Raw genomic sequence first — 144179 nt, forward strand, 5'->3', positions numbered from 1 at the left:
ACTATCTGGTGTGATGGATTCTGACTGCAGACCTTCCCAGCAATTCTTCTCATCACCATCTTTATCTCCCTCTGTGAGAAACGCTTGGTCTCCCCAACAGTCAGCACACGTGCATCTTCAGAGAATTTTTGAAGGCACAGCCTGGAAATAAAATGTCACATGAACAGAGAGATGAAAACTTGAATTGAATGAAAATCTTTTGTGTGTTAAATGATATATAGCAATGTGACTCATTGACTGAATGATACTTTGAAATTATCTACTTATTTATAAATGTAACAAAATTACTCATATTTTCTCTACACTCTGGTCGTAGGCAAAATAAATCTGCTGTGAAAGTCACCCTTTTTGTCTGATGTCAAAGATCATCAATGCGGTCTTGTCAGATACAGATGCTTCTCTAAACCACCTGACTTTACCTGGACACAATTAGCAGGGCAATAGATGTTTGCACGTACGTCTCCAAGAATAACTGCCTTACCATCACAGTTTAGTAAACCTATCAGGGACTTTATGTAGAAATCCACACCAGTCCTACATAATTAATGGCTACTATTGTTCATTTCAAAGGCATCCCTAAACTGGGGAATTCAGGGAAGCCCCAATTGATTTGTTTAGCTCAGATGTTTTACCAACCATGCTCTCTAAGATGGAATTATCTCAAATTTCCCTGCCTTTACAGCACCCCTGGATACCATTAAGGTGATTCTGTTGTCTGCTTTATATAGGTTACATTTATGCAAGAAATACATTATGAAAAGCATTATGTATTCTTAGGCAAGAAATACATTATGATTTCAATATTATGACATTATAACACAACAGTAACAACACTAATAATAATAATAATAATAACAATGACATTCTTCTGCCATGGTGCTAGATAGAATAGTTCTTAAATCATTCTGCAAATGTATGTATTTTCATTGGAACAGTTTGTTTGTAGAAACAGAAAAAGACGATGCATTTAAGAAAACACTATTTAAAGGCGTTAAACCAGTTTAAGGGCGCTTCATCAAAATTATACAATATATTACAAAGGTATGGTTGTTTTAACTTCGTAGAACTCCTTCATCAACAATTACATAGTAATTAATGCAGCATTATACCATCCCTTAGCATAAACACGGTGTACAGTGTATTACAGTTTATAACTCTTTAAAAGCATTTAACAAAACATTGCTTCCTGAACGAGTAATATAGATATAATCAACTCGTCAAAATCCTTGTTGTCTTTTATTCATCAATGAGCCAGTCTCACTCTTTTATTGGCCAATATGTGCCTCAAGGCATATCAGGCCAATGATAAGCGAATGCGATGGTTCGGAGATCAGCGATTCCCCCTTGAAGAGGACCTGTAATTGGACAGAAATCTGTCCCGTGATAGAATTCTTACGTTTCATTAGTTATTGTCTGTGTCTCTCGACTGACAGAAAACCCACCTGGTCACGTGATGCCTACATGACGTAGGTAAGAGTATCATGGCGCTGTGATGGCAAGTAATGTTAGATCACGTTTAACTTGATAACAAGCTTAAATTCACACTACGTTTTGTGTCAGGTTTTATGTCAGTAATATTATGTCCGCTAAGGTTAGAAAGTTGAGATAGGTAGACCTTGAAATGGCCACCAGTGAACCATTTGTAAAAAATTCTATTACCGGGTAATGAATAAGACCGGGACCTTAGCTAGCTGCAGTAGCATACTGCGTTGTGGAGGTTGAGTTATTATTTAATAAGCACTGATTTTATGATTTATAAGCTGCACGGGATAGCAATATACTATAGCTATTTATAATCGCTGGCCACCTCTGTATAACCTAAGCTCTGATTTAAACAGAGGGGAATAGACAGCAAACAATGCTGCTCATACCGGTCTTGTAAGCGGCGATGACACTGATAGTTGCCTATTTACCCCGATGACAATCTGCTGCTGTGCCCTGCTGGTTTATCCATACCCAGCTGTGTGTTTGCAGACAATGAGTTGATTAGCTATTGTTAGCTTGCTAGCTGAATAAGATGAAGAACCATTATGGATTTCCGTTGTGTGCGAGTTGGATTGCACTGTCGCTGGTAGAAGGTGCGCCGCTGCCCCGTTCATATGCAGGTATGTTTGATTCACATCAAACCAACTCGTTCGTTAAGTCGTTTTATGGGAAAATCTTTGGTACAATATCATGTCAACCGTTGCCAGAAAGAAAAGATATTTAACAGTTTCTGGGTACCGGAATTGTTCAGACACACAGAGCTGTTTCTGGAGGATAGCATTGTTCTGTGACGTTGTGTGGCGTCCAGTCCACATTGTTCCCGTCTGTTTGTGCCATCGCAATAATATTGATATGTCACAGCTGCTGAAATTACAATAGCTGCCTTTTTAATGAAGCACCAGTTACGTTAAAAAAAAGAGGTTAACTATTGCACAAATATTTTGTAATCTTTTTTTGTTAATTTTTTTTATTAATTCAACAAAAATGAATATGTTCTATGGATACCAAAAGGTGCGATATAAACGTGTATAAAATGGATTTGGACAGCTAGTGTACGTGTGACATCAAGTCCAAAAGCTTGTCCATATTTTGGCAATATAGCTTATCTTTCTCCCCCTGTGTTAGTAGCACTTAATTTGTATTGGCGCTTACTAACTGAGGATATCCCACATGATTAAAGGTACACCTCCACATTCTTAATCACCAACATGTTTAGATAATGTGTTTACGTCATTGAAGCAGGGTAACGAAATATGCATTCAGTCAGGTGGTTAATGCCAAGCAGTGGTTGATGATGGAGTCTGTTTTTATTAGCTCCTGCAGGTTTATAACGATGTGAATATCAAAACTAAACTTATAAATGAATACAGCAGAGTTCCCATTGTAACAGCTAGCGGATATGCTGTTTTCTGTTCATGTCCTTGGTTGACTTCCTGTGCAGTGAAGCTGCCGTGCACTGTAATCCCATAACAATGGTGAGAAGTGGGTGCTGTACTGAATCCACTTCACCTTTCCCTCCTGCTTAGTATGCTGTATTTGTCCAGCATGTTTAGAGACTACAGAAGTGTAACTCTGTTGTTCAAGACATCAACCCCAAGGGTGGGTCAATGAAACTAAAGCTTTGCATCAACTTGCGGTCGCATTTGGGACCGGGACCACTGACCGCAAGTCAGTTTGGGGGTATCTCGATATATTGTAGTTGTGTAGAGCTGTCACGATTACTACATTAATGAACGAAAATGCAGTCGTCTGTAAGTATTGCAAAGCAGAATTTTAAAATCACCACAGGATGACTGCATTGCAAATGCATTGCAAAATTGAAGACATTAAGGTTTGAAGAACTCACCCAATAATGCAAGGTTAGCCATAGATATGTGACGTGTAGCCTCTCAGAGTAGCTAGCCTAGCATGTCTGTCATCACTTTGAAATTATTTTGCATAATTTACTTTCTGCGATTCATGTATGCCAAAATTGCCACTGTATGTATTGTACTGAATGTATTGTGTGTTAGGGCCGAACTTTACTGGAAAAAGTTCACGTTGTAATTTTGAAGTTTTTGCGATAATTAGGAGTCGAAAATTAGCTATATAGCGAAGTACGACTTATTATATTATATACCAACAGACGAGAATGATTATGATGGTCTTGGAGAGCGCATTCAGAGCTCATGCAAAAGAAGCGGTGGTAAACTTTGATTTTTTTACAGTCAAACCTCCCTTATCCGGACCTTCAATATACTGGCACCTCCCTCTACCGGGCAGCTCTAAGCACGCGCTTGCGCAGATTACTTTTACACAACCAGCAGCTGTTGTAACGAGCCCCAGTCTAGGGTGAAAGGGAACGTGGAGTAAGGGAAGGACAGGGTGCGATGGACAAGGGAACACACGTGGACAAACGGGTATTGTCACGTTCGGGGACCGGCGAGCCGGGAAGCAAACGAGAACAAGCCAGGACTGACGGGCAAACGGGGTTTATTCTGAGGCTGACGGACAGACGAAGCACAGTACATGACAATACAATGCCGGATCTGGCAGACATGGGGAGACGCGGACTGATATACACAAAACTTGATAAATGGAACAGGCAACAGGTGAGAACCATCAGGGCTGAACACGAGGTAATGAGGGGGGCGTGGCACACATCGGGATCGTACGGAGCGGGATATGACAGAACCCCCCCCCAAAGGCGCGCACACCGGGCGCGCCAGAGGAGAGGCGACGGACGAGACGAACCGGGAAAACAGGACCTGGAAAACAAAACAGAACATCAACCAAAACCAGGGAACAGAACGGAGACACAGAACAAGAACAGGGACGAGACGAAAGACAAGAGGCGACACAGAACAGGGAAGGCGGACAGACAAACCAGGAAGGGAGACACAGAAGGAGAGACAGGCGGAACAAAAGGGCCAGGAGTGAACGGAGGAGACAGAGAGGGACGAGGAGCAGAGACAGGCGGGACCAACGGAAAGGGAGGAGGAACAAGGGGAGCACGAGGGAGCCCAGGCGGGCGACAGGCAGCAGCCGGAGGGGCCGCAGGGGAGAGGGAGGAGGGAGCAGGAGGGGACCACCCAGGGGCCAAGGGAACGGGACGAGGGAGTGACAGAGGGGACACGGAGGGAGCAGGAGGGAACCCCAGTGAAGGCGGGCAGGAGGGGGAAGCCGCGGCAGGCGGAGGCGCAGCCGGAGCCGGCGAAGGCGCCGTCCGACGCACAGCCGGAGCAGGGGGGCCCGGAGGCGACCGACATGGAGCCGGAGGAGGGACCGAGGACCGGCACCGAGGATCCAGGGGAGGACCCGACGGCGACCGCCGACCCCGAGCCGGAGGACCCGCAGGCGGCCCCGGAGCCCCAGCCAAGGCGAGCGAGGGCGAGCCAGGGGGCGGGGCAGGGCGGGCGGGAACCGGGCCCCACGCCTATGGCCCCGTCCCTTTCGGGACACTGACAGGCGGGGTCCTAAGGGGCGTCGGCTTTGCCGGGGTAAGGGTGAGGGAGTCAAGGCCTTCACAGAGGCAACAGGCAGGGCAGTCAGAGCCGCGGGCGTGGCCGCAGGCGGGACAGTCAGAGCCGTTGGCGTGGCCGCAGGCGGGGCAGCCGGAGCGGCGGCCTCAGGCGGGGCCGCGGGCAGAGCGGCGGCCTCAGGCGGGGCAGCCGGAGCGGCGGCCTCAGGCGGGGCAGCCGGAGCGGCGGCCTCAGGCGGGGCAGCCGGAGCGGCGGCCTCCGGCGGGGCAGCCGGAGCGGCGGGCGGAGCCGGCTGGACAGGCGAGCAGGGCTGGGCCGGCTGGACAGGCGAGCAGGGCTGGCCGGACAGGACAGGCGAGACGGGCAAGTCAGGTACGTGACCCGCAGGGGGTGCTGCAGGCAGAGCAGGGACCGCTGTAGGCTCCTCGGGCATACGGTCAGCAGGGGGCGCCTCAGCGGGCGCCACCAGCACGCGACCAGCAGGAAGTGCCGCAGCGGGCGTACGGTCAGCAGGGGGCGCCTCGGCGGGCGCCGCCAGCACGCGACCAGCAGGGGGCGCTGCAGGCAGAGCAGGGGCCACTGCAGGCGCCTCGGCGGGCGCCACCAGCACGCGGCCAACAGGGGGCGCCTCGGCGGGCGCCGCCAGCACGTGGCCAACAGGGGGCGCAACCGCGGCCGCCTCAGGCAGTGTAGGCGCCGGCAGGACAGGCAAGACGGGCAGTTCAGGTGCCGGCTGGACAGGCAGTTCAGGTGCCGGCAGGACAGGCAGTTCAGGTGCCGGCAGGACAGGCAGTTCAGGTGCCGGCAGGACAGGCAGTTCAGGTGCCGGCAGGACAGGCGAGACAGGCAGTTCCAATGCCGGCAGGACGGGCGCCGCCATCCCGTGGTCAGCAGGGGGCGTCTTGGCGGGCGTCGCCACCCCGCGGCCAGCAGGGGGCGCCTCGGTGGGCGCCGCCAGCACGCGGCCAGCAGGGGGCGCCTCGGCGGGCGCCACCAGCACGCGGCCAGCAGGGGGCGCCTCGGCGGGCGCCACCAGCACGCGGCCAGCAGGGGGCGCCTCGGCGGGCGCAGCCTCCACGCGACCAGCCACCGGGACTGCAGGCAACGCAGGCAGGACAGGCGGGTCAGATGGGACAGGCGGGTCCGGCAGGACAGGCGAGACAGGCGGGTCAGGCAGGACAGGCAGGACAGGCAGGACAGGCGGTGCCGCGGGCAGAGCGGCGGCAGCTGCAGCCGGCAGCGCAGCCGCGGGCAGACCGGCTCTAGAGACCCGGGGAATGGCGTCTCTCACCGGGCTGATCCCTTTGCCGTGCAGGCGTTCCGGCCGGTACGGATACGCCTCCCGCGGTGGCGGCAGCTCACCCGGGACGCCGAGCAGGCGGGTAGCGGCGAAGTCATCCCAGGGCAGCTGTGAGCCCTCATGCTCCCTGGCTAACTCCCAGGCGGGGAGCAGAGTGCAAGCCCCCAGGAAGAGAGACGGAGCCTCCTCCTGCTGCACTCTGTCTCTGTATTTCCGCCGCTTCTTGCCGCTTGTAGCAGAAAGCGGAGCCACCGCGAACACGTCGTCCAGGCTCCGGGCGACGCGTTCGTCTCTCCGCCGCGTGAGCCGCTCACTCAGACGGCGCATGAGTTTGCGTGCCCGCTCGAGCGGGTACTGCTGTCCAGGCGGGCGCTCTTCTGTGAGGAGGTCCGCGCCCCGGGTGGCCAGCTCCAGGGCTACAGGATCCTCCAGTACTTGCGGTTGGGAGCGCCAATACACGAAGTCTTGCAGGAGACCGAGCCGGTGGTGCTCGGTCTCCCGCGTCGTGTTGCTACAGAGATCCGGCATTCTGTCACGTTCGGGGACCGGCGAGCCGGGAAGCAAACGAGAACAAGCCAGGACTGACGGGCAAACGGGGTTTATTCTGAGGCTGACGGACAGACGAAGCACAGTACATGACAATACAATGCCGGATCTGGCAGACATGGGGAGACGCGGACTGATATACACAAAACTTGATAAATGGAACAGGCAACAGGTGAGAACCATCAGGGCTGAACACGAGGTAATGAGGGGGGCGTGGCACACATCGGGATCGTACGGAGCGGGATATGACAGGTATTTTTTTTTATATATATTTTTCTGTTTTTATTGACACGCTACGGGCACAGAACAAATAAGCCCGGTGCAAAAGGACTCAGGAGTGACTATAGCGAAAACGATAAACAAAACTCAGCTTCCGTCAAAGTCCGAGGGGCGCGCGAAGACGTTAACCAAAAACCGGGCGAGAGTTCGAAACCAAACAGCAAATAAACCCAAGCGAAAGTACAGTCATGGGAAAAGCGAAAATCAGAAATCTAATAAACTAAACAAATCATACACAGTAATATCCATCAAAGAAAAGCAAGCCAACAACAATAATCAATAAGTGAGCAGCGCTCCCGAGACGTCTTTCGGTCGGCTTTTTACTTCGGAAGACGAAAGTGATGAAAGCCGCATACAGAGCGTTATGGGCGAAGCCTGCACGTGGAGGCGAGCCGAACGTCGAATGGAGAGTGAGCTAGAGGACGAGGCTGAGGGCGGAGTCTGCACGTGGAGGCGGAGCGAACGTCAAATGGAGAACGAGCTACAGGACGAGGCTGTGGGCGGAGTCTGCACGTGCAGGCGGAGCGAACATCTAATGGAGAGCGAGCTGGAGGACGAGGCTGTGGGCGGAGTCTGCACGTGGAGGCGGAGCGAACATCTAATGGAGAGCAAGCTGGAGGACGAAGCTGTGGGCGGAGTCTGCATGTGGAGGCGAGCCGAACATCGAATGGAGAGCGAGCTAGAGGACGAGGCTGTGGGCGGAGTCTGCACGTGGAGGTGGAACGAACGTCGAATGGAGAACGAGCTACAGGACGAGGCTGTGGGCGGAGTCTGCACGTGCAGGAGGAGTGAACATCTAATGGAGAGCGAGCTGGAGGATGAGGCTGTGGGCGGAGTCTGCACGTGGAGGCGGAGCGAACATCTAATGGAGAGCAAGCTAGAGGACGAAGCTGTTGGCGGAGTCTGCACGTGGAGGTGGAACGAACGTCGAATGGAGAGCGAGCTGGTGGACGAGGCTGTGGGCGTAGTCTGCACGTGGAGGCGGAGCGAACGTCGAATGGAGGGCAAGCTAGAGGACGAAGCTGTTGGCGGAGTCTGCACATGCAGGCGGAGCGAACGTCGAGTGGGGGCGAGCTGGAGGACGAGGCTGTGGGCGGAGTCTGCACATGGAGGCGGAGCGAACGTCGAATGGGGGCGAGCTGGAGGACGAGGCTGTGGGCGGAGCTGAACTTACAGCGGCGCATAACACTGTGCAGAATCCATGGCTTCAAAAAGGAAGCGTAGTGTCATGCTCCAAAAGAAGTTTGATATTACAGAGATACGAAAAGGAAAATCACAGAGTTGTTGTAGACCATTTTGAAGTAGCTAAATCTACGGACTTAGATATGCACAGTAGGGTTAGGCAATATATAGCAAATGTTTTATCATGATACATTTTTCAAATAAGTCGTTATCAACAATTATCAGTCGGCCATTATAGGCCTGCAGCACTGCCCATTCTCCTGCACTTGTTACACTAAGCAATACACCCGCTAATGACCCACAACGTCTGCTTTCAGGTGTCTCTCAATCAGTGTATATTATTTACTATTGAGCTTGGGCATAAATGTTACTTGAGGAGGATTGATCACGCAAAACTTGACATAAGACCGTATACTGTTTTTTTTTAGCAGTATTTTAAGAGTGAGATGGTTGAATGGGGGGTGGCATAGTTGTGCAGTGGTTTGCACTGTTGTCTCACTCCTCTGGAACCTGAGTTCAAGTCTCTGCCAGGGTTCCATGTTTGTGGAGTGTGCATGTTCTCCCCATGTCGTTGTGGGGTTTCCTCCAGCTACTCCGGTTTCCCCCCCACAGTCCAAAAATATGTTGAGGCCAAATTCAGTGTGCATTGCCTGTCAGTGTGCATGTATCAGTGAATTGTGTGTGTGTGTGTGTGTGTGAGTGCACCCTGTAATGGATTGGTGCCCCATCCTGGGTTGTTCCCTGTTTTGCACCCCTAGGCTCCAAACCCACCCATGACATTGAATAGGATAAGTGGTTTCAGGAAATGTATGGATGGATGTTCAAATGTGTCTTTTCTCTGGGGGTCTAGGGGTAAGAGATGGATAGAGATTAAAATTACTTTTGATTAGAAACTTACACATACCTCTGTGCGTGGTTGAACTGGTAACAACTCTGCATTATTAATCTAGTATTTCCATCCCTTATAATTACCATGCTTCTTAATGACTGGTTTTAGATATTGATAGTTGTTAGTTTGTTAAATTGCTTTGTTACCAACTCCGAAATCCATTATTGGCTTTCTGACATGCTCTTTGTTTTTTATGCAATTTTTGGCTCCTCCCTTCATCTGAGGACAGGAAGGCCTGAATGACTGGGAAGGGGTGACGTACATGGGGGATGTTGTGGTTATGGCCCCAACATGCATTATGAAATATAAATATAAGAAGTAAATAGAAATAATTATATACAAACATACAATGTGTATGCATGCATTTGGCTTGGTTCAAGGATTTCTTTCTCTTATGTAAGTATGCATTTTACTGATCAATCTTAAAGTACTGGGTTGTTACTGCTTCACATATGACCACAGTTGTATCAGCTGTCAAATTACACCATAAGGTACCCAAAATTTCCACTCTACACTATCAGAAAAGAGAGTACCAATTTGTATCTTTGCTAGTAATTGGGGCTATAACTTCAAGGGTCTGCTAATTGTACCAGACCTGTAGATAGTACGTTTTAGTCTAATTTAAGGTACAGAAATGGACTCTGAGGAACATCCCCAAGGTATGTACAACATTAATGTACCCCCAATGGTACAAAAATGTTCCTCGTAGTCCATTTCTGTATCTTAAAAGGTACGTTTACCCTTGAAGGTACAGCCCCAGTGACAAGCAAAGGTACAAACCGGTAATCTTTTTTTTCTGACAGTGCATAAAGATACTTATGAACATCTCTCTTGGGAGAGATGTCTGTTGATGTTGATAAACACGTTTTTCATTTCCACAGCTTTAACTGGATCCATTCTAACTTGCAGCAGGGTTTAAATCAAGCTTGTGCTTTGCGTCCTTACAGAGGCGACAGCAGGTGAGCTCTGCCTGGTGGTGTCTCTGTCCTTCTGTGTGCTGGCCGCTCTCGTGGTTCTGTTAGTGAACTGCGTTACCTGCTGTGAACGTCGGGGAATTGACTTTAAGGTAAGCATCCCCTGTCAGTCTGCACATGCTTGCTCGTCATTGTAAAATCAGCACGTTAAAAGTGCTTCGACTGTTTTCGAATGGGCCCCTTTCTTGCCTTTTGATTTCATCCCCTTGTGGATATGCAGATAGTGACATCCTACTTGCTTTGTCTTAGAACCTTGTCTTTCATTTCAAAGGAATTTGAAGATAACTTTGACGACGAACTAGATTTCACCCCTCCTCCTGCTGCTGCTGGTAACCCGTCCACGCACCCTAGCTCTGAGGTTTACACCTTGGCTGTGCCCCCAATATCCCTGCCAGCGCCCCCACACCTCCAGCCTCCCCTAATTACTGGTGAGAATAGAAAAACCACACAAAGTCGTCACAGCTCTTCCATTGACTTTGCACAACATTATTGGCACCCTTGAATTTTAGATTTTTGCATGCTATGTATAATATCTTCATAAATAGAAATTAAACAACTTTTGGTCATTAGAGTATTTTAATTGGATGTCCAAAATTATACAGCAAAACGATCTCTCAACTTAAAGAAAAAGAAAATATTACCTGAACACTATTAAAAGCACTCTGGTATTCTGGTAGCACAACCATGACAATGATGACAAATATTATTTAACTCCATCTAAAATCTTCACGCACCTTTTTGCTGGTAGCTCCTCCCACTCCTCAGTTTAGCAGTAGCAAAGGAATTCAATCAGATTGAAATCAGGGCTTATGGCTGGCCAGTTTAACTAGGTACTAGCAGGTAAGCACAATGACTGGAGGAAAGTGTAAAAATTGGGCCAAAATCCTTTAGGTTCAACTTATTAATTTTCTGTCCAGAAATGTCACATTTAAGTAATTTTCACAAAAATAAAGGATATTCCTTACTCTTTTTACCAGCCTATGCCTTGTCGTTATTTCTTTCGAAAACGGTCCTGGTATTATTCATTGAAATGCAACAATTTTTCAACATTCTTCAGCTAAAATATCAGTCAATTTTGCTCTGTTTTATTGCAGAAGCCTACGAAAATTTCCTTCACTAAACTAATTTTAGATACCAAACTAAAACTTGAAAAATGAAATCCCACAATCAACGGCGGAACTTTACTGTGAAAATGAGTGAGGTCCCCAAAATGCATATCTCAAAAACTGCTAATGATAATGACTTGAAATCTTTTGTCTTTATTTGTTATAGAAACATTCTTACTTATGTAATTTAACCTGGACCAATTTTCTATTTCTAACAGTGTCCAGTGTTTCCAGTTTAACTGTTATTTTCTGCTGTTGGATGTGTTCTGGGTCATTGTCCTGCCAGACGCTCTAAACCAGGGGTATCCAACTCCAGTTCTGGAGGCCCGGAGCCCTGTGTAGCTTGGTTCTGTAGCTTGTGGTAATTAGCACAAGGAGTTGAATCAGGTGTGTTAAATGAGGGGAAACCCAAAAATGTGCAGGGCTCTGGCTGCAGTTGGACACCCCTGCTCTAAACTCTTATGGTAATTCTCTAATTCCAAGACTTTAAGGCATTCAAAGCCTCCAGCGCCAACAAAGTGACCCCATGACATTATACAACTTCGACCATTTTAATTTAGTAGACACTTTCATCCAGCACAACATATGTCTTTAGGGAGAAAGCAGGGCTAGACGGTCTCTGGAGTAACTGGTGGTTAAGGGCTTTACTCAGGCACCCAATGGTGAGATCACTCTGCAGACCACAAGCTTTGACCTTCCAATCACAGGCACCCTAACTGCTGAGCCACACACTGCTCCTTGTCCTCCCCATCAGTAGGGTGTCCCTTTCCTTACCAGCTTCATTTTACCTTTCGCCCATAAAGTCCTTCTGTATGGCATATGGAACAGGTTGAACCCATCATTCCAGATTGTTCCAGGTCTGCTTTGAATGGTACATTCATTGCATAAATTATCCAGTGTAATATAGTTATCTGGATGATCGTTCTCAATTTGCATCCAATTCAGAGTCATTTGTATGATTTTCTGAACAGTATGAATGTGCTCGGGGCTATATTCGTTTTCGATCACTGACCTCACGCACAGGTGTGAAGTCTTTATGGTAAATTGGGAGGTTGAAGAATATTTATAGTGGTTAATGGAAAATTACAGGTTTGCACAGGGACCATTTCTGTACCTTAAAGGGTACAATTGGCAGACCCTTGAAGGTACAGCCCCAGTGACAAGCAAAGGTACAAATCTTTAGAACCAGGCATGCAAAGGTGTCTGGAGCTGGAGAATTTTCATGTCTGATTGTTATGGCTTTTATGATGGCCTCAGACAGCTATTTTGTCTTCCTAACTGTCAAGTAAGAATGGCAATCAGAATTAACTGTTTTTCGTAATTAAAAACTTTAAAGTCGTAAATACTTATTCGAGGTGTTGTGCAAACCAAATTTAGGCACCATTTCAAAACCACACACAAGATAAAAATACACATGCAGACATTAATGTTCTTGAAACTGATTGTAACTATTATACATTCAAATACATGTCCAGTTAACCTTGTTTACTGTCGTTGAGATGTCAGTCGTGAATGTCACGTAGGCACGCTATTGGTTGACTGAATCTTTCATTTATACGTGACATTTTTACAGAATATAGAGTAGGCACGTGCCTACCTGGTGTGGTTGACACAATGCCACTGATACCAAGAATCTATCACCCACGAGCAGAGGTGGAGATTTAGTTTCAACCAGCCAGTTGAGTACTCTGTAACTGTGACTTTCCATACTGAACTGGTTGGTTGAAACAAAATCTTGGTCTGGATTTGTACTCTCTGGACCTGAAATCTCCACCTCTGCCCAAGAACAAAAACGTAGTTTTTCTAATCAAATGATTCGGGTGCCAATAAATGTGTTACATCAACTTTTAAGAACCTTTTTATTTTTTGTTGTTGTGCTTTTGTGCTTCAAACAGCAGTAAATATTGACCAAAGCTGGTTTATTGTCTACATCATAGGCGAAAATCAAAGGTGCCAATAATGTTGACCATGTATATATATGTGTGTGTATAATGTGTGTTTAATGTTTAATGGTTTCCACAAAAAATAATGCTCATTATTAAATTTTAGAATGGGTGCCGCTTAATTCACTTGGATAAGCAACTTTACGAACAGCAGCTGAGCAACTTGTTTCTGCATTTTGTTGAAGAAGCACATGAAGAAGTCAAAATGTAGCAGCCTGGCCTGTGTTTACTAGCGTGGGCGGCTAAGGCACAGCATTCTTTACATTAATTATATTTATAAATTTGGCAGATGTACAAGTCAGGGACAAGTGGTAATGCATTACAAGCATACAGCTGTCACAGAGCCAAGTTCTTTGCAAATAATACTGAGGTGTGAAGTGATCTACAAGTTACAGCTGCTAAAAGACCGTTAATTACCTCAGCAGTAACCCCTGCAAATGACCTGTGACGTGTCATATTTATCTATGGGGACCTGTTTAAATTTGTTATATAAACACACAATATTTGTGTTTCGTATAGAATGTAACTGCAGATCACAAACGCCTGAAAAGTGGGATTACAGAAGAATTAGTGGTTTAGCTAAACATTTTTGATAATTATATTGTGAGCTGCAGTCCGGTTACCTGTCGTGACCTGCATGAGTCACTAGTTCATGACCTGCCTGTTTCCTCTGGAATGTCACAACAGGCTCTCAGCAGATTCCAGAAAATACCACGGCAGCGTCTAGGTAACCGAAATAAGACACAATAAAGTAAGGCTGCTCCTGTAAAATGAGAACTTTATTTAACCCATGTGGTGGGAAATTTATTTATCCAGTCGCACAGAAAAAGATTAAATACATCAAAGGAATCTAAGTAAAATAAACTAAACATATGTAAATTTTGTGAATTTCTTATGTTCTTATGTTCTTAAAGGAGATTTAGTATTAAAATAATCAGAAATAATGCATTTGAAGAATGATTAACCCATGAGACCCCCTGAAAGCATCTAGTTGCAGTATCACTTATAAAGCATTTCAGTTTGGTTCCCTCTTCCTAGCTGTAACTGGGATTTTAAGAATAGGAAGCATTAACTAATCTGTTTTTTTAGTGTGAGAGAGATCCCTGAAATAGGATAGTCAATGAAAGCCTCCATAGTAACCATTGCCTAGCGATTATGGGTTACGACAATCAGCGGCGCAAACGGGAAACCCCTGTAGCGTCGGCCACAGAAAAACAGGATGTTTACAGGGAGAGCGTGCCAAATGTGCTCGCTGACGGCTTTCACATCCCTGTAAGGACGTGCGTGGACGGCTGCAGGTACTGCCAGCCGGGTAACTGTATCTTAGGCTGGACTAAATATAGCGCTTTTTTTTTTTTTTTTTTTTTTGAGCCACAACAGGGAAATGTTGTCGGCCCCTGGTGAACGAGAGGAGAAGTGGTGCGCTCTGGCAGGTGGAAGCGTGTCACCCTGTGCGATCTTGCTGGGAAATGCACGTGCAAAACCCTCGGACATGGACCGAGATTTTCTGTTTAAACCTGGCTATATGCCGCGTGGCCTGTCAGCAATGAGAGACCTCGTTTCAGATTTTTTTTCCAGGATTTACTCTAGAAAATAATTTGCATAGAGCAACAGGAGTGGTAGTGGAGGCAAAGCGAAAAGGCCGGACTGCTCTATTGAGCATTAACTAGTCTCAGAATTCCTTACCTGAATCACCTAGTTCACTGCAGTTTGGTGTTTGGACATTAGAGGCTGTCGGTTCATGTAAATGTCCTCTTGGAAATGCAGTTGGCAGCATGTAGGCTAGTTAATTAAGGAACCAGTCAGTATCTCAGGGTGGGTTCAGTTGTGGGTTTTTGTGCCAAAACATGGGAACCTGAAGACAAGGTGATTTTTTTTTTTTGTTTTGGGGGGGGGGGGGGGATCCTACAGATGGTATCAAGATGATCTAGTTGTTTGATCCTCAGTTTTACTGTAACTCATTTAATAAAATTTGAATAATGGGCAATATTACTGAGCCAAATCATGCCAGCGATTAGCGTGGCAGGTGTGCTGGTTTGCAGGTCCTTAAAGCAGGTGTCATAACAGGGTCTCTCCCAAAATGCTGCCACGACCATCCTTGCTTCTTACAGCAATGTGGAATTTTGGCACATATTGACTTTATGACCCAGTATAATATTAATAGTAATATTCAGAAGTTGTAAAATGTTCATCATAAAAATATATATAAACATTTTTAGAACACTTAAAAAAAATTATAGTTTATTTATAGATTAAGAAATTCTCATCACAACTGTACACCAAACGGTCTAATATTTGATGTGTTTGTCTGCCAAAGAGATTTCCATGTACAAAAATCACTGCGAATCCCTTTAGACCTGCCACCAAATAGTCTATTCAAAGACTTCTATTGTGAACTGCAAGCAGGTCCGTATGAAATAAAATCCTGTTTTGGGTCATTTTATCGTGCAGTTCTGTGGGGTCTGGGGACGGCCCTGGGGAATTGTGGGTGTTTTGTGTTGACATGTGAGCCAGGCTCTCGCTCTTTCAGAGGACCTTGCGGTCGTGCAGGTGGCCCGGCACAGGCTGAGCTACATCCAGGAAATCGGCACTGGATGGTTTGGAAAGGTACGTACTTCCTGTCTGGCTCTGCCTGCCTGAACACAGCTTCCATGCTGCCTTATTTTAGATCAAAATACGTCAAAAGCCTTTTTTCTTCGTTAGAGGTGCATGATACAAATGTGCATTGTTAATGTTTAAAATGTCCTTTTTAAAATGATTTTCCCCCCCTAATGAAACAAATTGTATTAATATTAAGAATTAAACACTTTGTGTGAAGCACAAATGCATATTTCTCTGTGACAAGGTTTTTATTATATGGTTAACTGAATAAGGCTTTGTGTGTTTAATGATCACTGTTCACTCATTTTTTTTTTCACTGTGTATGTTTGTTTTTAGTGTTCATATACTATGCAAAAATGAATGATTTTACACAATTGTGTTATTGAAATATTTTCTGATTTTAGTGCACTATTTTGCATCTTGATTGGAATATAAAATTTATGCTTTTCTATTATTTTACCGAATTACCATATCCCAGAATCATATGTTTAATATTTAGGTGAAATAATGTATGACAGATCTGTGACAACTGTGAAAACATTCTGATGTGTGTAAAACTGGTAAATGGGAAATAGCCTGTTTCACTGAAGAATCGATGTAGTGTTTCATTAGTGTATCTTGTTTGCATTATGTGTTACATCACATGTCTGTTGTCCTTTAAACGTGACATTTAAAAATGAAAAGTGAAGCACTGAAATAGTTGAGGGTGTTTTAGCGGAGCGCTCACGGGGGCCGGTGGGCAGTTCCCTCTGCCCTGTGTCTGTGCCCCCCCCCCCCCATCTGCTGGAGGCACGTGCCGGCCCGCGGTGCCCCCCGAGGTGATTACGCACGGTTAGAGTGACGTGGGCCTCCTTCCTGAGGCTCCTTCCTCAGGATGGAGGCCTGCCCCCAGCCCGCTAGCACCGGCTTCTGAGCCGCGACCACAACATCCTCCCTCCCGACAGTGCGCGGCCTTGTCCCTTTCCACGCTCCGCTCCGCTTGTTTGCAGGAAGTCCAGGTTTCCTGTGTGGAGTGGCGTGGGGGGGGAGGGTGGATGCTTTGGGGTATAAAAGACCCATCCTCATTTCTGCTCCTGTTTTCTCCCCCCTTATTATTGCCCCCCCCCCCACCCGAATCAGGTTCTTCTCGGGGAGCTTTGTGCAGAGCCTGTGGCCATCAGGCTCGTGGTGAAGGAGCTGAAGGCAAGCGCCGGGGTAAAGGAGCAGGATGACTTCCTGCAGCACGCGGATCCGTACCGGTGAGTCTGGCGGCGCTGACACCTCGGGACACCGGGCCGTGTCCCCATCTGCAGGTTCAGGCTGAAGGTTAACGGTCACTCTGTGTGTTTCGGCCATTTCCCAATTAAAGTTGTACAAATCTGTATATTTAGTTAATGGTAAAAGTTGATGTGCTTCTGTTCTTAAGTAGTTTGGGGAATACTTTCAATGCTATGCAGTTTTATGTCTAGGGGGAAAGCTGCTAGTTGATGAATGAATTGATTAAACGATTAATGTCAGTACACTCTCAGAAAAAAGGGTAAAAATTTGTACCTTTGCTTGTCACTGGGGCTGTACCCTTTAATTGTACCTTTTTAGGTATAGAAATGGAACATCCCAAAGGTACAATCAGCATTAATGTACCATCAATGGTACTGAAATGTTCCTCAGAGTCTGTTTCTGTACTTTAAAAGGTACAATTACCTACTGCAAAGGGTACAACTGGCAGACCCTTGAAGGTACAGCCCCAGTGACACGATACAAATTTTCACCCTTTTTTCCGAGGGTGTATTTAGCAGTACTTTTCCTAAGGTTAGTGTTTGACGGTGGTTCTTGTGTGTGAATCTTCATGGTGGGTACCCTGCCTACGTTCCCCGTCTGTAACCCAAAGCCTTCTGACACTAACAGGGTCCTGCAGCATCCTAACATCTTATGGTGCCTGGGCCAGTGTGTGGAGACCATCCCTTTCCTGTTGGTCTATGAGTGCTGCGAGCTGGTAAGTGTTATACTGTAGTTGTGGGTAATTGGCACCATCCAGTCCTCAGATTGACAGAATACATGTGTCTAATGGCACTGTATATGAAATGCGACACTGCATCTGGTAGGTGTTGGAATGTTGTGTTTGCTGGACTGGATGAATATGTAGCTTTCTGGGGACCCCAGGAAAATGATGCTGGTTTAATAATATGACATAATCACTCTGCTGCCAATCAAGGACTGAAAGTTGGCTTTTTCCACACCTGAAGACATCTTGTTTGGAGAGACATCTGTGTTGGCTGCTTTTTAATCAATGTATGCCTGCATTTTTTTTTTGGTCTATTTTTTGCCCGCCGACTGTCCTGGCCAAAGATTCCAGCGGCATAGCAAGGGTCCTCTCAGATTCCACGGTGTCCTCAGGCTCCTGCCATCATGTCTTTAGTGTCAGGCTCGCGGTTTAGGGTTTTCATCATTTCCACATTTTTGAGTTCCTCTCTGTTACGGTGATAAACAAAAACAAGGAATGCTCCCCACCCCATATGTTTTTATAGATAAGGGGGTATCCTTTATTTTCACTCTCTGCCTAATCAAAGTTTGTCCTCCCGATTCCCCGTGGGGCCCCGTGGAGCCTATTTTTGGCTGACAGGCCGTGAAATAGGAATGCAGCTGGTACATTGATTCGGCCACAACAGACCCCCTTTTCGGGACACTAGCCTTGCGTTTGAATCAGTACTCATCCCTTATCCTCAAGTCTATGGGCTGTTATTGAATTTAACTACATCGTTTTTTATGTTTTTGCTGTCTTGTGGCTCCTGTGCGTTCTGTTGACCGTTTGTTGGGAAGAAAACCGAAATGAAAATGAAAAAATGCTTCAGTAATATTATTTTTGCGTTTTTCCAAATCTCTGGTCAAAAAAATCTGCCCACTTTCAGCCGAGTTGCAGCCTCTTTCGGCCCAGGGAGTACAAAAATGGCAGCGGTGTTCCTTTTTGGCTCGGCATACGAGCAGAGAGCTCAGACGAGCACAGGAGGGACTCCTCCCAAGCAGCAAGTGAACACCATGTACATTTAGAGGTGTGAGCCACTGATCCAGGTTGACCCGGGTAGCAGCACTGGTCTGGAGCCCCCCCCCCCAGGGTGATCTCACCCCAGCCGCACCTTGCGTAATGGCTGCTCGCAATTCCAGCTGGGTGGCCTCACCAGGCTGGGTCTCTACACTCCCGGATTGGGTTTTGCTCCCTGTCCCTCTGTCAAGAGCTGTTTTGATGGGTTTATGGCTTCACGCAGGCTGGAGTACAGCAGCTCCCCATCTCTGCTGGTCAGTTTCCTTTTTTGAGGTTGGCATATCCAACTGTATGTTGATACAGTCAGAAGTGCTGGCTTCTTGCCGGAGGCAGGGGGAGTATAAGATTTAACTCAGCAGGCCTTTTAAACCTGCCCCCCCCCAGGGGATTGGGTGTTGGAGGAGTTTGGGTTTCCATTGCCTTGACAAATTTGCCGTGTCTGTTCAAAAAGATAAGCCACTAAATTTGTACCATTTGTTACCTTTGGTACAATTGAAGACTGGAAATTGTTTTTGTTTACTTTGTAGCTGATGGGTGAGGTGTTTTTTTTTTTTTTTGGAATGTACCTGCTTTCTGTTCAAACCCATGGATTTGAGGACAGGGCAGATGACTGTTGATTTTGAAGTTTTTCCCAGTTTAGTAGTACTGGTTGTGATGTGTCTGTTACATTGCAGTGGTGATTTATGCTGCGGCATGAGCGCTAAAATGTCGCTGTCGTCTGGCCATGGAGACTTCGGTCGAATAGTTATATGCTGAATATGACGACGAGCAAACGGTATAGTAACGGTCAAACGGTACACCATCCTCGGGCGGGTTAGTTAGACGAGGGAAGCCCAAGCCATTGACGTTGCTGCACACTTGACAGATTTGTTTCCCGTTTGTTTGACTGGTAACTAGCGGTAACCCTGACTCTATGCATTTGGGACAGAAATATAGAGGGCCATTGCAATCGGAGCAGAGTGACACATGCTGCAGTGCTGACTGACACTCCCTTTTGGGGGGTTAATAAAAAGCCTGTGGGGGTCCTGGGCAGCGGCCCTCAGGATGCTGTGGCGGCTTGGGGTCCCGCGGCATCGCGTTAGTCCCTCAGGGCTCTCAGGAGGGTGGGCACCAGCTAGATGCTTTCCGGGGCAGCCCCGGGAGGCTGTAACTTAACAGCACGGTACCCTCAGCAGGGATCTCCATTTTGTCTGGTGATGTCATTCGGCCTGCTCAGTCTAAACAGGCGAGGTTTGGCCAGTTCAGGATTAGCTTGCCTCATCGCAGTGTAGCGATGGCCGCACAGCTGCATTCCCTGCAGGGCACATGTAAGCGGTTTCAATCGCTAAAATCAGTCTTTAGGGTGCCGTTTTCGGGTTTCATCTGGGAGCAGAAGTAAAAGGAAAAAAATGTTGGGAAACATCCTATTACACACTTGTGCTAATCTCTTTTAGCACAGATACTTGTCACTATTATACTAGTCAAATGCTTCTTTCAAATGGAATAGTATAACAAATCTGATCTTTTTGTCTTTTATTTTTATTTTACACTGATAATGCACACTTGAGTAGACAGCTGTCACATTCCCTCATCTATATAACTAGCAGCAAAAATAAAAAGTCACTTGTATGCTTTATGCGTCCCTTTACATCCTATACAGACTAGGAGTATTCTTAGCTATTAATTAATCAAAGTTTTATTTGGGTATGTTTGGGTAAGTTTTATTTGGTTGTATTTTTTATAACAGTTAAAATGGTAAAAGGGAATTTCATTAGCTGTAAAAATCAAATCGCAATGAAAGAATGAGCCCTTGATTCAGGGCTGTGCTGGCTGTGCTGGCTGTTCTGGCTGTGTTGGCTGTCTGGTTGTGCTGGCTGTTCTGGCTGTGCTGGCTGCCTGTCTGTTCTGGCTGTGCTGGCTGTCTGGCTGTATTGGCTGTCTGGCTGTATTGGCTGTGCTGGCTGTCTGGCTGTGCTGGCTGTCTGGATGTGCTGGCTGTGCTGGCTGTCTGGTTGTGCTGGTCGTTCTGGCTGTGTTGGCTGTCTGGCTGTCTGGTTGTGTTGGCTGTCTGGTGTACCAGGCATTTTGCTGGTGGGTTGATGGGTGTGGCTTTTACTCCCAGCCCAGCCCTGCATTGAGCTCAAAAAAACCACTTACATCAGATTGAGTCCCCAGTGGAAAGAAATGCTAACAAGCCTGGTTAGCTGCTAACTGCTAGTAACCTGCAGCTTTCCCTGGCTTTTCCAGTTGCTAAGTGCTGGACGAGCTGATATATTGCTAGCTAGTATGATAAGTGTGTGCTGGGATGACTGAGCGGATAACTGTCCCGTGTACTGAGGCACAAAGATTGGTGTGACGGATAACAATGGACAAGAATGTTTTCTTGAAACAGATTATATATTTTTTTAAACTATATATTGTTCATGTTTTGCGCCTTTATGTTTAAATACTGCTAAATATTCTTGTGTATGATATTGATATGATAATTAACATGTAAGCAGCCCAGATAGGTGGCTTGTACGAGCTGCTTTTATTTGCATCCTTGTACTCTTGCGATTATCCTCCTGTTAGACACCCCAACAGGGAGCAGGAAGTCAGCAGGGACAGAGGCAACACGTTTCCGTGTTTTTATCACAGCTCAAAATCCTGCGCGTTGAAATCAATAAGGAGATGGCATAGTCAGAGTCTGCCATGCACCTATAATTACAGACACTCCCCAGGTTACAACGGTCCGTGTTACGATATTTTGACTTTACGATGGATAAATGTGTTCTAAGCATGTTTAAGGTAGGCTAGGCTGGACTATGATGTTTGCTAGGTGTACCGTATGAAAATGCATTTTCACCTTACGACACGTTTATTGGAACGTAAGTCCATCGTAACCTGGGGAGAGGCTGTATTGTGCCCGTTTTTCTCCGGAAGATACGTAATTGTAGTGAAAAAAAGAATCAGTGGCACTTGCCAGATTATATGTGAGTATGAAGACATTTATTTTGCTACCTGACACTAGAAACTTTAGCGTTAACTGATTAGAACTTATAAACCTCATATCAGTGTGTGTTACATCAGATTTCTGGCAGACTTTATGATCCATCACCTGTTTTTTTTTGTCATCTTGTAGAACGATGTATGTTTTTTGTACATTAGGCTTTCTGCTAGTCATGCATAGCGGTTAGGCCGTCTGGTCCACAAGGACACTGCTCTTATCCAAACTGGGTTCTAGGCTGCTGGTATACGAAACCTGAGCTGCTGTAGCAGCACGGCGGCGCTCTGCCAGGCTGGCAGCCTCTTTTATTTTTAAATTGCAGTGACACAGCATATAGCATAATCTATTTAATATCCTTTACCTTTTAAGGCCTAATTTGGGTGCCTGGGTGGCACAGCTGCCCCCTTCATATTGCACATAATGTTTACTGCCCTCTTATGGTTGAACTCCACACTGCACTCATTTTTATGAATAAAAAAACGATGCATGCTCTCATTAGCCGCTGATTGGTTCGAATCTGCTCATTGTGATACCAGGCTGAATGAGCAATTAAAATCGTTGTCAAGTGACCACAGTACTTCTTACCGCTATAACTTTATACTTAATTTTAAAGTGACTATTTAGCTTTGTTTCAGTGTCTGCTCGACAAACTCTGACATGTAAGCTATGTTTAACTCGGTGGTTCCTAACCTTTTCTGATACACCATGTGATTTCTGAAATAATGTCCACATCTTATTTCAAATTTGCCTACATCTGTCCAAGTTAAACCAATCTACACTGAACTAATACTTCAAGACACACAAGGCACTGTGGTCTCTCATCTCTACCAGCCATAGTACTTAGTAATGAGTTTTATCCCTTTGTTTTACTTTCTCATAATTTTGTTATTGGAGCTTTAATGCTCGCAGTAGTGGGGATTTGCGTTGTTCATTTAGGTTGTTTTATCAATAGGCCCAGAGGTTGACCCAGGCTAACCCCCACTCCCCGGCCAGTTAGCGGCATGCTGCCGCTTGGCCAGTGAACTGATAGATGTCCCTCGTGCCCTGCAGGGAGACCTGAGGAGCTACCTGAGTCAGCAGGAGTGTGTGCTGGTGAGCAGCGATGTGCTGCAGAGGATGGCCTGTGAGGTCACCGCCGGGGTCGCCCACCTGCACAAGAACAACTTCCTGCACAGGTATGCTGTCGTCCCGACGTCACTCTGCTGTCCATCTGTGGACTCTGCCGTATTCCCCTCTTACTCCTCTTCATTTGTAGATATGAACAATTAAAATAAAATTCTTTGTAATTTATTACATAGGGATTTATATGATTTATCTCTTCTAATTCGGTGTCTTGGTTATTGGTTCGATTTTTATCATATCAAGTGCTGTTAGAGATTTTGGGCGCCATGACAACATACTGTTAGGACCCCCAATCCAGACCAATCCAGTTATGTTCCACATTTGTTAGGGCCTCATTACTTGTCCTAACTTTTCTCCCTTTACGGCGCCCATGATAACAAGTATTTTTCAAATACAGACGCTCTTCTACTTACGACCTTTCAACTTAAGAACTTTCAGACATACGAGCGAAGAAGACTGTAAGTTCAAATTGTGTTTATTGGGCTCCCATTTCTTATCCGCAACATCAATTTTTTTTTTCTGCGCACCAATTCCACCTAGTACGACTTCTGCCCGCTACTCCCGCCGCTCAGCAGCGTAGCGTGCGTACTCCCAGCATACTAGCTCTTAGTACTTGCGTATACCCTTAAAATTATGTTGAATAACGACTTACGAACATTTCAAGTTACGAACGGCCGTTCGGAACATATCTCAGTCCTAAGTAGAGGAGGGTCTGTATATTAAAGTACAAATATTAAAATGTTCAGTGTAGATTTTAAAGTTGTTTTATTGGTCTGTGCTTAAATGCTTACAGTTCCCTGCTTACTATATGGCATTAGGATCATTGCTTGAGAGGTGTCACATGACTATACAGTGGGGAAAACGTGTCCTGAAGTCACTATGGCTGGAACCTGTGGTTTACAAACTTCGTACGGTTTCCTTCAACAGCCCCCTGGATGTCTGATATTGGGATTCTATCTGATTTGGCTTGTGCTCCAGACCACATGGTGGAACCAGCCTTATTGTAAGCCAGGGACCTCAGCGGAGACGTGCGCGCGACAGAATGACTTATTAGTGTTTTCCTGGCAGTCCACTTCACCCGTCCTCTCTGATATCTCAGAGTTTTGTTGTGCGTTACCGGTACCCGCTGCCAACCGCTTCGATTTCCCCAAAAAGGGCCGCCAGGCAGCTGAAGTCACCGTTTCAGTCTCATTCCTACCCCTGAGGCAGCAGGCGTCCAAGCAAGTGAGGGCCACAGGTATAGAGTGACGCGGGCTCTTAGCGCGTCGTCTCTGTCTTGCGTGCTCGGATAAGCCCCGGGGGTGTCCAATTGCACAGCTCCCACGGATTGCTTGGTGTCACTTACTGTCTGTTGGAGAGAGATGATGATTCGGCGCTTTGTGTGTAAAGGATATTTTTGTAAACTTTTTTTTTTTTTTTTTTTTTAATTACATGCATTATAACCCAAAAGGTGGCACTGTCACAGCGGGCCAATGGAAACGCCGCTGCCACCGACCTCCGCTTTTGGTAGTGAGTTGATTTACGGCCCAGCCCCCCAGCCTGCCCCCATGACTCCGCCCCCATAGCTCCGCCCCCCCCGGGCCCTACCCCTCATTGCTCGACATGGTCCGGAGCACCCAGCAGGGTGTATCCTCACGGGAGGGCGACCGTCTAGGCTGCGGCGGCGGGGCTATTTTTATCCTACAGAATATAACAAGACGGGGAGAGCATCGCGGCGGAAAAATGGCCCATTTCTGGGGCGCATGCTGGAAAGTAGCATGTAGCTATTCTGTGCTTTCGGCCAAGTTTTGGCAAATGGCAAAAAAGGAAAGAAGCCCATGTGGGTTTCAGAAGCCCGGGCGTGAGAAACAGGGACAGCAGGCTGTAAATATAACCAATCACACGGTGACTGTGTCACAGGCCGCCTTGACAGAGATGGATTTCTGTTTTTTGTGTAGAATGGATTCTGTTTGCAGGGGAGTCGCTCATTTTAATACTGTTATCGCTAGTTTTAACATGAAACGTTTCAACATGGTTTTCTGCCTCCCAGACGCACACAGCCTTCAGATGTGCTCAGGTTTACAAACAAGTCAACAGTTATCAGCAATGTTGAGCGTTTCAAGTCCAGAAGCTGCAAATCCAGATCAGAATTTTGTTTCTGACTCTTTATGCTCAGCTGGCTGGTAAAAACAAAATCTTGGTCTGGATTTGTAGCTTCTGGACCGGAAATGCCCCATACTGGTTATCAGTGTTTTGCATAAAGATATGAGTTAAAAAGGAAATGAAATCTCTTGGAAAGCAATGAAGATATAACACACTCCCCTGGCTGGGATAAATCACTGAATGCTGATAAATTTTACAGTCTGTGGTTGTAGTTTGGCTGCGTTTTGCCTTGTAGGGGAAGATGACTGCCCTGGCCCTTTCTGGCCAGCTGTACTGTATGCACCAATAGCTGCCAAGTGAGCTGGAGGAGTTTAAAATACATCCCTCTTTATTTTAGGTGGTGTCAGGGGTCTGGCAGGGGGTACTGGGAGGGGCGGCGGGTAGATTGGCCTGGTCTGGCCCGAGCTGGGCTGAGCTGAGGAGGGTGGTACCCCTAGGAGCCAGATCAGAGGGGGGTGAAACCCAAGCCCCGTCCCAGGCTCGCCGTCCTCCCTCCATCCTCTCCAAGTCACCCCCCCCACCCCGTTCTTCCCGAGAGCAGTGTTCCTCCCTGGGAGCAAAATCCCGGTGCTGCATGAGCGAGATGGGATAAGCTCCAGCATCAGTGATTTTGTTGCCAGGGGGTGAACGGAAGCAGCTGGACCTCGTGGGGGGGGGGGGGGTGTTAGCAGGGAGGGGGCACAGTCCACAGTCCACAGCCTGCCAGCTGACAGCAGCACACAGAAGGCAATTACCTTCGGCCTGTGAGATTGTTTGTCTACTTACCCCCCCCGCCCTCCCGGCTAGGTGAGTGTTTGTCAGCCTGCAAGCAATGCATTTTAACGGCAGGGGGAAGAGGCACTTTGTTTCTGGAGCCTGAGAATAACCCAACTGGCTTTTATGATTAATGCTTGTAAGTGTCTCAAGCAGGAAGTGGCCATTCCGACTGCAGCGTTTCCACCTGTGTTAGTGACTCAAAGGTCTTATTTTGAAATGCAAGCTGGTTTCCAAGCCCACTATTGGCCCACTATGAAGACCATTTCCTTGTAAGGTCTGTCTGTGTTGTATGATGGCTTAAAAGGTTTTCCTGTCACAAACTGTCTATTGTCTAATGATAACTATTTCCTGTCGCCAAAAGCACCTAGGTTCACCTTTCTATTCCTGTTTGACTCTGACAGTTACCCTGTCTCTAAAACGCAGTAAGCTCTGTCTACACAGGCTGACACATCGCCCTCTGTTTGGTTGCTTGTTTGCTGTTGTGTAGGTTCCTGTACACACTGTTCAGCAGGTTTGCGCCCAGAATGGTGCCTGGTGCTGTACAGTAACTTTTCACCCGCTATTTCTCCTTCATCTGCCTCAACTCACCATGGCTGGAGAAGCAGGAGAAACTGGGTTTTGACAGCTGCATTGTTAAATGCTGCCTTTCGATTGGTTGGGATTGTCGTGTGCTTTTTCGGCCTGCTTCCCCATTGGATAGGTTACACTGGGTGTTCACAATTGGTGAAGATCAACTTCGCTCCCCATCCATGTATGATCCACAGTTTGAGAGAGTATTTCAGGATGTAAAGGAACTAAAACATGGGTGACAAGCCCGCTCTGTGGCATGACTCATTCCGAGCCTGTTCAGAGGGGATAATGTATGTATGAATATCTCCACCAGATGGCAGCATAGCCATCCTAAAAGGTTATGTGACTTCTTGCTATTTGCTTTTATTCCAAAATGACATCACATGCAGCAGACATTGTCTGCTCTTTGGGTGTTATGTCACAGGTGACATCCCCGAACCTCACATGTCCTTAGGACAGGCTGATCTCCTTAGGACAGGCTGCATTCCTTAGGGCAGTCTGACTCCTCTGTTTTATTTTTCATCAGCCTGCATTTTAGACACACAGTTCATTGTGAAAGCAAGTATTAGAGGCATGTAGTAATATTAGTGTTGACCTCAGGCTGCCCTGCCTTTATTATTTTTCTGTCCTACTCTTCCTCTTCATCATCTAGTGACCTGGCCCTGCGGAACTGCTTCATCACCACAGATCTGACGGTAAAAATCGGGGACTACGGAATAGGCCCCTCAAAGTACAAGGTAGGCTTTAACGGTGTTCCATTGTCTTTGTATGTGATTGTTAATGGTCAGTCTGTGGGGTGAATATTTTGATTCAGCATGTCATGTGATAGATAGATAGATAGATAGATAGATAGATAGGTTGATTAGTTGGTATGCTGTTTGGTCTGCATTCAGCAACACAGGAACATCAAGCGCACAGATGCAAAAGCAGAGTGCAAACCTCAGGACAAAGTGCAAACAGTATTGTACAAGGACGAATAAATAAACACAATATAGGGAAATATAAATAAGATAACAGGAGGTGTACAATAACAGCAGTTCCGTTTGTGAGGTTAAACAGGTGATTTGAAGCTGTGGGCCTGATTTGAGAGACTGTCTATTCAGCCTCACCGTCACACTTCCTGTAATCCGGTTAAAGTGTGATGTCATCAGGAATTGCCACATCTGCGATTTGTGCCTGCTGTTTACGGTAGCAGAGGGGTTTGCATGAAATGGGGTCACTTGGGGGGTCCCTTTGTTAGTGAATTATTGATGCCCCCTGTCTTGCACAGGAGGACTATATCACTACTGAAGAGGAGTCTGCAATCCCCCTGCGCTGGATGGCCCCGGAGCTGCTGTCGGAGCTCCATGGCACGGTGCTCATGGAGAAGCAGACCAAGGCGGGCAACGTGTGGTAGGACCTTCTCCGCACCTGCTGCTTCAGCCTGCCTGGGACTGTTGTCTCCTGTAACAACTGCAGTGTGGAAGTGGAGGCTCCATAGTATTATGTAAATTACTGAGCAGTTACGGCTGAATGAGACATGCACTTATTCTTATGACTTCTGAATATGTTCTAACAGAGTCTATTAATGTTTCCACAAACACTTAATGTTTTGGCACACAGCATAATGTGAGTGTTGCTCATAAACAGAAGCCTTATGTTAATAATGATAAACTTTTTGTTTCAGCACTTAGATTTATACCCTTTCAGTTGTGGAATCTGATCTCACTCTTGCTCATTTGAATCTACAAACCCCCTTTCCCTGAGCTAGGCCTGAGTATAGGCAACAGCAAAAATTTGGTAACTGGACTGTTTTCTGAAACTTTTATTTCCCTTATAAGTTGCCATTAAGAAAATGCCAAAATCTCTCCCTTAAATTCACTTGGCAAATTTGACTGGGATTTGTGGGGTTCTACAAACCAGTTAAAAAAGAACCATGAATATGGTTATTTAAAGGAGTTGGCAAACGCAGAGCGCACACCTCGGCAGAGCATCTGCAGTCTACACACTGCTCCAGATGAGGCTTCCTGTCTGCTCTGCCAGGTGAAGCTGACATTTCAGGGCTCTCTTTCGGAAACTTCTCCTGACAATGGAAGAGCTGTTTAAGGCATCTGCTTCCTAATGTTTTCTCAATCCCACACATTTGATTTTAACTTTGAGAGGCTTAAACTCACGCTCATAACCAAATTTTACTGCTATAAGCAAATGGCATGATGAACGGAGTTCCACAAGTGCATGAATGAAAGTATCCCAGACAAGTGTTTTCCAGGCAGGCTGTGTTCAGTAGCACATTAACGGTGATGTCAGCGGGAGACATTTCTTTGAGCGCTTGAGGGTTTAGCAGCGGGTCATTATAATTACTGATTAAACACTGATTAAACATGAATTCTCTTAATGTGCTAATGTGTGCTGGAGGATTTAGGTCAGAGCGGAGTGGCGTTTCCTCCCAGGCCTGTTTAGTGGGCTGGGCGGGAGGGCGGGTCACGTCCGAACGGGAAGAACAGCGAATGGTGTGTCCGCAGGGCCCTGGGGGTGACGCTGTGGGAGCTGCTGGAGCGTGCCGCCCAGCCCTACGCACACCTGCCCGACAGAGACGTGCTAATCCACGTGATACAGGAGCAGCAGATTAAACTCTGCAAGCCACAGCTGGAGCTGCCGTACTCTGACAGATGGTGAGCCTGTTTTCAATGAATAGATAAACGGCGCGTGCGTCCGTGTTTGTGCGTATACCAGCTCGCGCATTAGACAGCCCCGTCAATGATCAATGGTGATATTTTTGGGAGGAAGGTATAATTTTATACCCCCTGCACACAAATGATTTGTCTTCAGCATTTCAAGTAGTGCAAGTCCTCCTAAAACTCCAATAAATTTAAATTGCACGTAGACATATATTTTTCCGTGTTTGTTTTTTCATCTGGGCTGAATTTTCATAGAGTACATAGTACGTGGGTCATTAAAGCAGCAGCTGTTGTCATTAATCTGCGGCATTTGCATTTCACCTGATATAACGACATGATGATTTAGAGCCTGAATTACTTAGACACATTTTGTGAGACAAAGTCACTTAACTTCCTGTATTTCTGGCCTGATATTCTATACTTATTATATTTTAATTTCCATTTAATTTAATTTATATTTACAAGTTTTTCTAGAAGACACTTATGTATGTGTGTGTCTGTATGTATGTTGGTGTGTGTGTGTGTGTGTGTATGTTGGTGCGTGTGTGTGTGTGTGTGTGTGTGTGTGTGTGTGTGGTGGGGTGGGGGGGGAGGTTCATCTCCATCTCCGTCACAGTACCCAGTGAGTCAGCTCCTCTTTGCTTCTTCCTTTGGTCCCTCTTTTTAAGGTTGCCTGGTGACTAAAGAGGGGAATATTTCCTATTGCGTACATGGTGATGTACAGCACAGTTTCAATATTTACTGACTTGCGGACGAGGGAAAGATTCTGTAATAATGGTGTGAATTCTTAGCTGTTTCTGTAAGAGAAAATTCTTATTAATCAGATTTGTACAAACCTGTTTCCAAGAAAGTTAATTTAAGAACATTATTCTTAAGTCGATGCACTATTTGCCTACACAGCCTTTCACAGAGTGCTGAACCTCTCCCCATCTTCACTGCACAGAGACTCTGCCTCTCTGGGAGGCTCTTCGTATACCCGATCATCTTACTGACCTGTTGCCAATTAACCTAATTAGTTGTGAGGTGTTCAACCAGGTGTTTTATTTTAGCATTACACAGCTTTTCTACTCTTTTGTTGCCCCATCCTAACTTTTTTGAAATGTCTTGCTGGCATCAAATTCAAATTGAGCAGATATTTATCATAAAACAGTCCTTCTCGTTCTCAACATTTGATATGTTGTCTTTGTTCTATTTTCAATTACATATGGGTTTATATGATTTATAAATTATTAATTTCTGTTTTTATTTACATTTTACACAGCATCCCAACTGTTTTTGGAAACGGGGTTGTACATTCTGTTTTGTGATTATTTAAGTTAGGTTTAGAGTGAATAAAATGTACTGTAAAATAAAGCTAGTCTAAAATGTAATCACAATCAGTGTATGCATTTTAACAAAGGTAAACAGTATTGTATTTACTTCCTCATAACTGATTGTAAGGTAAGTTTTACTTTATGAAAAAGGTAGTTTTTAATTTCAGAATATTCTTAGGAAATCAATACATTCCATGCTTCCTGTCATAATAAGCATGGTAGATAAAAAGTGTGCATTATCCCAGAATACATAAGCTGACGTCTGTGTTTCAGGTGTGTAAAATGTGTTGGATGCTGTATTTAGCAATGAACTGCTTGCTGTAGACCTTTAGTAACACTGGGCTTAAATACAACCACAAGCCCAGAGATTTGTTCTGTAGTGGACCCAAAAAAGACTGCAGATCCTCATACGTACACATACACTATGACAGACACGCATTATAATATAAAGTTTAATGGCTGCATGGTAGTCTTTTGGCAGTAGAGTGCAAACTTTGTGCATCTGGTGATCTGAATGCTTTGCATTCCCTTTGGAGTGAGGGAGGCAGGAGAAAAGTGCTTTTGCAGAATGATTGGGGTCTTTAGTCACTGTTATTGTGACAGGATCGTGCCACGGTTTTCGGCTAATCGTGCCATCCTCTCTTCAGGTATGAGGTGCTGCAGTTTTGCTGGCTCCCACCAGCCAGAAGGGCCACAGCAGAGGAGCTGCACCGTCTGCTCACATATCTCCGTATGCAGGGTCAGCGAGAAACTGAGGAAGACTTTGAGCAGCGCTGGAGTGCCCTCAAGCCCAACTCCTACAACCGGCAAGCTCCCGCGAGCCAGTCGTCCTTCCCCATCCTCAGACAGTTTGCCGACGGGGGAGGGGACGAGGTGCTCACGGTGACAGAGACCAGCCGAGGCCTCAACTTTGAGTATGTGTGGGAGGCGGCCAAGCATGACCATTACAGTCATGATCGCGGGGTCGTGGACACCACCCTCAACTACCGCAATATGTTCTTCCCACTCTTACATTTAAGCCCACCACACTCATCAATGTCTGCTGCAGAAGTAGGGAGCCATGGAACCCTTTCTGAGCTAACCAGCATTGGTGCCAATGTGCATAAAACAGCAGAGACTCAGAAGCAGCACTACATACAGCTGGAGAAGCCGGGGATGCACAAGTTTCAGGTAGATGACAGCTCTGTTGCTCTAGACACTTGTGAAGACTTGGAACTGGCTAAAAACGAGAAGCAACATCTGGTCTTACAGAGTAGTCTCTTGGGTGACAGCAGCATTGACCATGATTTTTTTGATGCCAGTATCGACTCTAAGGATTCCAATCTGCAGGAGAGCCAGGAATGGTCATCCAGTGACCCAGAAAGCCCCCATCATGCAAACATGTTCCATGGAACTAGTTCTAAACACAGAGACACGGCTTCCTGGAATAGGGATACTCCCAAACTGCTAAATCTTAATGCCAAAACCTGGGCTTCTTTAGAGAGTACTGATCAGAGGAAAATTGATAGTAGTTCATTTTCAGGAGACGATCAGCAGACATTTTGCTCCAAGAACGTAAGTGAGGATTCAGATTTGATACATCTTACTGAAGACACACCTATAGATAATTATTTTATTCTCCATGAGAAGTGTCTGATGAAGCAGAAGCAGTGTTCATCAGTAGAACATAGGGATCTGGGTCAAGACATTTTAGGGGCTGGTATTAGCTGCATTCCTGAAAATATAATCCATGGTAGTGCTGAAATGGATTCAGGTGAAAGTAGTAAGATTGCATGCTTTTTAGAATCTCCTGAGAACGTTCTTTCTCCAAAGGATAAACTTTTGAACTTTCTAAATCAGGATTTAAAGGATTTAGCAAAAAGTGAGTCACTGGTGCCTTCAAGTACACTGGCTACAGGAGAAACCTTTCAAGACCAGCTCCAATTCAACATTTGCTCTTCCAATGATCCGTTGCATTCCTCAGAATCCGGCATTGGCTTTACCCTTGACTCTACATCTACCTCTGCTCTACCTGATCTGGCTGAAACTTCTGAGCTCCATCTACGTCCCTCTGACCTTGGGCAGTCAGCTGTATTCTGTCAGGATGTCATTAATGACATTATGGTCACAGCTGCCAAGAAGTTGAGCCTGGTAGGAAGTGTTGGAGCATCTCCGGGGGATGTGTGCTCAGCAGACACCAAACACTCTGCAAAGTGTAACTTCATTTCACCTCCTTCACAAGGTTCAGAAAGGGTGCTGTACAGTGATCATGAAGTAGGGGGTACTGCTAACTATTCAGCGGGCAGTGCCGTTAGGAAAATTTCAAACAATTTACATAACGTAGCATCTGAACTGTCGCACGCTAAAGATTGCAGCATGATCGAGCCTTTGCAGAAGTTTGATAGAAATAACTTGCCTCTTGACAAACCTTCACTACAAATTTCTCCACCATGTTTGGACCAGACAAACCAAGATAGTCTTCTCGACAACCATATTCCAGCCATTTTGAGGACTTTCTTTGGTGGAAATTCTTTGGTGACTCCAGACTCCATGGATTCTCTGAATATGCACATTCTGCTGGGTTCAACCGAGGTGCTCAACAGCACTGCCTCTGAGAAACCTCAGCCTGTTTACAAAACGGCTGACAGTGGTTATGAAACAGAGAATGTGGAATCTCCAGAATGGAGTTCCCAGCCCACCATCCAAGATACTGCAGCTGAAGGAAGCCCTGTGATAGGTTTGCAGCCTTCCCCAGACATTTTAGTGTCAGCGGCAGACAGGATGCTGGATGCTCTGCAAGATAAAGGAGAAGCCTTCGTTGAAAAGACTCCTGCTGAACCTGAGCATGAGCTCCAGTGCAGTGGCCAGCAGAGCTATCGTGATTCTGCTTACTTCTCAGATAATGACTCTGAACCAGACAGGTTGCTCAATGACTCCATTCTTCCATTCCGCACTTCTGCTGGAGCAACTGACACCTGTATTGGAAAAACTCCTCCTCTTGAGAAAGTTGTTGAGATGGAGGAACAGCAGTTCCACACTAATGTTCAGATGGATGCTTCAGAAGCTGCTATCAAGCAGCCTAACTCATTGCTTATCCAAAGCAAAAATGAGACAGACCTTGTCACAAAGGGTGATTCATTTGTATGTTTTTATGATGAAACAGGAACAGACGATGCCCATGGAGTGACAGCTTGCTTGTACGAATACACATCACAGTCTGAGCAGCCTAAAAATGCCACATCTTTCCTGTTGGCTGTGAACTCAAGGTTAGATAATGTGGGAGATGCACCCAGGCTGAAGGAACCTGATACTGAGGGAAGATACTTGGGTAAGCTGGACAGCCTGTCAGTGGCGAGTGGGCTGGAGGACAGTGCCGATGCTGATGAGGAGGATGAGAACAGTGATGACTCGGACGATGGAAACGCACACATCTACCAGCGGTCTGCGACCAGCTCTGACAGTGAGGATGATGCTGGTCACAGGGTACCTGTCATTGTCACTGATGGCAATGAGGCCTGCAGCCTCAGAGGCCTCCTGAAACCAACCTCAGCGATCACCCCCAGACCTTCGCAGATAGGAGGCTCAGATGATGACCTTAGGACAAAGACGGTGTCCTTCTTTGATGATGTCACAGTTTACCTCTTTGACCAGGTAATCGACAGGCTGTGGAAAAGACATTTTCTGCAAAATATATATAAGCAGACCACAAATTCAATCAAATGACTGTGTTATTAGATACAGACAATTTGAATGAAGTTAATCATACATTTTAATTGCTCCATTACAGTCTTGCAGACTCATTCAGTGTCGATGTACAAAGCAATTTTTGCCCAGTGTAGGGTGACGCATCTATTTTCTCTGACTTAGTTGTCAAACAAACTTGCCAATCAGTGGCAATCTCTCCTTAACACTTTATTGAACACCTCTGTTGCCCAATGAAACCTATAACTAACTAGTTTCATATCAGTTTCAGTGCATATCTTTAATATTATATGCAATAAACTTTTGCTGTTGATTAGCAGTCCATAAGCTTGTGTTGGTGAGTAGCAGAATGTCTCCCCCGCCCCCCCCCAAAACTCACCCCTTTGGCAGTCTGATTAACGGCACATTTGACCATGATGTAATGGTGGCTTTCAGGACACACCCACCAAGGAGCTTGGTGACCATACGTCGGTAGCAGGCTCCGGCCCACAGTTTAGCACCGCGGGGTCCCCCTCCAGCTCTCTGAGCAGGCTCACCAGCTCAGAGAGTTCCACTGATGAAGAAGGTGAGGCACGTGTGCGAGGCACTGTCATACCGATCACGGCGCACGTGTCCTGGCCGTGCCCTGTTTCACCATTGCTAGTTGTGCTTGTAACTAGAGTCTTTGTTGGCTTCTCAGGTGGTGGCTTCGAATGGGATGATGATTTCACCTTGCCAGAGCCCGCCTTCCTTGCCAGGACAGCCAATCACCTCTTTGCATCCAGAACAACTGCCTCACCACCCTCCCGCTGCCTTTCCCCTCCACCTCCCAGCCGTCCTGGGGAGCAGATCTGGACTCCGCCATCTTCCTACTCTCGCTTCTCCGTGTCTCCCTCCAACATGGCCAGATTCTCCCTCACCCACTTCACGGACTCTGACATGGAGCAAGAAGGTGGGGGACGCTTGATGGGAAAACACACACACACACACACACACACACACACACACACACACACACACACACACACACACACACACACACACACACACACACACACACACACACACACACACAGACACACGTGATTCTATGGGCAAACCCTAATCCCAACAATGACAACCTTAACCATTAGTAACCAAACAAAATACACAACTTTTTAGTTTTTTTCATTGCAGGCACAGATTTTCATAAAACTCAGTTTCTCGGACCAAGAAAATGTCCCCACAAGGTCAAAATAACAGGTTTTTATCTCATTGTGGGGACATTTGGTCCTCACAATATAATATATACATGCTTACACATATACATATTAATGTTCAAACAGATGTCCATCTGGCCGGTGCTGTGTGTGCAGCTGCCCCTGTACCCATTAATTTATGTAAGAAAAGCTGCTTTTCCGGATGTGTCTTTCGTTTTTTTACTCTGTAGTCCATTTCATTTGGTTCATATTACTTAACAAGAACACTTTTGCAGTTACCACATTGAATTCATTCATGATTCTGTGGATTGTAGTAACCTATAGAGGAAATCTAAGAAGGGGAAAATTGAAGCAAGTTGTGGCACTTTGATTTGTTCGGTTTGCAGTCTTCAAGTGTCAACCTTTACAGTCATCGCCCTGTGAACAAATCCTCAAGGAAGGAGTAAATAAGGTTGTTTAAAATGTCTGCAAACAGGTCTGCTCTGGGCCTGGCTTGCTGAATACCCATCAGTCTTTGGTCTTTACCATCAGAATGAAATATTCAGCCCACACATTCTAGAAGTACATCATTATGTCAAAGGACATTAAAAAAAAAACTAACAAGAAAAAACTTATCGACATTTCCATTTGTATGAGCCGTGCTGTGCTGTCCAAAACGGTGTGGTACCGAATCTTCCTAGGATTGACTGTCCCGTAAAAGGTTTTTCAGGAATAAAACGTAAAACCACAGTTATAACTGAGGAGGGAGTGCAATTAATTTTACCTAATAAATGTAATCAGTAGGTTTCCTTTTGTCTTGCACTCAGCATCTGTTAAAATCTGATAGCACTTATTTTTGAAAGGATGTAAAATTAGCACCAGATGGGGGAAGAACTATTTTTCATTGAATTTCCCTGTTTGTAATGTAATCATACCTTTCATCTTGGCTTTAAGCAGCAGATGCTCTGGGGTGGAAGAGAAGGTTAGGGTTTAGCTCCCATGGCAATCCTGTGTGGGGAGGACTCAGTGGGACCTTGGGCACCACACTTCTGGCCCCTATTGTCAGGATGACACAGGGGGGCTCACTTTAACCCCCCCTCCCCCCCCATGGGCTCATGGAAAGAGTGAGCTGCAACATGCCCTTTTTACGATTTCATATGAGTCAGCGTTTAATGGGCTGCATCGCAAAACGAATCCCCCCCCCCCCCACACTCCACCTCACTAACAGCTGTGACGCTCCCGAGGCATCTGCTGGCCACCCCCACTGCCCCAGACCCTCTAAAGGGGGGGGGGTGCTGACGTCAGTGTGCCCAGCGGGGTGGGTGTGTGCACGTATCTGGCAACCCTCTTTGTGATTTCCACGTCTCCATTAAACGGGAGCAGTCTCTGCGAGGGGGGGGGGGGGGGGCGACACCCTTCACGCACAGCTCTCACCCTGCGGTCTGACACCAGCCAGCTCTGATGGCTTCATGGTGAAACACACATGAGACGAGTAGAGTGGAGAAGCCTAGAGTGTGGCGGGGAGGGGGGGGGCGTGGCCTTGGTGTGGGTGCTGAGTGGGGTGCGAGTCTTTCGGACAGCTGTGGCAGGCAGTGAGGGTTACCCCATGGCAGCTGCAGCTCGCCGTCTCCTGGCTCTGACCTTGGGTCCGCAGCCAGAAGGACAGGCCGCCCTCAGTCCCAGTACCTGCCCTTCTGTGGCTGTACTGTGCAGAACCAGCCGTATAGCTACATTTAAGCTGTGTTTAAGACATTTTTTTAATTGCTAGTAAAATTGGTGCCAGGAAAGTGGTTATTTCTCTGACGGACAAGCCTTATTCTGAAAGCGATCATTCGCAAAATGATAATAATAGCTCCAGCAAGCTAGAGCGAAACTTGCCGGTTTAGATCAAAACTTGAAGTTTTGAAAGTGCCCTGTCATGCATGCAGTGTGTAAGATCAGCTTAATGCAGTGACACCGTCTGCCGTTCGCCAGCATGTGTTCAGACCTCGTTTCACAGCCAGGGTGAAGCATGCAGCTCCTCGCTTTGTATGTGAACAGCTGTGTCCACGGTTCAGGTGAGGTCTGTCATTGGGGCACCAGGGCAGGGCCTCTGCTTTTGGGAGTTATCATCACAGTCCTGGTGTCTTAACCACTTCTGTAAATTCACATTGGGTAAGTTCTTGTAGTTATAAACGATAAGTTCTATGTAGTAAGTAATGTGATAAAACAACTAGCAGTTCCTCAACTGTTACCTCTGTTATAAAGCTTCATGAATATATACATGCCGCTAAGAAATACATAAACACATTAGTTTTTGCCTTTTTCTAAGTACCTTGTGCGTAATATGTGTGTAAATGTGTGTTTGCACTGGTGTGAATGGCGGGAGGGAGGTACATGACCAGTTTGCTCAGAATTGTATTCCATTTGTTCTTTTTTGAATGGGAAAGTTTGCAGTGCCATTTGCAGAAGGTGTAAAACACCAAATGCTTGCAGCGGCACACAGTAGCCACGTTGTAAATGTATAACATTCCCTTTGGACGTTTTGACCAAAGAGTCAGGGGTGGCATTTAATAAATAAATGGACCTTGACATGATGGACCAAGGCTGAGGGCAATGTAATCATCAGTCACATACCATGGGTAACGTCTGAAGCATGTGTGCCTGCCAGGTGTACTTAGAGATGTCCCTGTAGTCCACTCCAGTCATGGCAAGGGGAAGGGAAGTAGCGTGGAGTTTTACTGGTTAAGCTGGCTGGTGATCGTGACCCTCCCTGGGAGCCGTGCAGGTGTGCCTTCCACCCTTCTCTGGAAAAGCCTCCAAAGATAATGTTACACATCCGAGACCATGCTGAAGGTCACATCAAACGGATGGTATCGTTAATGGTCAACCTGAAGCAGAACGTTTTGGATACAAATAAAAAAGAAGTTTAATACCATGACAAAGACGAACTCTTACAAAATACCTCTATTATGATATTGCCGTTACATAATGTGGTTTGTCTCATTTTATCTTTTTATTCTAGGGAGCAGTGAAGATGGGGACAAGGATTAAGTGTGGAGGAAGTGGACCTCAAAATTTACTGCAAGATGTACAACTTTGTACTTTAACAGCCATCATATAGATGCTGATCTCTAGCAGTGCTGCTCTTCTGCACAGAGTGCTGTAAGGATGACGTGTGAAGGGCCGCCCACAGCAAAGCTCCTCGCTCTCCGTGCCTGTCATGCCTGTCATGCCTGTCATGCCTGTCATGCCTGTAAGCGCCACTGTAAGCGCCATGCAATACCAGCTAGTACAACTCATATCCTTTTATTTTCTGTTACAAAGCAAACTCCCTGTTAGCTTCTAAATGTCGTCCTCACTAGTAGCTGTGCTGTCACTGTCGTCACATTAGTGGTTCTGCCGCAGTGACTGAAAATATTAAAGATAATCTTTTTTTTGGCCCTGAGTGCTATTTGGAGATGCGGTTCAATTCAATGCACATGGTACATTTGTTTAAAACAAATCTACTAACGAGTCTAATTTGTACTGGCTAATCAACTTATGAAGAGGGGTATAAGCGGACTATTTGGTTTCAAAGTTCTCCTTGCAAATTACAGATGTTTCTCAGAACATCTTTTGGGTTGCTAGTCCAGTGCTCGGCAGAAAGACCTTTTGTCTTGTTTTTTTGCAGTTGCATTGCATGGCAATGGTCACGCCATCTCTCATGTTGACAGCAGTGATTCAAGGTAGCAGTTACATATAACGGCATGGGTCACGTTCATTTACATAGACTCAAGATTAGCCTCAGCAAGACATGCCTCTCAAGGGGGTGATTTTCCTTGCCGGTGCCACACATGCTCTGAGCTAAAGACAGACATTAACAATGGGAGCAAACTAAGCAAACTAAGATTTCTGCAGAAATCTGTGTTTTATTTTTTGGAGTTAGCAACTTTTTGTACTCTTGCAGCATTTAGATGATGACACTTGGTCCTCTCTGCCAACGTTCATTGTGTTGTGTGTGTGATTGCATTGGTTTCAGATGAAGGTGAGAAAGAAACGAGGAGATACTGTCATTTGTGAAGCTGCCCGTCTCTCCTTGTGCCATTGTACTTCGCACGGCCCACTGAATGGCAGACAGCATTTCTCTGAAATGCCACAATACTGGATCTACTTGATCTGACCGTTTAGAGTGTAATGTGAAGTAGACATGAAAGAGAAACGTTCAGTTTGAGACGCTTTAGTTTTTTGTGAATGAATTTTTATATAAACTCTGAAAACCACATAAGCTAAGCAGCAACTGTGTGGACTTGCCAAGAAGCTGCAATAACGAGTAAAGTTCTCTGTCTGATATGAAGTGTTGATAATGTGCAACTGTTTTGCAAGCAAAGGTTCATGGTCTCCATGGTACTTCTGCAATTTGTTCCTCTAAAACCCTATTAGAGGTCGAAAGTATTTTTAACTGAATGTCTGAAACAGGTACAGTATTTATTTGATTCTTGAATGCATCTGGGGGGATATAATAGCCAGCAGATTATGAATATGGGCTAATGGCAATACAGCGTCAAAGTGGGACATTAAAGATGATTGGTCCTAAAATAATGTGAGCAGCTGTTTTTTTTTTCTTCAAACTTTAAATAATTTTACCATCCAATCATAAGGCAAGGTGAGCTGCCTAATGTGATTGGTTGTCACCATCATTAACTAGCTTGTCCAGATGAAGTAGAGGATTAGTAGCAGGGGGTCTGTCTGTCTTGGTTCTCATGATGGAATTTAGAAGGGATCCCAAAGATTCAAGTGAATGGTTCTGAATCTCCATTTTTTTGTGCATCACAAATAAATGTCCTTGTTTATTTATGGTTTTTATGTACAAAAGTTTGCAATAAGAACAACCTGTGCTCCAGCCTGACTTGAAAATTTAAGTTATTCTGTAAATATTGCTTCACCTTGCACATTTGAAGTGTAACTTATTGTTAAATTTTGCTAATGTAAATACTGTAAATGTTGACGATGTCTGTAAATTGGGAGTGATGTAATGAAGTCTTAGGCATTTTGTTTAATGAGTAATAATACACATTTCAGTATAATTATTAAATTGTGGTAGAAAAAAAATCAGCTGACTCTATCCCTGAAGCTGTACATTTAATGAAGTGGTATTTTTACGTCATGTTGATTCAAACACGTGTTGTTGAAATTTAAGTACAACATGGTTATTTAATATTAACAATAAATAAAAAATGCCTTTTATATTCCATTCACAAACTCTTAGTGTTTATTTCCCCTGTTATATGTGCATCCCCCCCCCCCCAAACGTTACGATTTAAGAAATGCCCACTGCATTTTGTTCTAGTTTTGACTCAATCCAAAGTCCATAAAGCGCAAATGTATAGTTTATTCAACCCGATGAAAGATTAGTTTTTGTAAATGATTTTGTGGAGCTTCTGGACAAGTGGTAGAGTTGTTTGACACTGTGGAGGTATTGACTGGAGTAATGAACTGGGAATTCACTGAAGTTCAACGACAGATATTATTGTAGCATCTCGAGTGGTCAAACAGCTGCACATCAAAGTACAACAATGACTATTGGACAAGGATTAACAGGGTGGGCTGGGGGTTAGGGTTAGCATCAGGATTTGGGTTTGCATTAGGGTGGGGCTGGAGTTAGGGTTAGCTTTTGGCTTGGGCTGTGGTTGTGGTTAGGGTTGGGAGTCTGCTAGGGTTAGGGATATTCAGGGGCGGAGGAGAGGTCTCACAGCAGGGGGCCCGACGGTTAAATTTGCCAACCTAGAGGGGTGAGGGGTGACGTTTAATTGTTGCAAATTTTGAGTGGTTGTCTTATCAAAAGGGGCAATTTGTAAAATTTGATGACCGGGGATGACACTAACTGGGTCTCCTCTGCTACCGGGGCCCATGTATAACTTTGAGAGGTGGTTGAGGGGCTCAGTGTGTAACGCCTCTGTCTGTGATCAGGACCTTTACACAGCTTTTAACATACCCAGCTTTTCTGTTGTGGTCATATGGATACCAAGGTGGGTCTTCCTGCCTGTTTATCTCTTTGACATGGGGTTGGGTGTTGGGGCTGTTCCAGTTTTTCTCAAGCTGTTCCGTAGACCTTAAGGTGCTTGTCCAAATATAAATATCTAAATCCTCTTAGATGCTGTAAAGCCACAGGTATTGTGAGTACAGGCAACACCCAGCTGTAATGCAAATGCCCATATGCAAATATTTGAATAAGTTTAAGAGGGTGAAACGCTCTTGCAACAAGGCTCTGTAGGCAAAGTGGATTCACAGTAGCCCCACTTTTATATTGATTATTAATCTACACCAGTTAATCGACAGTATATTTTAACATAATCATAAGTTACTATTTCATAAGGCACTTGAGTCCATGACTTAAACTCACCCCGAAACTGTCTGGCATTAAATAACCAATATTTATTTATTTATTATTTTCGTTTACAAGCCCTCCCTGCTTGAAACGTGTAAGGCCCTGTTGGTAAATATACGGGGAAATGTAATATTATCGAATGCATCGTACCAGATGTGTGGAACAATGCCGTTTTTAGAATCAGGACATTTATAATTGCGGCTTCAATGTGTTTTCTTCAGTTAATTATACGGACAGAATCTAGTAGCCTACATACTATTGTTTTTGGTTTAACAAAAAAAACGCATTTACATTAAACAAAATAAAACAATACATCTCCAATGTACTCAGTTAAAACCTTGCCTATGCGCACTAAATTCAGATATCTAATTAAAAACTGGTTCTGAAAAGATCCATCTAGGCTTTGACAGAACATGAGTCCGCGCCTTTAAATAGACACGTCGCTCTTATTGACTGCCACTTTCAGGAGGTAAAATACGACTGAATCGGTCTTGTGGCGACGGACGTCAGCCGCACCGGGCGCTGCTGTCAAAGCTGAGAGGCGCAGCCATTGGCCGGTCGAGCGCCACGTGTACTTCCCCAAGCAACAGGTACGCGCACCGAAACAGTTACTGCTCCTTTCTCGCTGGGCGGCTGTCTGTCTCCGGGTACTGAGGCTGAGATAAGCAGTTATTATTAACTATTTTTTTTTACTACAGTTCATATCTTTTTTTAAAAATTCCAACTCATTTTATTTTTACGGGTAAGTGGAACGCATTTTACATCGCAACATCACTCTCCTAGCCTGCAGTTGTTTCAAAGAAGACGAATTTCATTTTAAGGTAACATGCTGTCGTGGATGACTACGTAGTCTAGTCTTGCCAGTAATAAAAAAAAAATTAAGCCATTTCTAGAGAAGCGTAATGTTAGTTGAATTTGGAGCACTTGTGCTGTGCACTTTAAATTATTGCCTGATTATCAGTGATTAGTATCACTCCAGTATCATGAAATTATCACATTTTTTGCTTTTTTAAACTTTGGTTTAAGACGAATGAGTAGTCTAAAGATTTAGCAATAAAATAAACCCACACATCTTTGTTGTTTTACTAGTAATTTCTGCTTTTCTACGACTAAGAAAAGAGGGACAGATGTGACAGTTTATTTGCTGCAAACATGTTGTGTTTGAATTGCAGGATCCCAGTCTGTTCTAAATTAAGCCTTCATATAAATGTTCCGCTTGAGTGCATATTAATAATTAAAATCTGTAAACCCTATTTAAACCTATTTAAATTGAAAAGCCATTACATTGACAGATGTAACTTTACAGCACGGTACCTTGCAAATTTACTATTTCTTAGAATAACCTTGAATTTGGTCTTATCTCAAATACCTCAGATAAGGAGTGCAGATTGCAAAAAATACATTAAGGTCTTTTCTTACAGAGGACGATTAGATATTACGGTTCAAGTTTTTACCCTAGGGTAAAAGATTTTCGCATTATTTTATTAATTCGCAGGGGAGATTGACGCCTACAAAACGTTTTACTTCTGTCTTTTTTCCCTATTGCGAATTTTACTGCATGACATTTATTGTCATGCCATTTTGCAAAACTGGTTTATTAAATCTCAGAGCATTTTGGGATAGCCGAATGGTGCAGAGTGCTACACAAAACTATTGAAATGAACTGAATGTAATCTTAACTATAGTTACAAGCAATTTTAGAAGTTCTAGAACATATATTTATAGTTAATACTAAAAATAGACAAAATAATTTATTATTAATCTTTGTGTAATACTTGTGTAATACTTTTAAAAATATCATTTACACACATAGGCACCTGTGCCGTGTTTGGGCATAGTGGCCAGGTTTGCACAGTCTTGACTGGAGTGCTCCCCCTGCTGACAATAAGCAATGATTACAGGTCCAGCGAAGACGTGAAGGTGGCACGATGAAGTCCAAGGGGAAAGCCGCGAAGCGCAGTCAGCAGCCTTGGAGCGAACCGGAGCCGGACTTCCAGCTGGAGAATGAGCTTGGCTGCAGTGAACACGAAGGCTCAGAGGCATCTCTGCGGCTTGACAGGTCCTGGAGGGGCTCCAGGAGGGAGAACAGGGGCACCGCGGCAGGCTCCAGACGCCGGCGGCCACACGGGGGCACGAAGGAACGGAACGTGCGACGGCTAGAGAGCAATGAGAGGGAGCGACAGAGGATGCACAAGCTGAACAATGCCTTCCAGGCCTTACGCGAGGTCATCCCGCACGTCTGGACTGAAAAGAAGCTCTCCAAGATCGAGACCCTCACACTTGCCAAAAACTACATCAAGGCTCTCACCACCATCATTCTGGGCATGTCGGGTGGCTGCCTGCCACACGGGGAGAGTCAAGCCCAGGTCAACGCATCCAAGCTTCTGCAGAGCTATAGGCAGCACCTGGAGGAGGAGGGCGAGGAATGCTTGTCCAGGTACCTCAGCCAGATCCACAGCTTGAGCCAGGGCAGATAGCCCCATGGACTGTTTGTGCAGCCACATGTACCCTCCAAGGTCAGGAACAGGAAAACAGAAACTCAGCTGTTTGCTGAATGATATGAATCTTTTTTTTCCAGCTGGTCTAAAGGGATTCTGGGAGGAACAGGAACGTTAAGGACTCAAACTTATTCTTCTGCCCATATATATATATTTTGCATATTTGCTCTTTTGCTGCTTAATTATACAATTCTGCCAAAGAATTCTTCTGCTTTATGTAAGTAGTGCAAGGCTTGAGAAGAAAATGTGCTCTGATAAATATGGTGATGTTTGTATTTTAAAACTATAGAAATCTGTGATAGAAGGTACTTTAACTTAAATGAATAGTTTGTTGGTATTAATAGATGTCAGCAAAAACATCCTGTTGTTTTGTGTGCCTAGTTTTTGGTGCCATATTTCCTGAAGAATATGCTGTACTCTACAGTGTTTTTTTTTTTTTTAATTCTACCACCATATACTTTATGTTATGAATGTTGCAAGTTTTACAAAACATGTATAAAATACACTAACTTCAAATTTTTCAAAATACCTATTCATAATTCATAATCTGAAAAGCAATTATGTAATGCCTGGTCTTTAAAAGCGGTTGCAAATCCTGATTTTGGCCAAACATTTTCCAGACTGCAATTTCTGTTTTTCTTGGAGTGTTAGTTTAGCTTTCCCCCTTCAAAGAAATTATTTTTTTTTTACATTTTTCTGTGTGCTGACTCTGCGAGCGTACTCAGGACCAGCTATAGGAATGCTCTTAGGGCAGTATTTCTTACCAAATGTTTACCAGAAGTCCTACTTGGAACCATTTTATGCCATAATAGAAGAACATTCCAGTGATACATACAAAATACAAGGCATCTGATATTTTGCATCTGGAAAAAAGTGCATTTAGAAAATATTCCATTGTAATTGTTGTGGGAATCACAACTTCCAGGCAATATGCCTTGGAAATGCTAGGAATCGCTGCTGTTCTTTGGGTTCAGGAATGAGCTCAGTACTGTGACATTACTGACATAAAACTGAACACTTCTGATTGAGACAGTAGATGCAGCCCCCAGAAGACGAGGAATGGGGGCTCCTGGTCTCTGCTAATAGGACGATATACAGATGGTCATGCAGTGCTCACAGCCTGACATTAACCTTGAATTTTAAGAGGTTTCAACAAGGCAACTGAATCACCTTTAATAAAGTTAGAACTTGCTTCACTGATCAAAGTATTTGTTTTACTAAGTCTGATAAGTTTTTTTTTGCCAAGTAAAAAGTCAGAGTATCAGGAGAGTGAATAAATGTCACTAATATACTTTAGTTTTCAGTTCACAACTTCAATGTATGTTTAATAATTTTTTGTTTAGGATAACGTTTTAATAATTCTACAATATTGTGGAGACTGCTAAAGCTTGCCTTGATGGTAGTGACATTACTTGTAAAATGCCGATAGACATTCTTTAATAAAACTCTAATTTCATCATCAGAAGGCTGAGCATTAGATATCTAATCTGTAAAAGGAAAAAAAATTACCACTAGACAGTGCCTTTGAAGAATCATATATAAGTGTTATAAACAAATCTGGAGCACCTTGATACCACTGAAAGATTTATACAACATTCATACATGTGATTTTCTTCTAGTTTTACTTTATGCAAAACATTTTTTACATGCATATGCACCAATAATTATTTACTTCTGTTTTAATGTATAATTTTATCTAGTTAAATATTATATTTTTACAAATTAACATTAAACCTGAATGCAGCATGTAAGCATGCATGTATGTACACTGACAGTCAAGCATTTTTAACAACTTAAAGAAAATGCTGTCCTTTTATAATTTAAGCAATATCAGTGCTACATACAAAACAAAAAAAATAGAAATGGCTATTACACAAAAGTGGCACCTCCTGACAAAACTGCCATCATAGTCACCTTTTACAGCCATTCAGGCTGATCACACTCTCTAGGAATCCTATCAGTTAAAGACTCAAGGTTCACTTTAACACTGCTGGAAAGGGCCCTACGAATGAGCTACACTAACTGCCCACCTACCCTTCACCTTTTCAAGCACTTCATTCCAAATAAACTCAGTGACGTTAAGTTCTGCAGACCACTTTCACCTTTCCTTCATTTGTCTTCTTCAAAAAGTGAATGTGATCACAATGAGTGCACTGCTTAAAGTTTAACCAAAAATGCTAAAATATATGGTGTCCAAAAACTTGTGACTGTATACATTTACTGACTACTGGCTGACCAAAAAAGCTTTTACTTCGCTGTGTTAGATTGTCTGGATAGTCGTTTGAATTGTATAAAGTGATATAACAAAATTGTGCGCTAGTTTTCACTTGTACAGCTTACACAACCTCCAGTTTATAAGCAAAGCACACAGTTATTTGCATGCTTGTCGGCAGTAGAACTGTCTTTGAAACAAATTAGCAACAATGGCTAAAATACTTGACCTCCCTTAGTTTTCCAAATGCAACCGAAATGGCATTTCTTTGAAAGAATGATTCCCTTTTAGTCAACACTAGCATTTATTCATTTAGAGCAACACATTGAGTAAACTATGATAAAATACACAAAAATCATGTAAGTTAAGGAAAACATTTAATGAGGACACACTAACCATGCACACGCTGGGAGGAATGCACAACAAACTAAACTGTAGTGTATAGTAGTACCACTGCACCAAGTTGGGTAGCATACGATGACACAGGAAACACTTGACTGTGAAAGCTAGGCTGATCATTCCATGTTACAGATCACTCCTAAAAAACAAACACAGATATTTGAATGTAGAATGGAAATGTAATGATTTAAGGAGTTGAAAACCCAACGTAGTGTAGAATGCCTCAATGTGCATAATTCATTAAATACAGCCCAACTTGTGCAAATCAGAAGTGCGACAGCACAATAACATCAAACAGACCTCTGTACAAATAATGCCTAATGTCATTCTTACAATAATAAACTGTCGTACCATTACTCACTTCACCGTGACAGGTCATAAGATGATTGTTTTCTGCTTTCCATACATTTTTTTTAAACTCATTCTTATGATTTTTTAAAACAGTTACTTGTAATGACAAATGTAAACTTCTCTTTAATAATCAATATACTGAATAATAAATATTTCCCCTTTTAACCCCCCAAAAATAAATAAAAAAAAAAATTGTGAATGGTACCATTACAGTTCATGATTGTGCAAAGGGATGGAGTGGTGTGGTATAAGTACCTGAGAAGAAAATATTTATTTTTCAGCTTCACAGAAAAAGGAATAAATATTAGTATTTTACATATATTTTTTGACAGTGAAATTAATGCTAAAATACATTTTTAAAATACCTGTCCACCAAAAAGATGACCTAACCCCCTTCCCACAGCTTCAACCTCAAAATCAGTGCAAAACAGTGGAAGTTGGGAAAAATCTGTCAGTCAGCTGATGCGCAAAATCAGTTTTACTATCAGCTTTCATAACATTCCATTTATATTAAAGTCCTATCCCACATTCCCTCTAGTGCAAAAAGTAAAATACCTGTTGCCAGCAACTGGCATTATATGCTATCAGTTCCAAACTCTCTGTCACATTTTCTAATTAAGGAAAACTGGTCTAAAATAAGATCAAAAAGAAAATCTGCTTTACTAAATTCTGCTTTGCTCACATTACCATAACAATCAGCAAACTCCTGTACTTTATTGTCAGTACCATACAATATTGCCTGATATTGTCAGTTAAGTGTTCCTTTCGACATACTGGAAAAAAGGGATCTCAGGTAAGAACTAAAGACAAAAACAGTCAAACGAGGATATGCATGACAGCGTCACCTACTGATCCGCACAAAAAATGATATTGGAATGTCATGCATTGTGCAAACACAAAAACAAAAACTAAACAAATCAGTAAACAGGAACAGCAACAGCAACATTAAAAAAAAAAATCAAACAACAAAAAAACACCACAAAGGAATAACAGAGTGGACTGAAGGTGGGAGTGACTATCCTGAAATGTAACAGGAATGTCTGAGGAGTGAATGAGAGCCAAACAAGGTGACTGACTGAAGTGCATTGTGGGACAATGGGGAGAGAAGGCTCAGGGGTAGCAGAGAACTGGAGTGATGTGGAGGGCGAGGAGGCCACGCCTCCTTTACGACCTGACGGCATTCCCGTTCATCACGTCTGGGATGCTGACAGGGGGGGTGCCACGTGGGGCCCCGCTGGCCGGGGTGGGGCCCCCGACCATGCTGGGCATGCTGATGCGTGGGGCTTCCGTCGAGTTCCCCCTCACAGTGATGTGCTCCCACCCCCCCTAAAAACAGGAAACACGGCAGCCGTTCAGCACCAGTGGCTCGTGACATTCCGACATTCCCCGCCAGTGTGCAGGGAGCTGCGGCCCTGGGTGACCTACCCCGATTCCATAGTCCCAGGACAGTCCCTTGGGCTCCATGGGCAGAACGCCCAGGCGGCGACAGACGGTGCCACAGCTCAGACTGTGGCTGCCTTGAACTTTATCTGCAATGATCCACACCTGGAATACAAGGGACGACACTGTCATCCTAACATCCCTCCCCCGCCAGGAACCATAACACAGCTGTTCTCCCCGGTTCTCCGATCAGAACGATAACGGCACAGTGAACTGACAGCTCAGCATAAGGCGTCCGTAAGACAAAATCATGAGTAATTCACATTTGTTGCTCGCGTAGAATGTACACTAAGCAGAGGTTATGTTTAATTATTAATTTGAATTTATTTCATAGGCTATTTAAAGAGTCAGATCTGTTTTACACTGAAATATGAGAAATTTCCTCTATTTCTACGGCAGCATATTATTTCCCAGCTGAACTGGGTATGATCAGACTCACAGACCTGGTCCAGGGGCCCAACAGAGACTTTGCGGACGTTGGTGGAGATGTGCTCCCAAGACGAACCCTGCGGGTAACTGGGAGTGAGACCCTGACGGAACCACAGGTTACCTGCAGGGAGACACAGATTAGAAGAAAAGTATGGTATTAAAGTCGGGCAATCAGGAGAGGGATGACAAAATCACACAATCCATTTATCATTCTCAAACTTCTGTGAACTTGTAGCAATAAAGAGCTTTTTGGAGATGCTGGATGAGCCAGTTTCATTATAACGGCATCATCTAAAGCCGTGTTTCCAAATCTAGTCCTCGGGGACCCAGAGACGGTCCATGTTTTTGCTCCCTCCCAGCTCCTGAGCAAAAAGTGGACTGTCGGGCTGGGAGCTGGGGGGGGAGCAAAAACGTGGACCGACTGTGGGTCCTTGAGGACCGGGTTGGGAAACGCTGATCTAAACATTTGGCGGGTGGTCTGCAAACACACCATTCTCATCCACTGCGTACACAGAGGTTCTCCCCACGGATACTTGTTTTAGCTTCTGCCGCGGTGGAGATGGGATGTGGTACCAGCAGTCACCTGCAAGTCACGAGACATTGTGCTCAAACCAAGGTGCCAGTCTCACTATGGATATATGGTTATAACACTTTGTTCAAAGACAAGGTAGGACATTTTCAATTGCATAAAACGCAGCTGATTGAAAAACCATGAATAAGACTACATGATCTGTCTATGTCCTCATTGTGCTTGAGTCGAGAACACTTCCCACTCTAAAATCTGCAGCAGTTCCAGAATTTCTTTTGCATTCATCAGAAAGGTACCTCAGATACATCATGTAAAAGTAATTTTATTTAAAGGAGTCAAGCAATCGATGTCTAATCTATGCATCATCAAATGACGATAACTAAACTGTCTAGGCAGGGCACCATGAAGACTTCATAAAAACTTTATTCTCCTCACTGGTATGACTGAGACAAACTCGCCTGCAGGGTTCTGAGGAGACACGGACCCCCTGTAGAACACGGAGCCGTCCCTGGCAATAGCCCACACCTGGTGAGCGCTCCCTATGCAGATGGACTTGAACGGCTGGTCTGTCCCCACGTGAAGCCAAGAGGTACCCTGCGAGTCAAAATAACGTGCGTGCATTTGAACACGGCAGTGGCCCTCAGATCTGGACACGCGTGGGAGTTGGACAGAGGATGTGAATGGCGGAAGAGGAGGTTCCTCACAGCGGGAGCCTGCACAGTGACATCCAGGCGACACAGGACGTCCCCTTTGCTGCTGATGGCCCATAGAGGCACATGCTCCATTCTGCTTGCGGCCATGCAGGGCAGGGTGGTGATTTCAGATAGCGGGATGGGAGGGACTTCCTTCCATGGGCCAGTCGTTGTGAGTTTGCATTTTCTGGGAAAGGAACCAATCAATAATGTCAGCAAATGGGCTAGAATCTTGCATGAGTATTTCTGAAGATACTAGCATTGTGAGGACATATAACCCCTTGAGATACCTGGCCCAACGTCTGCGCCTGACAAAGTCCTTGAGTGTCTTAGAGCCATGAAATGACCTAGATGACAAAGAAGTGCTGTATGAATATCCCGAAAAGAGTGAACACACCTTGTCATTCAAGTGGAGTAAAAGGGAGGGTCACAATGTAGTCAGATCAGAGGAGACTTACGTTGGGAAATCAGCAGCATATTGCCAGCCCTCCTTGTCTGTTCCTCCGGAGACGTTGTAGTCGACGGTCCAGTCATTCACCTGACGAAAGACATAGGTGACGAAGAGGAAGAGGGGCTATGGCAGAGCACAGCGGAGCATGATCACTGAACAGAGAGCAAAACAATGCCAAGATACACATCCACTGAATATAATCATTCCAACTGATGTTCTGGCTAATGTCGGAATGGCTGAATGGGAGTACCGACCCAGGCCCACTGTGGGGAGGGGAGCTTGGTGTTCTCCTTAGTGCACTCCTGCAGTCCAGAGGCATCGCTCCACATGTAGCGGTCTGTGGGCAGACCCCTGCGGGGGCAGGGAGAGTGGTTACGCGGGCCGGAGGCCACCGGGGCAGCGCCCTGCATGCCTTTCGCCCCGAGGCTGGCACCTGTTGGTGTATCCTGTGACTGGGTTCCAGCGCTGATTCTCGTAGATGTAGACGCTCTTTGTGTCCGTTTGTGTGTAGATGTTGTCTGTGCTGCTGGCCAGTCCTGCACACAACACACCTTTACTTGAGATCTTGTACCAAAATCTTACATGGATTGTTTCTTTTAAGCACATCAGGAAGCAAGCTCTACACACTACTGGCTACTTCAGACCATCTGACGTTAAAGCAGGGGAGGGGAACCTGAAGCATGGAGGGCCGGTGGAGGTGCAGGTTTTTGGGGTGGCCTCTCAATCAGCCATTAATATAAAGCAGTGGTTTTTCTCAGCTCCAGTCCCGGACACCCACTGTTATTGGCTGATTGAGAGGCCATCCCAAAAACCCGCACCCACACCGGGCCTCAAGCTGCCCACCCCTGCAATAAAGATTTGGAAGGAGAATTTACCCTGGAAGAAGCCGCCTCCGTAGCCCCCAGTGTAGACCCAGGCGGTGTGGTCATACCCAATGCCCCACACCACACCCAAACTGTTGCACTCTATGACACGCAGGTGCCCCCCGATCTGATGCCAGTACCTGAGGCACAGGACAGAACAATTCCCATGAACAGAACCCTAGGAATACCAGGTCATATGTTCACAATTAAGGACAAAATTTAAAGTAAATGAACAAAAGAACAGAACTGCTACAGAATGAGGCAGAGTACTGGAAGACAATTATGCTCATATACTTCCAAATCTCTAGAGATTTCTCCTCTTGACCAGAGAAGCTTCATTTTTAGTGAAGCAACGATTACAGAATGTAGCTGTTTAAAGCACCTATAGCAGTGGCAATAAATGAAAAACTGTACGAGGAAACACAGTATGCTGGGCGACTCCTGAAGTGCCGTACATCTGATCGCAAGGCATGGGGTAGGGCGAGGCCTCCAAGCTGGGTGTGGGCTCACTGACAAAGATGTCCCCCTTGCAGGTGACAGACCATATGGCCTGTTTGCAGGGGGGTCCCTGGATGCCCCTCGAGTCACAGCAGGACACACTCAGGAGAGCGAGCTGTGGAATGGGGACACAACTGAAGGCCAACGGTGATCCAGAATGAGTACACTATGGTAGCTATATGTCAGCTCCGACAACAGGCTCCACAAATTTGTTAAGCTACTTTTAGTTACTGGTCACTGATATCTAACTCATGCAGCCTGTTGGGTTTCCAGTTTTACCCAGTCATGCATCTCCTGCTCTGTGGCCACAGCCAAGCGGATGGGCCATCGCTGCTTGGTTCTCTCCGGGGTGTAGATGGCAAAGGTGTGCTTGGAATCGCTGAGCACCGGCACCAATATGGTGACCTCGTTTATGAAAGTGTGCAGGTACTGCGAAGAAGCAGAGAGACACTCAAAGACGGCATCATCTAGCGGCTTAAGGAGCGGTCACACTAGCGTGAAGAAATCGTGCGGCATCGGGCGAAAGCGGCGGGGTAAAAGATGCAAGGTTTTGTTTCAAGAGTGTTGCTTTAGTGATGCTAATAAGGAATAATGTTAATAAGGAAGTCACACATAGTTCGCCTTTAAGATGTATACAGTGGTACCTCAGAACTCGAATCAGGGTTCCCCCAGTTCTGTCAGAATAAATTTCCATGACTTTTCCAGTACCACAAGAAAATTTTCCAAAACCCACAAGTTTGCTTTGATTTGATGATTATGCAGTTTCAGATAGTAATTGTCCTGCCCCGATCGTCTGCTCCTTCTGTGTGCCACGCCCCCTCGTTAACCTCGTGTGGAATCCCCGTGTGATCAGTTGTTTCTGGTTGTTGACATTAGTCCTCTGTATTTAGTCCGCGTTTCAGGTTGTTTCCCCAGTCCGGTCATTGTAATATCACTGCGTGTTTTCTTGCCTGCCCTTTTTATTAAACCCTGTGTTCCCCGATTTCCTGACTGCCGCTCCTCTGTCTCAGCTCCGCGTCCCGCATACGGCACGACAGTAATACTACAATTTTCGGTACGATAATAGCCAATCTGCTTACCAAAAAAACACAGACGGTGGACAGCTTTCGCCAATGTGCAAATAGCGTTCAATTAAGAAAATTAATCCCAATATTAAAATTCTATGTATCTTATGATTGGTAGAGGCAAACGGAGTCAAAAACGGGAAACTGATCAATAAAATAAAAAAATGTGCAAAAAAATAAAAAATAAAACCATAAACACTAGAATAACGAGCAAAATAGCAGCGATCTCAAATACGCGAAATCTGCACGGAAACGGATGTTTACCAAGGTAGTTAACTATTGACTTCCACTCGTACATTTCTGTTTGCGGGTTGCAGAACAAAGCGGGGGAAAAAAATGAACAAGGCTAGTTTCCAAAACTTTTCCATAACTTTTCCTCTGTATCCAAGAATTCCAAAACTTACCCAGGGCCTGGAAAAATGATTCTAAAACTTTTCCAGGTTTTCCATGACCGCGGGTACCCTGTCGAATTTAATCCGTTCAGAACTCCGGCTCAAATCCTAAAAAGTTTGAGTTCTGATCGAATTTTCCCCATGAGAAATAATGGAAAACCAATTAATTGGTTCCGAACCCCAAAAAATTACACCTAAATATGTTATTTTTAGCATTTAAACACAAAGTGAACCAGATAAAACAAGCACATTTATCAAAACGGTAATTTGTAAAGCAAGAAAATAAATGTATCCAAACAATGTGTAAAGTTAAAGAAAACGATGTGTCCTGCCCCAATTGTCCACTCCTTCCATGTGCCACGCCCCCTCGTTAATCCCATGTGATCAGCTGTTTCTGGTTGTTGTCATTAATCCTCTGTATTTAGTTCACGTTTCAATTTGTTTCCCCAGTCCGGTCATTGTATTGTCCGTCTGCGTTTTGCCTGCCTTACCTGTAATTAAACCCCGTATTCCCTGATACCCTGACGTCTGCACCTTTGTCTCCATTCCGTCCCCACTCGGCATGACAATATTATTATAGTAAAATGTATTAATGGTTTATTATTAATATTAAAATAATTTATAAGAAATCTATTTTTATATGCATTTTATTATATAATAATAATTACTGTTACTGTCTATTATTGTCTAAATGTATTTTTACTGTCTAAATATATGTATTCGGCTAGTGTAAACATGCACGATGCTATCACAGCGCATGCAAGGCTTAGACTGAAGCGTTACCCTATGTTTCAGCTGAGAGACAAACCGCTTGACTCATTTCCCCGCGTGTACAAGTTATCTTAGGTCGGCGTTCACGGTTTGACTTCTGAGATTCAGATTGAGTTCTAGGTCATTTTTTTTCGAACTGGTTGGTTCGACTTTTAAGAAATTTGAGTTCTAATGAGTTCGAGAACTGAGGTTCCACTGTATTTTAAAACAACATATTTTGTACCTCGCTAGTCAGGATTGGTGAAATTAGTAACATAATGAAATAAATTCATATTGTAATTATTAGCCTTCTAGGCTGGTTAGCTAACTGTGAAGCATATTGACCACCAATGTCGTAAAATGCACTGTAATATGCTTTCTACCTTTGAGACCCGTTTCAATGCTCACAGCCAGTCATGCAGCTTTTCTCCTGTTTACAAATTTATATTACGGCAATCAACATTGTGTGCCACAGTCAGTGAAGATGAGGGGTCAGTCCCACCCACACCGTACCTGATTGGTTGAGCTCTGCTACCGGAAGTGAGGAATCTGATTTTTGCATTACGCAGCTATAATGGAAGGGAATGACATGCAAACGTTTTTTTGCGCTATGTGACCGCACCTTTAGGGATCATGACTAAGGGACTAACCTCCTTTTAGGACAATTACATAAGAAGATGAAATTAAAACCATAACAAGCATGGTTTTATGACTAAGACAAATAGCCCATCTGGCAGTAGGACAAAGAGCCAACCTTCTTCTCGTCATTAAAAGTGTAGTAGATGAAGATGATTCCCTCTTTGTTGCCATCAGTGCCGCAGAACTGCTCCAGTGCGAAGTGGACATCTACCCACTTGTAGGGCTTCCAGTCTCTCCACCACTGCATGGTGCCCTTCTTCACCCACACCGCCTACGTCACACACGCCGGGGGCAAACGCACTTAGTGACATGGCCGGCATACGTGTGGGTAGTTGACCCAGCAGCCCGTGCTAGGGGGGGTGGGTCGCTACCTGTTCCACCGCCTGCTCGTAATGCCTGAAGTTCTCCATCTCCCGCTTGGACCTCTCGCTGAGCTGCTCGAAGATCTGCTTGCGCCAGGCCGCTGTCTGCGCAGGGGACACGGACAAGGACATGGACTGTGCAGAGGAAACGCCTGAGGGACAGACAGACAGAAAGTCCTTTTGAGCTCTTGAGGAGGCACTGGTGACATGTGGTAAACCTGGTTTTGTATTCTGGGTCTTCATATTCCTAGAAGCAAATGACCAGTGAGAGCTCACTTCTGATATACCAGAGTGTGCTGATATAATGTGCAGTACAACGCTGCTTATAGCTGGGTTTTGAGAGCCCAGCACGATGCTGACCCGAGTTGAACCAGTTGAGCTGCGAGTGCGAGTCCACGACACAGCTGCCCCCGTTGACCCATGCCCAGATGGGATGATCGTCGGCCCCGTACGGCTCGTCCAGGTTGTATGTTGCCACGGAGGACAGGCTGCAGCTATCACCAGTGTCGGAGGCCGGGCAGCCCACGGCTAGGCGGCCCTGCGCCTCCTCCAGGTCAACGTTGCTCCAGGCGTGATCCGGCCTGCCCGACGGGCTGCGGGAGAGTACCACCGCAGGGGCCACCTTCACTTCCTGCTCCGTTTCGGCCTCCTCCTCTGGGATGGGGGCCACCACCGTGCCCTCATGCTTCTCTGGCTGGCCTTCTCGGTCGGACACCAGCTCGGAGATGAAGCTGTCGCTGGTCACCTTCGGAATGCGCCGCTTGGAAGCGTCAGCTTGCTCCTGGGGATCTGGATTCCCCCCCGAAGCCCCCTCTGGCTCCATGTCCATGTCACCGGGCACAGACCCCTGGGACTGCACTGTCACCTCATTACTGAAGAAGCAGCCAGCACTGCAAGTGACCGAGAGAAGGTGCCCATTCAGAAATGGTACAGTACCACCAACTGGATACTCGTGCATAGTGCAATTAAAAGGGAAATTCCACAGTAAGATGACAGTTATAGAATAAACTATACAATAAACCTTGGACTTTAGCAATTATCATGCTTTTTCTGGCAGGTGGATCCATAGGCAAGGGAAGACGTTACGAACTCAGGGTATTGAAAGTTGGAACAACCAATAGACTTTACTGAAATTTATTTTGTATCATCGGTAGCTATCAACAGCTAACAACAGCAGTCTTTTTGGAGAAATAATCAGTAAGTCACTTCTGAGCCATTGTGAACGTTAATTAAATATAACTCCATATTTTACTTTGACAGTGCAGACAAGAGGGGGCGCCGGAGTCCCCTCAGAACCCCTACATGCAGCGCTCTTTACCATGTAATTTCCCATCAACTGAACTTTTTTTTTTTTTGTTCCATGCTGTTAAAAGACTGATAGTAAACTGAGGGAAGTGGTGGGCGGGGGCCTCTCTGTGATGACACACCGTGATTCGGCTGATGGATTCAAAGTCCAAAGCAAGTGGGAGCTACGTTAATGACAGAAGGGGAAATTATTCTGGGAAAAGGGCCTGATTTCCTGTCCAAGGCGAGAACTCCTGCCCCTTATACGCCGAGAATGTTCGCGTTTTCACTGGCCAATGATGACATGAGAAATGGCCCATTGCTCTAAGTGTACGGAGGGTTCTCAGTTGAGAACGTGAGACTGGGACTAAATAACCAGTGTGGCAAATCGACTTGTGTCATTCTGTTATCGCAGTCATTTAAAAAAATATATACCTGAGCATATATTTGTACATGTATTTATTAATAGTTCTGTTGAGAACTGGTAATTTAAAACTGGGTACTGTTTAACACAGACACGGCACTGTGGCACCTGGCCAGGCTGCCGGCGCTGGACCTGGAGCTGGACCGGTCGCCGTCCCGGAGAGATGTCAGCGCCCTCCATGCCTTTCCGCTGAGCTCGCTGGAGGTGACGCCCTGCCGGAAGTACACGGCCCGATCCTCCGAGCTGATACCCCACACCTGGAGCACAGAGGAGCATTCAGGAAACGGCAGGGCTAAGCTGAGCAGGGGCCTTTATTTCACACATACAGGTAGTGAGTCATTGGGGCTGCTTTTAGTGGGGGGGCCTGGAGCCTATCCCAGGCAGCACAGGACACACGGCTGGGGTACCAGGCCACCACAGGGCACCATCACGCGTGATCACACAAAATTACACACTGTGAGCAACTCAGAGATGCCACAAACATGCTCGGCTGCATGTTTTGAACGGTAAGAGAAAACTGGAGTACCTGGATGAACTTGTACACGAGAGAAAGAACATTCAAACTCCACATAAATAGGATGGATGGGATTCAAACTCACAGCCCTGCAGGTGTGAAGCAAGAGTGCAAACTCAAGGCGCATATGACGTTAAAGAAGGCATGAAGGCTGTGTAGCGTGACGAGAGGACCTCCTAAGAAGGACAACTTAGGTGCTGATGGTACACGAGCACCTGGGCTGGAGAGTCCAGCGAAAGCCGGGGGAAGCAGGTGTTTTTGACTGGGAATCATTCTGCTGGTGGATCATTTGGTTCAGACACTTTGGGCACCTTTCCACTGCACCAGGTACCGTACTTTTCGCGTTTCAAGAAAGTACCAAAGGTAAGGTACTTCAAGGTGTTGGTATTGCACTGGCATAATAACTGGTACCAACACCAGTCAGCTAGATTGAGATCAGGCTTCATACATCATACTGCATGAACACTATGGTGCAGGAGGTTAAGGTTTCGCTAAAACATTTTTACTCTGTCACAAGAAAAAAATCTTAGCAAGCGCTGCAAATTTAATTACTCCTTTTCAAGATTATCAAGTAGTATATGTTTCAAAAATCAGTTTAACATTTACCTCCGCTGCTTTCGCATGAGTTCATTTTCTGAGACAATCATAATCAATATCAAAATACAATAATATAACATCACCGTATTTGGAAATTTTCTAATACCGTGCTGTCTAGCATATTATAGAAAATACTTTTAAAATTTCTTGTCAGGCCAGGATCTTATTGTATATGTTCTTCTGACCAGATCGCAATTTTTTATTTTTTTTGCTTCATTTATTGTTTTCCGAGTTTGTAACTTTTTTCAAGACGACTGTTTGTATTGTGTTTCAGCGGCAGGCTATTTGCATAACCAATTGAAAAAGAAAGCATTTCACGTCCCACCCCAAAAGTAAGTAACAAAAAAGTACCACAGCTGGTTTGGCACTTCAGGTACTGGATCCTTTGGTACTGGTACTCAACCAGAAGTCAATGGATCAATGCATTAGCATTCCCAATAAATACCCAGCACTGCCCAGCAGGCTCTGTGAGATCAAAGCTTGGGTTTCAGTGGAGGGGTAGGTGTGTGTGTGTGTGTGTGTGTGTGTGTGTGTGAGTGAGTGTGTGGGTGTGGGTGTGTGTGTGTGTGGGTGTGAGTGTGTGTGTGGGTGTGGGTGGGGACACTAGACAGGGGGTTCCATATCACTTGCCAAGCCTGCTTTTCAGAAATACACACCTGGTCATGTGAATCTGACAGACATACTAAGTGTGTGAAAGGTGTTATTTAAAAAAATAAAAAAAAAACCCAAATTAGTAGCAGAAAATAAGTGAGACACTGGGAGGGACATACTGATACTTAGGGGGGGGGTTATGCAAGGCCCAAAAAAAGAAAAACATGCAGCCATGTGACTAGTGCCTGCCTTATTTAGAACGGGGGTCTCCATAGAGTGAAACCATATTCAATTATTTTCTGCAAAATGCCTTCAGACAAATCCCAGTAATTTGCTGTAAAGTCTCTTTAGTCAATGATTTTGTACAAAAATTAAAATCTAAAGAAAAAACAATTTAGTATGCTGAACTCTTTCAGAAGAGACCCATTCTCCCTTACCTGGTCGTTGACACCAACATCTATCATCACCATTTCTCCCACCATGGAAATCCAGCCTGAACCACAGGGATTGTGAGAGTTTATGCCCCGTCGGAACCACACCTGATGTATAAAGGAGGTAAAAGAAAAAAAAAATACATTTAAAACCTCAACCAGCGTGATTAACATTACAAGGTTTACAGTATGTTTAGCGGTAATGCAAATAAGAGCAGTGCTTGTTGTTTTGTAAAACAAATATATAACAATGCCAATCATTTAAGGAAAGTAATTCTCATATTTTTATTATGGGGTGAATTTTGGATAAAACAAAGAGCTAGAGAGAGTGTGCATGGCGATGTATTTGCAAACAGACGAGAGTGACTCTGAATGCACGCTTGCCTTGCGATCCTTCGTGACTGCCCACACCACACTGACGCCCACAGCTACGTGGATGGCACCGAACTCAGGGCTGGGGGACTGCACTTCTGCCCAGGAGGTTCCTGCAGTTTCCAAGCGATGTGGCAGATGTTAACTCAGACACCCGACCCAAAAAAAGAACACGCCGCTGAACTCGTAACACTGTCACCATACAGTCAGCATGTAAATCAGTGCTGAAGAGCTGAACTGGGCTTACAGGTTCAGGCTGCCGGCCTAATTCCCAGCTGGGGCCTGCGGTCAAACCACGAAGCAACATATTTAACGTTTATTATTTAAGCCAAAAATAATACTCGTCTGGACGTGCAACCACTACAAGCCAACGGGGAAGAGTACCTACCATAGGACTAACATGAGCTTTGCGGGCAAAACACTAGAGAAAGAGTTTTGAAATAACTTTACATTTACATATTTGGAAGTGTTTGTCCAGTGTTTGCAATAATTTTTATATGTTTGGCAGTGTTTGTACAAAGTCACATACAAGAGAGGGCCGAATGGCCCCCTCTCGTTTGTAAATTTCTTATGTTCTTATGTTCTTAATACATAGCAAGCGTGCAGCTGTCAAGGAGACAACTGAGGTACAAGCACATTCAGCCTAAACTTCCAGTGACTGACCTGAAGAAAAGATAACTGGGGTAAATAAGAAACACTGGCTCAACCTTGCATTTGTATATATTTCCAATAAAAACATGGATTAATCCCCATAGCTGCTCATGGACATGCTAAGCATGGCAAAGAACCTCGCCTTACTGCCTGAGGTAAGGGGATAAGGGAGCTTTTTTGGGCAGCTGCGGAGCACACGGGTGCTAGGTGTCTGGAGCGACTGACCTTTGGGACAGTCCCTCCCGATGCCCTCCCGGACCAGGAGGTGACCCTCCCACATGACAGCCCACACCAGGTCCCCCGGGCCACAGCTGATCTGCACCACTTCCCCTGGGCACTGCACCTCCACCCAGGCTGAGCCCTCAGGGTTTTGGTGGTGAATGTCCTCCCTGAACCAGACCTGTTGCAGCCCACACACAAACACACACACAGAGGCACAGACGAGTAAACACAATAAGCGATATGGATTTTTAGTGGCCTCTAGTGGCAAAATGATGAAGCTACAAGGTAGTTGGTGAAAATCTGCGTACCTTGCCCTGCAGAGTGACTGCCCACAGCGAGATCAGACCCATGGGCTCCTCGGTGATCTCCCAACCCCCACAGCTGATGTCACTGAACGGGTCTGGGAGTGATCCGGGCAGTTCTGAGGAGACCTGCTCAGATATCAGACGGGCCCAAAAAAGTACAGTCAAACATAGTGATCCCATATACAGAGATCATATAACCATGAACAAGTGGTGAATTTAAGCAGAGCTACCTCTCGGGGCCTCACCTTGGCCCAGGTGTCCCGCGCCTTGTACCTCCTGAAGCGGATCCATCGCCGGCGACGGACACAGGAGTTCCACTTCTTGTCTTTGGTGTAGCTGGCTGGAAAATCGATGGCGTACGTCCAGCCCTGGTCACAAAAACAGCCGCTTAAAAAACAGCAGCCAGTAAATGTCACTAACCTGGCCTCCTGCCAGCTAAACTTAACGTGCGATTTACACGATTCGAATTAAAAATAAAAATTTTCTCATGGAGAATGATATAATGCTGGGCAATCACAGAGGATAGTAAAAATGTCCATAATTACATCTACGACTTCGCATACTTCTGTCATTTTCTGTTGTTATAGTTTAAAAATTTTATAGTGTAGGAATTGCATACGACCAGACTGGCCAACTGGAAACAAAACAAATGGAAGGAAAGAAGTATTTGAACACTTCTAGGAGGACCACAAGGGAAGCCTGGTATTGGACAGAGCCACCGTCAGCCCCCCCAAAGAGCGGACCTTAAAGCAGTAGCATATTCGCTTCTATCAGACTGGTGAGGCCTAACTTATTTCTTCCATTCCAGTAGGCCTCCTGACAAAGCTGTGCCTTCCCATCCCCCAAATGACAGACAGCAAACCAGACTGCAGCCTTAGCGTAGGGTAGAGATGGCGCTGATCCAAACTTAAAGGACAGGCTGTCCAGTAATTGACCGTGACGACTGGCACCGTGCAACCGCGGGCCTGCTCCACTTACCGCCTTCTCAGTGGCTTCCCCGCCGAAGTTCTCGTCCACGTACCAGTCCGCCTCCCACTCCCAGTTGTCCGAGGGCAGCCGGAAGCTGTCCAGTGGCTGGTGCTTCAGGCCCGTCACATCGCTCCACTGCCAGCGGTCACTGGGCAGCAGCCGGTCCGAGAAGCCGTCCATGGGGTTCCATCGCTGGAGAATACCAACAGGAGAAGGCACAGTGGTCCCCGGTCTAACTTAAGTGTCTCTATTTGTCTGGCATGTGTTTTAAGGACCAATCAGGGCACATGGAACACAGGCCAACCAGCATGCACCTCCAACCAGGACACTCTGCGCTGATCAGCTGACACACTTCAACTGATATAAGCTCCGTGCTTCGGAAAGAAGCAGTCAGTCTCTGGAAAATGCAACTCATAAATGCTTCCAGAGTCTGAGGAGAGCAAAACATCTCCAGACAACCACTTCCAACACCTACAACTTTCTTCAGTAAAAGAAATTCCTGACCACAAGAGAAGCAGGATAAACAGCAATTTACATAAATATGTTAAAACACAAAGAAATTTACTCTGGACACAAAACAGACTTACACAAAAGCTAAGCAAGCAGACACAACATGTATGTACTTGCTATTTCATAAGTCATATAGGTTTATAACAATGAAACTGAAAGTTCCACCATTTTACATTTCATACAGCACAATGGGAATGACATGGGGGTTAGGCTTAGAGGTGTGATTTTAACCACAGAGGATCCTACGACATGCCCACTTCTCCATAAGCCTGACACAGTGCAGACACAAAGTAGCGCGTCCAGCCAGAAGCACCTGGTTCTCATACGTCTCCTCCTGGTAGCGGATGGGCACGTCGCTGGCGTAGACATTCAGGTAGATCTGGTGGTCACAGGCAATGGCCCAGCAACACTGCTGTGTGGCGGTGATGCGCTTGATCTCCAACTGGGCCTCCTTGCACAGGTCCCACTGCTGGCTTGTGGGGGACAGGCTATACACCCTGCCGAACACGTCCACTGCCCACAGGAGGGAGCTAGGCATGGTGCACCCTGTCAGAGAGAAAGCAGGGGGCCGTCAGCCGAAAGCTCCAACAGGCATTGCTAAAAGAACCTTTTCCTAAAGGATCCGATGGCTGCATTCATGCCTTCATTCATCACTTATTACAAAAGGTGTAAACTGTTGGCTGCAAGGCAATTCGATTCAATTACAACTATTGAGAGAATGACTTTGAATATTGAAAAAAATTAAATATCGGCCGGCGATATACGCCAAGACTGACACATCGAACTGATGCCGATATCTTGATTATTAAGGAGTATCAACTGTAAGGCTAACAATAATTTTTACTTAGCTACTTAGCTGGATACCTCAGGGTCTTCAACAATGCTAAGGTAGTTTGCAATGCCTGCACGACAAAACGGAAGTATTTCTCAAAAGCATTGTTGTGCAATTATCTTAACCATTAGAGAGCCTTCTGCACTACAAAACTAGGGCGAGTTGCCCAAAAGCATCATAGTACAAATACCATAAGGTACTGCTTCCACTATGAGTATTAACTAACCTTCCCTTGTCATCATAGATTTCTGCTCCACATTTCCACTGGAGGAACCAATCACATTGTATATTTAATGCAATTAAAACACATGATTTGGAAAACGTAAATTGTATCCGATATTGGAGCTCTGCTGAAAAGCCAATTATGCGTTTATGTCACATGAATTTATCTAAAGTGGTTTGAGTGTATTTTGGAGTTGGAGTTTTGCTTTGACTGGTCAAAGAATAATGACCAGTATTACAAAGCAGGAGGAAAGATTAAATGAGATCACATAAAAGATACAATGCACACGACATTACATAACATGACCCTATTACTGCTATCGTCATTGAGATCACCAAGTTCTCCAATGCCTCATAAGCCAGGGGTTTCAACAGAAGAACTGCCATGACAGTGCCATCCCAGAGGGACCTTAACAGAAGTTTTACCTTAATGTCTGGTCCTGAAGGCCAACTCACCAACTGACCAACTTTAACATAGCAGTCTTTCTACATTTTCCTGCCTCGTTAGCAGCACAACTTTCTGTCACATTACATAGAATATGGAGAGTATTCTTTATCTCTGGAGGTAGAAAATTAGGCTCAGAAGTAGGGCTAGGCAATATAACATATATTTACACATAAAACTTTTATCGTCATATAAAATTTAAATGATAAGAGAATGAGAAAATTTTTTTTAATTGTCGATGCGGAACATTGCTTGATAGCACACATCAGCCTGTCACATCACAGCCACGAACGCAATTCCAATCAATCATATGATAGTCTTTAAAGAACGGACAACCTATAACCAACAAATGCACAGCAAGGTTTGTTAAGTTAGCAGAGCACACAGCATGAAAGACATATTGTGGATCAACGAGATGAGAAGACGTCAGCGGAGTAGTGTTACTTTTTTTCAACTCCGACATGCAACAGACTGGGGCTGTGTACTGTGACCTCTGCCAAAAAAATTTGCCAACTAAAACTGGAAATACTGCCAACTTATTTCACCACTTGATACTTTCAATCAGACGAAATACGTTAAAAAATGGGACACAGCATTTAATTTTTCATTACGGGACAGGTGACAAGACTACCAGCAATTTTAGGTGGGGCTAAAGAGAGCAAGAGGGATCTTACTGAAGTCTCACTGTCTCACTGCAGGTAGGAACAGTTCTGCAAATCACTGGAAGACCAACAGCTTCTTTTCTTCACAACCAAGTACCACAGATCTTAGTGCAAAACCACACTTATAATCAGCATTTAATATATCAAAATTGCATTACATTTCAAGGACAATTTAAAAGGACAGATAATTCATTGCATGCAAAGTGAAAATCTTTTCCTCTGAGGAAGAACAGCAGAAATTTTCAAATAGATAACCATGCTCTGTTCTGTAGAATAAAAACAGTCAATGTTGTTTGAACATGAAAAGCGCAGAAATGTAATGTAAGCAGAGCTAATAACCTTCCATAGAAACCGGTGCAGAAACTGGACAAAGTAAAGACTTCAAGGGCTTTAACTATCTTCCAGATAGATGTGCATGTACCTACAAGGAAGCTTCTGTTGTGTCTGTCTGGAGTGAACATACGAAATAAAATGAAGACTACTGCTCACACAGTGCTGCTGGAAACAGGCCTCACATCAGAAATCCTGCTCCAGCCAAGAGCACGTCTAACACAGGACTCGTATGTGATATAGCCATGTTTAAAGGACACTTTAAACAACAATAAATTGATAGCAATCCAATGACAAATTATACTTGTAAAATTATATCTGTAAGGAAGAGTTCAATGTTAAAGCTGAGAAGTGTAGTTGATTATTATCACACATATTATATATAATATACACACCTCTTTTGTGTCAACAGCATTTGTACATGCATTATGATTTGTTCACTTCATTCAGAAGCAGTGCCCATTACAGTACATACAGAACATAAACCTCAGAGGAAACAGCAACAAAAGAATAGTTTAGCCAAACAAAGGCAAATGGTTCTTTAACCAATTAGCTCTAACCTACTGTGGGCGAGGAGTAAAAGCCTAAAGCGGAGTTGAGGTTTTAGTGTTAATTTCGTTGACAAAAACGATGATGAAAATTTTTAATTGACAAAAAGAGATGATACTAAAATAAAAATTAATTTATAATGCCAAAAACAATTGATGAAATGTTTTTTCTTATAATATTAATGAAGATGCATCATGTGCAAGTATTTAGAGACTACATTTTGGTTTTACTTGTATTTTATTCATATAAAGCTATTTTACAACTTGTGCAATATTTTTGGGCAGCATCACTACTACACTGGATTAGTTATTGGTAAATGGCACAAACTCGACATCTCCTCTCATTTACATCTATGTTAAGTATAAAATCAGGCAGAGGAGTAAATACTGTACCTTTAAGTCTTCTTTCTGCTTAAGAGAATAAACTGCCTGCACCCTGGTTAAAACTTTATCTAGTTTACATCTCATACATACTGTAGCTACATGTGGATGTTATATCATAGACAACACAAAAATGTCCATGTTGAGAAATAATTAGCAGCAGCATCACCAGTCATACCGTGTTATGGTAAACCAAGGTGTAACAGACACAGGAGAGGTGAAGCCTGGCGATAAAGAGACACATAACCAAACCCCTTCTAAGAAGACTATAAAAACTTATGTCACACAATACTTCAGTGCTCCAAAGTTCATGGTTGCACAAAGTTTTAACTGCATGTGACACATGGAGAGTGTGATGCCTTTTGTCAGTATTAAGCAGTTTTGCTATTAAGCAGTTTTACACACATGATTATGAAATCTATTCATCTTCTCCTGCTATAGCATTAATTCCCATGCATCAGCACAATCACTCATCTGCTGTTAGGAGGCTTAGAGAATCCTATAGACTTATGTTTTATTTGCAATGACCTGTTTCGTTAATTTAATCTGGGACACCAGTTCCACTATCCAATCACTGCCCTTGCTGGTCTTTTTTTTTTTTTTTTTTTTACTGGCCCCCCCATGAGTACCAATTAACACCAATGAGAAAAAACAACGGACACATTATCAGTGTCCAAATTAAGCTTTTTCTATTAGCAGTAACCCGCTACACAAACGTAGGTGGAGAAGCTAAAAGCATTAAGGGCATCAGTGAGAAAGCAGACATGACATACAAACAACCATAAACTACGGTATGATGGTATTATTAGCAATCCATGATATTAAACAATATTAGATAAGTAACCCAGTGTCGACACTGACAGTGACTAACTGGCGATTATCGCCTTTGTCAGGAAAATAGGCTTAAAAAATGCTTATTATAGCCAGTGTTTCACAAATATTGCCCATTGCAGTAATAGTGTTTTAACCATTCAAGCTGGGAAGTTTAATGTTGTATTTTTGACAATATTTATTAGTAGCTGCACGGTGTCCATTTGAAGTACAAAGGGTAGAATACATTGTTGTAGTACTTTAGTCTGGACTTGGATTCAAATACGGTCTTGAGTCTACATATGAATGGACTTGGTCTTGTCATGCACTCGGTATGTCTGCAGCCTGGATGCAGCTGTAGCACCCTCTCCAAATTCTTATATTAAGTTACATTTTTTTTTAACGTTGTGCATGCACCCATTCATCCCTTTCATCATGTCTACCAAGTCAATTATCCGGTTTCTGTACATTAACCATAAAATGTTTCTGTGCAAGACATCCAGTATAAAGAAGCACACCTAGGAATGCAAATAGTGCAAAGCATCGATAACTGTGAGGTGGCTGGCATTACTTCCAATTTCTACTGCCCCCTTGATAAATTTCATAGATAAAATTTCCAAAAATGTATTACCTTCATTAGCCTAGGTCAGTTATTGAATGGACTCTTAACACACTAAATCATCAAGAAAACTGTGACAGAGAATTATTGTGTATGTGCAACATTTACATCTTTGGGTGCTTTTCCACTGCACCAGGTACCGTACTTTTGGTGCTTCAAAAAATTACCAAAAGTACGGTACTTCAAAGTGTTGGTTTTCTATTGGTATAAGAACCGGTACCGGTGCTGAATGACATCACAACGCAAGGCGGGGTGTTTTGCACTAAATTCGAAAAATGGCTGTAGTAAGACTGGACAATGTGCGATATTAATGCCAACATCACATTATTATGACATGCAATTCTTCCATGGCTAATAAGCTAAATTAAGATCAGGCTTTTTCTTACTTTCAATACTGTATATGGACATTATAGCGCAGTGAGTTTAAGTTTTGCTAAAACATTTTTACTCTATCATAGAAAAAAAAGCTAGCTTTGCCATTTCAATTATTATTCCTTTTATAGATTATCTAATAAATATTTAAAAATCAGTGTAAAGTTTACCTCCGTGGCTTTTGCATGAGCGCTGCATGCGTTCTCCGAGACTATGATTTTCATCCTTGCTGTTTAAAAGCACTCCTAGAAGGGTTTGTGAGAAATGTATGAACTTTTATGCTTTATAAAAACCCCAATATTTATTATAACAAAATCACATTGCTAGGACAGCATGCTAAATGATATAAACGCTATATGTGTGCTGTGCGAGTATATTAAACAAAATACTTAAAAAATTTCTTGTCATGAAATTCTGATCTTTTTGTTGTACCTGTTCTTTCAACCATATCAAAATTAATTATTATTATTATTATTTTTTTTTTTTTACTTTGTTTATCGTTGTCTTCGGAGGTAACTGTTTTGAATTGTGTTTCAGTGGCAGGCTATTTGCACAACCAATTGACAAAAAAAGCATTTTAAGTCCCACCTCTAAGTATCGAAGTAACAAAGAAGTGCCCCAGCTGGTTTGGTTCCGGTACCCAACCGGAGGTCAGTGGAAAAGGGACAGTACATTTAAGTACCGTACTTGGTGGAAAAGCGCCCTTTGATCTGACTTTTCTCTTTTCAAACAACTGTACAAAAAGTCTGTTCAACAACTGACTATGTTCAACACTATGTCCCTGGTCTTCTGCTAATGAACCTAATGATGGTGTGATTGATAGTAGTGGAATCAAACCAGTAATTTTTCAGACACTTGAATCTGAAAAAAAAATCAATGATGTTATATTTGCTGATGGTAGCAGCTAGCTAGACAGTTGTAATAAGAATGATGTGACCCCATCATAAAGGGATCCTATTGTGCACATTTAAGGCATAAAATGCTAATAGTTCTTGTATTTCTGAAAAGCAACATGTCATTGTTGTAGTGTGAGGAGTGCCAATCATAACACATATCACATACAGTGTTACATAGGTGTGTGTGCACTTTATGTTTAGCTACATTATGTTATGAATAATAAAAGTCTTAAATAAAAATGTCTTTTAAAGAAACTGTATTGTTTTTTGCATATTCTTTGGTTCCAGAATCAATTCTGAACTTGAATTTGTGTTTTTCAGCTACCCAGCTCCAGTAATGGACTCTATTTCATCCCAGATTTGCTCTCCTGCTGGACTCAGTCTTGACTTGGACTAGATTTGTTGCTGGATTTGTTAAACATACAGCCGCGAGTCGGACTCGACTAAGGTGGACTTGAACACAACACTGGTAGAATAATATAGCAGAGTGAGGAAAAGTGCTTTTCCTTACTGTCAGGACCCCTTCCCATTCCCCCCCTCTGTGGGTGGCCCTGCCCAGTAGTAGCTCATGTCCTGTTTTCTATAATGTAAATATTTTAATTACTGGGCAAGCAATCCATATTTTAATGTTAAAATTGATTCTCAAAATAAAAACAAACATTAAGATCAAAATAATTGATATTTCAGTATCAATGCACACATCCCTAATGTATACTTCTTCAAGCACGACTACCAAGGGGGTATTCCAGAAAGTATGTTTGGGTTTAAACCTCAACTCAGACTTTATATTCGAAATTCAGTTTTCCAGCTGAAATTTATTTCTACAAAAGCAAATAACATCCCTTAGTTCCCCAAATATCTTTATGGGTGAATTTTAATTGACAGTTCAATGTTCACATGTGCACTTCTCATTCAATAGCTGTTATTCACTTACAGTCACTGGTGGTGAGTGCACACAGTGCAAATATGTACAACAATACATAGTCTTAAAGGTAAATTATATGCTTTGTCCCCTATGGTCTCAAGCTTAAGGGCACGCTTTACTGGAGATGTCCGGCATTTAATTTCACAGTTATTAGTCCATTAATTCTACCCTTTGTACTTTGAAGGGTAGTGCAATTATTAATCGTAACACAAAAGCATTGTGAGAACTTGCAAAAGGACTCAATTTTTTTCCTCATTAATTTTTTTCTGTTTTTGTGGGGAAAGGGGGTTGGATGACTCAATATCATTTACCTCCCTACTGCTATTCATCAGTCAATCTTGGTCTCAGATTTCAAAATCAAGCTAAAATCCTTTTTTGTTTGCTCGAGAGTATAGCCTTCCATATCTGTAATATGTTTTCCCATTTTCTTATATGTTTATTTTAGGTAAGTGTCTTTGAGATTTTGAAAAATGCTATACAAATAAAATGTACTCTTACTATTTATCCTAATATTTTTAAATTAAAATATCATATATTATTTCTTCAGATATTGCCCAGCCCTAGTGTCAAGTACTCAGTCTAACTGGGCTTTTCCACTGTCACCAAGAACCAAGCCGTACCCGAGCTGTATCCAAGCTGACATGGCCCGGCTTACTAGCAAGGCCCAAAGCTTGACCAAACCGAAATAGTTGCATCACCACCATCCGACTGGTCATAACACAGGGAGATTTGTGTGTTTTGCGTCAATATGCACAAATTATCTGAAAGAAAAAAGGGCATTCTATTAATCATTCATTATAAGTCATACCGCACTTTGTGATGTATTTATGCATTCCCAATAACTTAATAATAATTTCCTGCCAACTACTTTAAAAAGTGCTATAGAACAGCTGCATGGAATGGATTCGTAATACAAATTTACGTAAATGAATGCTAATTCTGCTAAAGTTTGATGCCAACGTAAGACAGTAATTCTCACTGACCTGCTAGCAGAGATTAGCACTCAGTAAATCATGACGTACACCATGTGAACAGTAAATAAGCGACTCTTCGGTTTTACGTCACTGTCGCTCTCCAAACCCGCGAACGCCTTTCACAAGCCGACCATTCTGCGGGTGAAACTGAAGCAAGCTGGGACCGTAACCATCTTCGCGGTACGCCTCGGGTACGGGTCGGTTCCTGACTGCCAGTGGAAAATTGCCATATAAGCCTACAGTTCAAATTTGGCAATGAAAAGTACCTTTTGTACCAGTGTGTGGCTCTGCGGGTAGGGACTCTGTATGCGTAATCAGAAGGTCGCCAGTTCAAATCCTGTGGTCACTGTTGAGCACTGGAGCAAGACCTTTAACCCAAATTGCTCGAGGGAGTGGCTGACCCTGCCTTCTCAATTGAATGTCACTTTGTTTAAAAGCAACTACTAAATAAATAAATGTAAATGTCAAGGAACAACTGGACCAGGAGACAAAAGTCAAAGCATGGGCAACTAGCACACAGAGAGCGAAATTTGTGCAAATGAAAGCCGAAATGTTGGGAATTAACTAGACAATCTGAAATTTGCCATGCATATGGTAAATGAAAAACTATGAGAGGACACAGTTTCTAAGCAAAAATTTCATATGTACATAAATGTGTTGCTATTCAAACATTGTAATGATGAGAAAAGATTCTTAGATGCATCTTTATATTCATAATATTCCGTTTAAATCAAAAGACAGAAAATATTTATTTGTGTTTCTCCATTGGAAACATTTTAAATGTCTGACCAGCACTACATTAGAGTCGAATAACACTCACTAAACACACAAAACTAGTAAAATGAGTATTTATGACTACCTCTAATTAATTGTGTTTTTTTTTTTTTCTAAAATGTTATTATTATAGCTCTCATGGTAGTTCTGCTGTCCCTGAAATTGCTCTCATATTTCCCTGCTCTAGTTACACAAGCTCATTTCTGCATCATCACACTGTGCATCCTGCTGGCCTCGATCCTACTGCTGGCACTATGTAATGAATCCCACAATCAAAGGAGGTGATAAAGTGCAACTTGACCGAGAAAAAGTGCAGCAAATCGGAGAAACTGTACATTCCCTTTTTCCTGTTAAAAGGACAAACACTATTTGTTGCCTTTTCATCTAAATGAATTTTGAAAACAAATATGCATAATACACATGCTTTTCACACTGGAAAGCAAAATCAAGATGGTACTGGAGCATGAACATCTGTCCAGAAACAGATTTGTGAACACATCTGTCCTCATACATATTACATGTGTGTGTAGATGGAAAAATGTAATATGACCATACTGCTGTCATTAACACATCAGCTGGAATGATAGGCAAGAAAAAAATCTTGCAGGAATGTATGAGACATACTAACTACAATACTCCTCTACTACTGAAATAATCATAAGCTGATCATTGCTGCATTGATGCGCTGTGTTCAAAGCACTTAGGCTGAATGTAGCTTTTACCTTACATTTACCTTCTTCCTGATGGAACCTGACCCCTCCCCCCCCAAAAAAAATGCATCTAATGAGGTTCAGAGTATGTGGCAGGAAAGCTAGTCAAAAGTGCTCTTCCATGACTCATGGGACATTGTTATGCTTCACATCTATGATTGATTGTGTACTGCTGGTACTTCTGGATCAAGAATGAGTCCATAGCAACCTTCTTAGCAGTTCAACTGTGCGGAGGCAAATTATTGCAACTATGTCAGCAACACATCATCTGCAACCAAACACAGCCAAAACCACCTTAGGCATGAGGCAAAGTCTTGTGAAAATCACCTTCACTGAATGTTAGTAAGAAGGCAGTTACAGAATAAATTTGTCACCTAGTATCCCAGTCAGTCAATCACCACATTGCAAGATCATCATCACAGCAAATTACTTGAAGATAACATTATCAACTGGGATCAAAACTGACAAGAACCTCACCTTCTCCCAATATGGATCTGCAGTCCCTTATACTTACACTACACAATATCTGTCAAAGTTGCTCATACTGCACAGAGCTGCAGCTGCTGGTCCAGGCTATGGACATCTCCTCTCCTGACAACCTGTGTCAAACCAAATCTCCCAATTTAATCTAAATATTGCTGCATGACAAGCATGGTCTCCACATACATGTATCCTCTCCTGACATCCCGTCATTGCCTGCCATCTGCAGTTTGAAGCTCAAGACTGTGGTACCAGCACACAGAACTGCTTGGGCAGCACCACCAATATCTACAATATTTCAATCCAATAACCCGTCAAGGCTGGTAATGTTTTCAAACTTGGCCTCAAGTAGCTTCCCTTGAGCTTCAAGATTCAAAATACATCCCTTCTGAATGTAATTAGCCTTCAACTGCCAACCATATGCTAACAGAATTTAAGAGGCTGCTCTGTTTTTCTTGATGAACCATGCATGCAACAGCATTATTGTGGAGTGATTTCCTTATGTACCGTTTAACTCCATTTAATGTTTATTTGCTATTTCTCTCAATATATTTGAACAGACCTGTAAACTGCTTCAGAAAAAAACTGCAAAATAAAACGTAGCAGCTCCTAGTCATCTCACATAGTCACAGTTACAATTTCTGGTCATTAACACACATTGGTATTGTTTCCATCAGATGGCTCAGCTGGTGGAAGATATCAGCTTGCCATTATGCAGCATTTTGTCCCCTTGATGGATCATATATTCCTTACTGGAATCGTTCCATTACCGTTGCGACTGCCATCATACAAAGCAGATCATAACTTCTCCCTGTCCTGATAACCCTTAATATCGGCGATGTGCTGCCCCTTTACCAAGGACACCAAATGCTGTATACACATAAAAGCTCTTGCAACGGGACTTTATGCACGACTAAGCTCAAAACCAAAGGCATGGTTTTCAAGGAACCTTCAGAAGAAGCACCTGCAATAACATAGATTACGGAATGCTGGTGGGAAATGACCCATATCCATAGGGCAGAATACTATTGAGTATCTTCATCAGACAATCTGCCTCATTCCCTATGTTGTCCAGACTGCCAGTTGGGGGGAAAAGCAATCAGAAATTGAGAAACTGACTGCCTTTCTCTTCAAGGGGAGGACTGATGAGTGAAGGGATGTAGTTAAGTAGAGGTACAAACAATACATCCCCGAATCACCATCTTCTCTGCTCAAAGTCTTGAAACCAATGAGGACATGATAGGATTACAGTCATTGAATGTTATAGGTCACTGGAATGTCTCATTATATGCAGACTACCTGGAGTTTTAGCTGCACAACCACATTGGGTTGTTCCATATGTATACAGACTGCTTGAAACACACACACACATACATATGTGTATACTGTATATGGCAGGTATCAAATGATGCCCAGTTAAGCATTAACAGGTTAGGACATACAAATAATGCATTTTCAGAGGATATACACGAACAGCTAAGAGGATTTAAAATGCTAGATAGGTTAAGGTAAAATATACACGCATTGACCGCAAAATAAATGAAGGCACAGAAAAACACACAACTGCAGTAACTTCTTTTACATCAGGTAAGTTCTGACACTTCCAAAACCCATCGGTGTCATCGCTTAAATTAGAAACAACATGGCTTCAGGTCAAAACAGTGTTTTCCCTACATTTTATCAGTAGCTAAAATTAAATCCCTGGCTAACAGGCTATTTACCTTACAGTCCTTCGACGTGTGGTCTGCATTAGCTAATAATTTAAATGCATTTTCTGGTGGCAAAATTTTAAAGGAACATAAATTAGAAACGCATAATTCTAGGGAAATATCTGCTTCATTCTACATAAAGCGGGCATATACAAACGTAAATTAAAATATAGCTAGCTAGCTGACCGGCTAAATTGTAATAGCTGGACTCGAAAATCGATTTTTGTCGTCGTTCCCCTTCCAAATTGTCTTATTAACGTCGGTTAAAATGGAAGGACGATACCAGCAGCGCGCAACATACCTTCCTTTGTCCTTCATACAAAAGTACGGGTGATTAAAATGAGAATTTCGCAGTAGTCCTTTCGCCCTGTCTTCAGCACTACTGTAGAACCACATTCAATATTTACGCCGAGTGCAGGGTTACCAGAAAGTGTCTAAGACTTAAAACAGACGCGTCACGAACAACCCAACAGTGGCACCTTAATGTCACAGAATATCAAAATAAAAGCCTATTTTTTTGCTCATCCCTTGTACTTTTTTTACAGTCCCCTACAATTACGGCACAGAGTGCTATAGGTCCAACTGACTTTTAACAGCATACAACTTTACATTTTAAAAAACGACTGTTTCACTTTCATATAACTGCAATTAATATGACAGGCGAAATGACAGCTCATATTCTTAAAGCCAGATCTGGCACCCACTTCTTTTGCATCCACAACAGGAAGTTGCGCAATTAACATATATTGGCTGGCGCACTCTTTTCAGCCGGCTTATCGTACTGCCGCCCGCGTCGGAATCTGCTTTCAAACCTGTACTTATAATTACTGCCTCTGGGCCCTTCCATATCCATTTTATATGGTGGTTCTTCAAAGCTGATACTTAGACTAAAGTACTTCGCAATTGTATGGTTCGAACGCGTAAAAATATCTGTAGCGCCGCATCACTTATCATGACATATAAAACATCCAGTCATGCCTTGTCTTGTTGTCAGTCACACGTGTCTGTGCCCGCGGATGCACTGGCATCGCGTCCAGGACGTTCCTCTACATTGTGCTCTGTAATCCACCATGACGCTGTACTGGATAAGCAATTATAAGACGGATGGAAGGCAGCTGAATTTTATTTTATTTTATTTTATTTTATTTCCAATGGAGGTTTTATTAGGATTAATCTACCATATGTAATATAGCACATATCCCAAATGTATCTATGCCAGTGTGATTCCCTGTGTTATGTTGTCTTTGATAGGATCCAGGCTTTCGGCGACCCTGAACTGGATGAGCTGGAAATGGTACGATGTACAGGCGTCGTTAGGTCCGATCAGTCCGTGTTATATTCCCGAGTATTTTAGCCCCGATGTCAATCTTCCTCCAAAATAAAAAGTCAAGTCCCAGGTAAACTTGACTTAGCCCCTGATCTTTTAAAATTCCCTGGTAGGATGAATGATGTATATGTTTCATACCATGGTCACATCTTTAGGTCATTCTTTCCAATAATAACAACGTTTAAATTATGGATTACTTATTAAAACAAGTAAAAAATCATAAGAATCATCCAATCATTAGAATTTTGTCTTATTTGTTAAGATAAGACCTCATTGTCATTGTAGTTATACAACGAGACTTTGGTTGTTCAAAGAGAGGAAAGCACTGGTGATTAATGCATTTTATGTACTTTATCGCTACCCCACTAAATGCTTCCAAATATTTATGTTCTTTTCCTTTGTTATTTATATTACATGCAATTAGAACTGCTTTTATTGTCTATTTATATAGCATCGGCTTTAGATGATTTTATATAGACAGAGAGAAAGACATGAATTTAGCTCATTTTACAATATATTTACTGGTAAATAATAAGATTATCAACTAAACCGGGACAAATAAAATATATCCAAAACAAAAAATAACGAGAGGATAAATATTACCTCATATTAAAAAAAAAAACTCGATGAAAGGACCTAAATATTTTACTGTAATTTATAAAGAGAAGTCACGCTACTTGCTTTAAAAATTATTTCACCTTTGAACAGCGGTCTCATAAATGTTATCGACAGATAGTTAAATATTTTCATATTCATTCAGTAATATGTCAAATGTGGAAATGTCGCACACATTCACCCCACGACAGTAGGTGGTGGTAACAAACTCCAGTGTCGGTAGGAGCGCAAAGAGAAAGTTAGTCTGAGTGAAGAAGAAGAAGCAGCAGAAGAAGAATTCGGAGGCGCCTCACGTGACCGGAGTCTTGTGACCGGCCCAAGAGCAGGAACACAATTTTCAAGAGTTCACCAACACTTTTAAGTAGATACTGCCGAGATCAAAAGGAAAGGGAAATAACGAGGCCTTAAGCGGAAAGGTTGTTATATTAAGAAAACTAAAATCAGGAGGTCTCTAAAATCTAACAACGTATAAATCGGCATTTATTGCTGATATATTAGGGCGACATGCATTGAACACAAAGGGTCTAATGTCCAATTTACCAGCGACCAGAAAGTAGCCGTAGGGTCGGGGAGTGATACTTTCGGTATCCGAAGTTCTTGTTTTTAATCGAGCCCGGAAAACGTATGTTAGATCGGTGCCGTCGTTCTGAAAGCGTGTAGGACGGAATCGAACTTGAAGGAGCAACACGTCGAATATGGACAGCAAACCGCTGCTGCAAGAGAGACCTCCTGCCTACAACGCGGTACCCGGTGCTTATGAATACGGACCACAGCATAACTACGGGGCCATTGCTCCGCCTGCCCAGCCGCAGCCGGGATTCCAGCAACCACCGCCGCCGTATCAGTATCCCGAGGGACCAGGTAAGCGACACCTCGCCGCCGTAACCCCATTTAACTTCGCCCCGTTTGCTTTGGACGACGGCTTTTCTATTTAGGTATTCAGTGTTTAGGGTTTGTCTTACGGCAGCTTATCGGTGCTAATTTGTGTGTCGAGCTGCACTCTATAAACTGCTGTAACTATAAAACGTTAATACAATGTCGGCGTTTCCAATCTGTCCACGCAACAAACTCTTCAAAAGTGTTCATGTGCATCTTTTAGAGAGAAGGCTCGCTCATTAGCCCTCGTTAATTATGTACTAAGCGCATTATTTAGCGCACTGATAAGCCATTAGTCCAATTTTTAAAATATGTCAAAATATTTGTACACGATATTGCGCTGAATCCATGTTAGTAGGCTGATTTGTAATCTGCTTGTCTGACAGGACTGTTCTATTTCAGACTGGTGTTCAGGCTGACTTATCCAGCTCTATAAACAGATAAAATATGGTTATGTTTTTCCATAAAAGTGCTTTCCTGCTTTTCATTTTTGACAAAACAAGTTTTTGTAACATTATTATACATTGATATTGTGTATTAGTCAACAAAACAAATGCTTGTTTTCATTTGCTTAGTCCCTTTTCAGTGGTGTTCATAGGAACATGTATCTAGTGCTGATATGCAACTAGTGGTGTCTAATAGTAGTTTTACTGAAGGACAGAGTAAAAATACTTTTCTTTTTCACACAGGATACACACACCCGTCCCTGCCAGTGCCCCCTGTTGCCCAACAGCCAAACTACACAGGGACGTACACCATCATCCAGCCCTCTGTCGTGGTGGTGGGAGGCTGCCCAGCTTGCCGGTGAGTTGTGCACTCCTGCTTTCACTGACCCTGTTTCACGGTGTACTGCACAGCACACAGTTACATGTAAACCAGCATGTTTGCAGATGAACATGCAAAATTTAATTTAAAGTAGTTACTCATTATCTGCGGCTGCGTCGTCAAGCAGTCTACCCAACAGGGTTTGTGAGAGTAACTTACTTCTCATTAGCGGTATCAACCAATGACATGTGATATGAGGTTGTGTAGTGTATTGATTCCATGTGGTAATTAAACTGAAATTAGTTCTGAGATCTTTTCTTTTACAGAGGTTCATGTTCCCTTATTTTAAATAAGCACAAGGTATCATTTCAAAGAAAATGGATTTTTTAAAGTTCCTCAGCAGCAACTAGTGTTTATCACATGCTTGAAATAGATCAATATTGGTAGTATTTAATGTTAATATTTCAATGTAGAATAGAGTTTTATGCTTCAGTAGCATGTAATAGTCCCACATTCATCTTTAATTTAACTCAGCTGGTTAATTGGGGGAGAAGTAGTGGCAGGTAACACGGACACATTGGACAAATGATGTCACGGCTAATCTGTGTGTATATATGTATATTATATGTATATCCGTCTTCTACCTGCACTAGAGTCGGCGTGCTGGAGGATGACTTCACCTGCCTAGGAATTCTTTGCGCCATTGTCTTCTTTCCCATTGGGATCCTCTTCTGCCTTGCACTGCGCCAAAGAAGGTGTCCCAACTGCGGAGCCACTTTCGGATAGGCCACAACGTGCCGGCTGGGGAGGCACGGCCTCCGAAGAAATTCCTTTACTGTTCTTTTGATCTTTTTTTTTTTTTTTTTTTAATTGCCATTCGCCATATGCACTTACCTCCGTCAGGCTTATGTTTGTAAAATTACCTTGTGGCAGCCAAACCCAGATATGCATGTGAAAACGTGTAGCTCTCCCCCCCCCCCCCCCATTCCTGTTCACATGCATGGAAAGGAGGAAAGCAAGTAACTTTGTCATCTTGCAATTCTGTACTTTACTATTCACCTATTAGCTGGTGCCTTTGAAATAAACATACATAATCATTTTATTTTTAGTAATGCAGGAATCTGAACAGGGAATGTTCCATCTGTATGTATGAATACCAATGAAAGACTGAGGGGGTGAACTGAAAATGGAGTGGTGTTCTGTGGATGGAACACACCCCCCCACCCCCCTTGGTGCATCCTAACCCACAACCAACCAAAATAATATGCTTCCTTTTTTCTCTCAAAACAGATTGTCTGTCTTCTGGTAATTGGTGGTTATCTATCATTCCATTTGAGCTTTGCTTGAAATATCACAAGGGCATAATTCCCTATTTTTTCAGCGTCTAAGCAATCATATTAGGAAGTGCTTTTGCACCTAATTGCATCGCAAACAGGCATCTCTAACCAGTCAAAAATTATCCTTTCCCTTAAATGACGTAAAGGAAACATTCGTTGGAGGAAACCATTTTAGTAGGAACTGATACTATAGAAACTAGGTGAATGTTCTACAATTGTCATTGTATGCTCTGTTTTTCTAGCACATCATCAGTGATGTATTGCATTCGACTGCTATTAGCATTGACCTTAGGAATCACTTTTGGACCTTGGTCATTTAAAATGCAACACTGTGAATGATTTCAGGGAAATTTGTGAAGGTATGTTAGATGGAAAAAAACCTGAAGAAAAACTGAATTGATTCAAGTATCAAGCTCTTCAAGATATCAATTCTCTTCTAATGAAAGACAATCAAGTCTGTTCAGCTGTGTTGCATTCATACATTAGGTTAAGGTATAAATATTTCACAGGCATTTTACCTTGAAATACACTAAACCTATGATTTATTGTAACTTTTATATAACAATTGTAAATAAAATTGAGCATGTAATTGGTCTGGACTGAATTCTTGGTTTGGTTATCTCAAAAAGTTATGGATTATAACAGGTTAAACAAATCCTCTTTTATTCCGGTAAGTTAAAAAAATAATTACACAATATCGACATTTTACGAGTAGATTTCTTTTGGCAGGTAACAAAACACCCAACACTGGGCCTCGAAATAATGATCAATCCATAGTTAAAATATGAATTCCTTTATGGTTTCTCAATTCATTAAGGTATGTCAAGAAAATGGATGATCGCTTTGGACGTGGATACCTATGGGATCAGAAACAAAAAATGTAATTTTAGCCAGACAGACTAAGGTATGGGGTCATCAGAAAACATGCGACTTTGTGCGCACACAAAAAACAGAGGGAAAAATGTTTACTGAAAAGTGGAGGATGTGCAGAAACAGATTACCAGTAAATTAACAATAAAGATACAATATCTGCAGAACTAAAATGCATGACGTATTTCTCCACACACTGTCAAACTGATGTTTTAATAATTAGCGAGTGCACCTTCAATCCAAAAAGAAGTTTGTTTTTCTTTAGAAGTCTGACAAGTTTTCTTGTATCACCACAAATGAAAAATGCATTTGTATTTGAAAAGGGAAATCAAAACTATTTTTGAAATACTTTATGTATGATTTATTTATGAAATTGCCTACACTACATTTACCCCAAGAAGCATATTTTATATGTAACAAAAATTGATAGCCTTGTATTCCTGTGATATATATGTGCCAGGATATTGTAACTGGTGGAAAAAAAACTACAAACAATAGCGGTGAAGTACTGAACTCACCTGACAAAGAAAAATCTGCACCTGTATAATAGATACAATAGCAACCTTTAACATATATGAATAAGTAATGCAAAAAGATCATTCCATATCCCATACAGAACACACATTTAGCGTCCTATGGCAAATTAAAAACCTTTACCAGGAAATTCTCACCAAAAAGTCAGTTTCTCCATTTAAAACATACATTTCTCTTCAAAGAAAAAAAAATTGATTTAACACTTTCTAATATATTTGTCCATATAAGGCAATTCTTGTGTACAGTCATTTGTAACAAAATTTAAAATATAGCAGTGAATTATATTGAAAGTATAAATAAACTGTCTCTGCATCTCAATGTGAGTAGCAGGAGCTTCACAACACTTTTGACATAAATGGGCTTCTACAGCAGGTTCTCCAGGGCAGCCCGTCTCGTTCTCAGTTCAGCTAAGCCCTCATCTCACCTCGACCTCCAGCCGGTTACAGTGCACTTCAGAGAGGGAGGGGAAAAAGGTTGCAGATTCCATGATGGGGATGAGGAGATGCTGGTTAGCCGAAGAGCATGAGGTGGAGCTTACAGCCTGTCTCTCTTACGCACGCACGCACGCACACGCACACACACACACACACACACACACACACACACACACTTGTGGAATGCACAGGGTCTCTGCCCATTAGATGACTGGTGCCGATCTGTCGTTTGTCACCGTTGGTCGCAGCTTAACAGTGGCAAAGGGATTCCCTCCGCTGTGAAGGGAAGAAAATCGGTTAAGATGTTAGTTTGGTTATTAGTGCTGTCCAGAGGATGCAGATGAAGCAACAGTCCCATTCGAGAGAAATACTCACCTGAGGAAAGGAGGCTTTGAAGTACCATTATATTCAGACACCTATAAATGAGAACAGAAATAGTTCATGTAGGAAATGGGGAATTAAAAATCTGACCAGGAATGTTAACTGTTTGAATCTACATTAACTTCAGCTTCAGGTTATAAGCCTCTTTGAGATCTACCATCATGAATACAAAGTAATAATGGCTTAAGAATATGACTTCACTTAAAAGTTTGTAATTTACTTGAAACTGGCTGTAACAACAGACAACAGAATTCATCATATCATCCACTGCAAGAACTGCTGGCGTTCTGAGTGCCGAAAGTGAATCATCCTGCCTAAAACCGCATAATATTGTGAAGAAAAATGGAATGCTTCTTTGTCTAGCTGTGCGCTGCTGGAAATTAGGAAGCGTTCCAATATCCGCAAAACTTTACTGGAGCATCAAACTGACTATGCTCCTGCCATGTAAACCTTTAAATAAGGTGTCGAAAATATCAACATAAGGCACCATTATATATACATATATAAAAGCATGTATATATATATGCTTATAACCAGTGGTTATAATAAACATACATTTTAAGTCCATGGTACCTAAAATCCGACCTTTAATATATGTTTAGCATTAATACAAATAACTAATTCTAGGTAGTTTGTCATTTCAAGGGCGAGTGACTTAATAGTAAACAATACTGCATGTGTAGGACAATTTTAAAGTCAATTCTTCTCTGTTATCAGTTGTAAAACAATATGTGAACTCATCTATCTGGGTACACATTCCCTAAAAGTTTCCTCTATATGGTGAAATAGTTAGCGTTTGATGTCTATAGCGAATGTCTATAGCCCAGCTAAGTGTGTCACCAAACTGTCAACAGGTTTAAGTCATAATTGCTAAGACATGCCACTAGAGGGCAGATTCGGACAGGAGAGAGCAACAGCGGCAGAACTCAAAGGAGCTGTCCAAACTTGTATCCTGCCTCCAGGGCAAAGTCACCTCTCTTGGATCACGTGGGCACGTGGCAAATCTGTTCTTCCACCAACAGCAGCATATTTCTGCCAAAATCCTTAGGCAGCAATTACAGCCAAAGGACATTTAATCAGTGGAAGAAGCAATCTCAAGAGGCCAACAGTTTCACTCTGAAATCAGCTGACTCAATAGAGGCTCTAATTGTCCATGCAGGCCGTACAAGAACTGCTCATATCCCTTCAATTTCCTGTCCCAGTGTAGGAGCAAAACCAAGCCAGGAGCAACTGAATGTACCCACCCAATATTCTGAAGATGTCTGCAACAGTGAGAATGCTGACATCTAACTAAACATACTCTAGAAGGTCTAATCAATAGAACATTCTGCCCAAACACATTTCTAAAATTCCCAGTTTTTTTTAATACTATATTCTTAATATCAGTACATGAGCAGTCTACTCCTAGGAGCAAATATATCCACAACTATGCTTCCCACTTTACATTTTGCTACTGTGTTTAACGAAAACTTGTCTGTTGCTGGTTTTTACAAGCCAGCTTGTGTTACCCGAACTCAATATCATGAATAGAGCCGAGGCTGTTCCCTAAATGACCCCCATTTACCCCACCGGCAGCCGCTCGCGGGAGGAGGGAGCCCAGTGGTTTCAGGTTCGTCCTCGTGGTGAAATTCTATCGGAAGCGGGAGCCTGACCCCGGATGTGCAGTGCTAGCCTCTGCCTCCCACTATGCCGCTATGTCCCACGACCACACGGGGCCTTTAATATTACATACCGCTACAAAAGGGAGGCCGAGCCAAGTGAGGAAGCACTATGCAGATGCCTTGAGCGGTCGAACAAGAGCCACAAATCACAACCACTGTCAGTGCCAAAGAGCCTGGCTGGGAGCAGAGGCGCCCCCTGCTGGCATGCACCACATACAGGTAATTAAGGTGAAAGGGATCTTCAGATACTGCATATTACATTGATGGAGACTTGGCACTAGCGTCACAGAAATAAATATTGTATTGTGACATCTCTCCAGGAATTTGACTTTCTGCCTGGACAGGATTACTGGGTACAAGTAGTCACACCATTTGACCATCACTATGACTGTAAGCTGTTTACCACATAAATATTTAAAGAAAACAGCATCCCAACCCAGGGCAACCGTGCAGCCATGACAGGGATTCTCTTACACTGAGAATATTAATAAGAAACTAAACTTTTTTTTTTTTTTTATACTGACGTCAATGTATTGATTTTTTGCAATTTGACTGTACAAACATTTTGCTGAAGTCTAGTTTTTAGAAATGATTTCCTTGGTATTTCATACACTGTGAAAGCAGATAAAATAGTTAAAAATAAGATCTTGCATGTGTACTGTCACATTACTGTAGTTGATAAGTGTAGGTGTAGTTAGAACATATGATGTTCAGTAGTCCTACACACTGGCTATTAAAATGCTTTACATAATGGATATTAAAATTGTTTAAATACAAACAGACTTTAGAAAAGTGTTTATTACATTGAACATCTCTTCTCCCACATATTGGTTTGTTGCAATGTTCATTTTCTCCCTAAGTGGTCAATAAAAAGACTGAACAGACAGTAGATGAGGAAATGGTTGACTGTCTTCATCTCACTTTCAGCAAGGTAGGTCTCCAGTGACCCAAGGTAACCACTGACGGTAATAAACACCTCTCATCAATACTTCCTTAACAAGAAACCTCTAAAACTCAACTCCAACGACAGCTTAGAATCACTAACACACATGCCTGCTGAGAAGGGCAGCCATTTCCTAATCTCATTACCACAGGGGAGCAGTTACAGGAAGAGCCGTGGGCCGCATGCTGACCGTGTTCTCTGGCGAAGGCGTCGACGTGGAGCTCTTCGTGGGGGAGTTGCTATAATCTGGCGGAGGGAGCTCCATGCTGACTGGCTCTTTCTCCACAAAGCTGGCCAGGTTCTGCACAGGCGCTGGTACCTCTGTGCTGGGGCTGGAAACAGCAGCCAGAATGGTAGGAGACCATCCCCAGCAACTTCTTTAATTATCATGTTTTTTTATGGCAAACCCCATATGTAAGGTACTATCTGGAGGAGCATGTTCTATATTATTCCAAAGAGCACACCGTGTTCAATGCACACCATTCAGCCCTCACACCGCAAGTGCTCGGAGTTCACATCAGCATTTGCAAAACTGACATTTGGAAATTTCTGTTCTCAAAGCTGCATGATGAACATGCGCACACAAGTAAAACTTCGTGCACAGTGGTAAAAAGGACACTAAAGTATACACAAAGGGTTAAGAGAAACATTTTCCTACATGAGAGGTACTAAATTGCAAAATTTAGATTTATTACATATTATAGATGTGCATCAAAGTTATACTCTGGGATGTTACATTTATTAGGAAGCAAATTTCTCTAAGCCAGAAGAAGAATGGTATGAGTAGAAACGCAGAACGGAAATACAGAACTAATTTCATGAACTTATCTAAAAATGCTGGGAAGTCGAGGTGCTGAAATAAGAAACGTGCATGCGTGCGGGTTTCACCTGTTTTTGACCACTGGCTCTATGTAGGGGCGACAGTAGGATGAGGGAAACCAACCCCGTCTGAAAAAGGCAGCGAGAGGAGGAGCATTAAAGTGGCCACAAACAATTAAAAGTAAAAGAACGCTAAACTGGGATTTCAGCACAGGATCATCTGAAATCATTTTTAATATACGTCGTGAGTCTGCACAGTATTTATATAAAATGTTTTATTAACACAATATGTGTGAACGAAGCACATAATTAAAACTGGATATTGAAAGAGGGCTGGCTGCCCAGAGGGGAATTAGAGGAGCGAAGGATTGAGAAATCGCGCACCTTTAATTAAAAGTGCTCAGCCCCCTGTCAGGCAGCAAGGCCTGTTATGTCTGGCGTGCTCTTTCAAAGCTTTGTGCACAGAGTTACATGGAACTGCAGCTGGTTCCTGTAACTGCATTGTTAACTGAATGCTGTGGCAGCTTTCATGTGGGCTGTACTCCTCACTTTACACAAAACAATGTTCTCCTAAGTTTTTAAGCATTTAATTATTCGTCGGGGTCATGACATGATACCAAAAATGTCAAAGGTGAGCTTACTGAAGGAAATGTGACATAATGAACATACATGTGTGTAGTACTTTGGTGTGGACTCCTTGATGCACATCAAATCAATACAATTTCACATGGCACTGCAGAAAGTTGTATACAGTAATTTTTCACTTAAGTATATACAAACTGCCTTCTAAATGATCACTTTAAATCATTCAAATGATTATACCACAATTGAACAAAGGGATCACGCACATAGGGGATTTCCTTCCATCTTAAAGAAAAAATATTATAATGACCATTCTAGCATTCCAACAGAGCTGTTTAAAAAAAGATAAACCATTTAGGAAAAGTCTTATCTGGTTGCTTAGATACAACCTTACAGACCCAGATGTCGTTTACTTTGAAGGAGAAATCTGTTTGAAACCAGCTCTCATTATCTCAGCTGGTAAAAGCCAAATTAATAGAATATTACACTTTCTAGCAGGGGAAAAAGGTGATGACTCTTCCGGTAAGTTCAACATACAGCAGCCAGTGTTTTCAGCAACACACACTGGCAGCTGCCACTCATGTTGCTTGGCAACTATTATCCTGTTACTGCTTTTTAAGACAAATCTAATCCAGTGGCAGAGAAAGCTATCTGTGAATACAGAACATTTCAATAACGTTCTTCTGGGATCTGCACAAGCATTGTGTGGCTCTGTGGGTTAGGACTGTGTGCCCGTGATTGATAGGTCACAGGTTAAAAATCCTGTGGCTGACAGAGTGATTTCGCCATCGGCCCTGAGAAAGGCCCTTATCCCCTACAGCACCAGTAACACTGTCTGACCCTGTTGTCTAATCCTTACTTATACAGTGCTTTGTCCAAAAGTGGCTGCTAAATGCAACATTATAAATATATATGTCAGCAGACCCAAACTAACGCCACTTGGCAAAGGTTACTTGAATAAGTAATATAAATATTTCCTACAGCAAGGAAGTTGATGCATTAATGCGTGTCACGCGGACTACTAACTTTAGGGTGCCTTTACCTTTTCCCTCTTGTATGTTGATTCAGCCGCAGAGGACACTTTGTGCCTATTTAATAATTAACATTCAAGGCAGCTTTCCACTACATCTGTGACCATAACCGACTATGACCTCTGATCTCATTTCAATAATATCTCCATGGAATAAGAGGAAAAGCTTGTTTTGATGCAAAGGTTAAAAGAACTATAGATTATTTAAACTGGAGCCAGACTTGGTAAATAACACAAAACTATGATGTACTTTGGGCACTTTGTAATTGTATACGAATGTGATAAACTATTGAGAATGAACAGGCCACCCATAGAAAGCCACATTTGATGTAGATCACCACCTTAATTTACAGGCAGGATTTAGCACCCTGTAGTCAAACAGGACCTTAATTACAGATTAGGCTGCAGTAACTCTGGAATATGCATTGTTCTTTTGCAAATGTCAGTCAGCCCCCATTCCACTCAGCTGCCACTTCCCTTTGTCACTCGACGTTTCCACCAGGACACAGGTCGACACAGTACTGCAAGTGAATTCAGGTCTTACGCGGATCCTTCGCTTTTTTGCATGCGTTGAAGATTATACATCCTAGAGAGGATGCAGGCAGCGCACAGCCTGCAACGCATAGCACGGAACATTTCTGGTAGAGCCCTGAAGGTGTGGCCAGTCCATGGAGTCCGATTAGAAAAAGCCAGGTTTAAATATATGCACAATTCCAGCACAGTGATGTCATGTCCCCGGATAAAGCGCTGTTTGGTTTCTGTTAACGTTGGACCTTTTCACAAATTCCACCAAAATGCTGTCATCTACAGATGAGGCAGAGACTGTGTACTCGTTCCCCTAGGTGGCGTGTTTTCCCTCCATAACAGGATGCCGTAAGGAGGCGGAGGGTGCGCTTGTTTATAGCCCTTGAGTCAGCAGCCTATGGAGGACTTACCGCCCGGACTTCTCCAACTCTCCGTACAGCCAGCCGTCCTTCTCCTCCGGGACGAGGATTGTTATGATGTCACCCTCATCGAAGCTGAGCAGCGTGTCGTTGTTGCCGGCCGTGTGGGGGAAAATGGTTCGCACCTTGGGCCTCTGGGCCACGATCATGCCCATGGACACAGACCGGGGCAGCGTGCCCTCTTCGTTATTATCTGCCAGGCAGAGAGTGCCCACTACAGGTCATCAAGGGATATAATCAGTATTGAGCTGCAACGGTGCATTCTGTTATATTCTGTGATGCTGGAACAGTGAGTCATCAGAGCTAAAAACAGTACTGAGAGCATTAACTGTTTAAAAAATTCCGTCCATTTCCCATGACTGCTATTCTAGCAGTTTCCCCCAATCCCGTCCTCGGGGGCCCACAGCCAGTCCATGTTTTTGCTCCCTCCAAGCTCCCCGTCAGATACATTTTTGCACCGGGAGCTGGGAGGGAGCAAAAATGTGGAGGAGGCAGGGACACCCTCGATGGGAAGCCGGACAATCCTAAGACACACACTCACACTCTTCACATACACAGAGCCAGGTAATTAATCTGCAAATGTGGTGATAGAGATGATACATCCTGTTTAACTTACAAAATATAAATTTTGCTCATAGCTTCTGAACCATAACCAGAAAAGGGCCCGAGTGCCAGAACGTACCAGAGATGCGCTCTGCTGTGACGGGGGCCTTGGGCTCATCCTGGTGGAACATGTTAGCCAGTGGGCTAGTTTGGGCCTTCAGCGTTGGGGCTGGGGGTGGAATCAAGGTGTCTGTGTTGTTCTGAAGAGGGAAAAAAGAGAGAACTGTCAGCTTACTGCCACAAGAATTTATGACAACAGCCTGGAGGTGGGGAAGACTGTATTTTTACTGTGTTAGACCTGCATCACATATAACTTCCAAATATGTCCTTCACTGGAATGACTGGACATGCATAAGCTGGCTGGATGATAGCCCAGACAATACATCAGTGATGCCTGATATATCAGAATCAGTCAGGGAATTGACTCTTCGCTTATTACAATGATCATTTAACAACACTGTCATCATCACCAACATCATCACTACCACTGGCTGCTACATGCAGTGATAGAATCCCTTGTGACTGACCATGGTGTGGTGGTCCACCTTCGGGGACGGCTGTGGTGTGGTGGACAGCGGGGTGCGGAGACCTTCAATCATAGACATCACACTTTCTGGGACCTTGGTGGCATCTCCGCATTTGTCCTGCCAGCTGGGCAGCTTTGCAGAGAGCATCTCCTTGGCCTGCAGTGGGGGGTCCAGCCATGTTTAATCAAAGACAGGTCTTGGGAAAATGGTGTCATTTCCAGACCTAACTTACTGGAATGATATTGGCGACAAACTGCATAATAGTAATTGATAGTTTTTTTATCACCCAGATTGCCAGACATAACACTCCTATAGCTCTTATAGCGCTTGTCGAAATTACTAAACAGACATGTTTAACTTTAAACATAATGTATTTAAATATGATCAATCACCTCAATCGCCCTAACTACGCATTTTCAAGTGGCTTAACACCAAGTGACTAACGAAAATCATCTCCCATAAGGCTAACTGCAGAAAATTGTGTGAAGACATATTTATGGGTCAGGGAGATAAACAAAATAAGAAAATCATCTGCAGCAAAATACAGTAGAAGAGTTTGCGGATAAGCGCCGGATTTCCATGTGTCACCTTGTCGTGGAAGGTGGACATGTGGTAGGAGAAGTTGCAGTGCTTGTCAACCAGGAAGCAGAACCTCCTCTTCTCCTCCAGAAGGGCTTCCCGGCAGCCATCTGCCACGAACTTCTGCATGTCCATCTGACGGACGGTGATCACCTCCAGGCACTGTGGTGAGCGGTCACATGACATCGCCCCGTGAGCTTTACAACTACAGACAACTACTGTAGCATAACAACAATACAACTTACTGACACCTGGAGCGAGTTCCAACAGAACTGCCTCCGGTTAGAGATGTCACAATGGCTGTGTGCATATGTGGCGTAATTATACAGTTTTTGCTGAATTCTGTTCCAGATCTGATCTTACCAACCGTGTGCACCTTTGCTGCTTGTGGCATAGTAAGACTATCAGACACTTTTCAGAGGTCCTGAGTCCTGGCATGCAGAGATGAGTTTCTGGGCATAGCAGAAGGCCATTTTATGAATTTTATTGCTCTCCGCACTGTTGATCCCGGCTTAATCACAACTTTTTGTAGAGTGTCTGTTAGCAACCAAATTCAGCTTCAAAGCACTCACCCCACGCAAACAGACAAACACGTGCATACGCACACAGACCTGTAACCATGTCTTTCTGGGGGCCGCTCATTCATTTCTAAGGCAAAAATGCTAATGCTAACTATGACAACCTTAGCCCGACCCAGTCCTAACCACAGCCATAAGTAACCAAACAAAATTCAAAGTACATTTTTTGATTGCAGTCATGGATTTTTATTAAACTTAGTTTTCCCTTATGGGGACCAGCAATATTTGGGTATATCTGGAGTGTGCGCATACTGTACACACACGTGCTCACACACACGCGCTCACACACACGCGCTCACACACACGCATGCACACCTGCACAGAAGTGCCAGCGGACAGTGACTTAAGAACGAAACAGAATAAAAACAAAGTGCTGGGCTGTCTCTACCACTTATTCATTCCTCTGCAGGGTTGCCATGGTGATTGTAAAAGGCATTTCGTCTGTGACGTTTCAGTTTCTCTGTACTGTGACAGCCGCCTGTAGCTCCCAACCTGCTGCCCTATTGCCTTATGATCCCTTACTGCTGTATTTATGGCCACAAGTAGGGCACCATTTAACAGAGAGATGATGGTCTTTCAGTGCTATATAAAAAAAAAAATCAACACAACAAGGGCCCCCAAAACGACATATTACAGATCAATCAAGTACTTTCTCATGAACACAGGTTACGCATAAACAATGTAAAATGATTAATGGTGCAGCGAGGGAAGACTGGCTGGTAAACCTTTATTGTTCCATCCTTTTACCAGCTTCTCCAACAAAAGTGCCACAGTATTGGACTGGATCCACTTTCAGGAGAGCTGTGTTCCTTTTTAAATACCGCCCTCTACAGTCACCCTCACACTGACAACGAGCTTCCTTTTTAGGTGTAAAGGAAACCCAGGGCTCTATCTAAAAGGGCAGGGCAGTACTGATCCCCAGATGACTCACGGACCATATATGCAAAACAATGTATTGTACATCACATACATACATACATACATATATATACATATATATACATATATATATATATATATATATATACATATATATACATATATATATATATATATATATATATACATATACATATATATATATATATATATATATATATATATATATATATATATATATATATATATATATATATATATATATATATATATATATATATACACATACATACATACACACACACACACACACAAAGGCAGATGAGGTGTCTGACACATGCATTCCTACGGGCATAACCCTAATCCAAAGTAGAACAAGCCCTACCCAGTCCTAAGCTTAACCATACGTAACCAAACAAAGTACAAGACTTCTGGCATTTTTATTTTTTTGATTGCATTCACAGATCTTGATAAAGTTGAGTTTCCCCTTGTGAGGACCAAAAAATAACAGGTTTTTATCAAGGTCCAAATAACAGGTTTATATCATATTGTGGTCCCCACACTGTTATATATACACGCCGGCACGCACACACACACACACACACACACACACACACACACACACACACACACACACACACAGTACTGCTTCATCCTGTTTATTTTCACCATTTGGACATAATCACCAACATTTTTTTAAATAATCAAAACAAGGCATAAGGACACATACAATGAGATATAACACGGCAACGGACATTACTCGCAGAACACTGTTTCTCTCCCAGGAGTTCCCTTACTTGCACACAGACGCACACACTAAGTATACCTATATTCACACAGCCAGAGAAAGTTCCAAAATGGATTCCTGTTTCTCAGCATTAGGTTGGCCTTTGGAACTATCAGATCAATATAATGACTTACATGTTGGAGCAGGTCTAGGAGCATGACATCATCTAGCTATTCATTGCCTGCATGGACAAATATGCTTCTCCCTCCTTTGAACTTTCCATTGCCTACCATATTGAAATATGCCTTTCCTACCCATCCCAAAGGTAACTTTTACCTCAGAGTAGAAGAGGCCAATGTGAGGGCTGATGGGTGTAGAATTACCCATCTGTTAGTGACGTGTTTGTACCAGAAGCAGCAGACATGCATCCCAAAACGAGAGCATCAAACACAGAACTTATAATTCAGACACTGCAGCTCCTGGAGCCTGAAGACACCCATTCCTGCTTTTGAGGCTCATCCCAAACTTAAATAGCAGCAAAGTAAAGGCAGGGCTGATCGCTGATGCTTTTAAATGCATGCACAACACCCAGGTATGTAACCTGACAGATTCAGTCCAACATCTGATCTTGTGGAGACGGTTCTTATGGCAAATACAGCAGTGCCTCCCCTGGTTAAGCTGCTGGCATGTTATAGACCTCAAAAATAATCTTTCCCTCTAAACTGCACTATGATGGGCCTTAGCCCGATTTAACGTCAAGTAGGTTTGATCCATGATGCCCCGTCTCAACGGCAACAGCAGTTAATTATTCAAATTGAAAAAACAGTACTGAGTGATCTACACAGCATAAATTCAGTGGATATATCTTTCAGCTGAGTCTTGTCATTACGACTAGCTTTTCTACACTAATACGGCTGCTTTACTTTGGCCATATTATGAGAATCCCGGTATATTGTTTAAATAATAATAATAAAAAAAAGGACCAACAGCAATCAAATCTTCACAACAATGAAGGTGCGACTGGGAAACCTGAAGGGCAGGGGAGCAGACAGGATGTTCCTGGGAAGTGCCGTCTACCTCGCTGCCAAGGGTCAACGCCAGCTTAACAGAACTGAAAGGTAATAATAAAGTAGGAAGGCGCTCTCCGGCTCACCTCGTTTTCCTTGCTCTCATACTTGGACGCATTCTTTCCTTGGCTTTTCCTCCGCAGTTTCTTCAGGTCCGAATGCGACCTCTCCAGAAAGTCCTGTTTCACTTTGTGTTCGGTCTGGTACCTTTTGAAAGTGGCCTGCAGGAGCAAAGTTATTTTGGAGGCTCAGGCATGTACACAAACGTACTCATACACCGGCACAACCTTTCCAAGGCGGGGATATAAGAGACAGTAACGTTACTTACATTCATGTATTTCACGTCCAGTTCCGTTTTCCGTTCCAGCTCGGAGATGATCTCCTTGTGGAACCTTTTGAACTGCAAATGGGAAACACAAGTTTTAGTTTTGAAGAGACGTTTTACAGTTACTGAAAACCATGAGGTACGGAGTCTCAGACAAAAGACAAAGGGAATACCGCCCGACTTACTGGCAAGAACTAGTCTTAAAGTAGGATTAACAAATGTGTCACAGGCAGGCTTTTCCCAGAGCTAGGCCGAGGCCCCCACGCTCCAAGTATGGTGATCACATTTCTCAAAGTACTGCTTCCATGAAAATTATCATACACCTTCATACTAATTAATCTCACTTTGACAAGTGCCAAAACAAACATCCACAATGCGCCAGCCTTTTAGGCCGGCTTCTGATTGTTTTTGTTTCCAAGTTGCAAAAATAGCACAATGCACATAATCACACACACTGGCATTCTGTGAAAATGTGTGCTGGAAAAATATATAATGCATTCTTGGATAACAGACAGCTTTTGCAATCGAGTTTACGCCATCATTCAGATTAGAGTTTCGATTGCCACTGCTGATTAAACCCTGGTGCGTCAGCTGTGCAGGAAAAGCCCACAAGAAACTAAGTCCAAGAGGACAGAACACTTTGGGGGGGGGGTGGACGGGGGGTTAGTCAAACCATGCTTAAATAGAAATTAGGCCTCACTTTCTTGTACTGACCTGTCTATAGCAAGAATCAGAGCCTGGAATGGTATGTCTCTACTAGGAAGATTTTAATAGTACTAGCTGTTGTAATGATTTCCAAGAGCAGTGCATATATCTCCAACTATTTCAGACTGCATTTCACAGTCAGACCGATGTATTGGTTGGCTGATCAAAACGGCTCATATTAAAGTTCCACGAATTTTATCAGCATCGGCGGAACACCTTCTTATAAAGCACCAATAATGTCTCTTAAAAATTTATGATGCAGACAGGAGTCGTTTCACTGGAGAAAATGCTGAGATGCTATACTTCCTGCGTTGTAACTCACCACTCTTAGCCTGAGAGCATTAGCACCTTTGGCCAAAGAGTTGTTAGTGATCATCTGGGAATGGGAATAGATGTCTCACAAAAACTATATCACCCATTTTTTTTTTGAGTGTGTAAATGCAGTTCATTTGGTAGTAGAAGAGGCAGTTTACTTCAAATTTGCAGTTTTTGAGCAGCTCATGTTACAATAAACGATTCACTTTACTTAATTGTAAACGCAGGCACTTTTTGGAATATGTTTATGGGATGCCACACATGTACGCTGCACACGTTAGATGTTTAAGTACATGCCTCTTGCTGCTCCACCCTGCCAAAGAGCTCTAAGCAGCGTGAGCGCGCGTGATGGCCATGCTGCAGCGTGCATGCGCTGACGTGCTCAGCGAGAGCACTGCGCTGTTGAAATCCCCACAGGGCGACCGCTAAGGGCATGCCCGGGCACTCCCCTATGTTCTCGACAGGAAAAACAGCCGTCACGCTTCCCATGAGAAACAAGAAGGCAGGACGTGTACCTTAAATCAACACTACTACCCCTAATGAAATTGCACAGGAGTGAATCAGAGGCACCACTTGGCAGCCGATTACTTGGCTGGGGCTGCCAGACTGGAGGGGGGAGAAGTGTTTTTTTTTTTTTTTTTTTTTTTAAATGGGGAATGACCAGCATCATGGGGAACACAGGATCCGCAGCAGCATGACGGAAAACACAGAGTCGGGACACTTACGTTGTCCTCCAGCTCAAGGTGGATCTTCTTTTGAACCTCGGAAACCTCCATGAGCACCACGCCTGATGGGAGAGGAAATGAAGCAGAGTCATTCCGGGATGCGGCTGAAGGGCACGAGTCACTCCAGGTGTGACCCGGTGTCATGCATTAGCAGCCTCGGGTTGCGGAGGTCCTCGCGTCCCAGCCCGTTCACACGGGGAAACGCATTCGCCTGTAGAGACGCCACCGGCTGAATGAGACACTGTCATCGGCCACCTGCACTCTGCCGTCAGCCATGGTTTCGATGGGTGTAATTTGGGCCCAGGCTGCACAGGGCTTGACCTTTTCTCTGACCTTTTCCCTTTATGCAGTATGTTCTTCTGAAGAAAAACAGTACCTTTCCAGTTCATTGCAGATCCTCCTGTGGATTGCATGCAACTCGTCAAGGCAGATTTCAGTATTAAGATAAAGAAAGGCAGTGATTAAGAGGAGCTGGGCCAAAAAGCAGTCAGTGATGACCTTCTCGGCTGCAACACGCAGCCTGTATTACTGAGCTTGTATGTGGAAAAAACCCATCAAGCCTGAGGAACCAACTACTAACCAGGGTTAATTTGAGGGCTAAATTCTTTTTTCCCCCACTTTTTTTTAATACACAGCAACTAGTGTATTAACCAGCCGAAGTCCATGTTGATTTTGAAGTATAAATGACATTTCAGTCTCGTTTAATATTTTTGCAAAGCCATTATGATAACCAAAGGCAGCCTGAAAAACACGAAAACAGGACCGCAGCGTGTTCACATCTCCATTAGCACAGCTACGACAGCAAGTATCAAAGCTACTGAGTACATCTTTGAAGATGAATGACAGAGCGAACACATGATATATTTTTTTTCACCCTGGCCAAATTATGCCTTTGAGAGAAAAGTAAAATATATATGTGTATCTACACACATACACATAATCTAAAAGATAAGTGTAACACTGGCAATGAAAGGCTAAACATCCATTCTAAGCAGCATACTTCAAAAAAGTTTATGAGATGTGTATATTAAAAACCTGTTTGCAATCCCTGCTTCCATACAGATAATACTGTGCAAAATCATTTTCAGCAATTCCCAATGACAACCACAAACATTCGGGCCAAACACTGTAAACAAGGTAAAGCATGATGCATCATAGGCAATAAACATCTGCTGTTACGAACCTAACAGGTGGGATCGGTACAGTGGCAGCACCGGTGGGGAACGGAACCGGCTGAAGCTACATATATTCATAGCTTCCCCTCTCTTGGTACTATGCAGGGCAGATATATGAAAATCCAGTCTTTTTGGTATTAGTGGTTCATATGAACATTGAACCAAAACCTTTACCCAGGAACTATCAGGATTTGAAGGATGTTTCAGTCTAGATCCCTATTCCCATTGAGACCATGGAGTCAGCAGCATGCATCTCAAACTCAACATTCACTACTCCTTTGTGTGGTGAAGGACAGACTGCTTTTCGGCAGAGACGACCCCGAGCAGCAAGTACATGCATGTGAAGGTTGCTCTCTGGGGCTGGCATTTCACAAGGCACGGCTAGCACAGCCCCGCTATCTAAAGGTCAGCAGAACATCCTGCTAAATGCAGCCTTTGTACAGAAAGGGAGCACCGTGCACCGGCAGCTTTCACTGCATCGGGGAAAAAACCAGAGGGCGTGGACCACAAAGGTTACAGTGTGCAAAAAGTCAACTGTAGGGCTAAGAAAACCCTGATTATTACAGCCAGATGAAATGTACATCTATATATACACACATCGAACAGGGCAATTATAATCACCTTTGTGTGAGTGGGGAGCAATTGAAGATCTGGTTCAACACTGAAATATAGCAAAAAGTTACTTCTGTAACAGATTTCTTTTTTGTGCACCTGATGTACAATGTCACGAGCTTTGGATACACATATTGTCCAGGTTAGACCTATAGTCAGCAAGGTAAGGCTCCTATTCTATAGCTATATCATCTTCTGAGAAAGTTCTGAGAAAGACGGCACCACCAGAACCATCCACCTAGCTCGAAAGTGACCCGCATCATTGTGCAACTCAAATGGTTGTGCAAGTTCCCTCGGATTTTTCATCATTACTCAATGTTGAAAATATTTCCCACTCTCGCCTTTGCTTGAATACATAGGCTAACTTAATAAAATCGGGCTTTTGGGACATTTTGGATGAATGTATATAGTTCCGTCAGTGTCTTGTTGTATATTTCTTCTTTATATGCACTATTTACTATATCAGCATCTAAACAATAAATGTGGGTTTCAGAAACCCACTTCCTTGTTTTCCAAGGGTGTTTAATGTTGCATGCATTTGCACACAAGGAGTTTCTACAAGAACACACCCAACACTGGCAGGTCCCACCTACAGTGGCACTGTGAAGCCGACTCGGGGAGAACCTCTGTTAGGTTGCTATGGATTAGTTGTTTCTTCTGGTTAATTTTACATCGGCGTGACTCAGAAAGGCAGTGTCCCAATACACAGTCTCGAGCCAAAGCACACATTCAATACCTGCCTGCTGTAACAAAACACCAAAATAACAGTAACAGCAACCAGGCAGAGCATTGTTACTGGTACGTCAGTACAGCGTCAGTGCAATGTCGGGAATCAAGCAGGCCGTGCTACACAGTGCCTCCCTTACAGGAGCAGTCTGTGATAAATGGCATTCAGGTTTGAAATTAATGAGTATATCATATCTCTCTCTCACACACACACAGGCAGACTGGATATATCAAATGTGTGTAGAGTGTGACACACCGCTAGGTCACTGGAAAAAAGGGTGTTGGTCAGAGAGATTGGGATTGTGCTATGCTCATGTCATCAGTGGGCTGATGACTGTTTGCCTAAACCACCCCCCCCCACCCCCTGCCCACAACCTTCAGGACCATCTCACCAGACGCAGATTCACCAGTCAGCACCCTGTAAGTGTGACAGCCGTCTGCCTAAGCCATTGGTAATGGGCCTGTGCTTACTTGACCTGATCGAGTCTGAGGGGCACGGATATCTTACGTCATGCCTAAAAAGGATGACTACTTCAGAGCTCAGATGGTCAAAGTCAACAACGGGGAGCAGATCTGAAGAGGAGGATCCTCGGCAGCTGGCCCGTATTTAAGTGGCAAATTATTAGCAAGTGGGCATCCAAGAGAAAGTGAAAAAAATAAACTAACAATCTTAATGTCAAGGTCAGCCATGTTTATGGTCAAATGTCTACTGTGACTGTAAATAAACACTAAATCCTGGGGGGCAGGGTAGGGAGTGGTGAAGAGCTTCCTGCCATACTTTCAGCCACGGATAATAGTCAACCTGAAAAACACTGTAAATCACACATAAAAATGTGCACGATAATGAATACTAGTGTGTGTCACACTGCATTTCGGGTTAAGCCAGAAGGACTGCAAGCAGTTTGGGATCATTGCTTTCCATGGTGTGACAAAAATGTGAAGAGTATGAATGACCAAATGACTAGATAGGGAGACGACCGAGAGAGCAAAGGGCCACTCCCTGAATGCTTTATTAATGTAATATACGGCAGAACATACCGGCATGTTAATGGGTCGTATCCTACAAATAGAAAAGCTGCGGAATACCTTTACATTACACCTTGGCCCTTGACAGTCCCCTTCAGGCTAGAAACTCAGCACTTTCTCAAGAGCAACCGCATGACAAAATGGTTCCTTTGACTAAAATAGAGGCACAATCAAAGGAAACACTATTCCTATTTAGAGCACAGTGTGGAGTACAATAAAAAAATACAGTTATTGTTTAGGATTATTTACCATGGCTGACGGATCATAAATAGCCATAGGGAAATGTGGATGGATGGAAATTCACAATGGGATTTAACCCAAATGTGTGTGTGTGTGTGTGTGTGTGTGTGTGTGTGTGTGTGTGTGTGTATATATATATATATATATATATATATATATATATATATATATATATATATATATATATATCACAGCCATGCAGTGAAGTCTGATAACACACCACTTATCTTGTACCTTGTATTCTGTTCACATCAAAAAAAATCAGTTAATCTCATATGACTAAAAAGCTGTGGTTGTACACAGAAGTAATGAGGATTTGGGGCATAAGGTGACTGAAATATGGATAAGCAGAGCAGAAGCAGGGCAGGGTCTTGTAGCACATGTAAAGAGAGGCGTGTCACACCATATACTCACAATGGTGCTTTCAAGGTCACTGAATGACAGGAAGGAGCCGGGCAGTCTGGACCCAGCTTTGCCATTTCTCACCAGCTTGTATGCTCCTTGTGTTCCATTGCTGCATACCAAACTGGCATTTGGTCGGCTTTGTTGAGAATAGAAGGCTAGGGCTGGATGCATCGTTACGACTGAAAATGTCACAGCATGATACTTGTACTCAATACCTCTAGTCCTCGAGTAAATCTCAATGTTGTTTTCCGACCAAAGATGGCCAGAGAACCTCAAGTACCCAACAAATTTAAACAGATTTGTAAAACTTGCTGACTTCGTACATGCCATCTTATCCATGGAGGATAAGACAAGAACTGTGGAAGGAACATGGTCTCTGAATGTCTGGATGGGCTTTGCCCAAATGTCTACTTTTATTGCTGACTTAGTAATATATCCAGCATTTGCTGAATCCGGAAATATTATGACAAATTTGTTTTACAGTGGGTTTTGGAAAGGGGTTCATGTAATCAGAGACAGGTACATTTACCATGTACATTTGCGTCTGTCAGTGGTATGGATTGATTCTCAGTCAAAGCAAAAAAATGAGCACTCAGTCAGCAGAGTAACTTCTTAATGTTGTTGAAGCTCAAACCTGAACCTTATCCATAACAGAAAGGTGACACCGGCAACAAACCGCCAGGACTCTAGCGGCAACGCCAACAAAACGTTCATCTCCAGTGACAAGACTGGTCTTTCTTCATGCTTTTCATGATCAGTCTTATGCACCCACAATATTCATTGAGGGAAGGAATGAGATATTCCCAAGCACAGGACCATATTCTGTAGCCAGAGACAAACGACTTAGCATAAAGTTAAAATGCGCATCTCTAAATTCCATTAGCTATGATGTCAGCAAACATGCATAAAATGCTACATTCAAGCTGCACCCTCCCGGCACCCTGAAGGTTGCTTGATTTATTTAGGTACTGCTCACAAATACCACTGTGTCTCTATTGCATGCATCTTTGTCACAATGCCATGTCCTGTTTCAAGTTGTCGTCCCCCTCCCCCCCCCAGGAAAGGGAAAGTACAAATCACATACTGTACCAAGTAACACTGACATCCAGCCTCAGAACTACACAGGCATTTACCTATAACTGGGAACGGTATCAAGAACTCAATACTCAAGACATTTAAAAGTGAAATTACAGTTAGTGGCATGCTGTGTCTACATTGTCAAATCATACATGCAACCAAAGCATTTCGATTACCTTTAACATACCATTTTCCTCAGCTATGGAAATGCCATTGAGACACTTTCACAAACCGTCTACAGTACTACACATGAAAATACATACCTATTGTGGAACTTAGCATTTCCGCTTAACAAATATCAGCCACAGAGATGTGAAAAGGCTGTGCGGCTCAAACATTAAACGCTGGCATAACTTAAAAATCCTGAAAACCTGACAACTGCAGGCATGTCAAAATCATCTCAACCCAGCACAGCATCACCTGGGTGCTGTACTAACCCTGGGTGAGTCATGAGTTCACAGGCCTTCCTGTAAAGATGATTAGAAAGCTACAATCATGCCTGTCCTGACAACAACTTCGGTTCTCATACACTCAGTGTCTTTGCCAAGGGTAGAAAGAAATGCTTGTTTGCCCAAATTACAAAGCAGTCCTGCTCTGCACTAGAACAGTATGCATCCTAAGCCAGTTACTTCAGGATCAATCCCACATGCAAACATACTCATGATTAATTCATAATGTTGTGGAAGTTTTTATTTAGGTCATCAATGTAGATGTGTCTGCGGCTCAGGAGGCGGTGTGCGGCCGTGGGTGAGGATTCTGTGTCTGTCAATGAAAGGTTGCCGTTTTAAATCCCATGGCTGGCATAGTGATTTCACTTAATCTCAATTGCTCCAGGGACTGGCGGACCCTGCTCTCTCGATCGTATGTGGCATCTGCCGAGTACTGTGGGGGGGTGCCACAACGTCATAAAATTACAAGGAATGTAATTAGCCATTGTATTTAAAAGAATGTTTACTTTAAAAAGTGAAACACCAGAGAAACTATATGGCCAAAAATATGTATACAGCAGCTGGTCCAGCATCTCAATCTGAAATCAAGGGGTTTCATATTAAGCTTGTCTATTGGGGCCTCTTCTGCTCATCTGGGAAGACTTTCCATTACATTTGGAACATTAATGGTGGGATTTGCTGCCATTCAGGTTGTGTTTTGATGTTGGGTGATAAGGTCCCTTTACGTGAGCTTGTGCAGCCTCCAATTTCACAAATAACCCTGCTCCCAAGATGTTTCTACTTCGCCATCGCTTCACTTAACCAGGGTAACTATAGCAGCTCAGAAATATAGCAAACTGACTTGTTGAAGAGACGGCATCCCGTGATGGTGCCAAGTTGAAAATCACGAACCTCTTCTGTACGGCCACCCATTCTGCTGCCACCATTGTTGCTGGTGATTGGATGTGCTTAGTTATACAGGTGTGTCAGCAAAGGGTGCGGCTTAATTAGTGAACTCCTCTAACTAAGAAGGGTGTCCACATACTTTTGGCTATACAGCATTGCATCACAAGAATACAACTGGCAGTGTGCTATGTGAATCACAAGAGGACGGGCACATTGCTATTTTGAAGACCACAATTCTTGGACTGCAGCTAAGCCTACAAGCCTGCCATTGCTGTGTGAACATTACAGTAAGAATGCAGTGTGTGGATAGAGGGATAATGATTGTAGTAGGTCTTGGCTCAAAGACCTGACAGAAGTTTATCCTTATTGTGGCAATAATTTATCATGGTGGATTTACAAACAATGTTACACTTGTACCATCAGCTGGAATACATAAACAAATGAACAAACAAATAAATAAATAGCATATATTTGCATCAAACCATACAAACAATGAAATGGCACACCAAGATGAGTTAAATAAAGTGCTAATTTGGATAGTAGAATCTATTTTCCTAATGCAAAAAATATAGCCGCTGCTCAAAAAGCAAGATACAATAAGTCCTGGAAAAATCTAGTACAAGTTCCTAGTTCTGATAAATGTTATGTTGACAGAAACATTAAAGTTTCCTTATAACAGGGCAAAGAGTACACCAGAACAGATTTGTAATAGGCCACAGGGTATACCAGACCAACAGATTCAAAATATTCCACAGCGTACACCAAACTTGATTCAGAAGTTCTGTCCACAAACAGAGATGGATAACTTGTAACATGAATAAAGTTCCTCCAGACAAGAATCCACTCATTCTGCTTTCAAGAGCCAGCTGTGTCTAGACAAGCTGACTTTTGCACCAGCGCCTTCAAACGAGGGCCTGCGGTATACTTAAAGTGGCAGATGGCGGGGGGGAGAAAAGCAGCCTCTGTCTGGCTGTTTGCTCTGCTTGTTTGCTGCTGCCTGCTGTGCAGCGTATGAGAGAATTCACACTGCCGCGCGGGGCGGCCGGGGAGCCGAGGCCTCGCACACATGGCCACACAGAGCCGGCGCAGATCTGCAGTGATTTAACCCGGCGAGTCGGCAGTAATGGAGAACAATGAGAAGCCGACAAGCTTAACAAGCCAAATTAGCACATGCTCTTCAGAGGAAATGGGATAAGATCATTTGTTTGTCTGTGGTCAACAAGACAGATGCTCAGTGTGTCATAACAGGGAAGTTATCTGCAGTTGTGTTATGTGATTAAGATCTTCATGATTGGAAAACAGTCGGAATTCTCTATACCACTCTCTTTTATTTCTACTAATACCAGGGAAACAGAAAAAGACAAAATAAATCAGGCATTAAGACATGTTTTAATAAAGCATGCATCACTTAAAAGAAAAACTGCACTATATTGCAGTTCATCAATGGCGAACCAAACAGACTAAGACATCCATTGTCTTGAAGATGCAAACATTTCAAAATAAATTAACCAATGTTAGCACCCATAATCAACATATAGCATCAACACTGCGGTGAAGAGTGGAAACTTGTGGTAAGATTAAACAGAAATTTTCACTGTGCATACCACATTTCCATTAAGAGGTTGACCAAATGCTTATAAATGATGCACTACCACATAGCAAGGCAGGTCTAATGGATATTCAAAGATACATTTCAACTGTTTTCAAAAGAGTTTTGGAATTTAGTTTCCTTTAACAAGTATGGGTCAAAACAGTACCCATCTAGTAAACATCAGAATGTTTTCTGACCATCTACTGTACTTGTATGTAATGTGGATAATATCAAGTTTCAGCCAGAGTGAACTCATCCAGGACACATTGGAATTCATTAATCAGGTTGAAGCATTTGGTAATTGATGTGTGAGCAGAAAACTGAGCTCACATTGAAGTCAGCCAGATTCCTCAGCTGAAAACTCACCCAATTCCCTGGAGACTGGCGACACGGCTGCATTTTCCCCAATCTTCGAAACGGCATCAAAATACATTTTTCCAGCTATGGTCATTGCTGCAAAGGAACAAATGCAGAATGACTTCACCAGCTGCCTTTCTATGGCTTCTTGATATGCCAGCTCATTAATAAATGGGAATCTCTAGTGTTTAAGTAAGATATAAAAATGCTTCTAAAACACCAGCTAAATGTGTAAATTTACCTGCCACTGACTTCTCATAGCTCTTCCCCAGGTTGATCAGGTTCCTGAGCCCAGGGTTAAACTGCTCCATGACATTCTGGGTGGGGGGAAAAGCATAGTCAAAAATCTTATCCTGTAGGAATATTGCCACACTAATGAGATTAAATGGTAAATTTGTACTGTACATTTCACCTCACAAGAAAATTTAATACAAAATTTGTTTACATCCATAACCCAACCAGAGGTAAACTCCCAAAAATGAACTTGAATTATCTTCAATGGACATTTGGAAAATGGTTTGGCAAAACCAGATTAATTACTAGTTTACCAGATTTGCATCCAAATTGAATCGGTGCTCCCAAAAGGGACACATATGGGAATAAATCAGTTGCTGAACGGAGACTTCTCTATTCTCCATTACTGCATCTGGTTGGTTTCACTTGGACATTAAAATTTAAATATATATATATATATATATATATATATATATATATTATATATATATAAAAAATAAATCTCTAAATATTTTAATAGGTTCTTTCTGAGGTTTTTTTTTAAGTCTTAAGTCTTTTTAAAAATATATTTATAACCCTGAAAAATATAGCCTCAGTAGCAAAACAAATGAGGATTACTCAATATAAGACTTAAGGATATTAAGGTGTAAAGTAACAATAGATTTACATTAATTAGTGCAAAATTACACATATGAACCAATACATGTTATTTGCTAAACTGTTTTTGTAACATTTGTACAATGTAACTAAAAGATGAAACATCTACAACAGGTTTTATCAGGCCAATAATCCCTGAAGATGAAAGTGAAACTAAACGTTCCAAAGAACCAAAACTTTAATGCAGCTTACATACCTAATCCCATTTACATCTGAAAGTTTAATTGAAGCTACTTTGGTTAAACTCTTTGCTCAAGGATACAACAGCATGTCCCTCAAGAAGATTTGATCTGACAAGCTTTTATTCTAAGGGTCAGTTCCTAGTGTCCTACATTACCTCAAAGTGTGGGTTTTGCATAAAAATTGATGTCACTTTTGGCAAACATTTACCAAGTCTCAGAAAGGAGTTAAAAAGCATGAAAACTATATGTATGAAATACTAATTTGATGAAGTATCATTCAATATTATTAAAATGATGGATGACATGAAATGGACAGATGCAGAAGAAACTGAACAACAAGGAATGACAGCCACCATAAAGCACAAATGATTAGCTACAGTTAAAATCAAACAGAAATTATTATCATGGGTTTACAGTACATTTGCTTGTACTATATGCTAAGCTTATTTTTTTTCTGTCACCAGCCAAACTTGTACATTTCCAAGCAAATAAAATTAAAACCTTTGAACAGAATAAAATGATCCTTTGTTTTCAAAGGGGGATAAAAACAATGAAAACGTTTTTATTGATTTGTATCAGAAGTCAATGAAGAAAATATACGTGCTGCCAAAACATATTCGCTTTGTCAAATTTAATTCCCAACAACCAAGCAAGAGCAGCCAGCCAGCTAAGCCCTCCCTGTGCACATTGACCCGACCAAAATATGTTAAGATGCAGGATACGATAACTTATAGCCGTTAAGCCTTGCATATACACATTCCACCTACAAAAGAGATAGGCTAACTTTGGCTTTTGCTACCTTCCAGCACTGAAGCTCATGCTGAAATTGTTGTTTTTTTTTTTTTTTTTTTTAACTGTAAGGGAACAATGGGATAGAAAAACATTCGTGAGGGTTATCAGCTCTATCGACTCTACCCAATATACGAAGGAAACCCTGCAAAGTACCCCCAGCCCCCACCCCAAAGTAAAGCCTGTTAATATTGCCATGCTGAATGTAGTATTTACCTATAAGCAAAGTCACCATAACCATTTAGAGTAACAAATGAATCATATGTATTTACCAGAAACTCACATGGTGATAGATATTTTTTTTTCTCCTCCTTGAAAGACAACGGGATAGTGATCAGATATCTGGTTTGGACAGGATCTTCTGGTTTCACCTCCTATTGTAGTCTACTTTCAATCTCCATTTCAACAGATTTTTTTTTTCCGTTAAGCAAATATCAAATAGAGAAACCCTGATTATCACCATAACACATGACCAAATCGCTCTAACATCAGACTGCTAAGGTTCTCAGGATGCACCAACTATGGTAAGCAGCTCAATAGAAAGTAATGGCAAACCTAGGACTAGACATCTTTCGACAGCACGTGATTGCAAGATAAGTATGGGAACATTCAGGAAGCACCTCATTATCTTTAACCTTGGATCTAAACCTATAGTGCTTGCCTGTAATAACAATGTATATTTTATGCTTTGTGACAGACCTGCTCTGATAGCGCCCTGTATTTGCCAGGAGAAGATTTAGATTACTGAGACACTAAATACTGCAGTTTAGCAAAAGAAAATGTAGCCAAGTACCACTTATTACCCAACTAATTTCATATTATTACCTGACTTCATATTACTTGAATAAATATGTAATGACTTCATAATATAACCTAATCCAAAACATGTACATATTTGAGGTGTGTTACAGTACCACTGGGTAATTTATCAGAAATGCACTGAGAGTCTATCTGTGAAGAAGCTTGCAACCAAAGTTCAGCTAATGCTAACACATACCATGTGGTACCATCAACTTCCCTGTCTCCTACATTCTATGCTTATATAAACTACTTATGAAACATATGCAGGAATAAAACATTTATATTTTATATATGTGGTACGTGTGAGTGAGTGTGAAGGAGAGAGAGACATATTTTTGTGTTTACAATTTATGCAACAGGTCACATTCCAGGTGGCACACCTGCCTACATACTGGGTAATTTGTGAGGTAAATTATTAAAAATAAGGCTAAATAAAAAGTTAAAGCGACGATTCAGTTGCTTCAATCGGGTATACATTCACGTTTATTTCAAATGAGAATCAAACCCAAACGCGCACAAGTGTTGGCATGTCACACACAAACCTGTTTTAATTATTAACTTTATTTTTCTTCCATACAGCTGTTCCTGTAGTGCAAAGTCCCTTCAGCGTTACCTTAAAAGTTTAAATTTTATTGAAATGCTCCCCAAATAAAATGCTCGACAGGTCCTCTTTGATTTCCCAAGGCACACCCTCTCTTAAACAATGATGAAAAAGTCATGTATCGCGTACACCCAGATAATAAGAACAAACAAGTTTCTTCACCGCGCTTAACTAACCGGTTGCCACTACGTGTAAGTGTAATACTGCCGGGATAAATTTAATTCGACACCATCAAATAGTCGTCAGCCCCGTCTTCTATATAAAGTTAACAGCAACGCCAAAGAGTTGCAAGGAATAATAACAAAACATTCAAAGTACATTCAAAATAAAGTTCCCATGTTACTGGAACATTAACACAAGTCGTCCCTGTTGAAACTACTTGGGTGTGCCACTGAAAAAATGCTGGTGGAAACCAATGAGGCCAGTAATCAGTAATGCCAAGCTTTTGTAATGCATATACCTGTTTAACCGATGCCAGAAAACCAAAGCAAATGCGAAAGATACACCAATAATGTAAATATGACGTGTCGCCTGGTCGCCTCTCATTCTATAAAGGTTACTTCAGAAATGCAATGCAGTAAATGTAATTATATAACACTGTCCATATCGGAGGACTGCACACTAGTAATGGGAAAGAATGCGCAAATAAGTCTGCTCCACATTGTCCCTCCAGCGGCCCCCCGAGATCGCATAAAACATGGTTTTCCATCGGCAAAAACCAAAGGAAATGTCTCACAGACTCAACTTTCATCTCTACGGTAGATTAAATTAACCTGAACGCCAGAAGTGCAACACAAGCATCGCTATTTAACTTCTCTCGGCGCTCCTAATGGGAAAAGGGAGGCACTTGGAAAAAGCCGGAGCGGCCCGTAACGTGACCGGCATGGGAGACGGTAATCGCGCGTCCGAAATCCGCCTTACCCTGTACGTACTCTCGGTGAGCTTGTTCACCTCTTCCGGATCCCTGGACATATTCGTATTCCTCTGCAGTCCTAATTTCCACTATCAAAACCAGCCGGTATCCTATTATTCACTGGAAAACGAAAAAAGGTAACAAAACGCGCGGACCATAGATGAGATACTCCCGTTTACGAACACGAGGAGCGTTATTTGGACCAGACTAAAACAAGAACAAAAGTAATTCTTTTTAAATAATAATAATAATAAAAAAAAACAGGGAGCAAAAGTGTAGGTGCCGAGACGGCGAGCGCGGACGTACGCCCGTTGCTGAAGGCAGCCTATAACGCAAACTGTCAAACTTCTGTGTGTGTGATTGTGTGTGTGTGGCAGTGTGGAGACACTAAAGGTGAGAGCTGTGACGTCACGGCTTCCTAACGCAGTGCCGGTGCCGCGCGCCAGCCCTGCCAGCGCTCCCCATAGGTGGCAGGTGTAACTAAACTCCCCGCAGAATAAACAATACGCTGAGAGTGTAACACGAACCCCAATGCGCTCGGAAGCGCGTATTACCGGGTGCAAGTGCTTATATACAACGTCATTCTGCGTAATATCGGTGTACGCGATAATATTCGATCTCAAATATGAAATTTAATATCGGAATTAATATCGCCTATAAATTATTGACATTGCGGATAGTGAAATTATTTTAAGCTTCTTTGGAACAAGATCAAGGAATAAAATTCAGGTCTCTTCTAATCCATGTTACCATATAGCCATAACATCATAACATCGATCCATCACAGTTACACAAACGTAATAGTAAAAGGTGTCGCGCTATACTCTGCTCTGATTTAATGTTAACTTAAATGCTTTTTAAAAACATTGCAATTTGAATGAGGAGGTGTTTAAATGAATATGAAATTGAGACGTTCCTCTTTTACTGAAAGCTTAATTTGTATCGCTCCACTCGCTGTACAAATCGGTCGTTCACGCGTGCATAGCGCCATCACTTTGTCATGCTGCACAGTCAAAAAAGGAATTATTGCATCATTCTATATGTGGATCTCCTATTATCTGATTTCACTGGAGTGGGTGCTGCTTAATTGTAGTACCATACAGTAGTACTGTAAGTTTATACCCTGCGATGGATTGGAGTCCAGAGCAAACATATTAATAAAATTATGTAACAAAAGATTTTAACAATTAATAATAATATTTATACTCAGTGGGAACTTTATTGGGTACATCCGCATACATCCAAGTTTACCCATAAAGCAGCCAGAATTCGTCGAGGCGTAGATTCAACAAGATGCCGGAAACTTTCCTTATGAAGTTTCGTCAATGAAATGTTTGCACTTGGATGACCTTTGCGCTCATTAAACTGCCACTGGCCACTTTTTTTTAAATCTCACCATCCTCTATAAATTCTGTAAACACAGAAAATCCCAGTATAGTGACTGTTTCTGAGATACTGTAACCATTATGTCTGGCATCAACAATCATAACACATTAAAAACCACTAAGGTCATATGTCTTGCCCATTCTAAAGTGAAAGATCAGTAACAGAGCCTATTCAACATAAGTATATAATGTCTCATCCACACGATTCCGTGATATTCGGCTGTTGATGTAAATGAGCAATTGAACCTTCCAAAGTGTATATTTTCTTTGCTTTTCCAAACCACACAATTTTGAACTACTCATAAAAATGCATACATACTCTCCCAATCGACATGTCCCATGAAGATTGGTTTGTGGTCCTTAAATTAATGATGGACATGAATGATAATTTTGATTACATGGATGATTAGATTGTGGGTGATGGATAGATGCTCTTCACAGCCGGGAGTGTACAGCTTAATGATGACAGAGCTCTTATAGGCAGCAGTCCCCTTTGTTCAGTGACAATAGCCATCCTCACCACCCGTTTCAGTGGCTGGTTTGATCATTATTCAATTACATCTGTTTGGGACTGGCATCTTATCCATGGTGTCCCCTGCCTGTGCTTCTTGTGATGAGCTCCAGGTCCACCACAGTACTGTGGTTACGGAACCAGTTTGCTGGCTCCACCCTCAGTAGGCCCCCTTGATGTTAAAATCAATGGGCGGATCAATCTTGGATGCACTGCTGGCTGCTAGTAGATGATCTGTGACATTTTCAATATTCCTGCCTATAAGAAAATGGCAATCAGTTCCCCAGCATTAACCTCTGTAGTGTTAGCATACAGAGAAAGCACCCGTGGGTATATGAATATGCTATTATCATGTCTGTGGTTTGATTCGATAAATCCAGATTGTGCTTAATTCCACACATGCTTATCCAAAAGATACCATAATGGAAGCTGGGAAGTTAATGGCACTTTCGGACGGAGTGTTGGTTGTCAGAGCAGAGTGAGGAGCTCACATTACTGTGTGTTTGTGGTTGACTTGTGACTTGTCTATGGGGTAAGAGCAAAGTGCATGTCTAGCACTGGGTGCGGCATTGAGCCTGTAACACCCACAAGTCAACTATAAACACACAGAAATGAGCCATATCCTGATGAATACTGAAAGAGGAATGAACTCGTTGGAGTGTAGCTGAGTGAACTTTACTACTACTATCAATGTGTTGAGCCTCTGACTGAATAGAGGTTAAATTGGGCCGTCCTCCTCTGTCTAGGGAGATTCACCAAATAAAAAGATAAATGCAGGTATTTAGCAACGACTGGCTCACCTTCATTCAGTCTCTCTTCTTAAATAAACAGTATCAGTTTATTACATAGAAATGACATTCAGTTCCAGGCATGTATTAGCAGGCAAACAAAGATGTTTACTTTGCCTACATTCTTTTACTTTGTACTTTAAATACATTATCTCCAAATGTATAATATGAAAGCAGGGGAAATTTAACTGTTACTATAATTTGTTTTTGTTAATTTCTTTGGTACCATATTATCTTATATAGCATTTTATCTCGGAAGGAAATGTTGAAATTCTATTTTAAAACTGAGCAGCTGTCATGTCGAATTTCTCCTCTCCTCCAAGTTTATCTATTTATTTAATAGATGTCACTTTCAAGCCGAATGTAAATTCATAATGTAATAGAACATGTTGGTTATACTATCAAGCTATATGTAAAACATTTTTAAAAATAATTAATATATACACACTTTCAAAAAAACATGTAAAAATATTTTACTGATGTGAATGCTTGCTGCAGCGGTATGAGTAAACTTGAAGGCTACAGGGTATTTTGAAACGGCATCATCACGATTGTGTTATCGGCAAAACAGCTGAGCGATATGTCACAGGGGGAAGGAATTTGGACTTGGGAAGAGATTTGACATGACAAGACCAAATCAGCCCCTCTAATCAGATATATGAAATGAAGCTTTTAATCTCAGACATATGTTATGCTAGGATATGGACCTTGCTCTCGTGCCAAGTGGTGACATGATTACTGTACCACCTACAGGATTTAAACCCATAACCCTCTAGAGATGGGGACAGATCCCTAACCCTAAGCCTCTTAGGGACACACCAGATCAAGCAGCATATTCTTAAATTTGTTACTTAGTTGTGGTAATTATTTACAGTGTTTCACAGTTTTGTATCCAGACCTAGTGGAGTGTTTAAGGAGCTACCTCATTTCCCTTCTGTTCGCAGGGGCATCCTTCTGACTTCCAGTGGCATTGTTTTCTGGTACACAGGCGACCTTAGTGTGTGTGCGCCTGCTGAGCAACGAACTGCTGTCCCCTCCTGGCTGTGTCCCCGTAGGACACGTGCAATCTGAGTGCAGATGGTGAACAGGTCACATGGAAATGATACAGAGATGTGCAGATACATTTTAAGAACTTCAAAAGTGAAAAGTGATTGCTATCGCCATGATTTGTATGAAAAGGAGCATTATGCCCTGAGATGGAAGTGTGTATTAAAAAGATAGATAGATAGATAGATAGATAGAGAGGGGGGGGGGGCAAAGTGAACAGCCCCAGACATACACCTAGTGTTAAGCGGTGGTGCAGTGGGAAGTGTTCTGCCTCACACTTCCTAACCCTAACCCTAACCCTAACCCTAACCCCATACTGGATTAATGTTTGGAAGATGGATGGCTTCCTTGAGAGGAAGTTGCGCTTGTTAGGGAGCCAGCTTGTGACTTGATTAGCACAAAATATCCGCTTGCTTGTGGGAAGGAGCATGTGATGTTGGTGGTGGAAGTAGAGCATGTGAGGAAGTGGTCAGCCTTTCTGAGCATGAGCTCACTATGGGAGTGCAGCTGTTCTGCTTATTCCCATGTGTTGGTAAATCGTATTTATATTTAGTGTTAAATCATTCATGTTAAAAATGATTGTTTAGTTGTTCATTAAATGCTATGCTGTGTTTTTGGATTGCTTCTACAGCATATTCCTTTCACAACAGAGTCACCCCAAGGCATTTGACAAGAGTGTATGGCAATCTTTTACTCTGCCTTTTATAGTCAGTTCTTGATGCAGATATGTGTAAGCTGGCGGATCATTGGCTTCCAGCTTAGACACAGGTGCCACACATGAGGGCAACTGGGGTAGGATGACTGGCAGTTAAGAGTCACAATAGGAAAGCCTGACATTACCACCCATCTCCCAAGACATGGTGAACGCCGTAAAACACTGCCACCTGCTGGACGACCCCTCGGATGCAGCATGGCATGTTACTTCCTAGATTCGCCTGGGGTCCCTGTTACTGGCCAGAGATGGCCTCGGTGCAGGATACAAAAAAAAAAAAACTGGATTGGCAACAACATGTCACCAAACAACTGGAGATGGCACTAGGGCCGGCAATTGGGAAGACTGGGGACAAGGCAGCGACGATAGGACTGGAACGGACTGGAGACACGTCCGGAGATGACAGGATGGGAGATGGAAATGGGGTGCTAATGATGAGAGGAAGGGAGACCGGTGACGATGGCACAGGAGACAGGAGAGGGGTGCCGGAGACGACCGGCCTATGATTAGGGGCCGACAGGACTTGTTGTGCACTTTGACTGGCTGACGTTGAGCATTCCGTCACGTCACGCCTGGGCAGGGGTACAGGGAGCCCGGGATGCATATGCAGAGTCCAAGCGGGTTCTACTGGCACACAAAGTAGGTACATGCAAGCGAGGAAATACAAAGACTACCGACACCTGCAACACTAACCACAATTACATGCAAAAACAAATGCTCAACCTACAGTACCAGCCCAGGCCTGAGACCTTACATGCAAAGGGTAAAACACAGGTGCCACATGTGACCACAGTCAGGGCAGGATAACTGGTCATTACGAGACGCATATGATGCATAAGCCTGACAGCTGCACCCACAGTGTCACACGTCGTGGACTGTACCTACCATTTCACAGTCTGTGAGCCTCATTCACAATGTAATAATAATAATAATAATAACAGACACTTTATTAATCCCCTTGGGGAAATTGTCTTTATGCCTCCCTCAACTTGCTCTTCTTCATAGAGTAAGTTGTCTACAAAGGGCAGCCACCCATAGCTTTAAGGGCTTTGCTCAAGGACCTGCAGATGTGCTGAGGCTGGGTTTGAGCTGGTGACCTTCTGATTACAGGCACACAGGCTTAGCCCACTGAGCCACCCGCTGCCCTGATGTCATGTTTCCGGGGGACTTAACCAGCATTACAAATTATTCCTGATTTAAGCAATGTTCATATAGAAATTATTTTCCATATATATATTCATAAGCTGTATGTGGAGCTTGCTTGTGCCCCCTGTGTTTCAGAGGGTTACCTCTCTGTACTCCACTTTCCTCCTGCAGTCCAAAAGCAGTGAGTCAATGCCTCTTAGTCATGCTTGGTGTATGATTGTTTGTGGGTGTCTGACCTATGATGGACTATCCACTGGGTCCCGTGCTCCATGCTTCATGATTTATACATTAAATCAAAAGTGATTGATATGCTTGGATAGGGGCTTATTTCAGTAACTCAGTTACACAGCAGTGATCATTGCATCATGGTCACTTTTGTGCTCTGATCGACTCATTTTATTTAAAAATGGGCCAATAAGCAGTTCAAAATTGCATATTTTCAGTCATTCAGCTCTCAGGAAACTCATTATTGCAGGTTCCCCTTAGTGAGCAATTCGTCAAAAGATCTTGTGATTGGCAGTTACTTTGTTGGTTGAAAATGTCATGTGAATATACACTATATAAAAAAACACACCCACATATATGCAGAAGCAGTCATACCATTATGTAATAATTCCAGTTCCACCCAAACAGTGCTGGGAAGTCTAATTAGTACCAGTAAAGGGCAACCATTATGAAGCTACTGTATTTAAAAGTTGAATAGTAATACTATGCATTTCAGACAGGAAACTAGGAAATATCATTCAACAACAATTCTGTCACATCTGTTTTACAATGTTTTGTTTTGTGTGTGTGGAAGCTTTCCATTGTTTGGACAGAAATTCTGGTTTCTTACCCCAAGACTCCCAAGACATGCAGTTAGTGTTTGTGTGTGTGAGTGAATGTGTGCTAATGTACTCGCATGCTGTCCAATGAATGCCCGGCCTTCTGCCCTGTGCATCTTGGGAATGACTCCAGACTCACCGTGACCCTGTGGTCATGGTAAAAAGCTGGTACTTTAAGTGCTGATGTATGTCACAACTCTTAAAATTTTGTGAGTAAGGGTATAATAAAGTTGGGTTTATAAAAAAAGTCAAAGTTCTCATACTTTCAGAAACTTTCATCAGTAGAAGTTTGTTGAAGGTGTGACATATTTACGGTTGGTATCAGATTAGGCATTGCTGTATAGACAATGGGTGAACTATGTATCTGCTGATCATCTAAAGTAAGGTTTAAAAAGACCAATGATACATTTTTAAAATAAATCCAAGTAGGAAAGGTTCAAGATAGGTCAAATGGATTCTGAAAATCACATGAAATGACAGCTTATTATTGCAGTAGTTACACAGTTGTGATTAATGTCAGTCTTTCAATTTTGCTGGCTTACGTTTGAATGGCTGTTGCGCAGTGAATGGTATTTACACTGTTGTCCACAAGGTGATGCTCACGAATCACAAATATGCAACTTAATCGTAAGGACTGTGTGTGCAAAACCACAAATGGTTCAAAAGCTAAGTTGCATACTGTACAATACATATATATAAATTATATAACGTATATATGCTACTACTTAATTATGTTTGAGGATCTATTAAAAGACATACAGTATATGCACAATAATTTTAGCTGCCTTATTATTATATTGTTATCCCAACCAGGATAAATTGTCAGACAGATGGATGGATGGATGGATGGATGTGTGTATGTATGTTGAAAAGTGTTCATCTAGCTTGCTCCAAATTTCAATCGTGCGTGCACGGACATCTTGATTTTCCTTAGTGCAAAGCGTCCCTGGGTCAGCGAGGGAGGGGCTTGCAGTTCACTTCTTTTAACCAATCATAGTCTTCATTGTATGACATCACCACAATGGTCTGTTTTTTTTCTCATTTTCAAACTCCGGGGGGGGGGGGGGGGTTGCTGTGTTTGTGGCTCAGCAGGCTAAACCTCTGCACCTGTGATAGAAAATCACCAACTGGAGCCCAGCCTCAGCAGAATAATGTCTGTGTGCCCTTGAGCAAGGTCTTTAACCCCCAGCTTCTTCTTCTTCTTCTTATTATTATTATAATAAAGACACTCCCTAACATTGCTCCATACAGCCTTTGCAGGTAAGCATGTTCATATGTTTTGTGTCTATGACCTGTACCTTAATAAAAGGCATACACAATAAAATGGGTACTTTGCAAATCTGTGCACCTTGCCACTTAACAGAAAACACTAGTTTTAATGAACTCTTACATGCTCCTACAATAATTACGTGACTATGAGAAGTCCCTTGACATGTGCCTTTGGGGTCAAAATGACCCCAGGGTAGGCGTGAGAGTTAATGTAGTGATGTCATACAATGAAGACTGTGATTGGTTACAGAAGTGATAAGCAAGCCCTTCCCTTGTTGACCCAGGAATGCATTGAACTGTGGAAAATCAGGACATGTGTAAGTGTACATAGGTGACCTGGAACACTTCAATGTGACTTTAATTATACCATTGATCACACAGGCTGTGAAAAAAGAAGAGACTGCAGAGGGGCCTGAATGATGTAGCAGAGCTCTAGTGGCTCATTCTTACATGTGTACCCCTGTCAGGGGACTGAGGGAATCAATCAAAATGTTCCCACACGCTTTTTGTAAGTCAACAAAATGATCCTTGTAATAGCAACTAGACAAAGTAAAAAAAAGGCGTGTGATCATACCCTCGAAGAATCAAGCTCTTTGTCTACCTACGTGGCTAGACTTCCTTTTTACTTTGCACTTAAACACTGGAATGAAGGAGAATGTTTTTTTGTTAAGAACTGTGGAAAGTTTCTCACTATTGATCTTTGTGGGATTGTGAATTCCAACCTTTGCTCTGTTCCCCTGAGGTTTCGTCTTCAACCAGGACTGCAGAGCAGTAGTTTGCTTTTTTTCCAATCAGATGCCAAAGTTGTGAAAATGTGCAGAGGGGTAGTGGTCACCACGGCTGTCATCAGAAGCTCTTATAGCTCCGGCAATAATGGCATGTTAGAAAAAAAAGCAAATGCTGAATCCAGTATTCTTAAACGTTCATGTGCACCTGTACCAAAAAGACATTTATCTGCCAATCACACAACTGATCATACATGGTCATTTCATTTGCTTTTAATTGGGTTTTTAAATTTTTCTTTCAGTGCCTCACACCACATATTGCTGGGCACATTTTTCTTCTAGAATTTTCCTTGCATATATATCTGGACATCATCTGCTTTTAAGAGACCTACCTTGCATAAACACACTGAAGTCCTTATTCCTTTATATCAAAATCAGTTTGGTTTATCTTCTATTTTCTATGTTAAAAATACTAACATTCACATGCACTCAAGTACGGTTCCCCTGTTCTCTTAGCATTAGTTATATCTGTTGTTGACTCACTCATATGATGTGAGGTGCTTGTACTCACAAATGTCAAATGTTTCCAAAAATGTATGAATTGATTCGTGGGCCCAAGATGGCAGCCTTCCATGTCCTGTGTGGATTGGACAGGGATGTCTTGCACAAAATGTGACATCATTCTTTCTTCCTTGTGTCTGCAGCTGTAACTGCCTTAGCTTTGGTGCAATTTATTCCCCTTTTGTCCATACAGGTTCTCCCTTCATATGTGCTCCTAGCCATACCTGCTATAGCCTATCGCTAAAAATTAATATTAAACTAATAAAAAAGAATAACTCATAAACGGCAGGACATTTACTTAGAGGAATCTGCCCATATCTGCCTCAAAAGATATTTTCTGAGTTCCTCCCCCATTACTCAGAGAAGGGATTAGCAATCGGCGTCTTCACTTAATGCAGGCTCTATTTTGATTGACATGCTTCAAAAGAAGATTGCAGATGTGATTGCAATTTGCCACACCCTCCACAACCAAATCCCATGGGTTTTGTAACATTACACACCCACACAATTAACCAACAAACTCCACCCAAAATAACTTGCTTAGATGTAAATTCACATGAATTTTTCACACCTTATTATTAGCAATTTATCTTAATAGTCCTGATAAACATAAACAAACACTAATTTCTCTTCTTTATGAATGAGAACTATGTCTTGCCAAGAAGCCTATTGACTGCTGAAGGCCTGTCAGTCCGTCCCCATCTATAAGCCATCTTTTGGCATTTACATATATCGTCATGTCTTGTTATTGTCTACTCACTCGACAGTTACTAATGTTCCTAATCAATTTGTAACTTCACACTACTACTGTCTGACCATCACCACACCTTATTCCTGATTTAAGCAATGTTCAAATAAAAATTATTTTACTTATTATTTACCCATAATAAATTATTATGGTGAACTCTTGCTTTCACTAGAATACATTAATAAACAGTTCTTTGGTGAACAGGTTTCACAGCATATACTGGCCCCTCCCACCAACTGGGCCTGAATCTGCTGAATCTCCTGCTGATGATGTAATATCCCTGATCTTTCTCTTTATCCTTCTGCATAGGGGATGTGTCTAACCCATAGGCTCCCACCTCCAGTTATAGGTCCAATGTCAGCTTTAGCCTCATTCAAAGTGTCCATTTTCCAGATTTGGGTAATTCAGGTCCAAAGAGTAAAAGTCCAGGCCAAGATTTTGTTTCAACCAACCAGTTGAGCATAAAGAGTCACAGTCACAGAGTATTCAATTGGACTTTTACTCTCTGGACCTGAATTACCCAACTCTGCCAGTTTCAAAGCAGAGGAACTGAATTAAGCGGTTCTTTTGTATAGCTAATATCTGTTTTCACAGCAAACATGAACTTGGGCATATTTCTATCCTAGAATGTGTAGTCTTCCTCCACATAGGCCTTGAAACAGAAGTATTTTCAAATTCATACATATCCCAGGTGCCTTGCTCTCATTCCACCCCATACTGCTTATAGTACTGTCTGGCAGAAAGGAGTCTAATGTCATTCAGGGAAATTGTTGTTCCCCTTTGACAAAACACTACATCCTCCACCTTTGATCGATTGATTTTATCTTCCAAACAGCTTGACCCATCACATGAACTTCTCTGTTAGCACAAAAAAAGTCAAATTACCCCACTAAATTTTATAAGACTTCCAACAGTGGGTACTGGTTATTAATTGGATTTAGAATCAGCAAGCTAAGTCTTCTGGATACATAGCTTAATCTATTAGCACTGAGCATGTCATGACAATAATAACCTTGCCTGACTCCAATAAATGTTTATTGCCAACTTGCTCCATTTTTTTGCACTTTGGGGTCTTGATTCCAGGTGACCCATTGCTGTCTCTTCAGTATGACCTACTTCAGTTACATCAAGATTAGGTGCATTTCATTTTCTACCTCATCAGTTCTCTTTGGCAGTGTAGCATATTGGCAGTACAGTTTGTTCAGCATCTAGGTGTAAACGTATCCTGTATATCCTGAAGGCTCTTATTTTTGCGCTCGTCATTGATTTGAATGGCTCTCATTAGGATCTTGCTATTTCTGTGAGTATAATATAGCTCTTGCTCCAATGCGAACATGCACCGATTGTTCACTGGAAGCTCAGCCAAGCTCCATTCACGCCTAGTTGGCTCTTCGACAGCGATATGCTTATAATGCATCTGCCCCACTTGCATGTCACTTTGAATAAAACCATCTGCTGCATAAATACATGCGACTGCCATTCCTTTATTGGACCTGGAATGTGAAATGTGGGAGCTGCATCTTCACAGCCATCAAAATGCCCTTACCATGTGTACCTGCTCATGAATGACCTCACCCAATGGCACAGGAAAGAGCGAGGGGGACACAACTTAATAACTGAACTGCCAAGGCCTATTTTTTAAATTTTTTTTGGGAGGGGGGCAGGTTGAATGATGCCAAGTTAAATAGTGAGCAGCACACATCCCCCCGCCCCTGGTTCCTATGACCCCGATCTCACCCATTGTACATTATTTCTTTATCATCACTTGCTTAGTTGGGTCTGACTTTAGCACTCAGTGCAGTGTGTGGGCTCCACACATTTAAGCTTTGGTCCGGCAAAACAACTGGCCACTCTTCCAGTCTGCAGATGAGTTTCTAATTTTTTCAGCTAGTTAACCCTTTCAACTGATATCTGAATGTCATAGGTATGGTTACCGGGTGAGAAGTTAATGTTCGTAATATACATGATAACTAAAGCTTTTTAAATCTTTCCCAGTCGATGTAAATGTAGGCCGACTCACTGCTGCCTGTTACTGAGTCATCAGATGTGCTATGTTTTCAATGTGCAATGTTGAACAAAATAACAAACACTAATCTGACGTTAAATATCACCTGGAATGTAGGCGTTCAGACCTGGTATTGTGGCAGGTTATTGTTTTTTAATTAATGTGATTTTATTAACTTTTTACAAGCTATTTACATGATTGTTCTACGATTTGTTATAATCCATAGATTCAATTTACATTACATATCATTGACAGATGTGTTCTTGTAAGAAAAACATGTCATTGTATCATTCTTGTGGTGTGCTTTCTACCAATGTAGACAGAAATTCTTGACCTCAGTTTGACACCAGCATAAAACATTTCTTTGAATTTTGTTCACAGAATATCTTACATTGTGTTGCATCTTGATCTGAGTACTGCAGGAGTTTTATGCAATATTCATCAGTATGTTAATAACCGCGGAAAATGTGCAAATATTGCATTCTTAAGTTCTTTGGTAACGCTTTACATTAACTCCACCTTCATGATGCTTTTATATTGCATTCATAAAACGTTCAGTACACCGTCATAATGTATTCATTAAGTATTCAGAAATCATTCATAAACATCATGCATGTATACCTTTACATCCTAACATCCCTTAACAGCTATAATATACATTAATAACAGATATTATATAATAATAACAAACATTATAATAGCATAATTACGTAATTTTGTTTGTTATTAATGTATATTAAAGTTGTTAAGGGATGTTATGATGTTAAAGTGTACTTGCATGCTACTTATGAATGTTCTATGAATGCATTATGAAGGTGCACTTAATGTTCTATAATTGCATAATGAATGCATTATGAAGGTGCACTTAATATAAAGAGTTGCCAGTTCTTTTATTAAACAGAGAGACTGATTTAGGTATCTACCTTCCATCAAATATTTTGGCTAGATAATAGTATGTCCAAAATGCATCTTATTATACTGAGAATGTGATTGGGTCAGTAAATAAAATGTAATTGTGGTTTTATATGAAGCTATTTGACCTTCTCGAAGGATGGTTTTCCCTTTAGGACAGTAAAGAGGGTGTTTATTTGTGAGGATGGAGAGAGTGGGGTTCTGAGTCGGGTTTTTTACTTCAGTTTGAAGATGTGCGACATCGTGAAACATGCGTCCTGTTCAGTTTCTGTCAGCCTCAGAAACTAAGCAATCTATAGAAAAAAGGGACAGCTTCTCATTTTACACACAGCAGGGCGCCTTGGACAAAATCCAGAAAGCTTGGAGAAACAGCTCCTTTTTCCTTTATCTGTTATTTATTTTTTTCTCAAAAGTTTCAGCCTCTGGAGTCTGAACTTATAGGAATGAATGACATTGCGAAATGGAGGGTGCCTGAATTTGACTCCCCTTGATGAGATGTTTTCACCTCATTATACCCTTAATAAACTCATAAACATATTTATAATACATACACAGACAATATACTGTATACGCATATGTAAATACATATATACTTAGCAAAGGTTCAGAGTATATCCTAATGACAGAATCCATGCAATCAATAAATGAAAGTGTGCTAATCTGACCCCAATAATCTGCTTGACACAATATGGTGTCACCTTAACCTCTAAGTCTAATTAGATTCTAATTAGACAACTGAACTTTCCTTAGCCATACAGCTACTTGATAAATACTAAAAATAACTGTTGTCAGTTGATAAACTCTAATGGCGGCACCAATGTTGCTTCTAAAAAAATGTTGGAAGTGTATATTCTAAAAAAAAATAAGTACTAAAAGCTGCTGAACTTTTTTCTGCATTAGATGAGATCTTCCTGTTCTGCGTTCTTCAATAATTTAACTTTAATTCATTATCTTTATTGAATTAAGTAGATCATTACAAGCCAATAACATGATAAGTACATAGATGAGGGCATCGTTCTGTTTTTGCAGCTTCCATGGTTTTTAATTTCACAGTTTACTTCCATCCAATTTGTCGTCTTTGCCTCCTTCTCGGATGCTTGATTGCATTAGCGTCTGCCAGGATGTCAGCAGCAGCAGGTACAGCTCTCCCAATTTGCGCTTAGCCTTCATTCCACACTATGAATCAGCTGCCGCTGTGTGGGGGGACTAAGTGCTGATTGTAGGAGCAGCACAAGCTTTACCCCTGACAGCTGGTAACCCAGGGGCACCTTACTGACCTTTGAAGACCGACTGCAAAGCGGCTCAATCCTAATCACTCCTATTCTCTATCCTCTCTTCTGCATAGGTTTGCTAATATCTCCTATTCTTTTGCAAAAGTTGTTATTACTCATTGCAGATGTAATGTATATGAAGACTTTTGGTTGAACTGTCCATTGCTGGGTTTTTTCAGTTTGCAACCGTTTTGCCAGCTCTGTCCAGCCAATGTGATTTCGATACCCATATACCGTTCCATAATAAAAAAAAAAAAATGCATTTCTAAATCCTGGTTTAAACCTGGTTCTGCTTGTAGAAGTCTACACTGTGTGGCAGACTGCTTTCAGGCTCAACATTTTTAAGACCACAGTATATAAGAAGAATGTGAAGCAGGAGACACTGGGAGACTTTGTACTGCCAGAGATGACAAGCAACTTATCCAACAATGCCTCAGGAATCATAGGATGACATCAAGTGACCTTGAAAAAGAATGGGAAACATTAAGTGCAGGTGTGAAGTGCACTGCTAGGACAGTTCGTATCAGGCTCCTAGATGCAGGACTGAAGTTCCATAAAGCAAGGAAGAAACCCTTCATTAATGTGAAACAAGGAAAAGCCAGGCTGGAGATTGCAAAAAAAATGTATATTTTACTCAGAGTCATACCCATAAATTGAGAAATGAGTGAAACTGAAAATATTGCCGTGGTCTCTTAATTTTTTCCACAGCTCTACAGTGGAATATTTCAAGCCTTGAGGGATAATATTATAGTCAGGGTTGAAGAAATGAAGAACAAATCATATTGACAGCATTATTTTGAGTTAAAAAAGTTTGCATTATGAAACTTGCCGTCATCTGCATCATGTAGATCATGTAGATCATGTAGAAAGAAAGAGACAGGTTGCAGTGGGGCATCATGTAGAAAGAGACAGGCTACAGTGAGGCGTCATGTAGAAAGAGACAGGCTGCAGTGGGGCATCATGTAGAAAGAAAGAGACAGGCTGCAGTGCGGCATCATGTAGAAAGAAAGAGACAGGCTGCAGTGGGGTATCATGTAGAAAGAAAGAGACAGGTTGCAGTGGGGCGTCATGTAGAAAGAGACAGGCTGCAGCGGGGCGTCATGTAGAAAGAGACAGGCTGCAGCGGGGCGTCATGTAGAAAGAGACAGGTTGCAGTGGGGTATCATGTAGAAAGAAAGAGACAGGTTGCAGTGGGGCGTCATGTAGAAAGAGACAGGCTGCAGTGGGGCGTCACGTAGAAAGAAGAGACAGGCTGCAGTGGGGCATCATGTAGAAAGAAGAGACAGGTTGCAGCGGGGCGTCATGTAGAAAGAGACAGGCTGCAGTGCAGCGTCATGTAGAAAGAGACAGGCTGCAGTGCGGCGTCATGTAGAAAGAGACAGGCTGCAGCGCGGCATCATGTAGAAAGAGACAGGTTGCAGTGGGGTGTCATGTAGAAAGAGACAGGTTGCAGTGGGGCGTCATGTAGATAGCTTGCCCGATGCCGATGGCCAGTTATCTTGTGCTGCTGTTTGTCGGGAGGCAGTCTGACATGCAGAGGTGAGACAGGCAGCTTTGGGTTCTTCTCTTTCCTTCCCTCCACTACTGACCATGATGAAGCCTTTATGTGAAACATTCCACAGTCACTCGGAGAGACATGGAGGCAATCCAGCTCAAAGACCTGATTGTGTCTGCTGTCCGCCCGGTACACTCCTGCTGCCCTGATACCATCAACGCTTTTGTTCCTTGCCTGCTGATGGGAATGACTCTTCCCAGCTCTTTCAACAGTGCTGGAAAAGATCTCCTGAGAGAAAGGCCAGGGTATTACAGGGAAGCACTTAGGAACTTAGGAGGGACCAGAATGTGAGTTAGAAACAATTGTAAAGTCTGTACATGCGCTTATCAAAACTGTGGAACATCTCAGCCATTTTGATGGCCATATTTACATGTATTGTACATGGTGTAGGTTAATATTAGTAAAGTAGATTTTTTAAAAATCAGCTTATTGCCTAGTATGATATAGTCACACCTACATACACACAAGCACACACACAAACACACACCTCACAGTGCCTCTCTACCATGTACTGCACATTGTTATCAGCACAAACTGCATCTGCAAAGCAAATCCCATATGCATTGTTCTTAACACAATATGTATCATAGTCCTTTTGACAGAAGAACATACCTGTTCCAAATTTCAAACCTAATCAAATGTATTGTTTCTGAAATACATATTTTAGGATAGTGTCTACAGCCTCTCGTAATAGATGCAAATTTCAATTAATACTTCGATCTGGGAACACGATCTACTGACACAAAGCTATATCAGATGGTCAATAGATTTATGGCATCAGAAAAATGCAATTTCAAGAACATCATCTTTTGCCTTTCTGCTCTTCGGGGACAGGATGTGGCTCAGTGGACCAAGCCACTGTGTCTGTGATCAGAAGGTTGTTGCTTCCTGCCCTCACCACGCCTGCAGGTGCTTGAGCGAGGCCCTTAGCCCCCAGGTCCCTGGGCACCACAGCAGGCGGCTGCCTTTTAGGGCCAGATTGCTCTCATCTACTGCAAGTTGGGGGAAGGTGTAAAGACAAGGATCAATATAACATTGATTTTATTACTTGAGTTAATCATTTCTTTCTGCTACAGCAGTTAACCGTTAACTGTGAAAATCCCTGCTTACCAGATGGATTAACAGAATCGATAGCGATATTAAATACATTTTGTTCAGGAGACCATAGCTATTAGTCCAACCAGCTGCCCAGGAACAGAAGAACAGAAAAGTGGAAGGGTGGGTCACTGGATAACACTGGGTTCTCCCACCTCTAGAGTTCGGCTCCAGATTCTGCCCCCCAGTCTAGGTGTGGATTTTGCTGGTTCTCCCTGTCTGTGTCGTGCGGGTTTTCTCCTGCAGTCCAAAGTCGTAGACCGCGAAGGAGTGGCATCCTGCCCAGCATGTTCCCTGGGGGGGGGGAGGTCGGGTGTAGTGTTTGTACAATTGTGATAACAATGGAGGTGAATCTTTAAGTGCTTCGTGCTGCCTTGTCACATTTTATTTTATTTTATTTTTTATTTTTGACATACAAATTAGATGTAAAGTTTGTGCAGGATCTGTCAAACAAAAAACAGCCGTCTCTCCCTTTTTTCTGGTCTGCAGTTACAGTTGGTTCCTCTACATTATTAGGTAGCGATCTAACTGACTTTTAATCTCCAGATTAATACAAGAAAATAGAGACTAGTTTTCTGGCTGTGCACAAACAACAACTATAATTAATTCATTTTTGTTAATGTAATTAACAAAAATACAAAAATCTTCCAAAATGTTTCTCTTCAATGTGTCAATGGGAAACTATAATATACGGCTTTCATAGAATTTAAAAATGACCTCAATTTATTAGAGGATTTTTGGCTTCTGAATCACTCCTGAGTGATCAATGGTGTCTGTCATTAGTAGCATGATAAATGTGATACATGAGAATTAGCCATCTGTCCCAGCCACACTTTTTAGGTCAAAATGCACACGCCATGAATGTATAAGTAATTACAGTGACCTTGGGCAAAAGACACTGTGTACATGCTACCTGTGGCGTCGGAACCACTTAACATGCGAAGCATATAGCGGTGCTGCTGATAGAATAAGAAATCTTTGTCATATTATAAGTTCCCCTATGCAATGTAGATACCTACATCCTATGTAAAAATAACATCCTTCCATGCGTCCATCCATCCATCATCTGTCCATCCATCCATCCATCCATCCAGTACAGACTTGTGGGGAGTGCCTGGAGTATATCCCAGGCAGCAGAGGACACACGGCAGGGGTACACCCTGGACAGATTCCATAAAATGGCTGATGGCGCATGTGCATTTCTCCCATGGTCTTCACCTGCATGGTGATGGGAACAGCCTATGGTCAGCATACCTTTCTGAGATTTACTCATGCGCATAAGCATGTGCTCAGCCTCCCATGAGCTGCGATGTAACGGTACGTATGTTATAATCAGCTCAGGTCTAGATTACGGGATTATTCCACACATAGCCCATCATGACACTCTAAGCTGCTCACAGCTTGGGATGTCTTAGCCTGAAGCATGTAAACACCAATGTATTATTATTATTATTATTATTATTATCTTAATTTTCCCTCAGGGGCTAATAATCTATCTATCTATCTATCTATCTATCTATCTATCTATCTATCTATCTATCTATCTATCTATCTATTGCATATAACATCATAAAATAGCTTAATTAATAAAAGGGATGAGAGCCTTAGAACTATAAATTGTAAAAAGTTGGACAGTTTATAGGAAAACCTTAGAACATACGGCATAAAACCTCAAATAATTATAGGCAAGACGCGATAAAAATCCTTGCCTTTTTTGCGATAAAAATCACTGCAGCTGTGCCACATCTCTGGGGACTGATTTGTGGAGTTGGGAGCTGTGCTAAGATGTAGGGTCAGGCTCTCTTTTCTTGGTTGCATGGGCAGTGAAGTTTTCAGCAGCGAAGATTTTCATTTACATTTTTTATATGTGTTTAATAAACATCCAGGTTACTTCCCTGCTGTCATTCACATATTCTCAGATATTCAGACTGGATATTCAAAATGTACAAAATATTAAAATGCAGCTGGTGCATAGACCTGACTTCACACTGTGCCCTCAAGGCGTGGATGTTCTTCTGCTGATTTTCACACTGAAAACGAGCTTCCACCACACACACGCGTCAAACGCCTGAACAACTCTCGGAGAATGCCGCTTGACCCTGCAAGAACATAATCTGTGCAGGGCTGTGTCTGTCCAAGAGGGAAATGTGAGCCTGACATAATCCCATGCACAGTGGGAAGAGTGTGGGTGGTGACGTCAAAAACACTCTAGCCAGAGATTTAGGTGCGGCCTGTTATGATGAAAATGGCATGGCATTACAGGGTATCAGCCATCCAAAACAGTCGCTCCTATACAGCATCTTGTTGAACTGCAGCAGGTGAATATATCAAGGCAACTCATTTTTTCATAGAATATAAAACTCCACTTACACCTAAACCTTGAAAATGAAGAATCAACACGTTGGGTGTGATTTTGAGTGATGATGGCGATGAACATGGAAACAAGACTTTTGCTACAGAAACAGGCACCACAGCAAGAGCATTAAAGTTGTCCATCCAGAAATATTAGGAAAGAACAAGCTTATTTAGGGTTTCGTCAGGGAAAGAGAGCTTTGTAATTACATTGCAATATTTATTTGGTTAAACAGATCATAGTTTAATCATCCATCCATCCATCCTTCCATCCATCTTCCCATTGCATATCAGGGGACTTTGGAGCCTATTCCAGGTGGCAATGGGCACAAGTTAACAGCGAATCCTACTGTAGCAAAGGTCAAGCAATAGAAATCCACTATTTTCCTTTGTTTCCTGTTTAAGACAATTAGCTATGTTATAATGTGCTGTGGGCCTGATTATTCTGCCAAGCATAAATATATATGTCTGATGGCCAGTGTGGTATTGGGTTAGATTTTTTAATGTTTAGGATGTCAGACCTTCGATTTGTCACTTTATTCAAAGAAAGAGCATAAGTCATCTTGTGATGCAAAAATGTAAGATCAAAAAATATGCAAGAGGAGATGTTTATAGTTATAAAATTGCCTGAAAGAAGATGCATCATAGGAGATCTTTCTGTTTTCTCAGGGGGTGTTTTTGCATCATAGAAATGATCAAAGCTTACATTCCCCCAAAAAAATTAGATTTTGTTGAAATAATGTGTTTATGTAAATGATCGCAACTGGCAAGCAATGAGTGAAAAATGGCATTGCTACAATCATTTTGATTACCTTTGTGTGCATTATTGTGGCATCCAAAAAGAATTAAAATCCCATCATAAACCAGATTTCATTGATGGAATCATCCTTCAAAGCCAAAGTGTTATCAGAAATGTTTTTAATCTGTTACAAATTCTCTGCAGATATTATGCAATACATGTTCTGCCATATACTGCAGCTTAAGGTGCCAGAAAGCATAACACGTAATAATGCATGATGCAGCAGTAGTCCAGTAGTCGCCTCACAACAAACACCATTATTCTTTGCTCTTATGAATTGCTTCTGGAAAGGCATATTGACCACAGTCTGCTGCTCAATGTAGTTTTACTAAAACATTTTATTAAGCTGTGCAACGGTTCTGCCTTTCGGGGAGAGATCAATGTCTAAATTGATTTTGATTTATGTCAACAAGCAAAGTTATAGCAAGGAACAGAATGAGCTGTGAAATGGCTAAATGTGCTTCCCAGAAAAGTCAATACAATTTTTAAAGGTTAAGGATAAGATAATGGCGTAACACTTTACTTGACAGGGCTTAAATAATACAGTGTCATACTATTACTTATATATAAATTAACCACAAGCTATCTTAGTTACATATTGATCTCATGTTAATTCATCAATAATGAATAGTGATGCATGTTTTATCTCAAGCAGTTACTATATTTGTTATTATATCTCTTAACTGGCACACTGGAAACCTTTGTGAACTACTGAAGGAACAAATAATGAATAACACAAGTTAAATACTGATCTCATGTTCATCAAAAATTAATCGTGACACATCTTTCTTTCTCAAGTAGCAACTCTATTTGTTCATGATTTGTTCATAATTTTTACTTCAATAGTAACTGAATTATTTGTGCCCCGTTAAGTACAGTGTTACCAATTATGGCTAAGGAACATTGAAATAGAACAATTCAACACTGAAACATGGTTAGAATTAGAAATTAGAGTTAGATTATGTTTAGGTTTAAGCGATAGGTTAAGATCTAGACCTCTGCTGGGATTGAAATATGACATTTTATTCAGGTCTGGGGTTGAGGACAGGTTGCGAGTGGGGTCAAGATGAAGCTGCATATGAAGCTAAATTTGGGGGAAGTGGGTGTTGCATTAAAGGAAGTTGACAGTTCCTTTATGGTACCTGTTTTTTAAAAGCCCCCTGCACGAGGTGGATGGGATGCTGCATTCTGGAACAGCTTTGTTAATTTAGGTCACCTAAAACAGCTTAGTGATTGGGCACCTCACAAGACTGATGTTGAAAAAAAAACATAATTTAGATAAAACATTCATCTTCCAACCCTTTAGCCAGAATAAAAAATGGATAAATAAATAGAATGTAAATGTAACAAGGTCACAGTGGGGATACTGTATTAGAGTGACGCTACCACCCACAATCCAGTGTCTCTTCACCTTCATCACACAGGATATGGGTGCCACTATTAACCTTGTGCCCACATAATAGGGGGGAAAGCAGCTGATTGAAAGAATCTAGATGTTTCCACTTGAGGTTCACCTCTGTGGCCAGCCTGACACCTCCTTCACGTCCACCTCAGAGGCAAGAAAATTGGTCGCAAAATTCCATTAAATGCAGCAAACTGAATGACAGGTTATTCATCACAGCACAAGCAATCAGTCTGTGAACAACCTACAATAAAGACACTAAATATAATTGAATTTCTTTGAAAATAATGCACAAATATCTATGTACCATCATTGTACATTTGTGTACATGCCTGCTTGATAGACATACAATGACCTGACATCTGTTGTGTGTATGGTAGACATTAGGACATTTTTTCATTAGTTGTTCTCATAATTGTTGGAGGCACGTAGACATTCATTTACACTGATTTTTGATTAGATTCAGCCATAAGCTGGTCACATGCATTTTATATCACTTGTAATTTCTTAACATTAATAAAACATCAACAGCAACAAATTGTGCCCTTTTTGTCTTTTTAACTGCTGCCTGAAACGATTATAAAGAGAAGATTGTACATAGAGGACATCAGTATTCCTTCTATAATTGCCATGTGTTGTTTTCCAAAGTGAATTTATTTAATGATTTAAATATCAATACTTTTTAAATTGGACAATGTTACTTTGTAGTGAAAGGGAGAAGCATAGAGTACACCTCATCTATCTTCTTATATATTCTCTTTGATCTTAAATTGAGGAATGAGTGTAAGAACCACAAATAAATGAAAGGAAAACTAGATAGCTATGTCATTCCCACATCTTATCATGGGTAGGCCCAGCTTTATGGTCAGTGCTTCCCTAATTGGATAAGCTGTTATTGAAAATGGACAGATGATGGATTGTTCACAGTTTAAGTCAAACTATTACTTAAGGCATTAGTGTTTACTTAGCTATTTCAGTGGAATACGAAAATACCCACCAAGGGTGAGTCTAAGGTTGAGGTCGTTCCCTTAGGCCACAGATGTCAGCAAGACGGGGGGATGTGTACGGAGGATATTGCTCGCAATTACTTCAGTAGCCAGTATAAAAATGACTGAGCTGCTAATTTCCATTGCAGTGGGATAAAATGCACAATGGGAACATTATCAAAGCTAACATGCCTTTCGCATCAGTGACCTTCAGTGTTGCTCATCTTTAATGGTGAACTATGGCAAAAACAGAAAAACTTAGATCATGTTCCTGCCTCAGCTAATGAAATTAACGAGAGTCATCCAGTCAGTTCAGAATTAAAATCTGACATGGCATGAAACAGCTACCATCTATATGCTTCTCCCACATTTGGTAATCATTAAAAAATAAATAAAATGAAATTAAAATTAAGTTTCTATTTTTTTTATATTATGGATTAGAAGCTTAAGAAACGTAAAAAGTTTATTGGTTTGTAAATGTAATTAAATGTAGTTTAATGTTTTTTTTCATCTTGGTTTTTCTTGCCATGCTATTCAAGATTCAAGAATCGGGATTGTTTTTATTGCCATAAAACCCTTAGTTCAGTCTTATTATTTACAAACGTTCTTGACAAGTGGTCTTTCTTTGAACTGAACATTCAGAGACACAGATCTGACAGTAACTGAAGAGCTGTCATGTCGGTGTTACTGAATTTTTCATTCACGTCTTTATGAATACTGCTGACGATTATGATGAATGGTTGCTTAGTTATTTAAGTGGCTTACAGAGGCAGATAATGAAGCCTTCTGTTGTCTTAGGATGCTTCTTCTAGCTATAACAAAAAGTTTTGCTTTTTCATTATTCCAGAGATTAAGGTCATTTTATTCAGCCGCCTTTAGAAAGAGTCACCAAGTGTCAATTTTTCTACAGAGAACGAGAATGTGAGAAACCTTGCGTGCTTGGGAGATGCAAATGTTTTGGCATACAGAGGAGTACATGGGTTCCCTTCTTATTCTTTCATCTATGTTTTTTCCATTCGGTCAGCTGTTTTTATTTATTTATTTATTTATTTTATCACGCTTTAATGTTCGAAGCCTTCAGATGAGAATTTAGCTTTTTCCCCACACAGCTTTGCCTCTCCTGCCAGCAGTGTGTCTGCCTGTCAGTCAGGTGCACGTGAAGAAGGCACCCTCCCTGATTTTTGTTTTGCAGCACTTTCCCCAGCATGAAGTATGCCGTTTTGGCGCACTGGAAACCCGCCGGTTCCAAGCTGAAAATCTGTAAACCGCAAGCCTTTTTTATTTAGGAACAGCGGTCCACTGCTTCCCTGGAGAGGTCTCTAGCTGGGCAATGGTAACGTTTTGCTCTGTTTGAGTGCAAGATGCATTTCCTTTGTCGTATTTTTGTTTCCATTTCCATTTTCTCAGTTCTGTGAAAGTGGTACTCTCGCCACACTATAGAAATACTGAGATGCTGCATCTAGACGGAATTAGAGTTAAGTTTCTTGCTCAAAAGAAGTACAATGTCAATTTTCCTGCAACATGGCCTTTTGCACTTTAGGCTTCAGTGCAGTTTCTGAAGTGCAAATCCACGTCACCCAGCTTGTGATTAGGACCACACCACAATGGACTAGGCTTACTACCAGTTTTGGGTTACAGCTCATAGTGAGTCCTGGTCTTATTCTGTCCTATTAAAGACACACAACACACTACTCTGCAGTCTCACAAAGCCTTCTGTCAAACAAAAGCATCCTGCCTCCCTTTGACTGAAAGGTGCTCCACTGATAGTGTCTGTGGTGACATACATCCTAGTGCCTGGTTTATCTCAGCAACAAAATACAATAAATTCCATGTATAATACTGTTGTAATGTGACACATATGGAGCAACGTGAACCATTCATGATGGATATTTCCAGTGTGCAATGTGTCTTTTTGTGTATTGAGCAATGAAACTTATCTTGGTTTTACAGTTTTTCTCAGTTGCTTTGGTGCATTTCTCACAACAGACTTATCAGTTGCATAACAGCAAGTGCGTTTCTCAGAACACTTAGTGCAAATGGCAAAACATCACGGATGACCGACAAAAGCAGGCAACCTCTTCAAAATACTTAGTCCATGCCTCAAAACTGAGTATTTACGTCATTGAATATGTCAGTGCCATCAAAATCCATGAAAAAAGTCCATGAATCACGGACATGACAGCCCAAATGTTAAGTCATGTTATCAATATAAAATTTTATATTTATATTTTTTGATGCACAAAACATCTGAATGACAAGGGCAGGAAACATAAAAATAAACACTGACTGCGGGAGATTGATTCAAGAAGAATATTTTACTGGTTGTACAGGTATATGGTGACATACCAGCACTGCAACTGCAGTCTAGCAAAAAAAATGCATTTCAATGCCTTATTTGCCTTATGTGCATAGCATGTAAAATGAAAAAAAAAAACAATTACAAAATCAAAAAGGGAAACAATATATACATACTGAAACTCTAAATGCTTTCTACAATTGCTGCCGATCCTGTATATTGGGCAACATGTTCACATCCACATCACAACGGGTATCTTCCTTTGCAATGCCACGTGGAAAGAACCTCCTAGAATGTCTTGTCCAGCCTCTGCTGTTATATCCCCACACGCAGCTTCCATGGCAGCAAGCAGTGTCATTTGTGTATGTGGGTTACGGTCATATACCTTCCACCTCCAAGCTGAGAAGAACTCCTCAAATGGGTTTAAGAATGGGGAATATGCTGGTAGGAATTCCATCAGCATCCTGGGGTGGTTGGCAAACCATTGTCTGATTAGGTTGGAGTGATGGAAACTCACATTATCACAAATGATCACATACTGTGGTACATTTTCCTGACCAGTCTCCACTTCAGGAATGAGATCCTTGTAGAGGGTGTTCAAGAAGGTAAGCAGATGTTAGGTGTTGTATGGCCCCACAAGAGGGATGTGAGTGTGGACCCCATTGTCCGAAATAGCCGCACACATTGTGATATTCCCACCCCGCTGGCCTGGCACGTCAACAGTAGCTCTCTGTCCAATCAGATTACGTCCACGTCTTCTTCCTTTGGTCAAGTTGAAGCCAGCCTCACCCATGTATTTGAAAATATGTGGTGGTTCATTTGATTATAGGTCCATTATACACTGTATCGAACAAGATACTACAGTAAGTTTGATGTAAAATGAATTTTTATTTTGGAGACAATAGAGTCAAATCTAACATATTCATGTTGCTTTCACAATGGTAGCAAATGTGTCAAGGTGAAATCAACTGTACTGCATGTCGATATACAATGTTGGACTATTTGCTGTACAGTAGATTACAGTTACAGTATTACTGTACATGTTCAGTCTTACCTGCACATACTGGGACCGACGTCCCTTCACTACTTCACTATTCCTTTCAAATGGTACATAGTATAACTGCTTCATACTCATTTGGTTTCTCCTCAGCACTCTGTCAATAGTTGAGATGCTGACAGACTGGACATTCTCAAAGACATCGTTGTCAGTGATAATGGCAGTTTGTATTTCCTTGAGTCTTATGGCATCATTTGCTATGACCATAGCACAAATAGCCTCTTCCTGCTGAGGAGTGAAAATAGGCCCCCTGCCACCTCTTCGAGGAAGTCTTGAAGTCCTATGTGTCACAGTAAAAATACAAGACTGAATGGACAACAGTAACATACATATTGTCTAGTGTGGACTATTGTAAATATATGAAATACTGTAACATTATAAAGTAATACACACAAATACAGAGTAAAATCGTGGATTTACACACCTGTTCTCTCTGTGAAATGTTTGAACAATCGAGGATACGGTTGTTGTCCCCAAATTTGGCTGCACCCTTTGACCTGCTTCAGCCATTGAAAGGCCATGATTTATAACATGGTCCACAATTGTGGCCCTTATTTCATCAGAAACTGACCTACGTGTTGAACCTCTTCTGTTTTGTCTCCTTACACCACGCACCCTTACTCTTCTTGGTCTGGGCTGTAGGCCCTATTCATTTTCTTGCTGTTCTTCCATTTTTAGGTTGTCCTTCCTTGATGTTCTTCCATGCTGCATTGTGCCTTGTCTTTATATGCCTGCCAACTGCAGGTTCAGGAGCAATTTTAGGGGACTGTTCAGTGATTAGTTGCTTGATTGAGCTAAGATCTCACACATGCCCCTAATAATGTTTCACCTGAGAGCAATTTAAGGTGGTGCAGGAATCATTAGTACTGTGAATACAAACCAAAAAAAGTTTTGTAGAAACCTATAAAATACACTTGACAGCCAATGATATCTTGTTGAACACTTTTGACTGCAATGACTTACACAATGAAAAAATGACGAGTTCGTCTGGAGTGTATGACTATGTAAAAGAGGGCTAGCGCAATGCATACATATCATATACACATCATGACTTAAGCAACCACTGATGTATGATATAGCTGAGAATTGCACATAAGCATCTGCCTGAGTGTACTAAAGCAATTGCAAAATGACAACAACCAGAAATTGCTGTTATGATGTGAGGTTGTAGGAATTGTTGTAGGAATTGAACGAGCAGTTTTGAGAACTTCAATTCTGTGGTGAGAAATGCATCAAAGCAACTGAGAAAAACTGTAAATAACACCCAGTGCATATATATGTATGTATAATTCATAGAAATCTACTTCAAGATTTTTTTTACATTTTATGGCTGCATTCTCTGTTTCTGACTGGGCAGAATATACCTAGTATACTGGAGGATGTTCTTGTTCATTGAAACTCTCGCCATGTCACTGAGCTGCCTGCATCCATTAAAATAATATCTTGCTAATATATGGTGGAGGTCACCTGTTTAATGAACCTCTTTAGTCTGCTTTAAAATGCCCCGCCGGTTAACATTCGTACCGGGTGCTGCTTTATTCCCCAGCGGAATGACAACATGCTGGTTGTCATGTGGAAGTAGCCCTGTGCCTCATTCTGGAACCAAACCGCTGTCATCACTACATGTGCTGCCTTTGTCAGGGATGGAGCCTGGGGGGGCTTTTACTTCTAATTGCTGCCGTGAGTCGTCTCTGTTTCTGTCGTATGATAATAGTGCAAGTGGTGTAATGGTTAAGAACAGGGAGGAGATCAAAACTTTCACGGAAGGGGTTCTGTTTTTTTTAAGCCTTTAAAGGAGTTCTATGTTCTACGTTATGCACTGGGAAATTTATTACCTAGAATTACTCCATAAAAATATTTGCCTTGGTTTCAATGCAGAATATGACATCCCATTCCCATTCTGGTATAGCCTTCTTCACCAAACATTTTTTTACTGGTTATTGAAAGTAGTTTTAATGATATTTATTATTATTTTTTTTAGTTCTATGTCTATAATATACAATTATTTAGACTGAATGAGAGAATTTCCCTTGAAGAAAAAGATGATGAAACATATAATAAAGAGCATGGGTCAGCTTTGAGAGTGAAAAGGAAAATTTATCCTTGATGTTTTTCATAATCTTGCATTTATTTTGGGTGGCTGGAACACATTTCTACAAAAGGGCCATATCTCAATCCAGGGAAAATTAATTAACTCTTCGGCCAAGCTTTCAAATTAACATTCTTCCAAAAAAGACGTCATCATCCTCCAAATCTCCAGTAAACCAATTATATAGACAATATAATACAGTTCCCATATCATAATCTCATCACTGGCAAAATGGTGCATTTGAGTCAAACAAACACTGAAATAGCATTTGGCACAGATTGGGACAGAAGCCTATTCAGCTAATATGTGGGTATAAACCATGTTGGAATATCTATAAATAAGGGATAACTATGTGTTATACCTTGCAGTATAATAAATTTGAATTAAGTCTTTCAAAACACATGAAGATAATGCCGGTTTTATGAGGCACACCACTGTCACCAGGGAATCCTAATGATCTGTAATGAATTACTGGTAGATTACATTGTTATGACCACAGAATAATAGGGCTGTTCGTGATGAGCAGGGCTACTGAGCAGTGGGGCAAAGCTATAGAACACCAGCTGGATAATCATGTGTGGTGATGTGTCTGGCTGCTGCATGCAGTGTTCGAAAGTCAAGCACTGACAATGGGCCCAGAACATTTTAAAGGGCAAGCAAAGCAACTCACCTACGGTCACGTCTCCCTGGTATTCCACTGGCAGATGGAAATCAGCGGCTGAGCATTTGGAACAAAGAGATGTGAGAACTGACCCTGAAACTACCAAGGAAGAGCATTTGCTTGGGGGGGGGGGTCAATGCTTGAGATGCCAATCGGCTAAAGACTTCAGTCATGCTGAGGAATAAGGAAGCCAAGAGAATTATCTAACAGGTAAGCGTCCGCACAATGAATACTCTATCCTCATTTTATGGTACAATTTGTGAAAAACAGTGTGGAACAGATTACAAAAAATACATTATCAGAACATGTCACGAAAATAGAAAATAGAAACACAACATTTGGCATCAAATAGAAAAAGGGGGCCGGATAAAATTAAATACCAACATTTGTGTTCACTTGTCATTTTTATAAAAGCAGGAATATTTAACTCTGGGCCATAAATGGTTTGCGATTTTATGGTTAGTCGGATAAGGGGCTGCATACAGCTGAGATAAAAGACTTCAAGTTAAACAGAAATTTCAGTATACTGTATTAGTAATATACATTTCAATATCAGTTCAGTGTACTTACAGTACAGTTAAGTTAGCTGACTTACTGCTGTGTTTTATAATCACCAATTTCCTGATAACTCCCAGCCTTGGATTGTCATGCTTATAAACAAAACCATTTTTATCTTATATGCTCCTGTGTCATCCAAAGGTCAGTGCAAGAAGGACCAAAAGACACAATGTCAAAAATAGCAGAAAAATAACTTCAAAGGGATGAATGCAGTGTAGGGTCATAAGGCGTTTTTCATTATACACACTCCGCAGTAACTGGAGAGAAGTCACACTGATTCCTAAAACGATTAAGCAAATCTTAGCAACGCATTTGTCAACGTTATTAACACTATGTTAATTACCCCATTAGAGTCTTAGGTAAATTTATTCTATTTATATATATTGTATTTCTGCTTCTGTATATATCATGGTGTACATAGCGCAGAGTCTCTCATAACTTTATTTTTAGTTCTTATTCTTATATCTGATATTCTTTTCTTTTATGTTCTTGTCCTGTGTCTATGTGTGACCGTCTGTAGTAACATGAGCAATTTCCTCCGGGATAATTAAAGTTTTTCTGATTCTGATTCTGAGAGTGCATAACTTCCAGGTTTTCTCTTGAATGACTAAAGACAATCATCAAAATGACTCAATTAAATCCCTGGTTGATATTCTGAATACCAGGTTCCATACATGAGTTTGGAGGTTGTAGAGGGATAGACTCAAATTCAGAAGAACATCTTTTGTTGCCTTGATCTAATAAGTCAAAACAGATCAACTGAGAGAAACGAAAACCAACCATATTCACAGTACGTAATCAAATGTTAGATCAAAGACTGCAAAATGAGGTGAAATATGCAAAGCACCCAAACAAAGTCAACATTTTGAAAATGACACATATTTTCAAAGCATCTTCTTCTTTACATCCTAATAGTTCTTGGCCACAGTGCATCTATCAGCAGATAGGTACAGTAATGCGCAGCCCAGAATGTTAAAACCCGGTGCCTGCGAGCTGACAGCGGGAGCGTGCTGACTTTCGTGTTCTCCTCAGCCAGCCCACGACATATCTTCTCTAGCCGGCAGCTCCTGGAGAGTGACATTAGTGTAAGACCGCAAGAGCGCGGCTACTCAGTGCACTAATCTTTATAACTTTGACCAAATTGACACAGAAATGCAACATACCCATCGCCAAACCCTAACCCACCGTCTGTAGGTGTGAGCACGACCGCGATTCTCCGTCCACTTCCCTGTTTTATGAGCAGCTGCTCTCTGCCGCCACCCATTTGGTCACATTTACTTGATGAGGAAAGATTTATTTTTTCTGTAGTGGTCTGTGTTCATTTAGCACTGTGAAACCACAGGTATGGACAGAGGGAATCAGGGTGTGCAATGAAATTTTCACAAACTGAAGCTTTAACCTTCAGAATGATTACCAAATAAGGAGGGAACAAAGCGTTCCAATTATACAAACTAAAAATGCAAAACTTTTGGACCAGCATCCACTTACAAACCCCCTCAGGTTTTCAATTTGGGCATCGATTTTAGCGTAGCCAGGATTGTGCCCATAAGTCCTTGGATATGGAACTTTTGAACAAATCAGGTAACCTGGGTGGAGTGTTTTAGTCAAACACTGGGTGGTCAAAGGGGTAAAACATACCTTTGTAAGACAATAATGTCATTCTGGATTAACCAAACAATGTAATTTAAATCCAAAAAAATATACAGAAAGGTGCCAACAAGCAGAACAATGGCTGACAGGAATGCTGAGTCCAGTACAGAAATGCACAGTGAAAACCTTTTGTCTCAGTCGGTCCCCAGTACTTGATGATAACTCTCCACTACTGACCACAAACCACAAGTGTGTATCTTTATAAACCGCCGACTGCTGGGCCTCACAGGAAGAAGGCTGGGGTAACTGCTTCCATCTGCAGGGGGTGCTCTTAGGAGCCGAGTAGTTGATCCTCACATATCTCCAGGGCTACCTTGTTAGCACCACCGAAGATCTCCACATTGTTATCGACCCAGGGCACGATGTTGCCTGGCATGTACGAGGAGCAGTTGGCCATGTTCATGATGTCTATGGGCCGTAACACGCGATCCCACATATTGAAATGGGTGATCTCCCCAACAAAGGCCTGAGTGGCATCAAATCGTCCTCCTACGGTGTCCTGTCAGGACCATAAAAAACTAAATTTATCCTTGACAAAAATAAGTCTTGCTAAAAAATACATATAGTTTATTATCCTAGCAAATTCTAACATTTATTACAAAAATGAACTTTTATAATATAGCAGGCAACTGTAGTACAAAATTGTATTTAACAATAATGTGCATTTTAATTAAGCTTCATGTCAACATTAGTCCTCTAAGCACCTGCGGTGCCTATATCCTGTGTGTCACTCAGGGACTCACCTGCTCCTGACCCAGAATAATGACCCCGCCAGGCTTTATCGGGTGCCAGGGGGCCAGGTTCTCTCCAGATCCCAGCTTCTCCCCATCTTGGTAGGCCTCCCAGAGGCCATCTCTGGTGGTCCAGGTGATGCAGATGTGGTGCCACTGCCCATCTCTGACAGACAGCGGCAGCTGGGCCACCTGTGCAGCCCAGCAGAGATGGGCACAGACATGAAGAGACAGAGAGAGGGCAGATGGGCTCCAGCTGTTCCCATGCTGTGCCAACAGGCTCATGCTACACCCAAAAACTGCAAAAAAAAGGGAACACTTTCCCTTTGATGGTTTTCTGTTACTCTTCCTCCGGTTCCTTTTTATTACATGGTCATAAAATTGCATTGCGCTCATATTTAAATCAACATTCTGTCAAACAACAAATTATTTCAAAGACGATCAATATAAAAGGATCTATTTAAAAACCCTAGCATCAATATTACAGCCTAAAGCCTACTTTATATAGCTCTTACCTAGATCATGAATATCACTACCAAAGCTAACCACAGCACAAACACATTTAGTCTACTGCACACCCCTGCAAACCTCGATTCAGTGAAAGCCCTTATTCAGTGACTGTTCGACTGCACAGCACTGTGCTTAAGGAAGCTCTTATGAGCGCAATTAAAAGTAACAACCCATAAACACAGTAAAAAAAAAAAAAGAAAAATACATAATTTTTCGACTATGCAGAATTATACATATTGTGAAGGCGTTAAGTAAACCAACAGTAAAGAAATACAGTATGTAACGAAATTTATGCGAAGATCACCATGCTTCAGCGGGATTGGTGGAAATGAGTGTGTTTACACTATGCTCTGACAATGAGACCTTCATTCATGGTAGCACTGCATCAATGCGTCTCCGCAACATATGGAGTCCGCACAGAAAGAGCTCTGCTGTCTACCTTGTCATTGATGAGCAGCTCTATTGGGTTATTTCCCCATTCGATCAGCACAATCTCATTTGCTTGCCCCGGTACGCCGTAGGAGAACGGGGTCCCAATGCCGGGGTTGGCGCTCGATTTCAGCCACATGCACACGGTGAAAGCGTACATCTCCGGCAAGCTCTTCTTGATGCGCCCATACAGGTAGTTAGTTCGCAGGGGGAGGGACACCTTGAAACCCTCTGGGGACTTGAACGGGCTGCTTCCTGCAGGCCAGACAAGGAAGGACAGCGTCACATGCTGGCTTGAATACGCCAGCGCACCAATGCACGTGCACGGCTGTGCCCTCAGAACAGGAGTTTTTAACATGTGTAATGTATTCCAATATTTACGAACACTCTCCTGAAAAGGAAATATTTTATTTTTGTCTTCAGCTACCTGATAATCTGCACTCAAATGAACTTTCGCCAGTGGTTTATGTCTAAAAATACTGGTGATTTCTCCCATTTCAAGATTTATGCATAAACCACATTCAATTAACATTCTGACCACATGGTTCATGCAAAACAGGGGTTCTCAAAGCCAACACTGCAAGATAATCTGGACCCGGCTGATAATGCACCCTAAGAGTCAATATAGTTAACGGAAAAAGGCTTAGCGTGGTTTGAAGTCCAAAAATACAATGTAGAACCACCAAACGTTGCACACACATAACTTGTCAACCCCCCCTAATAAAAGAGTGTCAAAACAGTCAACAAGCATTCTCAAGGTCCCATTGTCTATATATATTGATGTCTAACATCAAAAGTTATTTCTAATTCATTAAAGTTCATGAAATGCTGTTTTGTTACTGAAAATTGTTCCGAACCTCTGACTTTAAACTAATATCTGATGTGGACCTTTGATCAAAAAGTTTGCTACTGTATTTTGTTGAAACATACAGTGAGAACAACATGAAGGCATTGGGGCGATCAGCAAAGGCAGACAGCCAAAAATATTATTAACATCAAAATGATTAATAACATTCGGCGATAATCTGAGAAGATATTTCTCAACATCAAATGAAAGGTACAAGGCAAGTGAACACTATCTAAATGCCCAACAGAAATTTACCTGAAAATAATGATCTTGCAAACAGTGTTTATGGACTATGCTAGGCTTGGCAATCACAACATTACACACTCCTAACAATAATGCATGTCACACAAATTAATGCACTTCGCAGCACCTCTGTTACAAGTGAATGAATTGTAAATCATTATTTATATTCAGCTATCTAGTCCGATTCACCAAGATGTCTGTTCAGCACCAGGGACAGCGGCAAACGTCTCCCATAATTACAGCGGATGCTCACTTGTAGGTGTGTTTTTCATACCTGTGTACCTGTGTGGGATTGTGCAGAGGGGAGGGACAGTCTAGAGTGTGTGAGATGCCGAGACGGGCACCTTTCTCCAACTCGGTGATCCTCTCCAGCAGGGAGCTGAGGGTGCTCTCCGTACGGTGCCGGTGGGCGGCTGTCTCGTTGTACAGCTGAGTCTTCTCCTCCTCCAACTCCGTCACTTTCTTCAGGAGCTGGTTCTCCAGCACTCCCAGTCGGCGCTGCAGCAGGTCTCGCAGTTCATTAGGGAAAGATATGCCAGACAGATTGGCACGCATCTGCTGCTGCTGACACAAGAAAGAAACCATAAAAGTGCTTCCGCCTTACGGCATTCTATTTAAATATATGCCACTGCAACTCTCTGAAGTCATATCTGTTTAATAATAAACTGCTACACATTAATTAAATTTCTATTCATCTCGAAATAGTGAAATAGTAATTGCACTCCAGCTACAGTAGAAAAGGGGATTTTGTGCTTTTATGCTAATTGATGCACAATATCATACAGTATAATAACACAGTTGGATATTCACAGATAAAAATGTATCAAATTACCAAAAGAGAACAAAGAGAACATAGCAACAATGCATGTTTATATGCACTATATATTAGAAATATTTTTTAATGGTACTGGACAAATGATACTGCCTTTGTACATGAAGCACAGCATTTCGTGATGAATTAATCCAATTATACATGCTTACCTTGATGCACCTAAATGATTGTTTTGATAAATAATAAGGTTTTGATGAAAACTGAACTCTACCTCTGTAAAACTAAAACTAGAATTTGAAGCATAGTATTACAAACATGAATTATATAATATGGATAAGCTTGTACATTGCTTTCCCGTCGGTTCTCATCAGCTGTTTTTAATTAAACTGCGTCCTGTGAAACTTTAGCGTATTTTTCATAGATTTAATTTGATCACCAGCTTAATGGCTTCAGGGAACCTTTTAGAATAGGAACCCTCGATAAATCGGATGTACGTGAAACAAGTAATCTATTTTTAGAGATAATCTCTTTAACAACTATTTACATCCGGAATAACAGAAACATTTGTACGCATGTATAGTACATTTTATTGAAACAAGCCACACGTTGAATTAAAAATATTTTTAGACTACAAAATAATTAAGAAATGTGCCAGCCAATGGTACGACGTTAGAGAAAAATATTACTTTCATTGCATATGGAATGAAATTTATCTATTCTCAGACAAGGGAATTTTCTTTTTCTCTGTTACAATAGCTTTGTTTATAGCTAATATTTGTGGAAACATTTATTTTATAACAGTGATAAAACAATGAATGATTCTTTTATAATTTTTGCTAAGAGTCATATTGACATGTCCGAAAAACAGCCTAATTCGTTTAATTTCATTGTCGAAATTCAACATCTTTTAATCACACAGATAACAAAGACAAGAAAACTGTTTTAGTAAAGCGTAGTATACTCCTGACACGGAGAACGGCACCCTTTTCAAATTTTCATTATTGTATTTGCGTGGAAACTAAACTGAATCAACCATTAAATCTTACCTCCAAGTTTTCCAACCGGCTCTTTAGATTTTGCATGGTCTTTCCGAGGTGATCAATAGTTTCACTGGGATCTCGTGGAAGGTCACCCATAGTGTTCGTACCGTCTTTCCTCCACGAACCTTTATTCCTGTATTTCCCACCCAGAAACGATTCTCCAGTGGCCGATTCGCATCGGGAAAATTTGGAAGTAAGCTCCTTTATTGTTCCTACTTGATCGACAATGGTTTCCTTCTGGTGCAGAATGGTCTCCCGAAGTTGAATGACGGTGTTTTTTAGATCTTCCTCCTGGACACTTGAACTTTGCAGCGGCACAGCAGGTATGGGGCAGCTTGGATCAGCATCTATAGGGATCGCGGTACAAATGAAGCGCGATCCTTTGGCATTCTGACTGTGCACCACTTGTCCACTACCCAACGCGGAAAAGCACAAGATCGCAGCTAAAAAGGCAAACATGACGGCCAGATTTTTTTTTCAGAATCTCAGAATAATAACGCAAAGCACAACTGTAATATAACCTACAAAAAAATAATTAGGATTACACAAAGAATAAAGTAATAAATGTATATTTCATATTATGCACATGTCCGATTTTTAAGAACATAAAGAAAAACATACTGTACAAACAGGTGATTTGGGTGAGATTTTTGGTTCGAGTTGCACAATAATAAAGCAGAACGGTTAAAACATACCGACAAAAATACTCGTGCAAAGATAAAAAAAAACGACAAAAATCGTCCTTCAACCAAACAATTATGACCGAAGAAGTTCTTCGAAAACTGGGAATGATATAAAACAAGCCTAAAGACATCCGTAGGCAGCTGCGTCAATGAAGCCGTGTTACAAACCTTCCCGCGGCTGCTCCCACACGAAACCCGCTTCTGGTTCCGAAGAGACAGAGCAAACGCGTCTTCAGCGGATTTTGCGGAGCGTTTGTAACTACGGGCAGAGGGATTTTATTGGCTACCCTCGAAACGTCATCCCTGTTTAATGCAAATCTTGTTTACGAGTTCGTAGAGGCTGCGATTGACACACTTGATCGGGGACAATTTTTAACTGGATAGTAGCCGGGGGCTGCATCTAGGCCAAATACACATACGAAATATTAATAACATGTAGCCAACCATAAACAATGAGTTTCAGTGATGTCATTTTATGTATTGTCCCACATTCATGTAAATGAAGATTTTTATATTGACAAAAATACAATTTTCATATGAGCACAAGATATTACCAGTGTGATTTTTCACACACACACACACACACACACACACACACACACACACACACACACACACACAAACGCAAGTTGATCTTCCTACAGTACCTAAATGGGGACTGTCCATTCATTTCTATGGGAAAACCCTAATCCCAGTCACGAAACCCTTAACCTCTACCCATCCCTAACCTTAACCATAAGTAACCAACCCAAATACAAGACTTTTGGCATTTTTACTTTTTTGATTGCATTCACAGATTTTTATAAAACTGGGGTTATTCAAATGGGGACCTCAAAAGATGTCCCCAAAAGTAGGGAAATTTCAGGTTTTACTACACTTTGGGGACAATTTGGTCCTCAAATGTGATCTATGCAAAACCCCCCCCCCATCCCACACACACACACACACACACACACACACACATTGCTAGTTTTGTCATACAGGAACTTTCCTGAAATCCCATTCCAAATCCATATATAGGCATCAGTATGGAATTGGTCCTCCATTTGCAGCTATAACAGCTGGCACTCTTCAGTGAAGGCTTTCCACAAGATTTTGGAGTGTGTCTGTGGGACAATTTGCTCATTCATTCAGGGGAGCATTTGTGAGATTTGCCACTGATATTGGGCATGAAGGCTGGGGTTAATGCCAGAGGAAGTTTGTAACTCTGCAGTTATTGATTCCACACGGGGTAGATGAGGGGGCGTGGCACACGGGAGGATCGGACAAGCAGGGCATGACAAGCAAATTGCACAAACGCACTTTTTTTGTTAAATATACACCTTGACAACATAGTATGACTACAAAACATTAGAAACTATTAAATTTTTTTTAAAAAAATTACATATTAAACCATTACTTTGTGTTATGACTCCCACCATAATGAGATTGTATACAATAAAATGAGAGACACAAAAGTAGTATGTCACAGTATGGTACAATATGCATGTCATCAGCACCTTAATCCTCACAAATGATTCACATATATGTGAGATTTGCAGTCAGGGGGGGCAGGGCCCTGGGGTGGCTTATCTGTCAATCTGCCCATGCTTTTTATATCAAATGAAGGTATGAGTAAGGTATGATAAAATAAGGAGTCAGGGGCATATCAAGAAATGTCAGCTTACCCCCTCCCCTTCTCAGTGTTACATATAATTGTACATATTGATGGGCCCCTGTCAAATGTTGGGGCCCCTGAATCTGCCTGGGTATTCATATCCCTCTTAGCACCTCAGAACTTGCTAGGTGTTCCATGCTTTCTGGGATAAGCTCCAGGTTCACCAGGACCCTGTACTGGATAAGAAGTATATAAAAATGACTGTGGATGGTGACAGCTGAGGGCTAGCCATCACGGTGAGATGGTCCTGATCACGCAGTGTCCAATGCAGATGACGGTGTCCCGGCACTGGATCATGCCAACGTGGGGCTTCATTCTTCAGACACTGTTACAAGGCCTGATATTGGGGTCCAGATGATGATTTGTTTGGACAGGG

The 144179-nt window shown here is 42.4% G+C and overlaps 6 protein-coding genes across 13 annotated transcripts; 3 read left to right on the forward strand and 3 right to left on the reverse strand.

Annotated features, from left to right (window-relative positions):
- The first annotated feature begins 1465 nt into the window (after positions 1 to 1465).
- On the forward strand, positions 1466 to 40357 carry LOC111842555 (serine/threonine-protein kinase LMTK2-like). 2 transcript variants are annotated; one of them, XM_023809283.2, is made up of 14 exons: positions 1466 to 2105; positions 10090 to 10208; positions 10388 to 10544; positions 15696 to 15772; positions 16886 to 17004; positions 17651 to 17738; positions 22798 to 22922; positions 26990 to 27074; positions 27608 to 27729; positions 28839 to 28988; positions 30955 to 33937; positions 34424 to 34553; positions 34668 to 34919; positions 38150 to 40357. In XM_023809283.2, the coding sequence occupies exons 1-14, from the start codon at positions 2018 to 2020 to the stop codon at positions 38176 to 38178; spliced, it is 4524 nt and encodes a 1507-aa protein (XP_023665051.2). In that variant the 5' UTR covers positions 1466 to 2017; the 3' UTR covers positions 38179 to 40357. The 2 variants fall into 2 exon arrangements, with proteins under 2 accessions (XP_023665051.2, XP_023665052.2); XM_023809284.2 differs by having other exon boundaries at positions 1489 to 1499.
- A 1723-nt stretch (positions 40358 to 42080) lies between these two features.
- On the forward strand, positions 42081 to 45194 carry bhlha15 (basic helix-loop-helix family, member a15). 2 transcript variants are annotated; one of them, XM_023809247.2, is made up of 2 exons: positions 42081 to 42312; positions 43393 to 45194. In XM_023809247.2, the coding sequence occupies exon 2, from the start codon at positions 43420 to 43422 to the stop codon at positions 43966 to 43968; it is 549 nt and encodes a 182-aa protein (XP_023665015.1). In that variant the 5' UTR covers positions 42081 to 42312; positions 43393 to 43419; the 3' UTR covers positions 43969 to 45194. The 2 variants fall into 2 exon arrangements, with proteins under 2 accessions (XP_023665015.1, XP_023665014.1); XM_023809246.2 differs by having other exon boundaries at positions 42081 to 42233.
- A 1367-nt stretch (positions 45195 to 46561) lies between these two features.
- Positions 46562 to 74109, reverse strand: tecpr1a (tectonin beta-propeller repeat containing 1a). 2 transcript variants are annotated; one of them, XM_072712335.1, is made up of 25 exons: positions 73921 to 74109; positions 62244 to 62476; positions 61430 to 61612; positions 60682 to 60819; positions 60455 to 60577; positions 60150 to 60324; positions 59286 to 59386; positions 58908 to 59009; positions 56877 to 57025; positions 55421 to 55950; positions 55070 to 55212; positions 54814 to 54969; positions 52133 to 52282; positions 51811 to 51968; positions 51368 to 51495; positions 50926 to 51028; positions 50747 to 50843; positions 50500 to 50579; positions 50332 to 50388; positions 50054 to 50228; positions 49814 to 49943; positions 49311 to 49409; positions 48835 to 48941; positions 48377 to 48496; positions 46562 to 48277 (listed from the first exon to the last, which is right to left on the reverse strand). In XM_072712335.1, the coding sequence occupies exons 2-25, from the start codon at positions 62466 to 62468 to the stop codon at positions 48116 to 48118; spliced, it is 3591 nt and encodes a 1196-aa protein (XP_072568436.1). In that variant the 5' UTR covers positions 62469 to 62476; positions 73921 to 74109; the 3' UTR covers positions 46562 to 48115. The 2 variants fall into 2 exon arrangements, with proteins under 2 accessions (XP_072568436.1, XP_072568437.1); XM_072712336.1 differs by having other exon boundaries at positions 60697 to 60819; positions 73921 to 74108.
- A 1689-nt stretch (positions 74110 to 75798) lies between these two features.
- LOC111842511 (membrane protein BRI3-like) lies at positions 75799 to 79128 on the forward strand. The gene is made up of 3 exons (XM_023809170.2): positions 75799 to 76422; positions 77127 to 77241; positions 77856 to 79128. The coding sequence occupies exons 1-3, from the start codon at positions 76257 to 76259 to the stop codon at positions 77986 to 77988; spliced, it is 414 nt and encodes a 137-aa protein (XP_023664938.1). The 5' UTR covers positions 75799 to 76256; the 3' UTR covers positions 77989 to 79128.
- Positions 79129 to 79185: 57 nt separating this feature from the next.
- baiap2l1a (BAR/IMD domain containing adaptor protein 2 like 1a) lies at positions 79186 to 106900 on the reverse strand. Of its 4 annotated transcripts, XR_002837926.2 has the most exons (15): positions 106496 to 106899; positions 102552 to 102627; positions 102320 to 102406; positions 93768 to 93829; positions 92026 to 92097; positions 91784 to 91918; positions 88456 to 88608; positions 87868 to 88023; positions 87420 to 87540; positions 86729 to 86951; positions 84251 to 84310; positions 83553 to 83694; positions 80753 to 80793; positions 79928 to 80653; positions 79186 to 79396 (listed from the first exon to the last, which is right to left on the reverse strand). XR_002837926.2 is itself a non-coding variant. In XM_023809169.2 (14 exons), the coding sequence occupies exons 2-14, from the start codon at positions 102619 to 102621 to the stop codon at positions 80581 to 80583; spliced, it is 1395 nt and encodes a 464-aa protein (XP_023664937.2). In that variant the 5' UTR covers positions 102622 to 102627; positions 106507 to 106900; the 3' UTR covers positions 79186 to 80580. The 4 variants fall into 4 exon arrangements, 3 of the variants coding, with proteins under 3 accessions (XP_023664937.2, XP_023664934.2, XP_023664936.2); XM_023809169.2 differs by having other exon boundaries at positions 79186 to 80653; positions 106507 to 106900; XM_023809166.2 differs by having other exon boundaries at positions 79186 to 80653.
- A 27109-nt stretch (positions 106901 to 134009) lies between these two features.
- On the reverse strand, positions 134010 to 142479 carry nptx2b (neuronal pentraxin IIb). 2 transcript variants are annotated; one of them, XM_023809132.2, is made up of 5 exons: positions 141470 to 142479; positions 139996 to 140212; positions 138572 to 138816; positions 137635 to 137814; positions 134010 to 137390 (listed from the first exon to the last, which is right to left on the reverse strand). In XM_023809132.2, exons 1-5 carry the CDS (start codon positions 141920 to 141922, stop codon positions 137163 to 137165), a joined length of 1323 nt encoding a protein of 440 aa, XP_023664900.1. In that variant the 5' UTR covers positions 141923 to 142479; the 3' UTR covers positions 134010 to 137162. The 2 variants fall into 2 exon arrangements, with proteins under 2 accessions (XP_023664900.1, XP_023664899.1); XM_023809131.2 differs by having other exon boundaries at positions 139996 to 140215.
- Positions 142480 to 144179: the final 1700 nt, after the last annotated feature.

The sequence above is a fragment of the Paramormyrops kingsleyae genome, chromosome 5 (assembly GCF_048594095.1).
Source record: "Paramormyrops kingsleyae isolate MSU_618 chromosome 5, PKINGS_0.4, whole genome shotgun sequence".
Taxonomy (NCBI): Eukaryota; Metazoa; Chordata; class Actinopteri; order Osteoglossiformes; family Mormyridae; genus Paramormyrops; species Paramormyrops kingsleyae.

What these genes read in the sequence shown, in the direction of transcription:
- nptx2b (XM_023809131.2), bottom strand. Translation starts at nt 141,922, where the DNA reads ATGTTTGCCTTTTTAGCTGCGATCTTGTGCTTTTCCGCGTTGGGTAGT. An exon ending in GATCACCGAGTTGGAGAAAG is followed by an intron (nt 138,817 to 139,995) that starts GTGCCCGTCTCG and finishes TCTGGCCTGCAG; the next exon opens with GAAGCAGCCCGTTCAAGTCC. An exon ending in AGCTGCTCATCAATGACAAG is followed by an intron (nt 137,815 to 138,571) that starts GTAGACAGCAGA and finishes TGGGCTGCACAG; the next exon opens with GTGGCCCAGCTGCCGCTGTC.
- LOC111842555 (XM_023809283.2), top strand. Translation starts at nt 2,018, where the DNA reads ATGAAGAACCATTATGGATTTCCGTTGTGTGCGAGTTGGATTGCACTG. An exon ending in GCTGCCCCGTTCATATGCAG is followed by an intron (nt 2,106 to 10,089) that starts GTATGTTTGATT and finishes GCGTCCTTACAG; the next exon opens with AGGCGACAGCAGGTGAGCTC. An exon ending in ACCAAGGCGGGCAACGTGTG is followed by an intron (nt 27,730 to 28,838) that starts GTAGGACCTTCT and finishes GTGTGTCCGCAG; the next exon opens with GGCCCTGGGGGTGACGCTGT.
- LOC111842511 (XM_023809170.2), top strand. Translation starts at nt 76,257, where the DNA reads ATGGACAGCAAACCGCTGCTGCAAGAGAGACCTCCTGCCTACAACGCG. An exon ending in TCAGTATCCCGAGGGACCAG is followed by an intron (nt 76,423 to 77,126) that starts GTAAGCGACACC and finishes TTTTTCACACAG; the next exon opens with GATACACACACCCGTCCCTG. An exon ending in GGAGGCTGCCCAGCTTGCCG is followed by an intron (nt 77,242 to 77,855) that starts GTGAGTTGTGCA and finishes TACCTGCACTAG; the next exon opens with AGTCGGCGTGCTGGAGGATG.
- tecpr1a (XM_072712335.1), bottom strand. Translation starts at nt 62,468, where the DNA reads ATGCCTAGCTCCCTCCTGTGGGCAGTGGACGTGTTCGGCAGGGTGTAT. An exon ending in CCCATGCCTTGCGATCAGAT is followed by an intron (nt 51,496 to 51,810) that starts GTACGGCACTTC and finishes CCTGTGCCTCAG; the next exon opens with GTACTGGCATCAGATCGGGG. An exon ending in TATGCTGCTGATTTCCCAAC is followed by an intron (nt 50,389 to 50,499) that starts GTAAGTCTCCTC and finishes TTTGTCATCTAG; the next exon opens with GTCATTTCATGGCTCTAAGA.
- bhlha15 (XM_023809247.2), top strand. Translation starts at nt 43,420, where the DNA reads ATGAAGTCCAAGGGGAAAGCCGCGAAGCGCAGTCAGCAGCCTTGGAGC.
- baiap2l1a (XM_023809166.2), bottom strand. Translation starts at nt 106,546, where the DNA reads ATGTCCAGGGATCCGGAAGAGGTGAACAAGCTCACCGAGAGTACGTAC. An exon ending in TGTCCACCTTCCACGACAAG is followed by an intron (nt 88,024 to 88,455) that starts GTGACACATGGA and finishes CCCCCACTGCAG; the next exon opens with GCCAAGGAGATGCTCTCTGC. An exon ending in CACAGCAGAGCGCATCTCTG is followed by an intron (nt 86,952 to 87,419) that starts GTACGTTCTGGC and finishes GATGACCTGTAG; the next exon opens with TGGGCACTCTCTGCCTGGCA.